The sequence below is a fragment of the Rutidosis leptorrhynchoides genome, chromosome 2 (assembly GCF_046630445.1).
Source record: "Rutidosis leptorrhynchoides isolate AG116_Rl617_1_P2 chromosome 2, CSIRO_AGI_Rlap_v1, whole genome shotgun sequence".
Taxonomy (NCBI): Eukaryota; Viridiplantae; Streptophyta; class Magnoliopsida; order Asterales; family Asteraceae; genus Rutidosis; species Rutidosis leptorrhynchoides.
Genome location: NC_092334.1, coordinates 486,586,382 through 486,730,560, shown reverse-complemented (window position 1 = coordinate 486,730,560; position 144,179 = coordinate 486,586,382). Strand labels below are relative to the sequence as shown.

The 144,179-nt window shown below is 35.1% G+C and overlaps 2 protein-coding genes and 1 pseudogene across 2 annotated transcripts; 2 read left to right on the top strand and 1 right to left on the bottom strand.

Moving 5' to 3' along the window:
- Positions 1-354: 354 nt before the first annotated feature.
- On the bottom strand, positions 355-6,437 carry LOC139892665 (condensin-2 complex subunit CAP-D3). Its single transcript, XM_071875780.1, has 9 exons — positions 4,974-6,437; positions 4,131-4,781; positions 3,343-3,843; positions 3,179-3,270; positions 2,400-2,487; positions 2,159-2,273; positions 1,945-2,071; positions 1,667-1,841; positions 355-1,167 (listed from the first exon to the last, which is right to left on the bottom strand). Exons 1-9 carry the CDS (start codon positions 6,435-6,437, stop codon positions 538-540), a joined length of 3,843 nt encoding a protein of 1,280 aa, XP_071731881.1. The 3' UTR covers positions 355-537.
- Positions 6,438-28,199: 21,762 nt separating this feature from the next.
- On the top strand, positions 28,200-32,050 carry LOC139892664 (DNA-repair protein XRCC1). The gene is made up of 8 exons (XM_071875779.1): positions 28,200-28,356; positions 29,087-29,278; positions 29,358-29,546; positions 29,729-29,840; positions 30,011-30,096; positions 30,181-30,288; positions 30,397-30,483; positions 31,307-32,050. Exons 2-8 carry the CDS (start codon positions 29,114-29,116, stop codon positions 31,640-31,642), a joined length of 1,083 nt encoding a protein of 360 aa, XP_071731880.1. The 5' UTR covers positions 28,200-28,356; positions 29,087-29,113; the 3' UTR covers positions 31,643-32,050.
- Positions 32,051-83,631: 51,581 nt separating this feature from the next.
- On the top strand, positions 83,632-135,675 carry LOC139889450 (pleiotropic drug resistance protein 1-like; annotated as a pseudogene).
- Positions 135,676-144,179: the final 8,504 nt, after the last annotated feature.

Sequence of the window (144,179 nt, the reverse complement as noted above, 5' to 3'; positions counted from 1 at the left end):
ATTATACACGAAATTGCAATTCGAGTCCCTCAAGTTTTTTTTGGATTTTCGAGTCCTTAAAATTGCAAAATTTTGCAATCCAAGTCCTTCCGTCAGTTTTCCGTCTAAATTAGTCGTTAACCCTTGACATGTGCCATGCATGTGAGGGTAAAATCATCTTTTACTCTTTTCTTCGACTTTTTTGCTCCGGTGGTCCTTCATTTATACACAAAATTGTAATCCAAGTCCCTCAAGTTTTTAATTCAACTTTTTATTTGTTTCTTTCATACACTTCATCTCCTTCCTTTACAATTAATTATTCATTAATCCATATATCATTCACATAATTATATTTAACATCCAAATGTCCCTCACTTAAAATACAAGGATACAATATCTTTTAGATTTTGAAGTAGGCATTATACACAAGTTGTATACTACTACCCTTCTTGTTTTTCATACTATTTCATGCTGTAACTAATCTCATTATTACAAAATAACTAATAATCCTATGAAATACAAGTTCATTGCCTTTCAAAAAAAAAAAAAAATACAAGTTCAGCTTTCATCATCCAACTCAAAAGACTGTCTTCTCCTTAGAGACTCAAGCACTGCAGCCGATCTCGCCTTACTCTTCAACCCACCACCCGTTGACGACTTGAGCTTAGGCACGTTCATGGCACTAAGTGACGGTGTCCCTGCACCCTGGTTAACATCCCTCAAAACCGACTTAGCCGTTACTTCAGCCAATGCACCAGCCATGGCTGAACTGACTCTTGAACCCGCGTTGACAGTATTTACATTTACGCCCTTACCAACAGCCTCTGCAGCAGTAGATTTAGCCTTGAGTGACTCATACTTTTGTATGTCATAAATAAGTTCTTTCTGCAGCTGTTTATCAGCAACGAGCATCTCATCAATCTCGTTTTTGTAATCTTTAAGAAGGATTCTAAGGCATTCCATGAGAGATCCTGTAAGCGGGCTGTTTTTGCTCTCCAGTAGACGTTTTAATTCTATAAAAATCGGGATTGTGTTTTGGATTAGGCCTTTTTTCACAACTTGAGTTATAACTCGTCCTCTTGCAGCGTTCTCTGCTGCAGGTTCTTCTTCCATTTCAGAGGTTTCCATTGATTGCCCTTTGTTAGTTGGAATTCTTATTTCTTTACAAGAAAGAATCTGAAACGCATCCTGAGAATTTAAAAATAATAACAATTAATCAACGTATTTATATTTATAGAATAGAATTCGTCATGCATGATAATACCTTATGATCTTGTGAACCAAAAGCAATAATCTTTTCGAATAAAACTGTAGAACATGAACTGAGTGATCAACTAAAACTGTTTACACAAAATTATAATTTTATATTTTAAACATTTTCAAATATATCATCATTATTTATGTTTATTAATTATTATTGAAATTATTATAAGCCCGAAGGTCCCTCCGCTAACTATCAACAAACCACCACCCTCCAAACAAGAACAACCATGATGCTGATTCACAGACTAGTTAACTGGATAAACTTATAATAGCATTACCATATCGTCCCTACTTTGGAATTTAGAACGTGACTAAAAGGAATAACAACTTAATTTAATTACAAGTATCTAATAAAGAAACTTGCAACAAAGGCATGAAATAATTATCAATCTTTATTTAAATAAAAAAAAAAGAAGAAGAATACCTGTAGAACAGACTGGCAGGTAACATCCTCAATCTTGAGCATACCATCAGATGCAGAGGCCAAAATCTCAGCACATACCTTAGCAAATGTAGCCAAAAGATGCTCCGGAGCCATTTGTTTCAGTAAAGAAACATATATATGCATTCTTTGAGACCTCGACTTCTCATCGTTACCTCTACAACGTTAACAAAACATAAAATAAAAAATATTTAACGCTCGCTAAGTAGCAGAAAGCAATAGAATTTGAAGATTGACTTAACAACAATTCACGTGATTACCGAATGGAAAAAAGAAGTGTTTCTTTTCGAGAACTTCCAGAGTTGCTCTGTCCAGTATGGGCATTACAGTCATTTAACACAAAGATTGCCTCAACAAAACTGTTATAAGCTAAAAGTGGTGCCTTTACTGTGAAAAGATGTAAAAACAAGTTAAGCACCAGGGTTTGACTTTGACCAAAGTAGCAGAATCAAATGATTTACTAAAAAAGTTTACCTTTTAATATATTCCCGAACAGATAGTCGGCAAGTTGCCGTATTTTCTCTGACTCGTCAACAAGAGATAACAGAAACCGAAGAAAGAGTACGCCTCTCCATTTCACATAGTCTCGCTAAACATAAATAGACTCGTGTCATGATACAAAATTCATTCACTAGACAAGTAAAAGTTGTTGACTTTCGTGTCTTTGGCCTTAAAAGAGTCAATATTTACCATAACGTGTATAATTTAAGTGTACCTGTAATAATCTTGAGAGAAGTGTGAATGTCTGTCTTCTAACCAGTTCACAAGGATCACGAAGGCATTTGGTGATGTTTGGTATATAACTATCAAAAGCAAAGTCAAACATGAGTATTTCACAAAAAGGCACACAGAATCCATTTGTTGGTTGTAGTACATTGAACCAGAAACTTTTTTCACCAGGGACGAATTTTTTTTTAAAAGCGTTCACATTCACTGTAAATTTTTTTCTTCCATTCTTTCATGAAAATACAACCTTTTGGGTCATGAGCTTTTAGGTTAGGGGCAAAATATGGAGGCTGTTGGGCAAAATACAACCTTTTTTCTTCAAAGTAAAGAGCCCAACAATGAAAAAGATGGAGGCTTTTGGGTCATGGACTTTTTGGTTGGGGAAAATTAAGAAATCTGAAATTTTAACCTTAAAATTTCAGTTCCACTGGGGCAGCAGGTGGCAGGTGCCCCCTGTCCCACTCTAGTTTCGCCCATGCAGGTGACAGGTTGTGCAGGTTAGTAAAGAAAGGGTCATGTTGGGTTGACCCACAAGCACATTTTGTGTATTTAAAAAAGCTATTTATGAATATTACATGTGTAAGGTTGTATGCATTAAAAATAGACTTCGGATGACTTTTAAACAGTTTCCTTGTAGAATTTAGCTACACTAGTTTATTTGACCTGTGTCTTATTTGAGATAGAACACAATCCAACTCGACCCATTCATATGTGAAGAAACTGAAATTGCCACATCTAGTAAAAAGTGAATATATGTATGACCCTCACCAATCAACCAAGGCAGTATATCGTACACAGAAATCAGTCATCGTTACAACAATATTGTTACGAACGGCTGCGCTGTCGCTTTTTTCCATCTCCTGCAGCAAGAATGTTGAAATTAAATGAAAAAATTTGAAAACAAAATACAATTATGAACAAACAAGGCTAACCTGAACAAACAATGGTATATAGCGTTTTGCAAGTTTGTCGTCGGCAAGACAAATTTTGCCCATTGCCAGCCAAGCTTGATTATATAATGAAGGAGCAGTCTGCTTAATTGACACTGAAACCCCTGATACCTTTTTAAGTTTCGGGTCAGAAATAGAACTTTCTGATGTGATGATGTTATGTAAAACGGGAACAATGGCTTTCAAATCAGCCGAAGGGCAAACGGTAACAAGTGATCCAATGGTGTAAACAGCACTAACAGCTTGATTTAATAATCTTGACATGGTTGTTGATGATCTATTACCCTTTCGGGACCCACTTAGTGGTGTAAATAAGCTACTATCTGTGTTAACTTTCGAGTATTTTGTCATGTAATTTTCAAGAGTTTTGGAAGCTTTTGAAAGTAGCTGATGCACCCACTTGATCACGAGGGCATCAGCCTCCTCGGGGTCTTTAGCCTTTCTTTTGCACAACGTTCTGAGTGCCTTCACATGAGCATTAACCTATATCACACAACACTATTCTCAATTGGTATTTTTATGTGGATAATTAAAAGAAAAAGTAATGTGCTTCAGTTGTATTTTCAAAAGTTAAAAACTTTTTATACATGGCAATCTTATACCCTAACCGATTTTCAGATGCCATATCAAAGTTACTACTTTGGTTACCTTAAATCATAAATCTTGAAAACCGAAAAAGAAACTCACCTAAAGTATGTCACCCTTTTTTTTGGAAAGTTTCCCTTTTTTGCAATAAAATTTTGTAATTAATCAGTTAAGACAGTAAGTACCTCCATAGAATGCATGTTAAAATCCTCGATTCGTTTAAGCAAATTGTGAGCTAAATCTGCTGCAGGTTCAGGAGGCAATTCGACAGATACATTAGAAATTGTTTGCAAGAGGAATACACGGTCTCCGGCCCAATCAAAAGAATTAGATTCTGTACCAACTACTTCTTCATCAACTGGGTCATTGGATGATTCATGTTGGTCAAGAAGTTGCCAATGGTGATAAAGAAACTCCCAATCAACTGATTTTAATAAGAATCCAGAAACTTCAGATAAAAGGAACCATGCACCGGGCGGTGCAACCCAGTTTTCAACCGGTTTTGAATCGGCTAACCATGTAGACTCAGAATTTTTAATGATGTTTTGAAGTGAAATAACAACTCTGGGCTTTAGTTTCTTTTTCTTTCCAAGATTATTGCATATTTTTTTGACCCATGGACTCACTTCACCATTGCATACTTCTTTTAGTAGACCCAAGACTCCATTTTGGTCAACTTTTAAGTTAGACCCAACTTGTGAGATCCGATCCAATACCAATTCAAGAAACAAGTTCTCACATTCTTCTTGGATACTAGTTTCATTGTCTGTAATTAAACATGGGACCGAATGTAACCACTCCTTAGTCACCTTGTCATCATGAAATTTCCTGAATGTCTACCACCAATAACATACAAACAAAAAATAAAATTGTAAGCATCATAAATAAACTTTCCTAAGGAATCAAATAGAACCAATTAATAAGCATAACCAAGTAAACTTCAAGCACTTAAGGGGTGATTTTTGGTTAACAAAGTATGAATTTCCTAAGGAAAACAACAACATATAGATAACAGATTGAGATCAAACCTCAGATAAGGCAGAAATGGCAGCCTTCCTTATACTAACAAGTTGATCAGAACAAGCCACGCCCATAATCTTTAACAACGTATCATCAAATCCACCACCTTCACCTTGAAGACCAGTCAACTTAGATATTAAAACAAGTGCTGATTTCCTCACAGCCGCCTTCTCATCAACACAACGTTTTCGCAACACATCATTAATCCCGCCATCTTCACCGAATCCCATTACTTTCATCAACACTGTCTTATTCTCACCCTTCCCTGATAAGAAGCCAACTAATTGTGCTAAATTAGTAAAAGCCCGTGCTCTAACTCCTGCAGTAGAATCAGAACATCTTTGTAACAGTGCTTGCAGACACCTAAATCCCCAAGAATCCTCATACCCAGTTTCCAAACACCCCCCTAACGGATCGTCTAATGACATTATCAGATTAAGAATAAGATCAACAGCAAGTAGTCTTAGTTGAGGTTTTCCAAGAGTCATTTTCACTACATAATCAGCAAAGTCTACTCGGTCTCTATCTTCTAAAGCTTTAACTATTTCAAGTATTGATTCAACAGCCAAAGCTCTAAGCTCAGCCCGTTCAGGGGCTTTACCAACCAAATACTTTGGAAAGTTAACCATTGCTTTTCGAATCTCATCAGAATCCTTTGCCATTACAGCCAACTTGTTCACCACAAACAATAGCCCAAAAGTTCTTGCCTGTGATTTAGACATTAAAATCAACGAAGAAAGAGACTTTAACACCTCAGCTGCAGTTACCATCTTATCTCCATGCTCAGATTTTAATAATTCACACAAAATCTCTGAACATAAGTGGCATAACTTATTGTAATGCAACGAATTCCCACAAGATTCAAGTGCAATCACTGGAATCTCAACCACAGTTTGAACTAAAGCCTTCAAACAATCAGGAAACCTATCTAAATGAATCAAACCTACAACAAGTTGTAATCTTTCAATCACGGGAAACAAAACCCTAACATCAAATTCTCTTGGTGTCTCCCTCTCATCATCACCCAATTCGACACTCTTACCTTTATTTTTAGACTTACCACCACCGCCCCTCTTCTTTCTAACTACATTACCCGACGGTGGACCTGATTGATGATTCTTGAAAGACCTTCGAATGGTCCGGAGTAAGGGATGAAAAGCCATGGGGTTAAAAAGAGACAGAACATGAGAATTTGGGGTTAACAGGACCGACAGGTAGACTTTCGATGCCAGGAGAGATAAGTGAGGTCCACCTGAGTCTATTGCCACAGTGAGTGGGCGGAGTAGGGACGATGATAGAGACAAACTTTTTGAGGAGAGTTCATCAGATAGAGTTTCGAATTCAATTGGATCGTCTTTGTCAATAGTATAGTCTAGTATTTTTTGAAGAGCTAATAAAGCAGACTCTGAAAGTGGTGTCTCATTGTTGTGTGTTTCAAGTTCTGTAACTATTTCGTTAATAGCTTCTTCCATGGATGCTAAACCGCCTCTCTGTCTAAACAATACAGAAGCCCAATACTCAAATCAGTAACTAATTGCATACTACTGTATACTATGTATGTATGTATGTATGTATGTATGTATACAGTATATTACTGTATACTATAAACTGGGCATTAGATTCAGCTCATGTAATAAATGAAGTGAAGTTCATTATGTCACAAACTAAACTAATAAATAATACACTTAAATGGAGAAATTAAAGCATCGAAATTGAATATTTGTGAAAATTGATGATGAAACCCTAGGTTTCAAATTTAGGGGTGATTGACCGATTTTAATGAATGTAAACGTTTTAATTGACCAAGAATTAGGGTTTAACTGAATACCTTGTTTGATTAAGAGGACTTAAAGCCTTGAGCGTATAGATTGCTGCAAGTGAAACAGTGAGATGCGAGACAAAAATGCAATGAAGCGGGAAGAGATGAAAAAGTGGGCGGGATTCAAATTCATTAAAATTACGTCTATAAAAAATTGGCAAAACAGGTCCTTTTACTTTTAAAATGTTACATTTTGCTCTTTACTGCATATCGCTTGAACAAATAATTTGTCCAAGTTATTATACAAAACACCACAATATATTTTATTATATTTATTATTTATTATATTTATATTTTATATTTATTTTCAATATAACGTTTAACATTTCATTTTGTAACAAAATACTAGATAGATAACACTAATGCCATATGCTTAGAACTTAAATATGTACATGACTAAAACGTCAAATTGATATTGCTAGATGAGTAACATTTTATCACGTTATATTTCAATGTACGTTACCTTAAAAATCTTTAGGTTGTGACAATTTATGATGAGCTGAACAGATTCCTTAACCACCTCCCACCAAGGATGCGCCAAAGACGATAAAAACCGTAAATTTTAAACAAACTACTAAGAGAATTTGAAATATTACACGTTTAAACATTTAAATGAATTGAAATGCTATCAGAAACTTAAACACAATAAGATAGATTTTTTTTAAAAATAGCATTGGTATTACCAAGTGCGAAGTCACAAGTTTTAATCCATGGTGTCACTATATAACAATCCATCCATTTTTGTATTATTTTATATAAGCATTGACGATAAAATAATAAGCTATTTTTTGTCAAATATATACTTCGTTCGTTTCATTATAAATGTTCACTTTAAAAATTCACAAAGTTTTATAAATTCTAAACTCCTCTCTTAACAAATAAGAGTGAAAAATAAAGTGGAGACTTTTTTAAGACCAGAATAATACAAGGGAGACAACGATGGATATTATTAATCTTTCTATGTAAACGTAATTATTGAAAATATTTTTTTAACGGTCAATTTTATTTAAGTTTTACTTAAAATGAAATAAAATAAAATGGACTCATTCACATGATAATGGACATCTTGGTTCATGCTAGAATGCACGTAGAATACAAAAAAGGACTTATTCAGGTTGAGACAAACTTTTACAATACCATTATGACTATTACATATGTAAGGGGTCATGTGGTTTATTGTGCATGCGTCAGTACTTGTAGATTCCAGAGTACAAGAAAGGACAACATTTGTTGCTCAAACTGCATTGAAAAATGTTATTTGTACAGTAGTGGAGCAAGGTATGAAAAAAATTCTTGGTCTCGGAAGCTCTTCTTCCAAGGTCAGGAGCCATGGAGCTAGAAGACCGTTCGACGATCCTAACAGTCAACGCGTTATATATAAATTGGACATTATGTCGCCGACATGTTCGGAAATCAAATTAACAGCACATGTCATGCATTAATGATATCAACATCTCATATAAATCTCAGTCATTGAGTGTTACTCAATATGTACGATCAAAGGTTTGAGGGTAATTTGAGAGTCGTACTCTACTACTTATAAAGTTTATATTTTGGTTATCTTAATTTAAATCTCTCGATATAATTTTGTGCATCCATACTCTTATTAACAACCATCTAGTATCTAGTGAATGAAATATTCTTTTAACTTTTGACCTTGAAAGGAGCTCAATCCCGAAAAAATTAGCGACAAATTGGTTAAACCAGGGGCAAAGTGACAAAAAGTTTCTCCAGATGCCACTTAGTTTGGTATTGTTTTCGACTTGTTTTAGATTGGATAGTGTTTGTTGGTTTGTATTTGTTTAGTCCTTTGTTTTGCACATGGTTAAGGCATTTTTCACGTTTTGTTCGTAGCTGCTTAGGTTGTGTTAGTCCCTTTTTTAGGGTCTTGGGTGGTTTGTTGTATGCTCGTGTCTCTCGATGTTTGGTTGTCTATTGTTCGAGCTTTGACGTTTGTTTTTTATGTTTTGTTTTGATTTTCTTTCGTCTTTGATTAAAGGGTTTTAGTTATTTACCTTTAGGACACAATGATAATATTGTGGTTCTTCAGGATGTTTGTTTTGTGCGTTTGATATGTAGTTTTTTGTAATATGGTGTAATAACCCGACTTTTCCGTTAAATACTTAACAATCATTTATTAAATTCAATGATTTTTCTACGCCAATTTTTTTATATATTTAAGAACATACTACTTTTGATATATGTTAATTTATCACTAGAAAATTTTGAAGATTAGTAATAAAGAAGTTAATAAGTGCAACTGATAACTTCTGAAATATATAAAAATAATTTATTTAAAAATAAAATGATAAATAAAAATATATAATAAATGATTAAATTGAATTTCAGCATCACTTGATTCATATCTATTTCTAGTCAATATTTAGATCCAAGTTGTAAGAATTTTTTTTATTTGTTATTTTTTTAAGAAAATACTACGGTTAGTGAAAATGGGAAAAATATCTTTTAAAACAACAAAACGTATGAATTTTTATTTTTTAATAATTATATTATATAATAATTGAGTTTCAAAAATCATTTTAATTAGTTAGGATATTCTTAAATTAAACCCGAGAAAATTAGTTTAAACATTCATGTTTTCAGTATTTAATTTAAAAATATAATAAATAAGTATTTTATGAAACACACCAACTAAGTATACGTCAAGATTCTAAAAGGTTTTGAACAATATATAAATATATTTTTTAATACAAAATAAATCAATTAAGTAAATCATATTAAGGTAAAATACATTGGGTTTTAGATAACGGATAAGAATTTAATAGAACCCGTGACTATACAGTTAATAATCGTGACATCTATAATTATAATTGCAAATAGATATAATACCAGTGTTTACCAAATTATTACACACGTGATATCTTATAACTACCCGTGACAGCTACAGTTTAAACCCGTGACTTCCCTTTTCTACTTATATTTGTGATCAAGATTCATTTCACCAAACACACACACATACGTATCTATCTTATTCTCTTCTTAAGAACACCCATTACTATTCATCATCATCATCATCGACAATCTTTTATCCTCGAGAACACCTTCAAGAAATTGTTTGATCATAAAATTGTTTACATATTCGGATTCCTCTCGAATAGCTCTACACATCCATACCAACAATTTCTTGATTAGAGTAAGTTTTAAAAACTCTAATTTTTGGGTTTTCATGTTTTTGTTACATATTAGGGGAAATATAGTGTCTAGTGCTCAAGTCATTGAATGTTTACAAATGAATTTGTGTTTAATTGATCATTTGAGTAGTTTTAATGAAATCACGTTTTTATATTGCATGCTACTGATATGAAAGACATATTTTCTGTAAATTATATGTATCAAGATGAAATCCTCTCGAAAAATTAATAACTTTAGGCTCAAGAATCATTTGATTTCGTTTTGTGATGCTTCCGGCATGATTAATTGTACTTTCAATATGTTATTGCATGAAATCCGAGATTTCTGAGATGTATGCTTTGTGATTGAGTTTGTGAACTGATAACCAACTGATAGGTTATTAAAAATTATACATTTTAGGCTTAAGAATCATCGAATTTCGTTAAGAATTGATCTCGTTATGCTTATTTGAAGTTTTGACTTGTTTATGCTTAACTCCGAATTTTCTGGGCAAAATACTTTATGATTTGGAATGTGATTTGTTTATCATCTGTTAGATAATTAAAAATATCTCAAGTTAGGCTAGGATATCATGTAAAATAGATACGTATTGCTCATGTTATGTTTGCTCGAATATTGGTTACCCATATTGGCTTAAAACTGTTTTGTATGCATTAGATTTGGTCTAACATGAAGCAATTGTTTTAGAACTTGAGCTTCTGAAAAGTTGTTGGATAAATTACTCTCGAAAAATAGTTAAATTTTCATATGGATATTGCGTAAATTGGGCGAACGGGTCAAAAGTTATGATTAAAATAAGGTACCTTTCGCAATATGCTGAAAAAGTACATTTTTGACACTATTAACAAGGTGTAATTAAAAACCTGGGCTGATAGGATTGTAGAAATCGAAAAGATATTGAATTTAGACTCAAGAATCGGGTCATTTCGATTTTTCTTGAACCCTATACACTCGTTCAAAGTTTTGTACATTTTATTAAAAGTGCTGTTAAAAAACTGATTCGACCAGCGGGTACGTTTGCTGTTTCTGGGGCTGTTCTGGGTCGAATGAGACTATTCGAAAAATTGAGTAGATTCTTCACTTAAAAATGCCGCATCTCCAATTGACGGTGACTTATTTGGAGTTGCGATGATTTTTCTAAAAATCACAGAAGTTGCTGCTGTAAATACGATGTTAAACTTGTGTTTTTGCAAATGTTTCGGGTTATAAAAATAATAACCAATGTTAGAGACTTGAGACTTTTTGTACGAACTTAATACATTTATATGAACTATTTCATATAGTGTTGTGTGTTATAAAGTGGTAATTTTGTATAAGTATAAACCATGTAATTTAAACCGGCCGTTTGGACACTTGACCCGTTTGAGGCTAAAAATGTCAAAATGGGTAACGGGAAACTTGGACACGTTCGATATATCAATTTAAGTATTTTTGAAGATTGTAATGTGTTAAAAATGAGTTTTGGCATGTTTTGGTCAAAATGGGTATTTATGACCCATTTGGGTCATACGCGCCTACTTTGATCCGTATGCAAAATGTTGAGAACCAAAGGTATGTAACACGTCTAAAATATTATTTTGGACTTGTGAAATGATTTTTACATGCTCAAGTATTATGGTTTAGAATTTGAGTTGTCGATAGAAAAATTTTACTATTTTAGTGAAAGTGTAAAAATGACTCTTGGGCCTACTTTGCGGACTTGTAATTTGAAATCAGTTAAGTTTGGATAAAAACTATTATTTGGTATTCAAATTATGTACGACAAGCTTTAAAACGATATATTATATGTGTGATTTTGTTGAGTCTAAATAGGTTTAAAACAAGCGTGAAAATGGGTAATCGTTGCTGATTTTGAACACTTAACAGCATTTTATCAGCAGTTTATGTTTCGGGAGGCTGTTTTCGCGAGGTCATAACTTTAAAACCGTAACTCCGTTTTTGTCAAATAAACTGTCTATAGAAATGTGGGATGAGATACTTTCCAATGGTCACGATCTAAGGTATGATATCGAATTTGGTGGGACCCGGAATCAGCTAAAAAATACCTAAAAATACATATATGTAAATAATATTTTTTTTCTAAGTAAAAATGGATAACTTAAGTTTGACCTATGCTTGACTATTTGACCAACTTGTGTAATATTATAAGATTGTTGACTTGTGTTAACCATGTTGACTGTGTTTGACTTGCGTTTGACATACATTTGACTTACTTTGACTTGTGTTGACTTTTGTTGACGTTTCCTAAACTTTGCTAAATTTATGAGTTGGACTTGAGCAATAGAACTATATGAACCCTATGGACCGACCTAGCTTATTAGACACTTATTGACCAACACGTGTTCTCTAGGTTGAGGTCTACGGTTACTTGCATTCCGATTTTCGGTCACATCTCTGTGATTTATTTCTGAAGTTGTCAGGTGAGTTTATAGATCCCTTTTTAAATGCTTTAAATATTTTGGGCTGAGAATACATGCACTTTATTTTATATGCAATGGACACAAGTATATACTTAATTCTACTCTGAGTTTAAACCGAAAATCCCTTAGCTTTGGTAACTAGTAACTGCCAGTACATAGGATGTGGACTGGTGGGCGCGAGTAATTGTATATGGATCCATAGGACTTGACATCTCCGTCTGTTCCAGGTATAGAAACCCTAACCTGAACTATAAAACAGACGTATGCTATTTAAGTTTAGTACACGTTGGTTTGCGTGTATTGTACATGTTGGTTGCATGTATGTTAAAACAGGGGTACTTATTATATATCCGTTAAGTTTAGTTACCAATATGCTCAATTTTGTAGAATATTTTGATAAACGTTTTGGATGAAACAACTGAAATCTTGTTATCCACCTTTATATACAGATTATGCGCGATATTAAAACTATGAACTCACCAACCTTTGTGTTGACACTTTTAGCATGTTTATTCTCAGGTCCCTAGAAGTCTTCCGTTGTTTGCTTATACGTTATACAAGCTATGTGCATGGAGTCATACATGCTTTATTAGAGAAAACTTTGCATTCACAAAATCATCACCATGTATCTTATTTTGACTGCATTGTCAACGGATGTATTATTGTAATCTATTATTTACGGTGATTATCTATATGTAGAAATCATCAGATGTCGAAAACCTTGGGTTTAGATATTCATTTATGGTGTGTCTTTTCAAAAGAATGCAATGTTTACAAAACGTATCATATAGAGGTCAATACCACGCAATGAAACCGGTAAATAACGTACTGCATCAATAGTGATTTTGGCGGGTCGTTACAGGTGGTATCAGAGCGTTGATTGTAGGGAATTAGGTGCATTAGTGTGTCTGACCTGGACTGTTTGGATACATTAGTGGTATAGTCTACAACCGTATCATTACACTTATATGTGATTATGTGCATATTTCCGACATTAATATAATATTATTATTATTATTACTATCGGTGAGAAAGTATTTCTCATTTTGATTACAAGCCTTCTCCTACTCAAGCGAGTTCATTTTCAACACCCCGGTTATTGAAAAAACCAGGAAGCGTCATTCAGGACTTTCGAAACTCCCGACATTCCTACGTGAGTTATTACTTATATATTTTTATAGATATCATTTGTGTTATATTATGTGCTTATGTGCTTCGATTCAGAAACTCCTGATATCTCGAATTGTAATCGGAAGAAGTCTTATCCGACTGACGAAGATTCTCAATAGTTTCAAAGACATTTTTACGTCATTACCCTTTCAATATTATTAATTAAAATAAATATTATATTCTCGTACTATTTTTAGTACACCCCTTTTTGAAATCATTTTAATTTATAAATTCTGGAAAACGACACTTGTTTTATATCCATAAATATTTTGGAGTAATGTTGAATGGAAGCATGAGTTAGTGTAATATAATGACATCTGATCAACGTGATTATATTACGGTAAGTCATGCGGAAGTTCTAATGGAACGTGATGGTGGTAATGCTTGATTAACCTTATCTTCACCACGTACCATGTTACATGACTCCTTTATTTTCTCTGCTGACATCTGAATATACTGAGACGCTATATGTGTCATCATGTGAGGTCACACATGATTTCCTTCACATCTTTGTCATATCATACTTGCACCCCGAGCAGTTTATTCAAAGGTATTCGTATCAAAGGAATATGATCTCATTTTACCCAACTTTCATACTGAACTACAAGATGCTCGATCTTACTAGTCAAAATGAACATTCCTATCCTCACTTGTTTCCTAAACGCAGTTTAATCGCACCAACTAAAATTTCGGGACAAAATTTTCTTTAACGGGTAGGTAATGTAATAACCCGACTTTTCCATTAAATACTTAACAATCATTTATTAAATTCAATGATTTTTCTACGCCAATTTTTTTTATATTTAAGAACATAATACTTTTGATATATGTTAATTTATCACTAGAAAATTTTGAAGATTAGTAATAATAAAGTTAATAAGTGCAACTGATAACTTCTGAAATATATAAAAATAATTTATTTAAAAATAAAATGATAAATAAAAATATATAATAAATGATTAAATTGAATTTCAACATCACTTGATTCATATCTATTTCGAGTCAATATTTAGATCCAAGTTGTAAGATTTTTTTTTATTTGTTATTTTTTTAAGAAAATACTACGGTTAGTGAAAATGGGAAAAATATCTTTTAAAACAACAAAACGTATGAATTTTTAATTTTTAATTTTTAATAATTATATTATATAATAATTGAGTTTCAAAAATCATTTTAATTAGTTAGGATATTCTTAAATTAAACCCGAGAAAATTAGTTTAAACATTCATGTTTTCAGTATTTAATTTAAAAATATAATAAATAAGTATTTTATGAAACACACCAACTAAGTATACGCCAAGATTCTAAAAGGTTTTGAACAATATATAAATATATTTTTTTAATACAAAATAAATCAATTAAGTAAATCATATTAAGGTAAAATACATTGGGTTTTATATAACGGATAAGAATTTAATAGAACCCGTGACTATACAGTTAATAATCGTGACATCTATAATTATAATTGAAAATAGATATAATACCCGTGTTTACCAAATTATTACCCGTGATATCTTATAACTACACGTGACAACTACAGTTTAATCCCATGACTTCCCTTTTCTACTTATATTTCTGGTTAAGATTCATTTCACCAAACACACACACATACGTATCTATCTTATTCTCTTCTTAAGAACACCTATTACTATTCATCATCATCATCAATCTTTCATCCTCAAGAACACCTTCAAGAAATCGTTTGATCATAAAATTGTTTACATATTCGGATTCCTCTCGAATAGCTCTACATATCCATACCAACAATTTCTTGATTAGAGTAAGTTTTAAAAACTCTAATTTTTGGATTTCCAAGTTTTTGTTACATATTAGGGGAGATATAGTGTCTAGTGCTCAAGTCCTTGAATGTTTACAAAGGAATTTGTGTTTAATTGATCATTTGAGTAGTTTTAATGAAATCACGTTTTTATATTGCATACTACTGATATGAAAGACATATTTTCTATAAATTATATGTATCAAGATGAAATCCTCTCGAAAAATTAATAACTTTAGGCTCAAGAATCATTTGATTTCGTTTTGTGATGCTTCCGGCATGATTAATTGTACTTTCAATATGTTATTGCATGAAATCCGAGATTTCTGAGATGTATGCTTTGTGATTGAGTTTGTGAACTGATAACCAACTGATAGGTTATTAAAAATTACACATTTTAGGCTTAAGAATCATCGAATTTCGTTAAGAATTGCTCTCGTTATGCTTATTTGAAGTTTTGACTTGTTTATACTTAACTCCGAATTTTCTGGGCAAAATACTTTATGATTTTGAAAGGACCCGTCCTAATCCACCTGGACGAAGTCATCAACATTTGGTCCCATTGCGATGATCGGCTCCAAGTAATGTCCTTATATTGAGCAAATGCACAGCGGAAGACTTAATTCGTACCTGAGAATAAACATGCTTTAAAGTGTCAACCAAAAGGTTGGTGAGTTCATAGGTTTATCATAACAATCATTTCAATATGTTAATAGACCACAAGATTTCATAATCATAAACATAATACACTCGCAAGTGTATGTAAAGCATTCTAAGTGGTTGAGCACTTGGTAACCATACTTAACATTTAATCAACGTCGCATATTCCCTTTATTATGAAATCTCACTACACCGTACCAAGTGTAGTCACCAAAACGAAGTACTGTGCAACCATTGAATACTGGTCGTCCAGTCCGGTTGGGGTTGTCAGGCCCGATAGATCTATCAACAGGATTCGCGTTTACAATACCCATGTAAATAGTAGTTACCAAGCTACAGGGAAATATGTCAGTGGTACAACTCAACGTAGAATATATTTTTAAGTACTTGTGTCTATTTTGTAAACATTTATAAAAGCAGCGCATGTATTCTCAGCCCAAAAATATATATTGCAAAAGCAATTAAAAAGGGAGCAAATGAAACTCACTTTTGCCTTGAAGGTATTTAATTCGACTTGGTCTCCGATAGATATCACGAACCTAACCATATATATATATATATATATATAATATATCAACATATTTTCTTTTTAAGTAATCGTTACATATATATATACTTTTAATACTTTTAATATTTTCTTAGTCCGTAGTTAGCAGTCCGATGTTAGTGGTCTACAATTAGTTGCTTAAATAAAATAAATAAAGACCCCATCGTATTCGTATTGATCAGAATTAATCTCGACCCATGGTACCATGTTGTCAAATGACGTGTTGCGTACATAAAGTACCGTGTTGTCAAATGACGTGTTGCGTACAATCATGAGGTCTTATGATTAATCTTCTCGTGTTGTTTACGGGTGGTCCTGAAATATATAAAATCAAATCATAAGTAATTATATATAAAATATCATATTAATTAGAAAAGATATAATTAATTTACTTTTTCTCCAAATATTTTCGTAGCTAAACTAGCTTCGGATACCCAATCTTGTTTTAGTCGTAGTTTCTTCATTACAACTCCGTTTTTGTTGGTTCAACTTGCCACTTCCTTGGATCGAGTCAAAATTTAAGAATATGAACTGAAAATGCCTTAGTTTGTATTCAAAATCATAGGTTATAGGTCAAACTTTGGTGAAACTTATGAAAGTGATCATTTTCCATCATAAAAACAACCTTTAATGATCATTTTTCTAAAAATACTTACACTTTGAGTTAAACCATGAAATTTTTATGTGTTAACATATTCATAAGAAATATCATTTTTCCAGAACATGAACTTCCAATTCAAAGTTCAAGATGGTTTTTAATTATCCAACCCAAAACAGCCCCGGTTGCACTCTGACGACGTAGATTCAGTTTTTAAGATGTTCTTTGTAAAACCAAGTTATATTTTGTTAGGTTAGCATATCATTGTGATATATTACAGGTCTTGAAGTGTTTTAAAAGTCAAGTTATAAGGATCTATTTAGTTTGCGAACAAGTTTGAAATCATTCAAACCATGTTCTTGTTATTAAAATTTTATACCACAAAATAAGATAGCTATATGAATATGAATTGAATAAGATTATGAACAAGGTTACTACCTCAAGTTACTTGAACAAAGTTATTGAAAAAGATAAGAAATAATCTTGGAATCAAAGAGTGGCGGAGTTAGATCAAAAGGTTGGAAGTAAACTTCTTCAAATGGGTGGTTATTTTGATATGTTCTTGAAAGAGTTTTCTTATGGTGTTTAAGGCTTGTAATTGAAGCTAAATGATGGGGAAAATGCTTGGAGATGATCAAGTATAAAGTTAGGAGTATTTTGAGAGATAAATGAGGGTGTAGATATGAGAAAATGGAGTGAAGAAATGGTGTTCATTTATAAAAACGTTTTTAGTTTATAAAGAAAGAAAAGGATTCCTAATTTTGTTTTCTTACTAATAATTCATACTACTTGACAAATCCTAGTTACCTCATATCTAGGGCAGTAATAATGTTGATTAGAATGTTGATTTGATGTGTATATACCAATAGTAAATACATATAGAAGCTGGGTATGATACGGGTACATATACCCTAGATATACGTATAGAAATCTTGAGGAAACGGAACGAGAATTCAAATATAGCTATCTTTTGTGAATATACTTATATTGTTTTATGTATTTAAGTCCTTAAAAAGTGATTAAATACATTATATATACGATACATGTATAAGCATTATAGATTATAAGTATATATATCAAAGAATGTTACATATAGTTATCGTTTTGAAAACTTAAGTTAGTAGTTTCAAAATATACTTATAACTCATTGTCATTAGTACACAATGAGATGTTAAACCATCCTTAAATCATGTTAAATATATATAAATACATATATATACACAAACGTATAATTATCGTATGTTATATAGTTCGTGATATCATCGGTCATATTGGACGGTCAAACGTTGTGTAAAACTCTTTTCAAAAACACAAGTCTCAATAATTTGGATTGCTTATAATGTTGGTATGGTTTAATTTATGTAAATATTAATCTCATAAGTATAATTTGGTCAGAAAATTCCGGGTCATTACAGTACCTACCCGTTAAAGAAATTTCGTCCCCGAAATTTGATAGAGGTTGTTATGGATAACAATAAGAAGGTTTTCATGACAAATATAAGGTGATAATGGAGTTTAATCATCATTGAGTAATGTAGATAAAACGATTTGATTATGCGAAGAATATAAATGAGACTATCGTAAAAGAGTGAGATGAGTAAAATATATTCGTCTTAACCGATGACGTAGTTATGATTGATTTCCGGGATTTAAGGGATTTAAAGAGAATCTTACGTAATAAGATTTGGTTCTTTGGTGATTAAGGAAATCAGGATCTTCTTTGATTATATGCAATAATCTGTTTCGATTGCTCTGTCGGATATTTCACTATAAATTCACCCCTTCGTTTCCTTATTTTTCACGACTCACACCTTTTATTCTTTCTCCCTTGATTGTTACTTTAAAGCATTCATCAATATGCTCCATCCAGTCCTAATTCTTGATATACTCCTAACTTTTATATCTGTCATTCTTCTTTTTCATCTACCACCAGAAGAATCTATTTACTTCTACTATACCCTTGTGTTTATAGTGTTTCTAATTCTCCCGTGTCTCTATATTGCTATCTGCATCGATATACACGGTTTGTAATTTCGGGGTTATTATCGAAGTTTATATTCTTCATTATTTTTTGGAGCTTCATGCTTTCGTTTTCTCTTCCCGACTTCGAGTCAAGCGAGTAATGGTCCGGAATTCGTAGATATGAAATTCAGAATGAACATAGCTAATGCTCTAAGAAGAAAATGGTAATAGAACAATTTTGATTTGTTAAATTACCAGAATACCCTGGAGAAGACCGAGTCATCCAGAAAAATATTCTCTTGATATGTTTAGAGATTAGATAGAATGTAAGAGTCGTGTAAATGGCACATGATGACGGTACTGTGAATCATCATGCTTCATTAGAAACTCAGCATGACTTACTGTAATATAATGATGTTGATCAAGTGTCATTATATTATACTAATCCATGCTTCAGTTCCCAACACTACTTCAAAACATTCATATTTTAAACTCGAAGTTTTCAGAATTTAGAAACTAACACAGTTTCCTTTATGTTGCAGATAATACGGGGAGATAAATGATCTCAGATAAGAATAGTTGTGAAAATATCGCCAGAAATATGGAGGATATTTATAATAGAACATACGAGAATATCTTAGAATTTCTAATATCAATGGATGATGAAGAAGATTTGTCTGTGAAGGTTTAGAATGAGAAATAAGATGTTTGCTAACGATTTCAGCAGGCACAGAATCATTTGGATTCTTTGAAGGCAAACTTATTCTTTGTGATTTGTCCACGGCTTTCTTCATAGTTTCGCATAATCCGCTTTTCGGTACTAAATTTTCTATCGAGCGTTCCTAACACTCCTTTCTTTATCATCAAACTTTTGGCCATTAAGATCATCTACAACATGCTGCTTCGTCAGCATTTTCAAAGTTAACTGATCTGGGTCATCGGTTATCAAACCGAGGTAGTTTCAGGAGAATTGTGTTTTTAGAATGATTAATCGCTGATGGTAATATTGTGGAATATAAAAGGTTCCCCAGTAACAATAAAGAGTACGCATATATATCGCGGTTATAATAAAGTTGTTTCGGATGAAAAGTCGGAGTTGACTTGCTGGAGCTGTGACAAAATTAGCTACTTTGGAAAGGGATTACAAAACGATCTTCGGTAATAACAATGTCAAAGGAACTAGAACAGATACGTGTCAAACGTTTACTCAGTTTCTGAGGGTTTTTTTAGGTGCATAACTATATGCATCAATCTTTTCTTTCGTAGATGAAGTGCGGTTAGTTTATCCTCTCGGTTGAGTTGTTTTTAAGAATCATGATAGATTTGAACGCTGATTGTAATCGTCGAGATACAATGAGGTTTAAGATGAAATCAAGTGGCAATCTTGAAGAAATGTTTAGTTTCCTATGTTATAATCAATATTTTAATTCATTTTAATTGTCCAATGTCATTAGTCCACAGTCGATTGTCCACAGTAACAGTCCAATAATTAATATATAGTTTAATATATAATATACGAATTAATTAATACGTGTCGTGAACCGTATACGTCTCAGACTCGATCACAACTCAAACTATATATATTATTGTAGAATCAACCTCAACCCTGTATAGAGAACTCGATCATTACTGCATATAGAGTGTCTATGGTGATTCCAAATAATATATATAGATGCGTCGATATGATATGTCAAAACATTGTATACGTGTCCCGATATTTAAAGTGCGTAAAATAATTATAGAAATTAAATGACGATAAATAAAAGTGCGATAATTAAATTGCGATAAATAAACTGCGATAAATAAAATGTAATCAGTTAGCTAGGAACAGTTAGCTGGAACAGTTAGCGTGGATTCTTAACAAAAATTTTCATAGTTAATTTGTTTGTTTCTAACAGATTTTATTTTGTCATATGTTTTCTTCATATGCCACTTGTTGGATTCTGGGAAGTCAAAATCCAAATATGAAATTAAATGAAAATGGTTATTCTGCGGTGAACGGATACGTATATCGGTGGTTGTAAGTAGGATAGTAAATGACTGTTGAATCAGCTTCGACGAATGTACAATGTAACTTATTAAAATGAAATCTAATTATTCCTCGGGTATTACCTACCCGTTAAAAAAAATTTCACCATTAATATTTTGTAGAAAAGAACTTTTAATTACAATCTTTATGAAAACATATATACATATATATTTTCTTCAAATGAAATCATGAATTTAATGAGTTAATATGATATTAATCTCATTTGCTTTTCGGTTTGAGCTAGAATAAGAAATCTCTAAAACTTTTTGAAACCACATATTCTTCGCAGAATATCAATGAAGTTATGGATTAATACTTCATCGTTCATTATTGTTGGTACTCCTTAGTATCAATGGTGCGTATGATGTTGATGTTTGTGGGACAGATTATGATGTCGAGACGTGTGATGCGGATGTTGTTTGTTAGTGGTGATGATGGTATTGTTGATGTTATTGATGGTGGTGCTGATTATGCTGCTGGTGCTGCTGCCGGTGTTTGCAACCTTCGCACCATGTTCTCCAAAGCCGTCACGCGAGCGCGAAGTTCGTTAACTTCTGCTAGTACATCGGGATGATTGGCGGTTGGAGCGAGTGAATGAACAAGATTTTTAATATGGGATAGTATATAATCGTGACGAGATACTCTAGAAATGAGAGAGAAAATGGTGTTTCGAATAGGTTCGCCGGTAAGTGCTTCAGGTTCATCGCCAAGAGGGCAATTTGGTGGATGGAATGGATCACCTTCTTCTTGTCTCCAGTGATTTAGTATATTACGAACCCATCCCCAATTCATCCAGAATAGATGATGGGAAATTGGTTGATCCATTCCGGTGATGCTGCTTTCGGAGCCCGAATGGAAATTCATATCGGCATAACTGTCGGAATCTGAAGAATTCGAACTAGTTGCGGAATCCATCTTGTATAATGGGGAAAATGAATTTTTGGTATGGAATAGATTATAGGAGTTAGATTTGGTACTCTTTAATACATAATTTACATATGTATATATAATACCAAAATCTCGTAAATTACGGAGAATCTTTGAAAAGATATCAGTCAAAGTTCGCAATAACAGATATGCTAAGATAAGAATTCGTCTATACACTATCAATGCAGTAAATGCAGTAAAACGTGTCTAGACTTATGAATGATAAGCAGGTAATTTCCTAAGGATGATAAGCAGATGATTTTCGACTAGAAATGATAAGCAAAACTTTTGACATGTAGACACGGTCGAAGTCCAGACTCATTAATGCATCCTAACAACTACTAGTTAGACACACTAATGTAAGACCTGGTTCGCTACGACCACCGCTCTGATACCAACTGAAAGGACCCGTCCTAATCCACCTGGACGAAGTCATCAACATTTGGTCCCATTGCGATGATCGGCTCCAAGTAATGTCCTTATATTGAGCAAATGCACAGCGGAAGACTTAATTCGTACCTGAGAATAAACATGCTTTAAAGTGTCAACCAAAAGTTTGGTGAGTTCATAGGTTTATCATAACAATCATTTCAATATGTTAATAGACCACAAGATTTCATAATCATAAACATAATACACTCGCAAGTGTATGTAAAGCATTCTAAGTGGTTGAGCACTTGGTAACCATACTTAACATTTAATCAACGTCGCATATTCCCTTTATTATGAAATCTCACTACACCGTACCAAGTGTAGTCACCAAAACGAAGTACTGTGCAACCATTGAATACTGGTCGTCCAGTCCGGTTGGGGTTGTCAGGCCCGATAGATCTATCAACAGGATTCGCGTTTACAATACCCATGTAAATAGTAGTTACCAAGCTACAGGGAAATATGCCAGTGGTACAACTCAACGTAGAATATATTTTTAAGTACTTGTGTCTATTTTGTAAACATTTATAAAAGCAGCGCATGTATTCTCAGCCCAAAAATATATATTGCAAAAGCAATTAAAAAGGGAGCAAATGAAACTCACTTTTGCCTTGAAGGTATTTAATTCGACTTGGTCTCCGATAGATATCACGAACCTAACCATATATATATATATATAATATATCAACATATTTTCTTTTTAAGTAATCGTTACATATATATATACTTTTAATACTTTTAATATTTTCTTAGTCCGTAGTTAGCAGTCCGATGTTAGTGGTCTACAATTAGTTGCTTAAATAAAATAAATAAAGACCCCATCGTATTCGTATTGATCAGAATTAATCTCGACCCATGGTACCATGTTGTCAAATGACGTGTTGCGTACATAAAGTACCGTGTTGTCAAATGACGTGTTGCGTACAATCATGAGGTCTTATGATTAATCTTCTCGTGTTGTTTACGGGTGGTCCTGAAATATATAAAATCAAATCATAAGTAATTATATATAAAATATCATATTAATTAGAAAATATATAATTAATTTACTTTTTCTCCAAATATTTTCGTAGCTAAACTAGCTTCGGATACCCAATCTTGTTTTAGTCGTAGTTTCTTCATTACAACTCCGTTTTTGTTGGTTCAACTTGCCACTTCCTTGGATCGAGTCAAAATTTAAGAATATGAACTGAAAATGCCTTAGTTTGTATTCAAAATCATAGGTTATAGGTCAAACTTTGGTGAAACTTATGAAAGTGATCATTTTCCATCATAAAAACAACCTTTAATGATCATTTTTCTAAAAATACTTACACTTTGAGTTAAACCATGAAATTTTTATGTGTTAACATATTCATAAGAAATATCATTTTTCCAGAACATGAACTTCCAATTCAAAGTTCAAGATGGTTTTTAATTATCCAACCCAAAACAGCCCCCGGTTGCACTCTGACGACGTAGATTCAGTTTTTAAGATGTTCTTTGTAAAACCAAGTTATATTTTGTTAGGTTAGCATATCATTGTGATATATTACAGGTCTTGAAGTGTTTTAAAAGTCAAGTTAGAAGGATCTATTTAGTTTGCGAACAAGTTTGAAATCATTCAAACCATGTTCTTGTTATTAAAATTTTATACCACAAAATAAGATAGCTATATGAATATGAATTGAATAAGATTATGAACAAGGTTACTACCTCAAGTTACTTGAACAAAGTTATTGAAAAAGATAAGAAATAATCTTGAAATCAAAGAGTGGCGGAGTTAGATCAAAAGGTTGGAAGTAAACTTCTTCAAATGGGTGGTTATTTTGATATGTTCTTGAAAGAGTTTTCTTATGGTGTTTAAGGCTTGTAATTGAAGCTAAATGATGGGGAAAATGCTTGGAGATGATCAAGTATAAAGTTAGGAGTATTTTGAGAGATAAATGAGGGTGTAGATATGAGAAAATGGAGTGAAGAAATGGTGTTCATTTATAAAAACGTTTTTAGTTTATAAAGAAAGAAAAGGATTCCTAATTTTGTTTTCTTACTAATAATTCATACTACTTGACAAATCCTAGTTACCTCATATCTAGGGCAGTAATAATGTTGATTAGAATGTTGATTTGATGTGTATATACCAATAGTAAATACATATAGAAGCTGGGTATGATACGGGTACATATACCCTAGATATACGTATAGAAATCTTGAGGAAACGGAACGAGAATTCAAATATAGCTATCTTTTGTGAATATACTTATATTGTTTTATGTATTTAAGTCCTTAAAAAGTGATTAAATACATTATATATACGATACATGTATAAGCATTATAGATTATAAGTATATATATCAAAGAATGTTACATATAGTTATCGTTTTGAAAACTTAAGTTAGTAGTTTCAAAATATACTTATAACTCATTGTCATTAGTACACAATGAGATGTTAAACCATCCTTAAATCATGTTAAATATATATAAATACATATATATACACAAACGTATAATTATCGTATGTTATATAGTTCGTGATATCATCGGTCATATTGGACGGTCAAACGTTGTGTAAAACTCTTTTCAAAAACACAAGTCTCAATAATTTGGATTGCTTATAATGTTGGTATGGTTTAATTTATGTAAATATTAATCTCATAAGTATAATTTGGTCAGAAAATTCCGGGTCATTACAGATTTGGAATATGATTTGTTTATAATCTGTTAGATAATTAAAAATCACTCAAGTTAGGCTAGGATATCATGTAAAATGGATACGTATTGCTCATGTTATGTTTGCTCGAATATTGGTCACCCATATTGGCTTAAAACTGTTTTGTATGCATTAGATTTGGTCTAACATGAAGTAATTGTTTTAGAACTTGAGCTTCTGAAAAGTTCTTGGATAAATTACTCTCGAAAAGTAGTTAAATTTTCATATGGATATTGCGTAAATTGGGAGAACGGGTCAAAAGTTAGGATTAAAATAAGGTACCTTTCGGGATAGGCTGAAAAAGTACATTTTTGACACGATTAACAAGCTGTAATTAAAAAATTGGGCTGATAGGATTGTAGACATTGAAAAGCTATTGAATTTAGACTCAAGAATTGGGTCATTTCGATTTTTCTTGAACACTATACACTCGTTCAAAGTTTTGTACATTTTATTAAAAGTGCTGTTAAAAAACTGATTCGACCAGCGGGTACGTTTGCTGTTTCTGGGGTTGTTCTGGGTCGAATGAGACTATACGAAAAATTGAGTAGATTCTTCACTTAAAAATGCCGCATCTCCAATTGATGGTGACTTATTTGGAGTTGCGATGATTTTTCTAAAAATCACAGAAGTCGCTACTGTAAATACGATGTTAAACTTGTGTTTTTGCAAATGTTTCGGGTTATAAAAATAATGACCAATGTTAGAGACTTGAGACTTTTTGTACGAACTTAATACATTTATATGAACTATTTCATATAGTGTGGTGCGTTATAAAGTGGTAATTTTGTATAAGTATAAACCATGTAATTTAAACCGCCCGTTTGGACACTTGACCCGTTTGAGGCTAAAAATGTCAAAATGGGTAACGGGAAACTTGGACACGTTCGATATATCAATTTAAGTATTTTTGAAGATTGTAATGTGTTAAAAATGAATTTTGGCATGTTTTGGTCAAAATGGGTATTTATGACCTATTTGGGTCATACGCGCCTACTTTGACCCGTATGCGAAATTTTGAGAACCAAAGGTATGTAACACGTTTAAAATATCATTTTGGACTTGTGAAATGATTTTTACATGCTCAAGTATTATGGTTTAGAATTTGAGTTGTCGATGAATTTTTTTTACTATTTTAGTGAAAGTGTAAAAATGACTCTTGGGCCTACTTTGTGGACTTGTAATTTGAAATCAGTTAAGTTTGGATAAAAACTATTATTTGGTATTGAAATTATGTACGACAAGCTTTAAAACGATATATTATATGTGTGATTTTGTTGAGTCTAAATAGGTTTAAAACAAGCGTGAAAATGGATAACTTAAGTTTGACCTATGTTTGACTATTTGACCAACTTGTGTAATATTATGAGATTGTTGACTTTTGTTAACCATGTTAACTGTGTTTGACTTGCGTTTGACATACATTTGACTTACTTTGACTTGTGTTGACTTTTGTTGACTTTTCCTAAACTTTGCTAAATTTATGAGTTGGACTTGAGCAATAGAACTATACGAACCCTATGGATCGACCTAGTTTATTAGACACTTATTGACCAACACGTGTTCTCTAGGTTGAGGTCTACGGTTACTTGCATTCCGATTTTCGGTCACATCTCTGTGATTTATTTCTGAAGTTGTCAGGTGAGTTTATAGATCCCTTTTTAAATACTTTTAAATATTTTGGGCTGAGAATACATGCACTTTATTTTATATGCAATGGACACAAGTACATACTTAATTCTACACTGAGTTTAAACCGAAAATCCCTTAGCTTTGGTAACTAGTAACTGCCAGTACATAGGATGTGGACTGGTGGGCGCGAGTAATTGTATATGGATCCATAGGGCTTGACATCCCCGTCTGTTCCAGGTATAGAAACCCTAGCCTGAACTATAAAACAGACGTATGCTATTTGAGTTTGGTACACGTTGGTTTGCGTGTATTATACATGTTGGTTGCATGTATGTTAAAACAGGGGTACTTATTATATATATGTTAAGTTTAGTTACCAATATGCTCAATTTCGCAGAATATTTTGATAAACGTTTTAGATGAAACAACTAAAATCTTGTGATCTACCTTTATATACAGATTATGCGAAATATTAAAACTATGAACTCACCAACCTTTGTGTTGACACTTTTAGCATGTTTATTCTCAGGTCCCTAGAAGTCTTCCGCTGTTTGCTTATACGTTATACAAGCTATGTGCATGGAGTCATACATGTTTTATTAGAGAAAACTTTGTATTCACAAAATCATCACCATGTATCTTATTTTGACTGCATTGTCAACGGATGTATTATTGTAAACTATTATTTACGGTGATTGTCTATATGTAGAAATCATCAGATGTCGAAAACCTTGGGTTTAGATATTCATTTATGGTGTACCTTTTCAAAAGAATGCAATGTTTACAAAACATATCATATAGAGGTCAATACCACGCAATGAAACCGGTAAATAACGTACTGCATCAATAGTGATTTTGGCGGGTCGTTACATATGGTTAGATGGTTTTTTAGTTCTTAGAGTTCGGTTCGAATTAGCGTATAAGTTAGGTTACTCTAGTTTGGTTTACTTTAGCCATTCGTTGTGTTTTGTATCATTGATTGTATCGGTCCGAAGGTTTTTTTATCTATTGATGAATTAAAAGTAATCGTTATTTTAGAGAAAAAAATATTATTATGGTTCCTCATTTATTTGGAAACGGCTCTAGTTACTGAGTCGACAGTAAGCGTCGATTTATTAGCGACTTGATTGACTCTTAAAGCTTAAATTATATTACAGGCAAGATTTAAAAGCCGTGAAAATTTGATTTTACCATTGGCGTCTCAATTTTATTTTTATTTAAAAAACTTTTCGTACTTATTGACTGTAGGTTCACTTAAAAGCAATCTCTCTATCCATCGAAAAGAGAGAGACGATTTTCTCTACTTTTGAAAGTGTTTTCACTCTGAATAAAGAAATGACTTGGTTTTTATTCTTCGATAGATAGAAGAAGAATTTGTCAACATTTCACCTCTCTAATCTCTCTGTACGTCACTTGATATTGAGTTTTGTTGCGGTTCGTTTATTTGGAAGAAAAAAGAAGATCCGTTTAAATATGAACGGGTACGGATATTAATTAACCCGTACCGCCACGTCTTTAGGTCGACATTTACGTGGAGAAGGAATCTCACCGTTCCCGACCGTAATCCGAGCTACTGGTAATTTTGCAATCCCCCGTAACTTTCAATTGATCCAATGTTCTACTGTGTAGAATAATTGTCTGCACTAGGTTTTGATCGTTAATTCGTCGACTGTGAATCATCTTCTTGCAATTTCAGTTTTTTTTTTCAAATTTAATTCAATTTCACTTGTAGTCCAATTACTGATTGTACTGCCTTTTAGGCTAAATACAATTTCTTCCCGATCGTTTTTTTAGGCATTTATTTAATTTAACTAATAAAATACTTGTATTGAGTTGCATGTATAGTTAATTGCTGCAAAATGTTAGGGGCTGGATGTACTAGTAATTTTTATACATGAGTTCAAATATTGGTAACAAACCGTTAGAACTAATTGAATATCGCTATATCAGTTGAAGTGTGTCTGATAGTGTCTCGAAACATTTTGCGGTTAAAAGGTCAATAAATTAGCTGATGCAGAAGATGCATTTGTGCAATCAGATACACAACTATAAAACTTTTGAATTTGTCATTTTACACTTCCAAAATTCTATCAAATACTTAGATTGATAATTACAACTGGAAATGTCTTATATATTGATAGGAAGTACGAAATTTTGAATGCTTCTTACGATTCTTACCATATTTATGTAAACTATGCTCTTATCTGATCTTGAATATATAACAAATTTGTGTGTCCGTGTGTAGAATTAAGAATATATTTATGCAAATTTATTATTATTTTATATTTTATATTTAATATTACCAGTTGGATAGTGCAAGTATCTGTCTTGTAATGCCTGATTCTGGAAGTCATAAGGGCAAAGGCCGAAGCCTCCCATCATGGATGAGCTCACGGGACACAGATAAAACGACTGATCGTAATGATTCCGCTAATAACAAAGATAAACCGCAATCCAGGGGAACCGCAACATCTCATGAATCAAGTACCAAACTCCTGGTACTAGGATTATTTATAACATATATCCGTATTAACTTTCCTTGTAGTAACTTATTTGACCATATTTAGATGCTTATAGGATGGGGTAGTATTTGTACTTTCAGGGTTTGTAAACCCTGAACGCAGCACATTACGGTCTCAAGCATTGGAAATGGGGGCCAAGTATGAAGCTGACTGGAAAGCTAATTGCACCCTGCTGGTTTGTGCATTTCGTGATACCCCGAAGTTTCGACAAGTTGAGGCTGATAATGGAACCATTGTATCCAAGGTTTAACTTCATATCTTATTACTTTGTTCTAGTATCCTTTAATACAATATTTTCATTGTTTGTTTTGGTTTAGTTTATTTTAATGTATGAAATTCAATATGAATATATGTTGTATGTTGCCCGCGATAACACATTATTTTATTAGTTGTTACGTGTTAAAGATATAATTTTAATTATTGTAGGGTTGGATAATTGAGTGCTACGAACAGAAACAGCTAGTTGACATTGAACCGTACCTTTTACATGCTGGTAAACCGTGGAGACATCAAACTAGCTCTGCTGGACCAAACCAAGGTGTTCGTCTCTTTTTCTCTCCTGATCAATAATTTGGTTTTGTGATTATCTTATTTGTCTGGTTAGGTTTTTTTGTTATGTTTCTTCAATATTAAGGTTTTGCAGAAATGTTTATGTTTTACATGTTTTTTGTGAGTATAATAAGCATCTGATTTACTTGGTGCTTGCAGATCCAAAACCATCTTCATCGAAGAAATCTCCTAAGCCGGTAAATAAGCCCGCCGATTTAAAACCAGGGGCTTCTTCCTCGAGCAAGGTTTTTTTATTTTGATATTTAATTCTTGTGATTGATCTATGTATTTTTAGTATCACTTTGACTTTTTTTTAATTTCTGAAGCAGACAGCTGATAAGCATGTTAAAAATGAGATTTCGACTTCTGAAGTGAAGAAATGGGCAATAGATGACATGAAGAAGACAATATCATGGCTGAACAGTCAAGACGAAAAGGTAAGGACATAGTTGTAATTCTAAGTTGAGTTGTTTGAGACTGAGGTAACCCTTAACGCCCCAAAGAAAGAGATAGAATTTACCATTCTGTTATATACATTTACACAGCCTGATCCAAATGAGATAGAGAAGATAGCAGCCGAAGGAATCTTAACGTGCTTGCAGGATGCCATTGTTTCTCTCAAAGATGGGAAGGTATGTAATTTTCCCTTAGGGTTGGTAGTTTAACTTGTAAAGAACTGATTAATCTCATTTATAGTTTTTCTAATCACAAAACACATAAAATGGTACACATGTTAATCTTATTTTTTTTATTTGGCATAACAAATTTCGTTTATGCACAAGAAAAGTAACGAACTTTCAAATGTTTATATTCAGTATTCAGTACTTGTCAGTTATCTTGTTTTAATATGTGACATCTGTAAATAAAGTTACTGTGGTCAAAGTTCCCGACACATCAATTGTCAACTTTTGAAAGTATGTTACCCATTTGAGGGGGTAAATAAAGTTTGTTACCCCAAAAAGAATTTAGACCAATTTGTATATTCTATTTTGAGCTGGAACATATCAATAAAATGAAGTAGTAGCCTATTTATGCAATTTAGCCACTTTTTAATTGCAAATAATAGACTAGTGGTTGGTTGGGGGCCTGAGTTCCTTGCAAAAGGTCTCGGGTTCGAATCCTATCTAGGATGAATATTAAGTGGTGGCCAGGGATGGGTTGGAAACAGTCAGGGAGTAATCCTGCTGGACTGCGTACATCAGAGTATGGGGTCGGATTACTCTAGCCCGAACAGGAAAAACCTTCTACCTTTTACCTTTTTATTTATTCTAATTGCAAATATCACATTCCAAAATTGGTGAAAAATGTACAACACGCATAGTTGCATATCATCAATCTAGAGTCTGTAAGTCTGTAACTTTTATCTTTTTTCAGTCACTCGTAACAATAATATATTCACTATTTTCTCATTACGTCGTGACAATGTTTTCCGGCGTTTCAATTTGGTGTTAATAGGGCATGGAAAAAATAATGGAGGAGTGGAGTTTTGTTCCACAGGTCATTGAGGAGCTGAACAAGCTTTACATAGCTAAAGATGGTCCAATTTCCACTTCTAAAAAAGACATTTACCAGCAAGCTATAGCCTGGAAACGCATTTACGTATCCGAACTTGGTAATTCAGAAGATGACACAACGGATAAGAAGAAACGACCCAAGATTGATGAAAATGATGGAGAAACTAAAGATGACGAAAGTGATGATACGATTGAGATGACAGAAGATGAAGTTAGGGAAGCATTTGATAGTGTTGTGTCTAGCATTGGAAATGATAATCGCTCAACTCATAGATGATAGTTCTATGTTTGATACTTTTTCTGTCAGGTGTGACCAGATTGTTTTGGATGTTAACTTTGCTAGTTAGGTATAGGCTACTTTGAATTCAGTTTGTGACTTTTGTTCTAATCCTGATTACTGATAATCGTTCTATAAAGCGAAAAAGACAAGCTTTAGGGATCAAGTTAGTGGAAAGTATGGCAACTACGAAAAAGAAAAAGTGAAGTTTGATAAATTTAGGGCATGCTTGGTTGGAGGTTATGGACTATAAGGAATGGTAAATATTTGTTGAGAATTCAGTGGCTAAAATGTTTAAACACTTTATTTGTTCTCAACATTATAATTAAGAGTTTATAGCATGAACTCTTTGTAATAAGTCATGTATGCATGTATCGTATTGCATAACATCATGATTTTTGATGACAACATTTAGATTTATAATATTATTGAGAGTAAGATTATTGTGCCGTTGAAAAATACGCAAAGTACTTGTATCAAGAAGTATAACACGTACAAGATTATATTATGCAAAGTTCAACTTCTTGTATCGAGAAGTATAACACGTATAAGATTATATTATGCTAAGTTCAACTTTTGGTGTGAACGGATAATGTGGTTCGAAAATTGACATGCTTCATTGAGGCCTTGTATGGCAACAGTTCCTTGAAGAATAATTGTTCGTTCGATTTTATTTGTATCACTGATTTGAATTTGTAATAGAGGAAAATATAATGTCTATTAGGACAATTGGTTTTCAAAGTTGTTGTAATTTTTGTTTTCGTCTTCTTTAGCTGCTTGAATTGTCTCATTATAAAAATCTTTTCCTTAATAAAAATTATATTACATCTAATCTAATAACATTATGTACCACGATTAGGTTAAGCATTGAACTAAGCAAAATTGTTATTTATATGCAAATTACCTCATACACAACTTAAAAACTAAAAATCAATATTGATTGAAAAATTAATCACATTTCAAACTTTTATCAACATGGCCAAGAATTTGAATGTATATCAGTCATAAAAGATATTTAGCTTTTACTAAAATTTTATATCACTTCAAGGTCATTAGTCATATAATGTATTGCAACTTGTTTAGTACTTAACTTTTAACAAAATAATACGAAGTATAACTTTATTTAGTTTCTATAAAATAAATAAATAAATACATCACAATCACATATTCCATTTGCACTTATAAAATACACAACATAAAAACTTAAAATCATTATTGATTGAAAAATTAATCATATTTCAAACTTTTATCAACATGGCCAAGAATTTGAATGTATATCAGTCATAAAAAAGATATTTAGCTTTTACTGTACTAAAATTTTATATCACTTCAAGGTCATATAATGCATTGTAACTTGTTTAGTACTTATTTTTCAACAAAATGATATGGAGTATAACTTTATTTAGTTTCTATAAAATAAATAAATAATACATCACAATCACATATTCCATTTCCTCCAGAGCCGGACCTGGGGTAGGGCCGCAGGTGCGATCGCACTGGGCATCAAGTTAGAAAGGGCATCAAATATGGCGTTCAGATTTTTTTCTTAAAAAAAAACAATTGTAGAGAATGGGTAAATAGATGAATGAGAATAAGGAAGAAAGAAAAGGTGAAGTGACCTCGATGGAGAAAATAGTATATGTATGTAATGCATTTACATGTACCTTTTGAAACTATATGAATATTTTAAGTGACAATCAATTGGTAATTGTGAAATGATGAGAACATCTAGTGATTTTCAAAACTTCATATATTTAGCTTATTAATAATTATTTTTCTTTAAATTTCTTTTTTCCTTCTTTGTTATATTAACGAGCTACACAATTTTTCTATACAAATTTGATGTTTCTAGATTCTGTTAAATACAAGAATTATACGGAGTAGTTTTTATTTAGATAACTCTTGATGATGGAGTAATATTTTACTTTGATATAATAAGCTATGGTTATTATGTCCTCTTAAATAAATTTTACAGAGTATGTAATAATTTAGTAAAAAGTTATATTATATTTTTGAAATCTAGTCTTTTTCTAGTATCAAGTCACACTATTCCAACTAGAAAAGAAATTAGTTTTGAAATTAGAATTAATTTTTGTATATATCGATCTCAGATTTGACTTATAATATGAATTATCATTATCATTATGATTTTTAAATGTAGTTTTTCTCTTCAAATTGTTATACTATATAATGTACAGAGTATTTGTTAAGATATTAATGTGAGAATGAGTAATATAAACTAACGTTTCAAATATTCCATGTAGTAAGTTTATAAATCTTAATAGGGGCATCTTATTGTCATCTTGCACCTGGCAACAAAACTCTCTAGACCGGCTCTGATTTCCTCTTATAAGAAAAATCACATGTTCAAACTAATACTTTATTTTCAAATGAAGTAATTTAGAGAGAACTAAGATCGGGAGAAAACTCATAGTACTCACAGATTGAGTTCAATTTGTAGACAGATTGAGTCAATCTGCACCACAGATTAAGTTTAATGTATGAGTTACCTGAATTCTCTGCTACCCTTGATTCTCTCCGAAACATTATCCTTATTTTCCTAATCAGTATATAAATTAAAGAAAAAAATGAAATCGGCATAATGTATTGATTGGAACATGTCACTCTCACCTAACAGAAAAACAAACATAGGACAACAAAAAATGATATATACAAAACACGTGTTATGTTTAACTAAAGCTTTTATTAGTAGATAGATCGACAAAATACGTTTTAGGTTTAAAGCTTAATTATAGTTGTAACCATATCTATACGCAACTCAAAGTTTATATACCACAATAAGCTTAAATATTGAACAATTTCAAACCTAATTCTATGATGATCTCTAAAAAAGACACTTATTTAAAAAAGAAATAATTGTGCCGTTGGTCCCTCCATTTTACTCCAAAAAGCTAACAGCGTCCCTCAAGTTTTTTTTTTGGCTTTCAGCGTCCCTCTATTATCACATTTTTTGATTACGCGTCCATCCGTCAACTTTCTATTAAAAAAGTCCGTTAAGTCATGCCATGTGACTTGCATGTGAGGGTACATTCGTCTTTTTACTCTTTCCTCATCTGAATTCGAAGCTTGTTCTTCTCCAAAATTACAAACCCTAATTTTCATATCTTTTCCCCCAAATTAATAACACCTCAAAACCAAACCTAATTTTCAAAAAGACTTCATTATCAATACCAATACCAAGTTAACAAGAAATTCAAATTATATGTACACAAATAATCCATTACCTACCCTTTTTTTCGGCAAAGATAGATCAGATGCAATAATTTTTGTCAAAGGCTTTCTTGTAAATAAATCCTTTATGCCCATTTAGTTTTAGTTGACGAAAGCAATTTATGTTTGCTTGGATGTTTCATACTACTACCCAAACATTAAATTTGATATAATATAATGGGCAATCAGGCCTTTTTTGTGCAAACTTAGATTTGCATCTAAACAAAATCGTTGAGCTAACAAAATTAGTTTTACATCAGGTTCAATCTTTGTACAAAAATTAAAAATCAAAATAGGGCTCATTAAAAATTACTTGAAATCACCACCTGCTATTTGCCTTTGTAGTTTGTAGATTTGAAAATCAAATTTAATGCCTCTAAACCACCACTGAGTTCAAGCGTAATTAATTGCAAGTCACCACCGCAGTGTTCCGACGAAGATGAAGATGATAATGACGACGACAATCCATTGTACGGTGAGATCTAAAACATTTTGTAATTCGATCTGGAAACAATTGCGCTCAAGTGTATATGATTTATGTTTTTTTAGATGAATGAGGAGTATCAAGTTGTGTACGAGGACTATCAATTTGTGTATAAGGAGTATCAATTTGTTAGTGATTTTTGGCTTTAGATTTCTATGAAATCAGGGTTTGTAATTTTGGGGAAGAACAAGATCAGCAAACCTTAAATTCAGAAGAAGAAGAAGAAGAAGAAGAAGAAGAAGAAGAAGAAGATGATGAGTAAAAAGACGAATTTACCCTCACATGCAAGACACATGGCATGACTTAACGGACTTTTTTAACAGAAAGTTGACGGAGGGACGCGTAATCAAAAAATATGATAATAGAAGGACGCTGAAAGTCAAAAAAAAACTTGAGGGACGTTGTTAGCTTTTTGGGGTAAAATGGAGGGACCAACGGCACAATTATTTCTTTAAAAAATGGCAAAAAAGAAATTTTACACATACTAGGGGTGAAGCCAAGATTTTATATTGCTGGTGGTGTAATACCCCGTCACACATCGGTTAGAAAAAGATATTGCGAGTCCTTTATAAGCTCAAAGTTGTGGCTAATTGATATCTCTTACCATGGTTTTAGTTGTTAACCTGGAGATACCCGATTAGTCTACTGCTTACGCTTATGAGGGGTGATTGTCTCTCGAGTTGCGACGGGCACTCAGCTCGTGCATCTCCTGGGCCAATTCGAGGGTCGTTTCATCTGGTATCCGAACTGCTCATGTTCCGTTCGGGATGGTGGGGCAAACCTTATCGATGAAGACGAGTTTACGCGAATCCCACATCGGCCGTGGACATGAGTGATCTTGGGATTATGTTTCGGCCTGACGAGGACGTCAGGAATTTAAGTGGGAGAGTTTGTAATACCCCGTCCCACATCGGTTAGAAAAAGATATTGTAAGTCCCTTATTAGCTCAAAGTTATGGCTAATTGATATCTCCTACCATGGTTTTAGTTGTTAACCTGGAGATACTCGATTAGTCCACTGCTTATGCTTATAAGGGGTGATTGTCTCTCGGGTTGCGACGGGCACTCAGCTCGTGCATCTCCTGGGGCCGATTCGAGGGTCGTTCCAGGTGGTAGAAAAAATATATCGAAATACATCAAGTCGTATAAATTATAAATAACAAACTATACTTCAATACAAACAAAAAAACAAGTGGCCGGTATTCTAATATAAATGTCTTTTACGATGTTTCTTTCCTTTGAAAACAACTCGTAGCTTCTTTATCTCTAATACTACTAGATAAAAATACCTGCGCTGCACGAATAACATGAATAAGTCCCTTCCTATACATAGAGTGAGGAACCATCTTTATAAAGCATTTTTTGTCTCAAATCAGGACCATGTCATAAAGTAGAACTAGGAACAAAAGAACAATATAACACAAATGTGATACATTGTACAACAATAATACAACCAGCAATTTTATGTTCAAAACTTCAACTATCATGTGAAATAGTTTGTAATGTATTGAACGTTAATTAAATTTTAACAAACTAATTATAATCTAATAAAAATAAATTGTATTTAATATTAATTTAATATTAACGAGTGAAGGTGGAGTCGCAACTCGCAATCCCAAAAGGGTGGTTGAGTGGTTGGGTGCTTAAGAATCTCCAAAGGGGACTCATGTTCAATCCCCACCAACATCACTTTGGGGCCTTGCCTTTCAAAAAAAAAGTTGGAATCGCGCTTTGCTGCGGGCATATTAAGTTATTTGTTTGTGCAATTGCTCCTAATCATCAGTTCTTTGTTTTAACGGTGAGAGCGTCGTCAAAATGACGATTATAAAAACGTAAACCTTCACCGCCCGAGAAGCCTCAATTTTGAGGGTGACTCCATTGAAATGCAACCACAGATAATATAACATTGTCCGCTAAGATCATTTTTAACGATGATGGGCGTTTTGGCGTTTTGTTGGGTGGGGTGCTTGATGGACGTGCTGGTAAACAAACTGCTGAATAATGGGTGACGTGTTGAGTGGCGTGTTGCTGGGTAGAGGTGTGGTATTTTTAATTTCCTTTTCATTTTTCTTTCACTTTTCTTGATTTTAATTTATTTTGTTTAATTAGTTATATTATTATTTTGTAAGTATTAAAACAAATAAACTTTTATAAAACACACTGTGATTAATATTAATAATACGATTACATTATAAAAAGCTCTAAATTACCTTTTTTTATAAAGTCCTAGAAATAAAAGATTACAATAATTAAAAAGTCCTAAAAATAAAAGATTACAATTATTAAAAAAAAAACTAGTTAGTGCGTCGGAAATTTGGTGGAAGATTCCATATGTGCTCGGTTAAGTCTTGACGAAGTGCATTGTGCACATCTTTGTCGCGTATTTACCTAGCTCATGTTGCACGATCACTATTTTGATTCCTAACATAAGCCGGCTGGTTTTCTGGCTCTCTTAGATACTCTTCGTCGAGTGAAGTTATAGCAAAACCGTTATCCTCTTGGATCATATTGTGCAATAGAACACAAACATATAATATGCGGGACATTTTTTGGCTTTCCAAGCTCGTCCAGGCACACGTAATATATTGAATCTACCTTGAAGAACACCAAATGTGCGCTCGAAATCCTTACGTGCACTTTCTTGAAACCGTGTAAACTTTGCAGCTGGCTCGTCTGTTGGTGTAACGACCCAACTTTTTCGACTTGTTTTTTGTGCCTTGTGTTTTAGCGAAACTGCGTATTTGTGCGTACTGTGCTACTTTATATTCTGGAATCTTTAAACACATGGCCTACTTTTATTTATGTGTTAAAACGTGCCTTTAAGTACGTAGGATACTTAACTTGATCACCGGAAGCCTTTATGACCGTTAGTGTTACTTGGCGTTTCTAACAAACTGCGTACTGCGTACACGTTTAACTTTTGTCGTAATCGGAATATTATGACTACGAAATCTTAATTATTATTTATAATAATAATTACTTGGGTTTTTGGATGTTTAATTAAGCGTAGTAATTTACTTATGCATACTAGTTAGTCTTGTTGGACTTTCTACCTTGTTGGACCTTAGCCCACCCTACACTAGTTAGTGGACTATTTAATTAGCCCAATTATAAATGACTAGTGACCTATTAATATGTAAGACAAATGCCCATTTATTAGAGGGAACATGCTAGCATTTTTGTCAAGTATTATCCTTAATGTTGCATGGGATCCTAACATAAGCACCAACTTTAGACAACCATTAACTAAAAAGCAAAAGTTTGTCCCCCCTTGTCCCCCTTGAAAATCACGGCCATCACCACCCACCCACACCCTCATTCACCTATAAATACAAGCTTTATTCAATCCATTTTACACTTGCTCTCATTTATATTTCACACATACTTACTCTCTTATTTCCTCTCTAGTCTTTCTCACTCTAAAACTTGTAAGTTTTTGAATTTCTTCTTCTTCTTCTTCTCTTATCATTTTCGAATTCATCATCATTAAAGGGTCTAGCTTTTTAGCTTTGATCTTGATTACATCTTGTAGATTCAAACTTGGATTTGAATCCTTCAAGAACATGGAAGATTCAAGCTTTCTAGCTTTGAATCTTCACCTACTTTGTAGATCTATATCTTTCAACTTTAATCTTGTTATTTTATTATAAAGATTCAAACTTGTGTTTGTAATCTTCATGTAACTTAAAGATCCAAGCTTTATGCTTCAAGATCTTCAAGAACAACCAAGATGCAAGCTTTCTAGCTTGAATCTTCATATCTTTTGTTGGATCTAAGTTTCCTAACTTATGATCTCATTATTTTGTTATAAAGATCAAAACTTGTGTTTATGGTCTTCATGTAACTTAAAGATCTAAGCTTTATGCTTCAAGGTCTTCAAGAACATTAAAGGTTCAAGCTTTCTAGCTTTGTGACCTTATAACTTGTGTGAAAAGGATCCAAGCTCTCTAGCTTAGGGTTCCATCACTTCATTTGACTTAGATTATGTTCATACTTGCTTGATTGAAGTAAAGTTTGTAGCTTTAGTTGAAAATGTAACTTGTAATTGTGTTAAGACTAAGGATATGATGTAACATTGGTTCATCATCCATCTAAGACTCTTAAATGAGTTGTGTTCTTACTTGATCTTAACATATTGTGTTTTGATATTAGAATCTTGGTCAAGGTGATGCTAACCCATCAACGAGTTGTACACTTGAAGCTACAAGCATCAAGGATGAGAACCGTGATGAGCATCAAGCACTAAGAACCCCACCGGAGCACCTTGCTTACTGTTTTCGGCATCTGATCAGACCACCTGGGCTACTGAAAAGTTGATTTTCAGTTAGTTCGGTTCGATTAGATGATTTTCCATTTAGGCCTCGTCTTAATTCGATATACGGTTTAGGATTTATAGCCCTCCGAAAGTCACTACGTCGTTGTAACGTTGTGCTGAAAATTCTGACCTACTCTCACTTAAACCGTCGCCACGGTAAAAAGAAGACGAGTTAGGTTCTGAAAATTGGTCAGCGGTTAGGAGACTCATATACGGAGCCATAGATACTGACTACGCGTCTTTTCGTTTTGTATAGAGGTCGTAGAAGCTGACCGAAGTAAGCCTATTGTTTCGATCTCTATTCTTGTCAAACTTACTTAGCTTTTATGATGATGAATGATGATGATGATGATGACACTTAAACTTAATTTATTCACTTTTACACTTATTGGGACAACATACTGACCTAGTAACCTTTGACTTAGGTTGACGACCTTTCGGACCGACTTACTACTTGCATACTTTCACTATCGACTTTACCGCTCTTATCACTGTGAGTTATAGCATCCCTTTTTTACTTTAATTATTTTGGGACTGAGAATACATGCGCTTTTTATGTTTTACATACTAGGCACGAGTACTTAAACTTTATATATGTGTGGGTTATACAACGGCATAAACTTTCCCCTTAGCTCGGTAACGTTTAGTCGTTGGTTTTTGAACCGGTGAACGCGAATCTTAGATATGGATCCATAGGGTTTGACATCCCCACTCGGGCTAGTCGCGCTAGCATTTAACGGGTGTTTAATACTTCGTAAACATACGCACTCGCCAATTGTACTTTTAGGGGGTTATAAACGTTAAGTTAGTTACCAAGTGCCCACGGTTAAACATATACTTTTCATACCGTTTTGAAACACTAAAATCTCGTGGCATACCTTACATTACTGTTACAACTTAAACTATAGCTCACCAACATTATTGTTGATGTTTTTAAGCATGTTTTCTCAGGTGTTTAGAGGTTTGTTGCTTCCGCTATTTAGACTTGCTGTCTTGGTGTTTAAACTTGCTGTTAAGGGCCTGCTGTGCTAGAATTCCGCTGCATTACTTAGAGATGTCTCAATCATGGAACTTTTCTTTTGCATTCGTAATTTATGTTATTTTCAAATAATGACTTTGTAACGACCTTTGTGTCACGTTAACTTTTGTAAACGCTCTCTTTTATGAATGTAAAAACTGGTTTTCAAACAGCATATAGTGTTTGACCTTGTAATGATCCTGTTGTTGATGATCCGTACACGATGGTTTTGTACGGGGCGTCACATTTGGTATCAGAGCATTGGTTGTAGGGAATTAGGTTGCATTAGTGAGTGTAGACCGGACCGAGTAGGATTCACTAATAGGACTAATCTACAACTTGCTAGTTTACTTGTTTTCGCGAAACTTATTGCATGCTGCTGCTTACTTTTACTGCTATATGACATATACTGCTACTTGATTTTCACTACTGCATGATATTATCTGCTTTCGATTGCATGATACTTCTGTACGATTTGCTATTATTGTCATGCTATTTACCGCTATAGATGATCTAGACTGTCGTAGTTATTTTGCCTAATACGTGCTTGCTTTATGACTTACTGACATGGAAAAAGTTATTTTTCCCTGTTCAGATGTCGGATGTCCCGACCGTTATCATTTTGGAGAGCGACTCAGACTCACCCTCCACCTCGCCTGCCATTGTTGACGATTCACAGATCCCGTCGTCGACACACTCCAGTGACTCTGGCGCTTCGTCCTCTGGAGCCAGTGGCCATGCACCCGACCCAGTGATCATCTCAGACGGACACGAGGATCCACCGGAGATTCCAGCTCCACTCATCCCAGGACCTTCGGAGCCACAGCACCATTCCGGTGGTGTTGTGATTCCCGGGGAATACGTGGATGTTCTGTTCCGTAATGAGCATAACCATTGGGCTAGACACCTTCCTGATGGGCGTGTTGTGCCGATCCCACCTTTCAGATATCGGATTATGACTACCGGCCGAGCAGAGCCACCTCCAGCAGTTTTCGATGACTCATCATCCGACGACTCATCTTCTGATGACTCCAGTGACGAGGATTCCGACGAGGACCCTGAGGAGGCACCCGTACAGCCACCCTCTACCCCGCCGAAGAAGTGGTATCGTTTCGATGGTTCCATAATTCCAGGGGTTAACGGAGGTAGGTCGTTCGTTAATGCACATGGACTGAGGACTAGGGTCACCACCCGCAAGCGGGTTGTGTCGTATCCTGCCGATCCATTCGTGCGTAAGGCTTATCGTTACGCACCACCTACTTTCGGCGCTGGACCGTCTGCACCACCAGCACCACCTGTACCATCTGCACCACCTGCCCCACCAGTATCTCCCTCCGTCGAGGAACTGATGAGGGAAGTGGAGATCCTCCGTGCTCGGGTAACTGAGCTCGAGGACCAGATGTCCCACGTGATGGACATCCTTTACCCACCGTCACCATAGGGCATTATAGTAGATTTCATTATGTAATCTCGTTTGTAGTTTCATGTTTTACTCATGCATTGTGCGAACCTATGCGGATGTATGCAACTTATTATTAATGAATAAAACTTAGTGTTGTTTACTTTTTGTACGGTGTTCTAATTACGTTACTGTATGATGATTCTGTGGTATCTGTATCTAGTTGCATTACTTAGTTAACATGTGTTGCGTTGATTCCATGTTGGTTGCCATATACTATATTATTATTTATTAAATGCTGGATTTTAACTTAAGTCAAAATTTTTGTTTAGTAGAGCAATGGCAAACGGGAGAGCAGCGCTCACAACAGCACAAATTGAGGAAATGATTGCTGAAAGAGTAGCCACAGCTATTGCGGAAATCAACCCACAAGCTCCACTAGCTAACCAGCCCATTCGTAACGGGTGTACATATAAGGAGTTTCAAAGCTGCAAGTCCCACAACTTTAGTGGTACTGAAGGGCTAGTTGGATTGACTAGGTGGTTTGAGAAACTAGAAGCTGTGTTCCGTGTAAGCAACTGCTCAGAGACGAACAAAACCAAGTATGCCTCCTGTACGCTGTCGGACGGCGCCCTAACCTGGTGGAACACACTTGCTTAGGCCAAAGGTATTGACGAGGCTTATGCTACTCCTTGGGAAGAATTTAAGGGAACCATGATCGAAGAGTACTGCCCCAGAACAGAGATACAGAAAATGGAGGCTGAGTTCTGGGAGTTGAAAGTTGTGGGAAACGATCTTGATAGTTACAACCGTAGGTATCTATAATTAGCGCTGATGTGTCCCACGATGGTTACCCCGGAGTTTAAGAGAATGGAACGATACTTGTGGGGACTTCCTAAGTCCATTCAGGGAAATGTCACCTCTTCTAAGCCACCCAACGTCCCGGAAGCTATGCGCATGGCGCATACCCTTATGAACCAAATTACCAGCAAAGAACCGGAAAAGACTAAATCCGAATCGGGAGCCAGTGGTGAGAAGCGTAAGTGGGACAACAACAAGGGGATAGCCTATGATCAAACCCCCGCTAAGAGGCATAACAACGGAAGGAACCCCAACCCGAACACTAGCTCGAACCCCAACTACAAGGGTAGTCTACCGCAGTGCAAGAGGTGCTACAAGCACCATACCGGGTACTGTAATGTGGTCTGTGAAAAGTACAAAAGGACCGGGCATATTGGTAGAGACTACAAGATTCCCACCCCAACGGTGAAGACAAACCCTACTGGGCCAAGGCAGTGCTATGAGTGCGGACAACAGGGCCACTTCAGGAATGAATGTCCCAACAAGAGAAAGGATGGCAGGCTAGCGCGTAGAAGAGCTTTCAATGTAAACGCTGTAACATCCCGCCTTTTTCCATTTACTTTTCCGTTATACTAATATAAAGTCCGTTATATGTTTATAACATCTCCCGTTGATACGCGTTTTAAATTATCTCGTTTAGGTAATTCCCGCACCCGAACGAAAGTTGAGGGACTAAACTTGACAAGGGATCAAACCCTTGACTAGGTCAAAGGGTCAAACCCCTTTCACCCATTCATTATCATCTCCATCTCTCTCTCTTTCTCTCTAGCAAGAACACACACCCATTTACCAAATTCATTCAATCATCATCTAAATTCGATCTAGGAGGCTTACAACGAAATAAACTACATATTTGTGATCCTCTCTTCATCCTCTACATTTTGATACCAATATCATCAAGTTTGGGTAACATTTCTAAAACTCTAGATTTGTTTAAATTCGTGTTCTTGACTTATAAAGTTGTTAATTAGTGTCTATGGCTCATCGTGATGTCGTGTATGTAATTTGTATGCTCGATTCGTTGTTTTTGGTGTAACTAGTTCATTATGAAAATTTGCTTGCTAAATCTTTGATTTTGAATGATCAAATGTTGTTAGATTGTTAAAGTGCATGTTTTAAATGTGTTACTAGTATCATTAGCTTCGTTTTGATGTATAGGTTGATTAAGGAAACTCCAAGAACATGATTAGTGATTTTGTGAACTTGGATTAGGGTTTGATAAGCTTTAGATGAACTTTTGATGCACCAAATGCTATGAAATATTGTAGATAAGAATTTTGTTGCAATGTGTGTATGATTACCTTCGAAACGGCATATCATACATGTAAATTGGATGCCCGAATCATAAAATGCGTTTTAGAACTTAAAACTTTGATTATGAACGTTTAATGCGGTTTTTGGTTGTTGTTAGTGATGAATTGCTTGATGAAATGTGCTTAGTTGTTTTCCTTGTCAAATTACCTTTCTAATGATATAGGTTATGCGTTTTAAGTGTTTTCGGTGCATGAAATGTGTTATATTGTATTTTGGTTCGTGACTTGGACCATTTTTTTCTGCAAACTGCATGATTCCCAGGTATTGCGCGCCGCGCATTTACCCGCGCGCCGCGCAGAATCAGAGATCCCAGATGTTTGCCTTCTTGGTTGAGTTCTGACCAGAAATTGCACTTGGGTGCGCGCCGCGCAACCCATTGCGCGCCGCGCAAAAGCCCCAGGCCACTCTCTTTTGTTTTTAAATGTCACAAAAATGTTTCCGCTTAACTAAAACTCCGTTTAACATGAAACTTGACTATTAGGCTCTTATATGACTTCTCGTCTTGGGAAAATTGTCGGATACCCGACCCGACCCCGTTGACTTTGACTTTGATCAAGTTTGACTTTTAGTCAAACTTAACCAAACGATTATACAATCGTTCTAACATACTTAACTACTTGTATCGTGCATGAAACTTGACAAATTGATTCACATGCTATATTAATCGAGTCGTAACGAGCCATAGGACTAATTGAACATCTTTGACCAATCGTGACTATCGTTATTGATACAACCTATTTGTTTAGGTCAAGACTAGCATTGTTCTTTGCACACATTTACTTGTTGAAGTACTTTACTACTCGTGCATTCAAGGTGAGATCATAGTCCCACTCTTACTCTTTTTGAACTTACATTTGGGATGAGAAAACATAAACATTTCTTTTACTAAGTGAACACAAGTACAAGAAAACAAACATTCTACATACGAGTTTAGAACAAAATCCTCAATTCGATTATCATTAGTTACACTTGCCGGGTGTAAGCGAGAACTTATGTTGTATGGATCCATATGGGTTTGACAAACCCTCATTCAAACGGTTCGCTACCGTTTACGAATGAAATATATTTTCGAGAAACAGTGTATGTTCTAGCACTAAGTGATGGGGTTCAATGGAAGGAAATGTTAAGCATTGATAATTGGGTGCTCGTGAAACAAACTTTTGGAATGTATTACTATTATTTCATTGATGCAAATCTTGTGGTTCACTTGTACTTACTTACTTAAACCTATGATTTCACCAACGTTTTCGTTGACAGATTTCTATGTTTTTCTCAGGTCCTTGAACGATACATGATACATGCTTCCGCTCATTATTTTGATACTTGCATTGGATGTCGAGTATATATGCATACATGGAGCGTCTTTTGAATACTTTTAAATTGTGTCGCATAAGTTTCATTTGTACTTAAAACTTTGTATCGTAACTTGTGGTGGAACTATTCTTGTAAACTTGAACAACCTTTACATTTGAAATGAATGCGACATATCTTTTGGTCAAACGTTGTTTTAAAGACTTATGACCACGTAACGGGACCCAAGTAGACGGCGCCGTCAATGACGATTTGGTCGGGTCGCTACAGATGGTATCAGAGCGTTGGTTGTAGGGATTTAGAGTTCATTGGTGTCAACCTCGAGTCATAGGGTACATTGGTGAGTCTAGACTACAACCGGCATATAGACTTGAAGTAGGAATTACTTGACTACTTGTGCATTTATACTCGAACGCTTCTACTCATATCTACTCTTAGTTCATCTTAATCTCACGTTGTTTAATTTGATTGACGCGCCACCTTGACTATATGAAATGATGTCGAATGCACATATGAATCAGGGTAATATAATTTCCGGGATTATATTACGGTGACTCATATGAACGTTCCGACATTATGACATAACGAATTTAAGGCGAGTCGAGGAAAAACTTCTCTTTATCTTTATTCTATATCACGGTTAGTATTATTGAGAATACTAATCAATGATATTCTTGTGTCTTGAAGGAACAATGGCTCCTCGTCGTGTACGCTGCAATGAAACTCCCGAACAAGCTCTCGAACGGATGATAGCTACCGCCGTAGATGCGGCCATGGCCGGTCACTCATCCAACAACAATAATAATAACAACCACAACAACAACAACAACAACAACAACAATGGAGCCGGAAACTCAAACGAGGGATGCTCCTATAAAGCTTTCATGGGGTGCAAACCTCACACTTTTGATGGAACCGGGGGACCGGTCGTGCTCACCCGATGGTTTGAGCAAACGGAAGCCGTCTTTAGCATAAGCGGTTGTCGGGACCAAGACAAGGTCAAATACTCCACTCACACTTTCTCCGAAATTGCTCTAACATGGTGGAACACCTATGTTCAATCGGTGGGTACCGATGAAGCTCATGCCCTCTCTTGGGCCGATCTAAAGGAAAAGATGATTGTTGAATATTTTCCGCGCGAAGAAACCCGAAAGCTTGAGGAAGAACTAAGAGCTTTGAAAGCGGTCGGAAACGATCTTAAAGCTTATAATCAACGCTTCGCCGAACTATCCTTGATGTGTCCTAATCTTGTTAACCCCGAATCTCAAAGGATTGAGCTCTACATGCTCGGACTTCCAAAAAGCATCAAACAAGGGGTGATGTCATCCAAACCCACTACTCATCAAGCCGCTATGAACATGGCTCGCCAACTAATTGAAACGGTTGACGAAATCGTAGTTCCGGCACCTAAGGTCGAGGATAAATCGGGCGGCAACAAAAGAAAGTGGGAACCCTCCCAATCAAGCAACAACAACTTTGCTAAGAAGCCTTACACCTCCGACGGCAAGAGGGGTTATGCCGGGAACCTACCTCTTTGCAACAAATGCAACAAACATCACTTTGGTGAATGTGGCAAGTTAATTTGCCACCGGTGCCAAGGAGTTGGTCATAAGGCCAACGATTGTAAAAGTGCCACTCCCGTTGCTCGAAAGTGGCCCAATGCACCAAAGACGGGCACTTGTTACGAATGTGGTCAAACAGGTCATTATAGAAATGCATGCCCAAAGAAGAAAGATAACCCCAACACGCGCGGCCGAGCTTTCAACATCAACACCGAGGAAGCCCGGGATGACACTGAACTAGTCACGGGTACGTTTCTTCTCAACAATTCTTATGTCTCTTGCTTATTCGATTCAGGTGCCGATAAATGCTTTGTATCCAAGACTTTGACTCATTCTTTTAGCACTCCACCTCTTCCATTAGATACCACTTATACCATTGAAGTGGCTAACGGGAAACTATTAAGTGCCGACACATATTACCGGGGGTGTACGATAAACATTTTGGGTAAGGAATTTGAAATTGATTTGATACCCATGGAACTAGGAAGCTTTGATGTAATAATCGGTATGAATTGGTTAGTCAAAACGAAATCTCACATTCTTTGTGATCTTAACGCAATCCGAATTCCTATCGAGAATGGTGAACCTTTGATCGTCTATGGCGATAAGAGTTGCACCGGACTCAACCTCGTTTCGTGTGTTAAAGTTAGAAAACTACTCCGTAAGGGTTGTTTTGCGATCCTTGCTCACGTTAAGAAAGTCGAGTCCGATGAGAAGCACATCGATGATGTGCCAATTGTTAGTGACTATTCTGATGTATTTCCCGACGAATTTTCGGGTCTTCCGCCTCATCGACCGGTTGAATTCCAAATCGATCTTATTCCGGGAGCCGCACCCGTAGCACGTGCACCATATAGACTCGCTCCATCTGAAATGCAAGAATTGCAAAGTCAAATCCAAGAACTACTTGATCGAGGTTTTATCCAACCTAGCCATTCACCTTGGGGCGCTCCGATTTTGTTTGTTAAAAAGAAAGACGGATCCCTACGAATGTGCATTGATTATCGTGAACTAAATAAATTGACGGTTAAGAACCGATATCCTCTTCCTCGCATCGATGACCTCTTTGATCAACTACAAGGGTCTTGTGTATATTCGAAAATCGATCTCCGCTCGGGTTATCATCAATTGAGGGTTAAGGGGGAAGATGTCTCCAAAACCGCTTTCCGAACTCGTTATGGTAGTTATGAATTCCTTGTCATGCCATTTGGTCTCACTAACGCACCGGCGGTGTTCATGGATCTTATGAACCGCGTGTGCAAACCGTATCTCGATAAATTCGTTATTGTGTTCATCGATGACATATTGATCTATTCTAAAAATGAAGAAGAGCACGAACAACATCTCCGACTTGTGCTTGAACTTTTAAGACAAGAACAACTCTATGCCAAATTCTCCAAGTGTGAATTTTGGTTAAAGGAAGTTCAATTTCTTGGTCATGTTGTAAGTGACCAAGGTATTAAAGTCGATCCAACGAAAATCGAAGCCATTAGCAAATGGGAGACTCCTACTACTCCTACTCACATTCGTCAATTTTTGGGTCTCGCCGGGTACTATCGTAGATTCATCGAAAATTTCTCTTTGGTTGCACGTCCTCTAACCGCATTGACTCACAAGGGAAAGAAATTCATTTGGGCGACCGAACATGAATCCGCATTCCAAATCTTGAAAACGAAGCTAACCACCGCTCCTATCTTGTCACTTCCCGAAGGCAATGATGACTTTGTTGTATATTGCGATGCCTCAAAACATGGTTTTGGGTGTGTATTGATGCAACGAACGAAAGTCATTGCTTATGCTTCTCGACAACTCAAAATTCATGAACGAAACTATACGACACATGATCTCGAACTCGGAGCCGTTATCTTTGCACTTAAAATGTGGAGACACTATCTTTATGGAACCAAGAGTACTATCTTCACCGATCACAAAAGCCTTCAACACATTTTCGATCAAAAGCAACTAAACATGAGACAACGAAGGTGGATTGAAACCTTAAACGATTACGATTGCGAGCTTCGTTACCATCCCGGGAAGGCAAATGTAGTAGCCGATGCCTTAAGTCGAAAAGAAAGAGCGGTGCCTCTCCGTGTCCGAGCTTTAAACATCACCATTCACACCAACCTTAATAGCCAAATTCGGGTAGCCCAAGATGAAGCTCTCAAGGATGAAAACATCTCCCTCGAACACTTGAACGTCCTCACCTCTCGATTCGAAGTTAAAGAAACCGGACTCCGATATTTCGCCGGAAGAATTTGGGTGCCTAGTTATGGGGATCTACGAAGCCTTATTTTAGATGAAGCCCATAAGTCACGATACTCGATTCACCCCGGTGCCAATAAGATGTACCACGACCTTAAACAACTATATTGGTGGCCGAACATCAAAAGGGACGTAGCTACTTATGTTTCCAAGTGTTTGACATGTTCCAAAGTCAAAGCCGAACACCAAAGACCGTCCGGACTACTTCAACAACCCGAGATCCCGCAATGGAAGTGGGAAAGGATAACGATGGATTTTATCACCAAGCTACCAAAAATGACGGGCGGTTATGATACCATTTGGGTCATTGTTGACCGTCTCACCAAATCCGTACACTTCCTTGCCATGAAAGAAACGGACAAAATGGAGAAACTTGCACAACTTTACATTAAGGAGATCGTAGCCCGACACGGTGTACCATTATCGATTATCTCCGACCGAGATGGCCGTTTCGTTTCTAGATTTTGGCGTACATTGCAAGAAGCGTTGGGAACGCGTTTAGACATGAGCACCGCATATCATCCTCAAACCGATGGACAAAGCGAACGTACAATTCAAACCTTAGAGGACATGTTACGAGCTTGCGTGGTTGATTTCGGAAAAGCTTGGGACAAGCACTTACCTCTCGCCGAGTTCTCTTACAACAATAGTTATCACGCGAGTATTAAAGCCGCACCTTTTGAAGCGCTATATGGCCGCAAATGTCGTTCACCTCTTTGTTGGGCCGAGGTAGGCGACGTGCAAATCACCAGACCCGAACTCGTTCACGAAACCACCGAGAAAATCGTTCAAATCCGAGATAGGCTTAGGACGGCCCGAAGTCGTCAAAAGAGCTATACCGACAAATGACGCAACGATCTTGAATTTCAAGTCGGTGACTGAGTAATGTTAAAAGTCGCACCTTGGAAGGGTGTAATCCGTTTTGGGAAACGCGGGAAGCTAAATCCGCGGTATATTGGTCCTTTCGAAATCTTGGAGCGTATTGGAACCGTTGCTTATCGTTTAGATCTTCTGCCTCAATTGAACTCCGTTCATCCTACCTTCCATGTATCTAACTTAAAAAAGTGTCTTGCCGAACCCGATATCGTCATCCCTCTCGAAGAACTTACTATTGATGACAAACTTCATTTTGTGGAGGAACCGGTTGAAATTGTGGACACCTCCGTCAAGACATTGAAACAAAGCCGAATCCCGATTGTCAAGGTTCGTTGGAATGCCAAAAGAGGACCCGAGTTTACTTGGGAAAGACAAGATCAAATGCAAAGGAAGTATCCTCATCTATTCGTGAATTCGGAAACGCAAGATCTCGAGGAAGAAACAACGACTACTACGCCTACTTAAATTTCGGGACGAAATTTCTTTTAAGGAGTAGGTAATGTAACATCCCGCCTTTTTCCATTTACTTTTCCGTTATACTAATATAAAGTCCGTTATATGTTTATAACATCTCCCGTTGATACGCGTTTTAAATTATCTCGTTTAGGTAATTCCCGCACCCGAACGAAAGTTGAGGGACTAAACTTGACAAGGGATCAAACCCTTGACTAGGTCAAAGGGTCAAACCCCTTTCACCCATTCATTATCATCTCCATCTCTCTCTCTTTCTCTCTAGCAAGAACACACACCCATTTACCAAATTCATTCAATCATCATCTAAATTCGATCTAGGAGGCTTACAACGAAATAAACTACATATTTGTGATCCTCTCTTCATCCTCTACATTTTGATACCAATATCATCAAGTTTGGGTAACATTTCTAAAACTCTAGATTTCTTTAAATTCGTGTTCTTGACTTATAAAGTTGTTAATTAGTGTCTATGGCTCATCGTGATGTCGTGTATGTAATTTGTATGCTCGATTCGTTGTTTTTGGTGTAACTAGTTCATTATGAAAATTTGCTTGCTAAATCTTTGATTTTGAATGATCAAATGTTGTTAGATTGTTAAAGTGCATGTTTTAAAAGTGTTATTAGTATCATTAGCTTCGTTTTGATGTATAGGTTGATTAAGGAAACTCCAAGAACATGATTAGTGATTTTGTGAACTTGGATTAGGGTTTGATAAGCTTTAGATGAACTTTTGATGCACCAAATGCTATGAAATATTGTAGATAAGAATTTTGTTGCAATGTGTGTATGATTACCTTCGAAACGGCATATCATACATGTAAATTGGATGCCCGAATCATAAAATGCGTTTTAGAACTTGAAACTTTGATTATGAACGTTTAATGCGGTTTTTGGTTGTTGTTAGTGATGAATTGCTTGATGAAATGTGCTTAGTTGTTTTCCTTGTCAAATTACCTTTCTAATGATATAGGTTATGCGTTTTAAGTGTTTTCGGTGCATGAAATGTGTTATATTGTATTTTGGTTCGTGACTTGGACCATTTTTTTCTGCAAACTGCATGATTCCCAGGTATTGCGCGCCGCGCATTTACCCGCGCGCCGTGCAGAATCAGAGATCCCAGATGTTTGCCTTCTTGGTTGAGTTCTGACCAGAAATTGCACTTGGGTGCGCGCCGCGCAACCCATTGCGCGCCGCGCAAAAGCCCCAGGCCACTCTCTTTTGTTTTTAAATGTCACAAAAATGTTTCCGCTTAACTAAAACTCCGTTTAACATGAAACTTGACTATTAGGCTCTTATATGACTTCTCGTCTTGGGAAAATTGTCGGATACCCGACCCGACCCCGTTGACTTTGACTTTGAGCAAGTTTGACTTTTAGTCAAACTTAACCAAACGATTATACAATCGTTCTAACATACTTAACTACTTGTATCGTGCATGAAACTTGACAAATTGATTCACATGCTATATTAATCGAGTCGTAACGAGCCATAGGACTAATTGAACATCTTTGACCAATCGTGACTATCGTTATTGATACAACCTATTTGTTTAGGTCAAGACTAGCATTGTTCTTTGCACACATTTACTTGTTGAAGTACTTTACTACTCGTGCATTCAAGGTGAGATCATAGTCCCACTCTTACTCTTTTTGAACTTACATTTGGGATGAGAAAACATAAACATTTCTTTTACTAAGTGAACACAAGTACAAGAAAACAAACATTCTACATACGAGTTTAGAACAAAATCCTCAATTCGATTATCATTAGTTACACTTGCCGGGTGTAAGCGAGAACTTATGTTGTATGGATCCATATGGGTTTGACAAACCCTCATTCAAACGGTTCGCTACCGTTTACGAATGAAATATATTTTCGAGAAACAGTGTATGTTCTAGCACTAAGTGATGGGGTTCAATGGAAGGAAATGTTAAGCATTGATAATTGGGTGCTCGTGAAACAAACTTTTGGAATGTATTACTATTATTTCATTGATGCAAATCTTGTGGTTCACTTGTACTTACTTACTTAAACCTATGATTTCACCAACGTTTTCGTTGACAGATTTCTATGTTTTTCTCAGGTCCTTGAACGATACATGATACATGCTTCCGCTCATTATTTTGATACTTGCATTGGATGTCGAGTATATATGCATACATGGAGCGTCTTTTGAATACTTTTAAATTGTGTCGCATAAGTTTCATTTGTACTTAAAACTTTGTATCGTAACTTGTGGTGGAACTATTCTTGTAAACTTGAACAACCTTTACATTTGAAATGAATGCGACATATCTTTTGGTCAAACGTTGTTTTAAAGACTTATGACCACGTAACGGGACCCAAGTAGACGGCGCCGTCAATGACGATTTGGTCGGGTCGCTACAAACGCAAGGGATGCTCGTGAGAACCCCGACTTGGTTACAAGTATATTCACTATCAACAATCTATTAGCTTCTGTCCTATTTGATACTGGTGCCGATAGGAGCTATGTTTGTAGACACTTTTGTTCTAAGATAGATTGGTTATTAGTTCCTTTAAAGGAGAGTATGCTTGTTGAGGTAGCTAATGAAAAACTTGAGAAAGTCGACCAAATTGGCCGAGGAGCTATTATCAACATAGCTGGTGTGGATTTCGAGGTTGACTTGATACCCATCAAATTGGGAAGCTTTGATGTGATTGTCGGTATGGACTGGTTGACCAAAGTAAGGGCCGACGTTATCTATGGAGATAAAGCTCTTCGTATACCCCACGGAGGTGGTGAGCCACTGATTATTTACGGAGAGAGATGTAGTTCGAAGCTGAACCTCATTAGTTGCATGAAAGTACAAAAGATCATGAAGAAAGGATGTCTTGCTGTTTTAGCACATGTGAAAACGTTAGAAGCCGAGGTGAAGAGTGTGAATGATGTACGAATTGTGAACGAATTTCCCGATGTCTTTCCGGAAGAATTGCCTGGATTACCGCCACCGAGAGCAGTGGAGTTCCAGATCGATCTAGTGCCGGGAGCTGCACCCGTAGCTTGCGCACCTTATCGACTAGCACCTTCCGAACTGCAAGAGTTGCAGAATCAACTGCAGGAATTTCTAGACTGTGGATTTATCCAACAGAGTTCATCGCCTTGGGGCGCACCTGTTTTATTCGTGAAGAAGAAGGACGGATCTTTTCGCATGCGTATCGATTATCGTGAGCTGAACAAGTTGACGATTAAGAATCGGTATCCCCTTCCCAGAATTGACGATCTTTTCGATCAGCTGCAAGGATCCAGTGTTTATTCCAAGATCGATTTGCGATCAGGTTATCACCAGTTGAGGGTGAAGGAGAGAGATGTGATGAAGACTGCGTTCCGAACCCGTTATGGTCACTATGAGTTTCTAGTGATGCCATTCGGTTTAAACAACGCACCTGCCGTGTTTATGGATCTCATGAATCGAGTATGCAAGCCATATCTGGACAAGTTCGTTATCGTTTTCATAGATGATATCCTCATCTATTCCCGAAGTAAAAAAGAACATGAACAACATCTTCGACTAGTATTGAAACTCTTGAGACAAGAGCAACTTTATGCCAAATTCTCCAAGTGTGAATTTTGGTTGAAGGAAGTCCAATTTCTGGGTCATATTGTGAGTGATCAAGGTATCAAAGTTGATCCTGCAAAGATCGAAGCTATCAGTAAATGGGAAATCCCCACTACTCCGACTCACATCCGCCAATTTCTAGGCCTCGCCGGTTATTACCGAAGATTTATTGAAGGTTTCTCTCTGATTGCACGTCCTTTGACTGCATTAACTCATAAAGGGAAGAAGTTCGTTTGGGAAGCCGAGCAAGAGTCGGCATTTCAAACCCTGAAGCAGAAGTTAACCACCGCACCTATCTTATCACTTCCCGAAGGCAGTGATGATTTTGTTGTGTACTGTGATGCCTTGAAAAATGGTTTTGGTTGTGTATTGATGCAAAGAACGAAGGTTATTGCTTACGCCTCTCGACAACTGAAGATTCAAGAGCAAAATTACACAACGCACGATCTTGAACTTGGAGCCGTTGTCTTTGCACTAAAACTGTGGAGACACTATCTTTATGGAACTAAAATTACCATCTTCACTGACCACAAAAGCCTCCAGCACATATTTGATCAGAAACAACTGAACATGAGGCAGCGACGATGGATCGAGACGCTGAACGACTATGATTGTGAACTTCGTTACCATCCTGGAAAGGCAAATGTTGTAGCCGATGCCCTAAGCCGAAAGGAGAGGACGGTACCTCTTCGTGTCCGCACCTTGAACATCACCATTCATTCGAACCTTAATAGCCAGATCCGAGTAGCTCAAGAAGAGGCTCTCAAAGAGGAGAATATTTCTCAAGAACACTTGAACATTCTCGTTTCACGATTCGAGGTTAAGGAGACTGGACTTCGATGCTTTGCCGGAAGGATTTGGGTACCTAGTTATGGAGATCTACGGAGCCTTATACTAGATGAAGCCCACAAGTCGAGATATTCAATTCATCCAAGAGCCGGTAAAATGTACCACGATCTCAAGGAATAGTATTGGTGGCCTAATCTTAAGAAGGATGTTGCAACTTACGTTGGTAAGTGTTTGACTTGCTCGAAAGTTAAGGCCGAACATCAAAGGCCATCTGGATTACTTCAACAACTAGAAATCCCGCAATGGAAGTGGGAAAGGATAACGATGGACTTCATCACAAAAGCTACCGAAGACGGTAGACGGTTATGATACCATCTGGGTTATCATTGACCGACTTACCAAATCTGCACACTTCTTAGCCATGAAGGAAACGGATACGATGGAGAGACTCGCTCAACTATACATCAAAAGAGGTTGTATCTTGTCATGGTGTGCCCTTATCAATTATCTCAGATCGCGATACCCGTTTTGCTTCTAGATTTTGGCATTCTTAGCAAGAAGCCTTAGGAACATGTCTCGACATGAGTACCGCATATCACCCGCAGACCGACGGTCAGAGCGAACGAACGATTCAGACTTTGGAGGACATATTGCGTGCCTGTGTTATTGACTTCGGAAAGGCTTAGTAGAGACATTTGCCGCTAGCTGAATTCTCTTACAACAACAGTTATCATTCGAGTATTAATACCGCACCTTTTGAAGCGTTGTATGGCCGCAAATGTCGTTCTCCTATTTGTTGGGCCGAAGTAGGCGAAAATCAAATCACCGGACCCGAGGTAGTCCATGAAACAACTGAGAAGATTGTCCAAATTCAAGCGAGACTTAAGGTGGCCCGTGATCGCCAAAAGAGTTATGCCGACCTTAAACGTAAAGACTTCGAATTCAACGTGGGTAACCGTGTAATGTTGAAGGTCGAACCTTGGAAAGGTGTGATCCATTTTGGAAAGCGCGGAAAGTTAAACCCGCAATATATTGGTCCTTTTGAAATCTTGGAGCGTGTTGGACCCGTTGCTCACCATTTGGATCTTCCGACTCAGTTGAGCGCAGTTCACCCTACTTTTCACGTGTCGAATCTGAAGAAATGTCTTGCCGAACCAGAACTTGTCATCCCTCTCGATGAACTTACGATTGATGATAAACTCCACTTTGTGGAAGAACCTGTCGAAATCATGGACCGTGAGGTTAAGACTTTGAAGCACAATAAGATTCCAATTGTTCGAGTCCGATGGAATGCCAAATGTGGACCCGAGTTTACCTGGGAACGAGAGGATCAAATGATGCAGAAGTATCCTCACCTTTTCCCGACTCTAACACCTGCCTCAGCTTAAAATTTCGGGACGAAATTTCCATTAACAGGTGGGTAATGTAACGACCTGACTTTTTCAACTTGTTTTTGGTGCCTTGTGTTTTAGTGAAACTGCGTATTTGTGCGTACTGTGCTACTTTATACTCTGGAATCTTTAAACACATGGCCTACTTTCATTTATGTGTTAAAATGTGCCTTTAAGTACGCAGGATACTTAACTTGATCACCGGAAGCCTTAATGACCGTTAGTGTTACTTGGCGTTTCTAACAAACTGCGTACTGCGTACACGTTTAACTTTTGTCGTAATCGAAATATTATGACTACGAAATCTTAATTATTATTTTATAATAATAATTACTTGGGTTTTTGGATGTTTAATTACGCATAGTAATTTACTTATGCTTACTAGTTAGTCTTGTTGGACTTTCTACCTTGTTGGACCTTAGCTCACCCTACACTAGCTAGTGGACTATTTAATTAGCCCAATTATAAATGACTAGTGACCCATTAATATGTAAGACAAATGCCCATTTATTAGAGGGAACATGCTAGCATTTTTGTCAAGTATTATCCTTAATGTTGCATGGGATCATAACATAAGCACCAACTTTAGACAACCATTAACCAAAAAGCAAAAGTTTATCCCCCCTTGCACCCCTTGAAAATCACGGCCATCACCACCCACTCACACCCCCATTCACCTATAAATACAAGCCTTATTCAATCCATTTTACACTTGCTCTCATTTATATTTCACACACACTTACTCTCTTATTTCCTCTCTAGTCTTTCTCACTCTAAAACTTGTAAGTTTTTAAATTTCTCCTTCTTCTTCTCTTATCATTTTCGAATTCATCATCATCATTAAAGGGTCTAGCTTTTTAGCTTTGATCTTGATTACATCTTGTAGATTAAAACTTGGATTTGAATCCTTCAAGAACATGGAAGATTCAAGCTTTCTAGCTTTGAATCTTCACCTACTTTGTAGATCTATATCTTTCAACTTTAATCTTGTTATTTTATTATAAAGATTCAAACTTGTGTTTGTAATCTTCATGTAACTTAAAGATCCAAGCTTTATGCTTCAAGATCTTTAAGAACAACCAAGATGCAAGCTTTCTAGCTTGAATCTTCATATATTTTGTTGGATCTAAGTTTCCTAACTTATGATCTCATTATTTTGTTATAAAGATCAAAACTTGTGTTTATGGTCTTCATGTAACTTAAAGATCTAAGCTTTATGCTTCAAGGTCTTCAAGAACACTAAAGGTTCAAGCTTTCTAGCTTTGTGACCTTATAACTTGTGTGAAAAGGATCCAAGCTCTCTAGCTTAGGGTTCCATCACTTCATTTGACTTAGATTATGTTCATACTTGCTTGATTGAAGTAAAGTTTGTAGCTTTAGTTGAAAATGTAACTTGTAATTGTGTTAAGACTAAGGATATGATGTAACCTTGGTTCATCATCCATCTAAGAATCTTAAATGAGTTGTGTTCTTACTTGGTCTTAACATATTGTGTTTTGATGGTAAAGTCTTGGTCAAGGTGATGCTAACCCATCAACGAGTTGTACACTTGAAGCTACAAGCATCAAGGATGAGAACCGTGATGAGAATCAAGCACTAAGAACCCTACCAGAGCACCTTGCTTACTGTTTTCATGATCTTATCACACCACCTAGGCTACTTGAAAGTTGATTTTCAGTTATTCTGGTTCGAGTAGATGATTTTCCGTTTAGGCCTCGTCTTAATCCGATATACGGTTTAGGATTTATAGCCCTCCGAATGTCACTACGCCGTTGTAACGTTGTGCTGAAATTTCTGACCTACTCGCACTTAAACCGTCGCCACGGTCAAACGAAGACGAGTTAGGTTCTGAAAATTGGTCAGAGGTTAGGAGACTCATATACGGAGCCATAGACACTAACTACGCATCTTTTCGTTTTGTATAGAGGTCGTAGAAGCTGACCGAAGTCAGCCTATTGTTTCGATCTCTATTCTTGTCAAACTTACTTAGCTTTTATGATGATGAATGATGATGATGATGACACTTAAACTTAATTTATTCACTTTTACACTTATTGGGACAACATACTGACCTAGTAACCTTTGACTTAGGTTGACGACCTTTCGGACCGACTTACTACTTGCATACTTTCACTATCGACTTTACCGCTCTTATCACTGTGAGTTATATCATCCCTTTTTACTTTAATTATTTTGGGACTGAGACTACATGCGTTTTTACGTTTTACATACTAGGCACGAGTACTCAAACTTTATATATGTGTGGGTTATACAACGGCATAAACTTTCCCCTTAGCTCGGTAACGTTTAGTCATTGGTTTTTGAACCGGTGAACGCGAATCTTAGATATGGATCCATAGGGTTTGACATCCCCACTCGGGCTAGTCGCGCTAGCATTTAACGGGTGTTTAATACTTCGTAAACATACGCACTCGCCAAGTGTACTTTTAGGGGGTTATAAATGTTAAGTTAGTTACCAAGTGCCCACGGTTAAACATATACTTTTCATACTATTTTGAAATACTGAAATCTCGTGGCATACGTTACATTACTGTTACAACTTAAACTATTGCTCACCAACATTATTGTTGACGTTTTTAAGCATGTTTTCTCAGGTGTTTAGAGGTTTGTTGCTTCCGCTGTTTAGACTTGCTGTCTTGGTGTTTAAACTTGCTGTTAAGGACCTGTTGTGCTAGAATTCCACTGCATTACTTAGAGATGTCTCAATCATGGAACTTTTCTTTTGCATTCGTAATTTATGTTATTTTCAAATAATGACTTTGTAACGACCTTTGTGTCACGTTATCTTTTGTAAACGCTATCTTTTATGAATGCAAAAACTGGTTTACAAACAGCATATAGTGTTTGACCTTGTAATGATCCTGTTGTTGATGATCCGTACACGATAGTTTTGTACGGGGCGTCACAGTTGGGGATGAAAATGCCTTAATTAGTGTAGCCCAATCTGGATAAATACCATCAGCGAGATAATAACCGTGTGTGTACTCATGACCATTTACGGTAAATGGTGCAGGTGGAGCTGTACCGTTTTTAATAGAATCAAATAAAGGTGATCAGTAAAACACATTTATATCGTTGTTGTAACCTGCTACACCAAAATAGGCGTGCCGTATCCACATATCATACGAAGCTACAACTTCGATAATAATAGATGCTTTTTTATTACCACTCGTCAATTGTCCTTGCAATGCGACAGGACAATTCTTCCATTCTCATTGCATGAAATCGATGCTTTCAAGCATTTCCCTAAAACCAAGTTTTGCTTCGTGTTGTTCATATATTCGTTGAATATCGTGTGCAGTTGGTTTTCGTAGATATTCTTGTTGGTACAAATCAGTAACACACAAGCAAAAGTTGTCTAAACACATTAATGAGGTTTTCTCTCTCATTTTTAAATATTCATCGAACATATCCCCTGCTGTACCGTATGCTAATTAGCATAACGCAAATGTGCACTTTTGATATATATTAAAACCTTGACGACGAATAGAGTCTGGTCTTTGTTTAAAAAAATCAAAATGCGCAGGCAAAAGATTAAGAGAGCATTCGGATATACCATGTAAGATACGTAGGAATAATTGCAAGCGCATTCGAAAACGTCTTTTAAATTTGTGAGGAGGATACGTAGGAGTATCACAAAAATAGTCTTTCCATAGATTACTTCCAGTTCCTTCACGATCTCTAGGAAGATACATATAGGGTGCTCGTGGGGGTCTTTTACTCGTGCCTTCATCAGCTTCTCGATCTAGCTCTTCGACGTACGCACCCATAACTTTTAATAACAAATTGTCGTCGTCCGAAGAATCATCGGCAATAGCTAAATAAGTGAGACGACCCGTCCCAATCCATAAGAACGAATACAATAACATATGGATACATTGCGAGGTATTTGACCTCTATATGATACATTTTACAAACATTGCATTCATTTTTAAAAGACAATTTTCATTACATCGAAAGATGACAGGTATGCATACCATTTCATAATATCCAAACTATAAATGACCTTGATGTCAAATCAGAGGGGTATAAAATACTATTAATTTACTAGGAAATACTATTAAATACGATACAATTTTACACAAGATATTTATTTATTTATAGAATGGATATACTTAAACCTTGCTACAACACTTATAGGCAGTGTACCTAATCGTACAGTAGTGTAGTTTTTAGTAAGTCCGGTTCGTTCCACAGGGAAATCTTTAAACAAAGCTCAACGCTATATTAGTTTACTTTTATAAAAATACAAATATATATATAAGTAAAATTATTATTATAAAGGGGGGTTTTTACCGTTTAATGACCGGTTTGTCGATTTTAAGACTTTAGTCGCAGTTAAAACCTAATGTAAAATATTAAATAAATAAAAGACTTAATTTAAAGCGTAAAGTAAATAACGATAATGAAATTGCGAATAATAAAAGTGCGATAAAATAAAATTGCGATAATTAAAAAGTACGATAATTAAAAGTGCGATTAAATAACAATAAATAAAAGTGCGATAATTAGAAGTGCAATTAAATATAAAATAAAGGAAATTAAATATGAAATAAAAGAATTATGCTTATTTAAACTTTCGTAATCATGATGTTTGACGTGTTGATTTTAGTTTTATGCCCATGGATTAATTGTCCTTTGTCCTGGATTATTTAATATGTCCGTCTGGTTTTTGTCCATAACAGTCCATCAGTCATAAATATAAAGTGCGAGTGTCCTCGTCAAATTATTATTATACCCGAAGTTAAATATTCCAACTAATTGGGGATTCGAATTGTAACAAGGTTTTAATACTTTGTTTAATGAATACACCAGGTTATCGACTGCGTGTAAACTAAGGTTTTACTACTTTGTTAACAATTACACCAATTACCCTTGAATGTAATTTCACCCCTGTTTTAATTATTCTAGTGGCTATTAATCCATTCCCGTGTCCGGTTAAATGAACGATTATTCGTACATATAAATACCCCGCCCATCGTGTCCGATTGAGTGTATATGGTAATTTATAGGGACGCCCAATTGTAAATCTTTATATTAACATTAACAAACTTTCATTTAGTTAAACAAATATAAAGCCCATTAATAGCCCATAGTCTAATTTCCACAAGTGTCGTTCTTTTGTCCAAATCCCAATTATGGTACAAAGCTCAATTACCCAATTTTAGTAATTAGCCCAACATCATGATTACTTCGTTTTAAATAAGCATAATAATAACTTAGCTACGAGACATTAATGTAAAAAGGTTGAACATAACTTACAATGATTAAAAATAGCGTAGCGTTACACGGACAGAATTTCGACTTACACCCTTACAACATTCGCTAACATACCCTTATTATTAGAATTAAAATTAAAATTAAAATATAAATTATATATATTTTACGTATATATGAGAGAAGAGAGATTGATGGATATATTTTTGGTTCACCAAAGCTCGATTTTATAGGAGATGTGGCCTGACTTTTCATGCCATGCGATCGCATGGACTTTCTTCTTCCTGGCCATGCGATCGCATGGCCAGCTGGGAGAGCTCACATTTTCTTGTTTCCTTGTGCCGACGTTTTATAAATAATATAATATATTAAATAATTATAAGAATTATTTAAATATTATATTATATTTATGTGCATAGTTGACTTGTAATTTTTAGTCCGTTGCGTCGAGCATTGAGAGTTGACTCCGGTCCCGGTTCCGGATTTTCGAACGTCCTTGCGTACAATTTTATATTTTGTACTTTGCGTTTTGAATCTTGTACTCTTGTAATTTCGAGACGTTTCTTATCAATAATTGGAACTTCTTTGATTGTCTTTTGTACTTTTGAGCTTTTTGGTCGTTTGCGTCTTCAATTCGTCGAATCTGTCTTTTGTCTTCACCTTTTATTATTTAAACGAATATCACTTGTAAATAGAACAATTGTAACTAAAAGCTTGTCTTTCTTGAGGAATAATGCTATGAAATATATGTTCGTTTTTAGCATTATCAAATATTCCCACACTTGAGCGTTGCTTATCCTCAAGCAATATCGTCTTGAAATACTAGAATCACTTCTTTATTCTTCACACTTTGTACATCAGTGATTTCTATACGGCGGTATAAACAATGGTAGTAACGATATGGTTTACAGTCCCACATGACTATAAAAATTTAGATCCATTAATGAAATTGGATCTTTATGAAAACATTTGATCTTTTGAAAATTAAATCTAGTTTTAACCCTAGATAAGTTTTCCGGGATAACCCTTTACCGGTGTTTGCAAAATATTTTTTTGTGGGTTTGGTGGGTTTCAGAATTGAAAATTTTAGCTCAAAACTTGCTGTTTTGTGTCACCCACTTGCTAACCTTGTATTAGGAGAGCAACACGTCCAGTTTACTTGTTCCGTATATTACCTTTCGGCAAACTACCGTCCGGTTGTAAAGGAAAGCGTTGAACAAGCAACTGTTAAGGCAATGTCCTCTGACATGCTTTTAATTATGGTCTATAACGTGTCGGACGCAATTACTATCCTTGGTAGGAGCAATAGTAAAGTTCATCCTTATGATTTTTCGGTATGGCACGAGGTCCTGTCTTTGACCACTACGCAACCACCGTTCTTACGGTTGACACCCGATTTAGTTCAGGTGACCTAATGAATTCTAGGTGAATTCCTAGGATTTTACGTTCAATGGTAATGAACGCATTGAAAATAGGGTTTTCAGAAAACAAATCGGTTTATAATTTTGATCAAAATATTTTCTCGTTCAAGCTCGAGTTTAGATATCATTGAATTCCATGAGTTTGAATTCTCAATCTTTAAGGTCAATCTCTAGGATTGAGTAATATCAGTCTTAAAAGCTGATTTTTAATCTTTAAGGAGATTATCCTTTCTGGGGATCTGATTCATTAGTCTTATCAAGCTAATTTGCACGGTGCCCCCCCATTGTACGAGATAAATCCTTCTCATGGTTAGGATAAATCTGACCACTTGGCGACCCTGTTTAATGCTGAGGTCCGTGGATTTCCTGCTGATTTTAGTGATGACTTTTCTAGATTTTTCGTCAACCTACAGCTGGTCTGGACGACAACTTCATGACCTAAATCAAGAAGCGCGTTTCTTTTTCGGAAGACTTTACTTCCTTTTAATGATGGAATTGATTCATCGTGTAGATCCATCTTTTCTTTTCTTTCATCGGGTAAAACAGTTTAGTTTAGTCCAAAGCAAAAGTATTTTCAGTTATTTGTTACAGATATATGTGACATATGTTTAAAATAACTTGGTAAATTTTCCCACACTTGGCTTTTTATTTTTCTTTTTATCGTCCTCTATTCCATTTTAAATGAATTTTAACATTTTAGTTTGTTTCTCAATTTATGTCCTTTCCGAGGTAACAATAATTTCGGTGTTAAAACCTAGTTTTATCGTTCATAAATATGTATAAACATGATTTTGAGTTCATTTAATTGAAAATTTTGAAAAATTTTACTAGAATTGGGTAGTCAGTATATAAGACCAGGGCTGTTCTTTATTATCAGAGAGCACTAGATTCTAATACAACTACTGCTTTACTAGTATTTTTAATGGTAACCAAGTGTATAAAGTGAAAAAAAATTTAAAATCCGAAAGAATTTAACCCCTTCCCACACTTAAGATCTTGCAATGCCCTCATTTGCAAGAAATCAGTAACAATTTAAATTATTGAGGGTGATTTGTGTGAAAATGATTAAATTTTACCAAAGTTTCCAAATATATTGGCGTTTGTTTGCTGAATGATAAATGGTGCACATCATTTGTTCATTCCGTCTTGTTGTTATTTCACATATATTTTGTATCTTGTCGTCAAAATTAGTTGCTTTTGCTGAACTTAATGCCAGTCTTTGAAAATGCGTTGTTTTACCCTGTTGTGTACATAAGATAAACTTGCAAACATATATACATATTTTTGAAGTTTGGTATATTACCCCACATTCAAAAAATTATTAAAATCTAAGAATAAAAGTTAGATAATTATAAAAATGATTACAATATTAACAAAAGTATTAAACGTATCAATAATTACAAATTACAAAATAATAAAAAATAATAAGTAAACTAAGGATGATATTGGTACCAATAGGGGTTCCAGGCATAACCATAAGTGCTATAGAATGCTTCGGCAGGGTCATACGTAGGATACGGTGGCTGCATCTCTATAGACCAAGGAGGGAAGATGGGTTTCGGTGTAGGAATATAGTTTCTACCTATATGTTGGCAATGAGCTATGATTTGGTTCTGATGAACTTGCCAATCTTCAAATGCTCTCTGTCTAGCATTTTCGTATTCCTGAGAAGCTATAAACCTATGCATTTCTTGCATCTCATTCCCCCCTCCTACATTACCTTGTTGCTGGTTTCTCTCCACCTGTGGATGTCTACCATGGTATCGTACTGCGGCGTTATTTCGCCTCTTCAAAACTTTCACACCATGGTATACATTTAAACCTATAGTATCGCGGGGTTCCGGCTCTTCTAGTAATAATCCCCCCCGACTTATATCCACACTGAGATATTCACCAATCAAAGTAATAAAAATACCACCTCCTATTATGCTATGTGGTCGCATCCCCCGAACCATAGCTGATAAATAATAACCCACACAATATGGTATACTTACAGCGCTTTGTGGGTCTCGAATACACATATGGTAAAACAAATCCCGTTCATTTACTTTTTCTTTGTTCTTACCCCTTTGTGTAATCGAATTAGCTAAAAACCTATGTATCACTCTTAATTCGGCTCTATCTATATCCAAATAAGAGTAATTTCCCCCTTTGAAACGGTGATGGCTTGTCATTTGACTCCACACACCGTGTGTATCAAAATTCTCATCTATCTTTCTACCGTTTAGTATCAATCCTCTACAATCGGCAGACGTTAACTCCTCAGGCGTATATATACGTAAAGCCTGAGCCATGTCCAGTAAAGACATGTGGCGCATCGAACCGCCTAACAAAAATCTAATAAAAGAACGATCGGTTAAACTAGCTACCTGATCATTCAACTCTATACTACATAACAATTCTTCACACCATACTTTATATACAGGTCTACGTATGGTGAATAAACATACCCAGTCATTAAAAGAAGAATTACCATACCTCTGTACAAGTAATTCCCTAATTGGCCCGGCCAATTCTACAGCTTCTAAGGGTCCCCATTCTATGACCCTCGGTACCTCAACAACCTTCGAATGAAGAGTATGCAAACCCCTTTGATATTTTGGATAATCTATCCAAAGTCTGTCAAATCTCAGGTTCGGGTGCAACTCTTCCAAGTGCATATCGGAAAAGGTCATGACTGGATGAGGTATATCCTGCTTGTAGTAGTTATCCACCTCCTGTTGTTCCAAATTCTCAGCAGGAGCATTGCGGGCTTGGGATGAAGATTCACCCCTTTCATTCTGCAAAACACATCAAACACAATTTTTGTGCATCCAAATATGCATTAGTGTCAGCAAAATCATCAATCAAAATAATTACAATGACATTATCAATTTATATCAAACTTAAGCTTATTTTCATATTTTTATCAAATCTACACTTTTTCAAATAAGCATATACGAAAATGTTCGCCAAGTTCATAAGCATTCAACTCAAATAACATGTCAAAATAATCATTACTAGCAATCAAACAAGTCTCAAATGGCATTATCTTTCAAAAATCAAGTTCATGAATTTTAGACTTGAAAAAGTCCACTTTAATTCTCAAAATCATGTTTAGGCTCAAAGTTTGGATCATTTAACTACCTAGACATGTTACACTACTCAATTTAGCAACAATTCATGACAAAAATCGGCCATAACCTGTTTATATCAAAAAGCCCCAAATTTGCTCAAGAACACAAACCCTAGATTACTCAAAATTTGAAGTTTAAGGCTTCTAATCATGTTAAACAGCATCAATCTAGGTTATACAAGCATAATACATAAACAATTTAAGCCTAATTACACTAAAAAGCATCAAAATCAAATTGGGGAAAAAATTGCTCAAGAACATCAAATTTCGAATTAAATGGTGTTTAGGTGTAGAAATTTACCGTTTTTCTTGAGTAATTCTTAGATAGCATCCTTCTCAACATGATTTTAGCAAAAGATTTGGTGATTAACGGTTAAAAATTGGGATTTTTTGGGGGTGGTTTTCGGGTTTTTTCGTAGCTATTTTCGCAGTATGTTTTTGTTTTGGGTTGTGAAACTGAGCTGTTGCAGCTCTTATTTTTTTTCTGTAATCCGGTCTCTCCGCGAGTCGCGGGGATTAACTCTCCAAACTCCGCGACTCGCGGAGTTTGGTATATATATATATATTTTTTAATCATTAACTTATTAAAACAATTAAGTAATTAATTTTAAAATTTTATTTCCCTTGTTATTTAGGACGAGGTCGTTTCGGATCGATGTCCTAGTCCGTCTCTCGACAAAATTTTAAAATTTGTCTTTTTGTAGCGATTGTTTTAAAAGCTAAGATTTTTGGGTTTTTTCAATATTTTTGGCATACTTTAATTCAATAAGATTAAAAATAATGATAATAAAAGTTCTCGTCCCTCCCTCGGGTAAAACAATTTCGGTTCAAAGACCTAGTCTTCAACTTACGACGAATTTTAAAAATCATATTCTTAACTTAATGAGATAAAGTAAATTTTTGTTTTTAAATTCACACAACTTAAATATGAAATTCAAAATTAATATTAAAAATTCACACCAAACTTAAAATTTGAAATGCATAAAATTAAAAATTAATATTTTAAAAATTAAAAATTCACACCAAACTTAATTTAAAAATTTATAAATTCATACTAAACTTATATTAATTTTTCAAATATTTACAATTTTAAATATATTGTTTTTACAAAGTTTACAATATTAATTTAAAATTTAAATATTAATTTTAAAAACATGGTAAAAATAAAATTAAAATTTTTTTTGTCTTTTTATCCCACTTTAATCAATCAAATATTATCAAAAATATGCGCCCCTCTTTTCGGTAAAGTAATTTTTGTTCCAAGACCTAATTTAACTCATGACGAATTTTTGAAATATTTTGGGTTGATTGTTTAAAGATATTTATACCTTAAGAATAAACGTTAAATTTCGCAGTGATGTAATAAATTTTTGAATGATATCAATAATTTCGGTCGCCAAACCTAATTTATTCAATACCAATTTAATACTTTTTAGCGAACAAATTAGCGTTTATTATCAAAAGGTTAAAAATAAAAATAAAAACTGTACAGACATGCCTGTGAAATAGATTTCTTAGTTATATGATCTATCCCATTCATAAGATAGTCGATTTAATTGGTTTTCCATGGCTGCATAGGCGTAACCTCGAGCATTCAGTGTCTTTTCTTCTAAACATATGAACGGTCCGTCTCTGCATAAAGTAACAAATTCGGTATTTGAATAGGTTTGATTATTTGAACATTTACCTCCATGTGACCATTTTCCACATTTGTGACATCGTTCTAGGTGTCGTGCTCTTCTTTTCGCTGCGGATTTTGATTTTCCTTTACCAAATTGTAACTTATTATCTTCGCATCTGGATTCTTTTCTAACTCCGTCCATTCTTTCTCTGATTACTGATACTATTTCACTCGGTAGTATGTCATTATTACGTTTAGTGATCAAAGCGTGTAGCATTAGACCATGGTTTAGTTCACAGGCAGTCTTCATTTTGTAAAAACCTAAAAAAAATAAAAATTCAGAATGGGGGGAGAAGACTAGTTCTTTAGGGTCTGCTAGGGAAAGACCATACGTGTTCCATTTTCGAGAACTACACGAAAACAGACAATCTAACTCTAACAGAAATACATATTATCCTTTAAAGACTTGATTCTCCCCACACTTAGTTAGCTGTGGTGTCGAAATTGTGATTAACTTCGTTGTCGACTTCCATCGGACCATGTATGTAATGTTTAACTCTGTGACCATTAACTTTAAATTCAATCCCATTTGAATTTATTAATTCTATCGTTCCGTATGGGAAAACTCTTTTGACTATGAATGGTCCAGACCATCTTGATTTCAATTTTCCAGGAAATAGCTTGAATCGTGAATTGAAAAGAAGAACTCTGTCTCCTTCTTTAAATTCTTTTGAACTTCTGATTCTTTTATCATGCCATTTCTTCGTTCTTTCTTTATAGATTAACGAATTTTCGTATGCTTCATGTCTTAATTCTTCTAATTCGTTTAGTTGACTTAATCGTAGACGTCCGGCTTCATGTAAATCAAGATTACATGTTTTCAAAGCCCAAAATGCTTTGTGTTCAATTTCTACTGGAAGATGACATGCTTTTCCATAAACAAGTCTAAAAGGTGTGGTTCCAATTGGAGTTTTGTAGGCTGTTCTAAAAGCCCAGAGTGCATCCTCCAATTTAATGGACCATTCCTTCGGATTTGATCCTACGGTTTTCTCTAGAATACGTTTTAAAGCTCGGTTGGTATTTTCAACTTGTCCACTTGTTTGTGGATGATATGCGGTGGAGATTTTATGAGTTACTCCATATCTTTTAAGAACTTTCTCAAGTTGATTATTACAGAAATGAGTACCCCGATCACTTATTAAAGCTTTCGGTGTTCCAAACCTTGCAAAAAGACGTTTTATAAAGTTGACTACAACTCGTGCATCGTTAGTTGGGAGAGCTTGTGCTTCCGCCCATTTAGATACATAATCAATGGCTACGAGTATATATAGATTATTATGAGATTTTGGAAATGGACCCATAAAGTCAATACCCCAAATGTCAAATACTTCACATACTTGGATGACATTTTGTGGCATTTCATCACGTTGACTTATTTTTCCGGCCCTTTGACATGCATCACAGGATTTGCAAAGAAGGTGTGCGTCTTTGTAAATTGTAGCCCAATAGAATCCAGCTTCATAAACTTTTCTTGATGTTAGTTGAGGCCCATAATGCCCTCCTGTTGGTCCTGTGTGACAATGGTTTAAAATTTTACTAGCTTCATCTCCAAATACACATCGGCGTATTATTCCATCGGGACAACTTTTAAACAGATGTGGATCTTCCCAAAAATAGTGTTTTATATCACTGAAGAATTTCTTTCGTCTTTGGTACGATAATCCTTTTTCAAGGAATCCACAAACTAAGTAGTTTGCATAGTCTGCAAACCATGGGATTTCTTTATAATCTATCTTCAATAGATATTCATCAGGAAAGTTGTCTTGTATGGCCGATTCATTCAGAACTTCTAATTCGGGATTTTTAAGACGAGAAAGATGATCAGCGGCGAGATTTTCTGCTCCTCTTTTATCTCGGATTTCAATATCAAACTCTTGTAAGAGTAAGATCCAACGGATTAATCTTGGTTTAGCATCTTGTTTTGAAAATAGGTATCTAAGAGCAGAATGGTCGGTATAGACCACCGTTTTTGCTAGAACGAGATATGATCGAAATTTGTCAAAAGCAAAGACAATAGCAAGGAGTTCTTTTTCAGTAGTTGTATAGTTCGTTTGTGCTCCTTGTAATGTCTTACTAGCATAATATATAGGTTGAAATCGTTTTTCAATCCTTTGTCCTAAAACGGCTCCCATTGCAAAATCACTTGCATCGCACATTAGTTCAAATGGTAGATTCCAATTTGGTGTTATCATGATTGGTGCATTAGTGAGTTTCTCTTTAAGAATATTAAAAGATTTGATACATTCATCTGAAAAGATGAATGGCGCATCCTTTTCTAGGAGTTTATTCATAGGAGTGGCAATTTTAGAAAAATCTTTTATAAAACGTCGGTAAAAACCGGCATGCCCTAGAAAACTCCTAACTCCTCTAACATTGGTGGGATGTGGAAGTTTAGCAATTACATCTACTTTAGCTCTATCCACTTCAATTCCTTCTTTTGAAATTTTATGTCCAAGAACGATGCCTTCTTTAACCATGAAATGGCATTTCTCCCAATTAAGTACTAGATTTGATTTTTCGCATCTAATTAGCATTCGTCCCAGATTAACTAGACATGATTTAAATGTATCACCGAAGACTGAAAAGTCATCCATGAATACTTCCATGCATTCTTCTATCATGTCGTGAAAAATTGCCATCATACACCTTTGAAAGGTTGCAGGGGCGTTGCAAAGTCCAAATGGCATGCGTTTGTAAGCAAAAGTACCATAAGGGCACGTGAATGTGGTTTTATCTTGGTCCTCGGGTGCTATTGGAATTTGAAAATATCCGGAAAATCCATCTAGAAAACAATAGTAACTATTTCCGGCTAATCTTTCCAACATTTGATCAATGAAAGGTAAGGGAAAGTGATCTTTTCTGGTGGCGTCATTTAATTTTCTATAATCAATACATACACGCCATCCTGTTACAGTCCTAGTAGGAATAAGCTCATTTTTCTCATTTGTAATGACAGTCATGCCACCCTTCTTAGGTACGCATTGAACTGGGCTTACCCATGGACTATCAGAAATTGGATATATCAAACCTGCATCTAGCAGTTTAATAATCTCTTTCTTAACTACATCTTGCATATTAGGATTTAGTCTTCGTTGGCGTTGCACATACGTTTTATGACCTTCTTCCATAAGGATTTTATGTGTGCAATACGAAGGACTTATTCCTTTAATATCATGAATCTTCCATGCAATGGCTGGTTTATGAGCTTTCAACACAGAAATGAGTTGTGATTTCTCATTTTCAGTAAGAGAAGACGATATTATTACAGGTAATTCAGATTCACCATGTAAATAAGCATATTCCAAATGGTTTGGAAGTGGCTTTAACTCTAATTTCGGAGGTTCTTCTATCGATGATTTATATCGATATCTGTCTTCTTCTTTTAGCATTTGAATTTCTTTTGTTGTTGGTTCATATCCATTAGCTATAAGTGTAGCTAACATTTCAGCTTCATCAATTGGTTCATTACCTTCTCCTAAAGAACATTCTCCTGTTCCTTGTAATTCTGGAAATTCTTCTAATAATTCTGCATGTGCATCTATAGTTTGAATATAATAACATGTATCATCTGCAGATTGTGGTTGTTGCATTGCTCTATCAACTGAAAAGGTAACACTCTCATCCTCTATACTTAGGGTCAGTTTCTTACCGAACACGTCTATCATTGCTTTAGCCGTGTTTAAGAATGGTCTTCCTAATATGAGAGGAACTTGAGAATCTTCTTCCATGTCTAAAACAACAAAATCTACTGGAAATACTAAAGTACCAACTTTAACTAGCATGTTCTCCATTATCCCTCTAGGATATTTTATTGATCTATCGGCTAGTTGTATGCTTATTCTGGTTGGTTTCAATTCTCCAAGGTCTAGTTTAGTGTATAGTGAATACGGCATTAGATTTATACTAGCACCTAAGTCTGCCAATGCTTCTATTGAACTAAGACTACCCAGAAAACATGGAATTGTGAAACTTCCTGGATCAGATAATTTTTCTGGTATCTTATTCAACAGCACTGCTGAACAATTAGCATTCATAGTAACAGCCGAGAGTTCTTCCATTTTCTTTCTATTTGAGATTAGATCTTTCAAGAATTTAGCATATCTAGGCATTCCTGAAATCACATCAATGAAAGGAAGATTTACATTTATCTGTTTAAACATATCCAAGAATTTGGATTGCTCGGCTTCAAGTTTCTCTTTCTTCATTTTACTCGGGTAAGGAAGTGGTGGTTGGTATGGTTTAACATAAGGTTTATCCTTAACTGTGTTATTTTCATTAACCTTTTCAACTACCGGTTCTTTTTCCTTATCTTGATCAGGTTGTGGTTCTTGTGGAGTAGGAATAGTTTCATCAGAAGTTACAGGTGATTTAAGTGTTGTACCACTTCTTGTGGTAATGGCTTTAGCTGTTTCATTTCTGGGGTTAGCATTTGTATCACTAGGTAGACTTCCCGGTTTTCTTTCACCTATTAACCTTGCTAGGTTACTTACTTCTTGTTCCAGATTTTGAATAGAAGCTTGTTGATTTCTAAATGCTTGAGCATTTTGTTCATTGGTTTGTTTATGAGATGTGAAAAACTGCGTTTGAGTTTCAACTAGCTTCGTCATCATATCTTCTAAATTCGGCTTTTTATCATCGGTTTGTTGTGGTGGTTTGTTTTGAAAATTCGGTCTTTGCTGGTTGTAAGTATTATTGGATACTTGTTGATTGCTAGGACCTTGTTGGTTGTTGTATGGAATATTTCGGTTATAATTCTGGTTTTGATTGTAAATCGGTCTTGGCGGTTGATAATTATTCTGATAATTATTTCCAGGCCTTTGGTTTATGTATGAAATATTCTCTCTTTGTTCCATTGTTAATTCAATACTGAGACAATCTTTTGTCAAATGTGGTCCTCCACACTGCTCACAACTAATTCGTATTGAGTGAATATCCTTAGTCATCTTTTCCATTCGTCTCTCCACAGCATCTATCTTTGCGGAAATGGAATCTAAGTCGTGGCTAGAATCGGCTCTAGCTGCTTTAGATGATCTAACGATATCTTTTTATTGGTGCCACTCATGTGAGTGGGAAGCAGTATTATCAATAATTTTGTAAGCATCAGTTTCGGTTTTCTTCATAATAGAACCACCAGCTGCTATATCTATGTCTTTTCTTGTAGTGATGTCGCATCCTTGGTAGAATATTTGTACTATTTGACAGGTGTCTAAACCATGTTGCGGACATCCTCTTAATAACTTTCCATATCTTGTCCACGCCTCATATAGAGTTTCATTTGGCTTCTGTGTGAACGTAACAATTTCTGCTTGAAATCTTACGGCTTTAGATGCAGGAAAGAATTGTTTAAGAAATTTGTCAACTAAAACGTCCCATGTATCAATCGCCCCTTCAGGTAACGATTCCAACCAATCTTTGGCTTCTCCCTTTAAAGTCCAGGGAAATAACATGAGATATATCTGTTCATCCTCCACTTCTCGGATTTTAAATAGTGTGCAGATCCTATTAAAGGTACGTAGATGTTCATTTGGATCTTCCTTCGGCGCACCACTAAATTGGCATTGATTAGTCACCATGTGTAGAATTTGTCCTTTGATTTCATAATCTGGCGCATTAATGTCTGGATGAGTAATTGCGTGACCTTGTCCAGTGCGTTTAGCTCTCATTCGGTCTTCCATACTTAAAGGTTCCAGATTCTCCATAATTGAATTTGTTGAATCGGTATCACTAGATGATTCTGATTTAATGGTTCGTTCCTCAACAATCTCTGTTTGAATGATTGGTGGCTCCGGAGGAAAGTTTAATGGTTCAGGATCTACGAACCGTTCCTGAATATTCTCCGGATTCTCAATTGTGAGGTCGGGTTCAAAAAATGGATTATCGGAAATTTGAACTGAAGTACTTGGTTGACTGGATGACGATTCTAAAGAAAAATCAACGGCGGTTATATTTGCTAAATGTCTTGATCTAGTTACAGGTGGTGAACGTACAAAAGGTGGTGAACGTCTTGCTCGGTGCATTCACTGAATATCCTATTAGTTTTAAAAAGGAAAGAAAAATTATAATAAGTTATCCAATCAATAGACTTTTCTGATTTTGCCCACGTTTCGAATAGCCAAAAGATGCAGCAGAGGGGCAGGATTCGTTTGGTCTCAATATAATTGAGGACTGTTTGGCTCCAATAACCCGGTCCACGTACAAATCCAACAATCACTACGAACCAGAAAATTTTGATGTCTATCAATTTAACCACTTAAAATAAATTTTCGTAATTTTAAGAAATTTAGATAAGAAGTAGAAAAAAAATCTGTCCTAAAAACTAGAATGGCGAGAAATAAGAAAGAAAAAGAGAGTTCGTCGAAAAAGGTCGAAAAAGAAAAAAAAATGGTTGAAAAATAAAAGGTGACGGAAAAATAAAAGAAACTTATCAAAACTTAAAAATACTTAACTAACCTAACCTTATTACTACAACTAGCTTAAAATTATAATCGCAAATTGAGATTACTAATTGGAATGATAATTGATACATAGTAAAAGGTCGTCTAAAAATATTAAAGCTTACAAGAAAAACTAAATCCCAAATAAAAGAAACTAAAACTTAAAAAGGCGTCGCAAAATTTTAAAGTACCTAAATCTTAGTCTAAAGAAAAAGCACTTAAGGAATTCTACGGCAAAGCCTAAAAATCTAGGAGTAAAAATAACTATAGCAAAAACTAAGTTTAAAATTAAATATGAGCTAAAAATACAAATATTATGCTACAACGATTAAAAAGGGACAAAATATAAAAATATATAAAAAGTTGTAAAAAGTACAATTTTTATAAAAATATTATTTTTATATTATTTATTTTATAAAACTATTAATTTTATAATTTAATGAAAACTAAAATAAAACTAAATATAATAAATTAATAATAATAAAAAAAACTAAACTAATAATAAAAACAATAATACCCTAATTAGGGTTTTAATTATATAATAATAATAATAATAATTTCGTAATTATTGCAGCAGGAAGTCAAATCTGGCGTGTCAGATGGGCTCATGCGATCGCATGAGTCCTCAGTTGCCCAGCCATGCGATCGCATGGGCTAGGGTTTCGGGCCATAGAGTGGGCTGCTACAGTACAGGCCGAAATTTTTTTTTTTTTTTTTTTTTCTGTTTTAATAAAATTATGTAATATATTTATATAAATTAAATAAAACTTATATTTTTATAAAATAAAGATAAAGAAACTTTTATATAACTTACAAACTCTTAAAAAATATTTATATTTATATTTTTGTTTTTATTTTTATATTTTCGAATATTTAAAACGTATTTCTACAAAACGTACTAAAAATAAAAATTTTTTTTTTATGTGTGTGGCGTTTCGCTTCGGCGTTTTCCCGGCAGCGGCGCCAAAAATACTTGATGTCAAAGCAGAGGGGTATAAAATACTATTAATTTACTAGGAAATACTATTAAATACGATACAATTTTACACAAGATATTTATTTATTTATAGAATGGATATACTTAAACCTTGCTACAACACTTATAGGCAGTGTACCTAATCGTACAGTAGTGTAGTTTTTAGTAAGTCCGGTTCGTTCCACAGGGAAATCTTTAAACAAAGCTCAACGCTATATTAGTTTACTTTTATAAAAATACAAATATATATATAAGTAATATTATTATTATAAAGGGGGGTTTTTACCGTTTAATGACCGGTTTGTCGATTTTAAGACTTTAGTCGCAGTTAAAACCTAATGTAAAATATTAAATAAATAAAAGACTTAATTTAAAGCGTAAAGTAAATAACGATAATGAAATTGCGAATAATAAAAGTGCGATAAAATAAAATTGCGATAATTAAAAAGTACGATAATTAAAAGTGCGATTAAATAACAATAAATAAAAGTGCGATAATTAGAAGTGCAATTAAATATAAAATAAAGGAAATTAAATATGAAATAAAAGAATTATGCTTATTTAAACTTCCGTAATCATGATGTTTGACGTGTTGATTTTAGTTTTATGCCCATGGGTTAATTGTCCTTTGTCCTGGATTATTTAATATGTCCGTCTGGTTTTTGTCCATAACAGTCCATCAGTCATAAATATAAAGTGCGAGTGTCCTCGTCAAATTATTATTATACCCGAAGTTAAATATTCCAACTAATTGGGGATTCGAATTGTAACAAGGTTTTAATACTTTGTTTAATGAATACACCAGGTTATCGACTGCGTGTAAACCAAGGTTTTACTACTTTGTTAACAATTACACCAATTACCCTTGAATGTAATTTCACCCCTGTTTTAATTATTCTAGTGGCTATTAATCCATTCCCGTGTCCGGTTAAATGAACGATTATTCGTACATATAAATACCCCGCCCATCGTGTCCGATTGAGTGTATATGGTAATTTATAGGGACGCCCAATTGTAAATCTTTATATTAACATTAACAAACTTTCATTTAGTTAAACAAATATAAAGCCCATTAATAGCCCATAGTCTAATTTCCACAAGTGTCGTTCTTTTGTCCAAACCCCAATTATGGTACAAAGCCCAATTACCCAATTTTAGTAATTAGCCCAACATCATGATTACTTCGTTTTAAATAAGCATAATAATAACTTAGCTACGAGACATTAATGTAAAAAGGTTGAACATAACTTACAATGATTAAAAATAGCGTAGCGTTACACGGACAGAATTTCGACTTACACCCTTACAACATTCGCTAACATACCCTTATTATTAGAATTAAAATTAAAATTAAAATATAAATTATATATATTTTACGTATATATGAGAGAAGAGAGATTGATGGATATATTTTTGGTTCACCAAAGCTCGATTTTATAGGAGATGTGGCCTGACTTTTCATGCCATGCGATCGCATGGACTTTCTTCTTCCTGGCCATGCGATCGCATGGCCAGCTGGGAGAGCTCACATGTTGCTTGTTTCCTTGTGCCGACGTTTTATAAATAATATAATATATTAAATAATTATAAGAATTATTTAAATATTATATTATATTTATGTGCATAGTTGACTTGTAATTTTTAGTCCGTTGCGTCGAGCATTGAGAGTTGACTCCGGTCCCGGTTCCGGATTTTCGAACGTCCTTGCGTACAATTTTATATTTTGTACTTTGCGTTTTGAATCTTGTACTCTTGTAATTTCGAGACGTTTCTTATCAATAATTGGAACCTCTTTGATTGTCTTTTGTACTTTTGAGCTTTTTGGTCTTTTGCGTCTTCAATTCGTCGAATCTGTCTTTTGTCTTCACCTTTTATTATTTAAACGAATATCACTTGTAAATAGAACAATTGTAACTAAAAGCTTGTCTTTCTTGAGGAATAATGCTATGAAATATATGTTCGTTTTTAGCATTATCAGACCTAATCTGTCATTTACTTAACAATAATCTTTATCGAAATCAACAATTTGAATGCAACGTCTTTTGAAATATGCCATGAAAGACTCCAAGTAATATATTTAAAATGAGCAAATGCACAGCGGAAGACTTCTTTAACACCTGAGAATAAACATGCTTTGAAGTGTCAACCAAAAGGTTGGTGAGTTCATTAGTTTATCACAATCAATCATTTCCATAATTTTAATAGACCACAAGATTTCATTTATTCAATAATCATACACTCGTAAGTGTTTAAAATTCATTCGTATGGATTGAACACTTGGTAACCTACCTTAAAAAAATGCATCTAGAATATCCCCATATATAATCATCGAAGTACTAAAGCAGTTCAAATTCTCTGACTGGGGCGTGTCACAGTCCATAGATCTATCTTTAGGATTCGCGTCAATTGGTGGCAATTATAATAAACACCAATTCTTAGGTTACCAAGTTCAACAAGGGCGATATCCGGTATAACAATTCAACCATAGAATGTAGTTTCAATTACTTGCGTCTATTTCGTCAATCATTTATAAAAGCGCATGTATTATCAGTCCCAAAAATATATATTGTAAAAGCATTTAAAAAGGGAGCAAATGAAACTCACTATACTGTATTCCGCAGTAAAAATACATATGATGTCATTGAACAAGTGCGAGGTTGGCCTCGGATTCACGAACCTATATTAATTTTATATATTTATATGTTGGTCAATATTTATCTAACAAATTAGGTCAAGTCATAGTGTATCACAATCCTAATGCTCGAGACTACTATGCAACAGTCAACAAAAGTCAATTTGACTCAAAATGATTTCCAAAATTTATACATGATTATTATATAGTTTAAATATAGTCGTTTTATATTTTTAAATATTTTTAACAGATTTATTAGAGTAAATAATATAATTCATTTATTAAATAATAAAATTTTATATTAAAATTTATATAATAAAAAATATACTTTTATATATCTTAAGTAATAAAATTTATAAAGTTCATTTAATATCATAAAAATAATATGATAGGTATTATTAATGTAATTATTTTACACGTATAAAATATCTTTGTATCACATATTTATTTGATAAAATAATATCGATAATAATAATAGTAAGTAAAAGTTGTATTATTTTGTAATAATAATTATTATTATTCTACTACTAATAATAATAATATTTATATTTACGAAAAATGGTATTATGATAAATTGCTAATTCTTATTAATAATAATAATAATGAAATTTTTATATTAACAATGATATTCCTATTAAAAATAATAATTTTTGTAAAAATGATGGTTTTAATATTAATAATACTTCTATTAATAATAGTGATAAAAATAATGAAAAACGATACTTTTATCTAAATCAATACCTTACGATATAGTTATATATTTACTATGAAATACTATTAAATACGATACAATTTTACACAAGTTATTTATTTATTTATAGAGTGAATATACCTAAACCTCGCTACAACACTTATAGGCAGTGTACCTAATTGTACAGTAGTGTAGTTTTTAGTAAGTCCGGTTCATTCCACAGGGATCTAGCCAAGTTTAACGCTATATTTTTAAAAACTATATTTGTATATATATATATATATATATATATATATATATATATATATATATATATATATATATATATATATATATATATATATATATATATATATATATAAGTAGTATTATTATTATTTTAAAAGGGGGTTTTTACCGTTTAATGACCGGTTTGTCGATTTTAAAACTTTAGTCGCAGTTAAAACCTAATGTAAAATATTAAAAATAAATATAACTTAATTTAAAGCGTAAAGTAAATGACAATAATTAAAGTGCGATAAATTAAAATGCATAAATAAAATGACAATAAATAAAAGTGCGATAATTAAAAAGTACGATAATTAAAAGTGCAATTAAATAAAATGACAGTAAATAAAAGTGCGATAAAATATGAAATAAAGGAATTATGCTTATTTAAACTTCCGTAATCATGATTTTGACGTGTTGATTTTAGTTTATTACCATGGGTTAATTGTCCTTTGTCCTGGATTATTCGATATGTCCATCTGGTTTTTGTCCATAACAGTCCATCAGTCATAAATATAAAGTGCGAGTGTCCTCGTCAAATTATTCTTATATCTGAAGTCAAATATTCCAACTAATTGGGGACTTAAACTATAATTACACCAATTTTCCTTATATATAATTCACCCCTGTTGTAATAAGTCTATTGACTATTAATCCATTCCCGTGTCCGGTTAAATGAACGATTATTAGTACTTATAAATATCCCGCCCATCGTGTCCGATCGAGTGTATATGGTTATTTATAGGTACGTCCAATTGTAAATCTTTATATTAAATTAATGAACTATCATTCAATCAAACAAATATAAAGCCCATTAATAGCCCATAGTCTAATTTTCACAAGTGTCGTTCTTTTGTCCAAACCCCAATTATGGTACAAAGCCCAATTACCCCGTCTTAATATTTTAGCCCAACATCACGATTACTTCAATTTAAATAAGCATAATAATAACTTAGCTACGAGACATTAATTTAAAAAGGTTGAACATAACTTACAATGATTAATAATAGCGTAGCGTTACACGGACAGAATTTCGACTTAACCACTTACAACATTCGCTAACATACCTTTATTATTATTAAATTAAAATTAAAATTAAAATTATAATATATATATATATATATATATATATATATATATATATATATATATATATATTACGTGAGAGATAGAGAGAAAAAGGTACATACATTCGACTGAATTCGTTGCTTTTTATAGGATGTGGCCTGATACTGTTCACCATGCGATCGCATGGCATTTGTGCCTTCTGGCCATGCGATCGCATGGCCTTCTTTTACAGCTCACATGCTTTTGTTTGTTTCTTTGCCGACGATTTATATATATAATATAATATATATATAATTTTAAGAATTATTTATATATTATATTATATTTATGTGCATAGTTGACTTGTAATTTTTATTCCGTTGTGTCGAACGTTGAGAGTTGACTCTGGTCCCGGTTCCGGATTTTCGAACGTCCTTGCGTACAATTTAATATCTTGTACTTTGCGTTTTGCGGCTCGTACTCTTGTAATTTTTAGACGTTTCTCATCAATAATTTGAACCACTTTGATTGTACTTTGTACTTTTGAGCTTTTTGATCGTTTGCGTCTTCAAATCGTCGAATCTGTCTTTTGTCTTCACCTTCTATTATTTAAACGAATATCACTTGTAAATAGAACAATTGCAACTAAAAGCTTGTCTTTCTTGAGGGATAATGCTATGAAATATATGTTCGTTTTTAGCATTATCAAATATTTCCACACTTGAGCGTTGCTTGTCCTCAAGCAATATAGTCTTGAAATAAAAATACTAGAATCACTTCTTTATTCTTCACACTTTGTACATCATTGATTTTGATTTGGCGGTATAAACAATGATAGTAACGTTGTGGTTTATAGTCCCACATGACTATGAAAATTTAGATCCTTTAAGGAAATTGGATCTTTATGAAAACATTTGATCTTTTGAAAATTAAATCTAGCTTTTACCCTAGATAAGTTTTCCGGAATAACCCTTCACCGGTGTTTGCGAAATTGTTTTGTGGGTTTAGTGGGTTTCAGATTTGAAAATTTTAGCTTAAAACTTGCGGTTTTGTGTCACCCACTTGCTAACCTTGTATTGGGAAAGCAACATGTCCAGTATACTTGCTCCGTATATTACCTTTCGGTAAACTACCGTCCGGTTGTAAAGGAAAGCGTTGAACAAGCAACTGTTAAGGCAATGTCCCGTGACATGCTTTTGATTATGGTCTATATCGTGTCGGATGCAATTACTATCCTTTGTAGGAGGAATAGTAAAGATCACCCTATAGTTTTTCGGTCTGGCACAAAGTCCTGTCTTTGACCATGCTATGCAACCACCGTTCTTATGGTTGACACCCGATTTGGTTCTGGTGACCTAATGAATTCCAGGTGAATTCCTAGGATTTTACGTCAATGGTAATGAACGCATTGAAAATGGGTTTTCAGAAAACAAATCGGTTTGTAATTTGATCAAAATATTTTCTCGTTCAAGCTCGAGTTTAGATATCATCTAATTCCATGAGTTTGTAATTCTCAATCTTTAAGGTCAATCTCAAGGATTGAGTAATATCAGGCTTAAAAGCTGATTTTTGATCTTTAAGGAGGTTATCTTTTCTGTGGATCTGATTCATTAGTCTTATAAGCTAATTTGCATGGTGCCCCCCATTGTACGAGACAGATCCTCTCATGGTTAGGATAAGTCTGACCATATGGCGACCCTGTTTGATGCTGAGGTCCGTGGATTTTCAGCTGATTTTCGAGAAAACTTTTCAAGATTTTTTCGTAGACTCTACAACTGGTCTGGACGACAACTTCCTGACCTAAATCAAGAAGCGCGTGTCTTTTTTCTTTCGGAAGACTTTACTTCCTTTTAAATTTCATTTATATTACAATAAACTGGGTAAAACTGATTAAAATTGTCCAAAACAAAAGTATCTTCAATTATTTGTACAAAAATATGTGACATATGTTCTAAATAACTTGGTAAATTTTTCCTACACTTGGCTTTTATTTTCCTTTCTTTGCCTTTTTATTGTCCTCTATTCCATTTTAAATGAATTCTAACATTTTGGGTTGTTTCTCAATTTATGTCCTTTCCGAGGTAACAATAATTTCGGTGTTAACACCTAGTTTTATCGTTCATAAATTTGTATAAACATGATTTTTTAACGGTCCATTTTTTGATCAAATTGTCGTCCACACAAATGTCACCAGAGGAGCGAAAGAGAGACGAGAAAGAGGGCGGTTGGTTGGGCGGTTGCCAGGGCGCACCGCTGCCAACTGTACCCTCTGGGCAGTTGGTTAAGCGGGACTCAAAGACCAAACGGATGTGAGCACTCTTACAAGTCTAGACCATCTAAATAGTCACTCCCTCATCTTGTTGTTGTTAATTACAACTTTCATTTCTCCTACCCATTTAATAAAATGTTAAACATGATTTTACCATACATCTAATTTAACATCTTTATTTCTTTTAATTCCATCCTCCTCTTCCATGCCTTCGTCATCGATTAACACACTTTAATCATGACCCACTTTAGCAAATGACATATGTCACTGATTTCAACCCAATGACGAATATAGTTACAAGTCCGTAGAGTCACGAGAAACAATTTTTAGTGGAAAATATCTGTTAAATTATATTGGACATTACTAAATTTAACTACAGGACCACGTATATTTTTTTTTTAAATTTATAGTTTTTTTTTAAATTGTATAGGACACCGTTTAATTTAACTACTCGGACCCCATATATTTTTCGAATTTATAGTTGTTTGAAGTTAAACTACCACTAAAATATCATTCAAATATAATTAGTAATGAAAGAAAATCCGAGACTCCATTGAGTTATAATCCTAGAATCGTCACTGATACATTCAACCACCTAAATTTAAACAATATATATATATATATATATATATATATATATATATATATATATATATATATATATATAATCAAGATGGAAACACTTTTTTGGGGGAAGTAATTTTTTTTCCTTTTTTAAAAAAACTTTTTTATGCCATTAAGATCACATGAAAATATGAAGATTTAGAAAAAATATTTCGTGATGAATGTTATTATTTTGGCGTGACAACGCTCGAAGAAATAAATGATAACATTCATTGCAATGAATGTTTTGCTTATGATTTTTTTTTTTTTTTAGGGTTTAAAAATTAGGATTTAGAAATTAGGTGTTAAAAATTAGGGTTTTGGTATCAGGGTTTAGAAATTAGGGTTTTGAATTTAGAAATTAGGGTTTAGGGTTTTGAAATTAGGATTTGGATTGAATTTTTAACACGAATGGTTTAGAGTTTAGGGTTTACTACATTACCTAAACTATATATATATATATACATATATATATATATATATATATATATATATATATATATATATATATATATATATATATATATATATATATATATATATATATATATATATATATATGTATGTATGTATATGAACTGCTATATATAATATCCTTCTCTTTTGCTACATTAAGATGGTATACAAAGATATCAAACTTTCACTTAAGAGCATGTTAATCTTGATACTTTCTTCTATAAAAAGTAGGTAACCTCCTACCAATTAAGTTGTTGATAACATTTTTTAAAAATTTGAATATTATTGTTTAGTTACAATGGCCGATGGAAGTGGCATATATGGTGCTACAAATAGTATACGATTAGGGAGTTTAAGAGGTGGTAGTACTAGAACACCAAGTTTAAGTTTAAGATCTGCAAGTAATTCGTTATGGAGGAATTCTGGTATGGATGCTTTCTCAAAATCTTCACATGATGAAGATGATGAAGAAGCTCTTAAATGGGCTTCACTTGAAAAGTTACCAACTTTCGATCGTTTGCGAAAAGGTTTACTTTTTGGATCAACTGGACCATCTAATGAAGTTGATATAGATAATCTTGGAATACATGATAGAAAGTACATACTTGATAAACTTATTAAAGTTGGCGATGAAGATAATGAAAAGTTCCTGTTGAAGCTCAGGGAAAGACTCGATAGGTACTAATTTTATTATACGTAATATAAATAAGATATACATATACATATACATATACATTTTAGGAGGAAACCCGATTCGCGCAGCACCATAAAATGTTGAAAATTCCCTGCTTAGAGTGAGAATCGAACCTGGTTGACAGTAACCCAAGTTGAATCACACTCTCATACCACTCAAGCCAAACTTCGGTCATATACATATACATTATTATTATTATTATTATTATTATTATTATTATATGTTGCAATCACAACTAACCTGTTTGGGGAAAAAAATGGATCCACTAAATTTGAATAACTGACTGGTAGGTCTGGACGGTAAACAATAAAAAATCATAAGGAGGTCTAAAGAGGTTTATTTAGAATATTCTAGCTGGGTCCAGTGGGTTTGGAACGGGTTGTAACGGGTTCTAGAGTGGGTTGCAATTAACAATTTTATTAGAACACATCTTACTCACCATTAAATTTTAACATGCATGTTAGTTGGCAAATTTTAACGCATGTCATGGGAAAGTTAAATTTGAGATTTTTGGAGCGTCAGTTATATATGCAACAAATCAAATTGTAACACTTCATTTTTTTACCTTATTTATTTATTTATTTATTTTCAACTAATTTTGAATTATATTTTACTATATCATCCAAAATGTTTCACTCAAATTTAACACACAAATTTGACATTCACCATAACACGACTTCAAACTTTGACAGTACAACGTCACAGTTAAATTTTCCTCCTCTAAAAAATGCAATTTTAACTTCACGTCACAATCAAAAAGCTTCAAGGTAACGTGTAATTCTTAACTTTTGAAAGTTTTTTTTTTTTTTTTTTTTTTAACTATAAATGTTTTAACTTGTACTATGTTATTTTTGATAAGACATAATTATGCTGTTGTTCCCCTTGGTATGTTCTAAATTGCATGATTACCCTTTCTTTTTTTGACGTCATCGGTCCTCCTGGTATGCGTGGGTTTCATGGTTGTTCTTGAAGCTGACTTTCGTTAATTTGTGTCATATGCCTAGCATGTTAGGATAACTTTATCCTTTTGCTTTGAAAAACTTCATCTTCATCTGTAAATGATTAACAAACCACACTTTCCGATCCTTTAAAATCTCTTAAATTAAATTTCATCTTAATCATCAAATTCTTTAAAGTTATACACAACAAAACCCAAATTCACATGTCATTTGTTTCAATCGGTAAATTCTTAAGTCCATTTAACACGCAAGATGTTAAAATAAAATGCAAATTTAGAATAATATGGAATTAGTAAATGTATATGGGTAAAATATCTAGATATCAATATGTATAAGAAAATATCTAGATATTAGAATATGAGAGAAAAATCTAGAAATTGAAATGTAAAAGAAAAATCTAGATATTTGTAGGTTGTAGAAATATCTAGATATTTATATATCCATGGAAATATCTAGGTTCTAGAATGTTCCATGGAGTAGTATAAATATGGGAGGAGATTTCATTTGTGTTGTGTGAAGTTGTGAGAGTGAAATAAGAAGTGAGTTGTGAAGAAGAGAAGAAGAGTGTGAGTTAGCGAAAGTAGAGAAGATAAAGCTTGTAAGTAATATTGTAATTGTAATTTAATATAAGTGTTTTTGTTAAGTTTCCCGATCAAGCCTTAGTTTGTGTTTAAGTTCTTAGTGCACTTTTGTTGTTCTTATTATATGGTCGGCTCTGCCGCCTAAGTAATAAATGGTCGGTTATACCGCCTAAAGATATATGGTCGACACTGTCGCCTAAGTACATTGTGCACTAAGGATTTATAAAATTAAAGGCTAACCAACGTCAAAGTGTTGGTGTAGTGAGTCTAGTATAGTCTAGATCCTCTATAGTGGGTGTGTTGGGCTCGTCGAAGCTTCCAACAATTGGTATCAGAGCGGGTCGTTCGGGACCATTTCTAGTGGAGGAAATCGGTAAACGTTGGACGTTTACATCGGCTTGTTTTCACCAAGGCTCTAAGGAAGATTCTGTCGAAGCACATTTAGGAACTGTGAAAGCTCATCGGTCAGGGACCAAGCTTATTGGACGTTGGACGTCATGATGGCAGATCTTGCAAGTACGAGCAGTGGAATCAAGAGTCTCAATAACCACAACTATGGTTATTGGCGGACTTGCATAGAATCCTACCTACAAGGACAAGATTTATGGGAAATAGTTGCTGGCAGTGACACAACGCCTCCACCGAAAGAAAATGCTGAAGCCTTGAGAAAATGGAACATCAAGGCTGGGAAGGCTTTATTTATACTGAAGACTACAATCGAGGAGGATCTATTGGAGCACATCCGTGATGAGAAAACACCAAAGGCAGCTTGGGAAACTTTTGAAAAATTATTTTCAAAGAAGAATGAAGCACGCCTCCAGCTCTTGGAAAATGAGCTCGCAGGTATCTCACAAGGAAGTCTATCTATTTCTCAGTATTTCACCAAGGTGAAATCTATTTGTCGTGAGATATCTCAACTTGCTCCTGAAGAGAAAGTGAGTGATGCAAGGATGAAGAGAATTTTCATCCATGGCTTAAGATCCGAGTATAATGAATTTATAGCCGCTGTGAGAGGATGGCCTACTCAACCATCATTAATAGAGCTGGAGAATTTATTGGCTAATCAAGAGGCATTAGCCAAGCAGATGAATGAAGTAACCATAAAAGACGGAGAAGATGCACTCTTCACCAATAAGAAGAAAGCAACATCTCGAAGACAAGAGGCGATGAAAGAAAGTAAGACATATAGGTGAAAAGGTCACCCAAAATCAAAAGGCAACACTTCAGGGGGAGCTCAACAAGGAAGAAGAGATCATCGCCAACAATACGGGGAAAATAATAAGAGAATGAATGGTGAATGCTTCAATTGTGGCAAGAAGAGTCATTTTGCTCGAGATTGTAGATTTCCCAGAAGGCGAACTTTCGAAGAAAATGTGTCCGCCGCAAGAGATGAGAAGAAAGAGGTCACATTCGAAGCAACCATTAATGAGGAAACATGGGATGCAGAAGCTGAACTCTCTGTTGAAGCTGACATAAATGATCAAGCTCTTACAACAACTTTAAAGTCAAAAATAAACTACAAAGATGATTGGATCATCGATTCTGGGTGCTCAAATCATATGACCAACGATGGGACAAAGCTGCAAGAAATGGAGGATTACAAAGGAAAGAGAGTCGTGTTGACAGCCAACAATTCAAGGTTGTCTATTTCTCACTTTGGAAAGACAATAATTCCAAATGAAGGCGACTCTCAAAAGCTCTAACTCGAGAAGGTGTATCTTGTCCCTGGCCTAAAGAAGAATTTACTGTCAGTACCACAATTAACAGCAGAAGGGAACTATGTGCTCTTTGGACCAGGAGATGTGTCCGTATTCAAGAGAGTGAAGGTGGTTGGAAATCCAATTATGCAAGGAAGAAGAATAGAGTCGGTCTATGTACTATCTGCTGAAACAGCATATGTGGATAAGACTTGAAAGAATGAGACGGCTGATCTGTGGCATGAACGTCTTGGGCATGTGGGATACAATAAGTTAAAGGAGATGATGGTGAAACGCATAGTAAATGGACTTCCTCAAATTGATATCCGAACAGATACAATATGTGCTGGATGTCAATTTGGCAAAGCTCACCAATTACCATTCAAGGAGTCAGCGCATCAATCCAAGACACCACTAGAGCTCATACACTCAGATGTCTTCGGCCCAGTGAAACAAACATCACTTGGAGGTATGAAATATATGGTGACATTCATTGATGACTTCTCAAGATATGTGTGGGTTTACTTCATGAAGGAGAAGTCGGAGACTTTTCTGAAGTTTAAAGAGTTCAAGAACAAGGTAGAAAGTGAGCTCAATACTAAGATTCGATGCTTACGCACAGATAATGGAGGAGAATATTTATCAACCGAGTTCAATATCTTTCTTGACAAGCACAAGATCAGAAGGCAATTAACTTGCCCTAATACTCCACAACAGAATGGAGTGGCAGAACGTAAGAATCGTCATCTTGCTAAAACCTGTTGAAGTATGCTTCATGGTAAGAATGTACCAGGAAGATTTTGGGCCGAATGTATGAGAACGGCTTCATACGTGATTAACAGACTCCCACAAACAAAGTTGGGATATATTTCACCATATGAAAGATTATGGAAGATCAAGCCAACCGTCAACCATCTCAAGGTTTTTGGATGTGTATGCTACGTCTTCGTACCAGATCATCTACGAAGCAAATTTGATAAGAAGGCAATTCGGTGCATTTTTTTCGGTTATGATGAATCAAGAAAAGGATGGAGATGTTGTGATCCAAATACTAGGAAGTGTCATACTTCAAGAAATGTGGTATTTGATGAAGCTTCTTCATGGTGGTCACCTCAAAAGATAGAGCTTCCAGAATCTCATGGATTAGAAGAAGTTCCAGAAGAGAAAGAAGAACATAAAGAGCACATATCGGATCCAATTAAAGAAGGAGATGGATCGTACTCTAAGGAAACGAGTCCATGGAAAACTGGGGTACATCAATCTACATTCGAAGAGGTTCGTCCAAGCCAAATGGATGCCGAGGAGCATGTGCAAGAATTACGGAGATCAACAATGTGACGATCGCTCCAAATCCATATGGACGAACACGTCATTCATTGATTTCATTGCGAGGTATTTGACCTCTATATGATACATTTTGTAAACATTGCATTCTTTTGAAAAGGCACACCATAAATGAATATTTAAATCAAAGGTTTTCGACATCTGGTGATTTCTACATATAGACAATCACCATAAATAATAGTTTACAACAGTATTTCCGTTGACAATGCAGTCAAAATAAGATACATGGTGATGATTTGGTGAATGCAACGTCTCCTTGAAAAATATGTCATGTAAGACTCCATGCACATAGCTTGTTTAACATCTAAGCAAATAGCGGAAGACTTCTAGGAAACCTGAGAATAAACATGCTAACAAGTGTCAACACAAAGGTTGGTGAGTTCATAGTTTTAATGTTGCGCATAATCTGTATATAAAGGTGGATTACAAGATTTCAGTTGTTCAATCCAGAAACGTTTATCAAAATATTCTACGAAATTGAGCACCCTGGTAACTAAACTTAACGTATATATAATTTGTACCCTTTGTATAATCATCTTAATAATACACGCAAACCAACGTGTACGCTTCTCAAATAGCATACGTCCGTTTAAAGGCTAGTGCTCTAGCTCGGACGGGGATATCAAGCCCTATGGATCCATATACTACTACTCGCGCCCACCAGTTCTTATAACCGGCAGTTACTAGTTACCAAAGCTAAGGGATTTTCGGTTCAAACTCAGTGTAGAATTTAGTATGTACTTGTATCCATTGCGTTTGAAATAAAGTGCATGTATTCTCAGCCCAAAAATATAGATTGCAAAAGCAATTAAAAAAGGAGCAAATGAAACTCACACATATAAATATTGTATATCGGTTAATAAAGCATTTTCATGTATTCTTAGTCCAAAAATGTAGAGAGTAAAAGGGATCTTATGAAACTCACCTTAGCAGCATATAAAGTCGTTCACCAAAATGTGATCGAAACACGGATTACCAAATAACCGTAGATCTCAACCTAGAGAACATATGTTGGTCAATAAATGTCTATCAAGCTAGGTCAGGTCATAGTGTATCACAATCCTAATGCTCGATATCGACATACAAAAGTTATCCAATGTTGTTTCAAAAAGTCAATTTTGACAATAGTTCAACAAACGAGACGTACCTTATATAAGGATTCATTTACTCGGTTGGTAATATTTAAAAGTTCACTTTATCAATCTCGTAAACAAGTTGTTTAAATCTTAATTGCAGATTCAAAAGCAATTTCGATTAACGTCAATCATAATTCAGTTGATCATATCTTTTAATCCGTTCATCGAAACTATTCGATATCTAAATGAAAAGTTATTGATTTTTCGCCAGCTTTCCAAAAACATGTATATCATATACCTTTTACCAGTAGTATATGTATTTAATTAGTGATTCATTATAAACTGTTTAACGACGAAATTTAGTATACAAGCATGCATAAACATATATACTCGAGCACTAGACATGGATACACTACTAATTTATAAAAGATAAAATATAAATGCTTACGTATCAATATTGTGATTCAATATTTCAGAAAAGTACGTAGACGCAACGAAGATGATAAACACTAGGTTTGACTTGAGAACAATACCCTTGAACATTATCCATAATGTCCATAGCTATAACCCATAGTTTTCTTATCTCTATCCCGCTCGAAAACCCGTTTTGAAAGTGACACGCCCATAACCTCGTCGTAATATTTTATGTAATAATATTACTAATAATAATAATAATAATAATAATAATAAGATTAATAATAATATTAATCTTAATAATAATAATAATAATATATATAAATATAATACGAGAGAGATAGATAAGAGTTGGAGTGCATCAGAAACCAGAAAAACGCTCGAATTTATAGATGTGGCCAGATACAGACTGCCATGCGATCGCATGGCCTTCAAGCACATTTCCCATGCGATCGCATGGGAAGGATTTACAGCTCACAAATTTTTGTCTCGTTGTTTGTCGACATATTATTTAATTATAAATATAATTTAAAATAATTTATATAATTAATTATATATTATATTAAATTCACGTGCATAGTGGACTTGTAATTTTTGTTCCGATAAGTCGTACGTTGTCACTCGACTTATGTCCCCGTTCCGGTTTCTCGAACGCATTTCCGTACGCTTAGAAAAATAATACTTTATGTTTCGTGACACGTACCTTTGTCAAAATATAGCCTTAAATTATCCATAAACTGTACCACTCAAAGTATATCTTAAACTTTCGAGTGTTTTGGTCATTTACTTCTATAAATCATCGTCTCGCTATTTGTCAATTTTTACTATAGCAATTCACTGTAGCAAATGCAATTTCACTGTAGCAAGTAGTGATTTTCGAAAACACTGTAGCATTTTGGGTACTGTAGCAATTTGAAAATACTGTAGCATACTGGTTCATCTTAAACGCTTTAGTTAACTTATCTGAATATCAATCGAATCAATAAACGAATGTTACTATCGTTTACTAAATAACTTGAAATTATATATATGTATATATCTTTTTAATATACATAAATCAGTTTTTAAATACACATTAGAAGTTATTTATAAATAAACTTTAATAATAAGTATTTCAACTTATCATATATATTCAAATAGATATTTAAACCAATAAGTTTAATGTACGGTATCAAACAATTAATACATTGTTAACTTTTCAAGTTATAGTATATATGTATCTATTTACATATAATTGTTCGCGAATCGTCGAAAACAACCGAAGGGTATTTAAATATATAAAAGTAGTTCAAAAATTTTGAGATTCAGTTTTACAGACTTTGCTTATCGTGTCGGAAATGTTAATCATACAAAGATTAAGTTTAAATTTGGTCAGAAATTTCCGGGTCATCACAAACAAGGCCGAGGCAACCTAATCCGAGGTATGCCAATGCAGCTCATGTGGATGAATTAATACATATTGAGCCTTCCACTTATGAAGAAGCAGCACAAAGTCAAGAATGGCAAAAAGCGATGGAAGAAGAAATTAATGCACTAAAAGAAAACCAGACATGGAGTTTAGTTCCAAAGCCAAATAATGTAAAACCAATATCTTGTAAATGGGTTTACAAGGTGAAGACTCGATCAGATGGCTCCATTGAAAGGTATAAAGCTCGACTTGTTGCTAGAGGTTTTTCTCAACAATATGGGCTGGATTATGAAGAAACGTTTAGTCCAGTGGCGAAGATCACAACAATTCGAGCTCTACTAGCTTTAGCCGCTAGCAAATCTTGGAAGCTGTGGCAGATGGATGTCAAGAACGCTTTCTTACATGGAGAACTTGACAAAGAAATTTATATGGAGCAACCAAGAGGCTTTGAGAACAAGTCCCATCCTGACCATGTCTGCAAATTAAAGAAAGCATTATACGGCTTGAAGCAGGCTCCAAGAGCTTGGTACGGGAAGATTGGCGAGTTTTTAGTAAAAAGTGGTTTCACAGTTGCTCCTTCAGATTCTAGTTTATTTGTGAAACAAGATCAAGGAAAACTAGCCATAGTGCTAGTATATGTGGATGACTTAATCATCACGGGAGATCACTATGAGGAGATTCAAAGAACAAGAGAGAATCTGTCTATCAGATTTCATATGAAGGAGCTTGGAGAACTCAAACATTTTCTTGGATTCGAAATAGAGCAGAAAAGAGAAGGATTATTTCTGGGACAACAGAAATATGCGCGAGAACTTTTACAAAAATACGAAATGCTTAATTGCAAACCTATCTCAACTCCGATGGATCCGAATACAAAACTACGAGTAGATGAAGGAAAAAGTCTTCAAGATGTTACCATGTATCGAAAGATGGTCGGAAGTCTTATTTATCTCACACTAAGCCGGCCAGACATATCTTATGTAGTTGGAGTGGTTAGTCGATACATGAGCAATCCGAAGAAGCCTCACCTTGATGTTGTACGACGCATCTTAAGGTATGTTAAAGGCACTATTAACTTTGGCATTTTGTACAAGAAAACAAAAGAATATCACGTGACTGGATATTGTGACGCCGATTACGCTGGAGACTATGATACACGACGGTCAACAACTGGATACATGTTTAGTCTTGGATCAGGAGTAATATCATGGTGCAGCAAGAGACAACCAACAGTATCCTTGTCAAGCACTGAAGCAGAATATCGATCGGCATCGTCAGCAACACAAGAAATTACATGGTTGAAACAACTAATGGAAGATCTTCATCAATCAACAGACTATCAAGTAGAGCTTTTCTGCGATACCTATCAGCTATACGTCTAGCAGAGAATCCAGTCTTTCACGCAAGAACAAAACATATAGAAGTACACTATCACTATGTTCGCGAGAAGGTCCTTGAAGGGGAGATCGAGATGGTGCCAACAAAGACAGATGAACAGGTAGCAGATATATTCACCAAGAGCCTAAGTAAACCGAAGTTTACAAAATTCAGAGAAGCACTTGGAATGGTCTGCAAGACATCTTTGGAAGAAAATTTGCATTGAAAGGGAGTGTTAAAATACAATGCAAATTTAGAATAATATGAAATTAGTAAATGTATATGGGTAAAATATCTAGATATTAATATGTATAAGAAAATATCTAGATATTAGAATATGAGAGAAAAATCTAGAAATTGAAATGTAAAAGAAAAATCTAGATATTTGTAGGTTGTAGAAATATCTAGATATTTATATATCCATGGAAATATCTAGGTTCTAGAATGTTCCATGGAGTAGTATAAATATGGGAAGAGATTTCATTTGTGTTGTGTGAAGTTGTGAGAGTGAAATAAGAAGTGAGTTGTGAAGAAGAGAAGAAGAGTGTGAGTTAGCGAAAGTAGAGAAGATAAAGCTTGTAAGTAATATTGTAATTGTAATTTAATATAAGTGTTTTTGTTAAGTTTCTCGATCAAGCCTTAGTTTGTGTTTAAGTTCTTAGTGCACTTTTGTTGTTCTTATTATATGGTCGGCTCTGCCGCCTAAGTAATACATGGTCGGTTATACCGCCTAAAGATATATGGTCGACACTGTCGCCTAAGTACATTGTGCACTAAGGATTTATAAAATTAAAGGCTAACCAACGTCAAAGTGTTGGTGTAGTGAGTCTAGTATAGTCTAGATCCTCTATAGTGGGTGTGTTGGGCTCGTCGAAGCTTCCAACACAAGATTATTAAATTAAGTTTACATAACTCGAACAACAATTATCTCTCTCAAAAGTAGTAACTTTAATTTTATATTATATTGATTTACAATTTACTATATCTTCAAATGTATCTTTGCTATTTATAATTTTGATCCATTTGCTAGGTATAATTTTGATTTTATATTATATTGATTTACAATTTGCAATTTATTATATTGATTTACAATTTATTAAATTATATCAACCCGATCCGTTTGCTATGTATAACTTAAATTTTATATTATATTTATTTACAAATTATTACTAGTATATTATTATATTTATTATATTATTACTAGTATATTATTACTAGTATATTATATTATATTATATTTATTTACAAATTATTACTAGTATATTATTATATTTATTTACAAATTATATTATATTATATTCAACTCAATCCGTTTGCTATGTATATTTTTTATGGCAAAATATTGATAAATTTGGGGCTTATCTTACTCACTTGGCTGTTATGACTATAGGGTCTGACCTTTGATTGGAAATGTTGTTAGGGTTGGGCTCGATTTGCCGAAAATAGAATTGAGATATGAACATGTAACTGTGGAGGCTGATGTTAATACAGGAAGCCGAGCATTACCAAGTTTTTTAAACTTTCACATTGATATATTTGAGGTAAGGAAAAAGAATTTAAATCATGACCAACGTGTGAAAATTCTAATAATTATGGGTTTAAGTTTTTGTGTAATAGGGGCTATTGAGTAAACTCCATCTACTACCAAATTCAAAGAAGCATATAACAATCCTTGATGATGTTAGTGGTATCGTTAAGCCTAGCAGGTGAAAATAACCAGCACAAAACCCTTTTTCATTGACTAATTAATTTGCTATTTTTTTTTTTAATTTCTATTCTGGTTGTTGTAAACTATGTGTAGAATGACATTACTTTTGGGCCCTCCAAGTTCCGGAAAGACATCACTCTTGTTGGCCATGGCGGGGTCCCTTGACAAAGCGCTGAAGGTATGTAACACAACCTTTTTTTTTTCTTTTCTAAAATTTGAAGGTACGTATTATTAGGGATGACAATGGATCGAAAATGGATCGGATGAGGCCGTATCCATATTCATATCCAATAATTCTTTTAAATCCATATCCATATCCATTTATAAAAATTTCATCCATCCATATCTATATCCGTCGGGTGAAACGGGTTAATGGATAATCATCCATATCCATTTAAATTTATTTTATTATTAACAAATACGATCATAAGTAATATTTTTTAATAGTGTATGAGACCGAAAGTCACATTGTTACTAATCTATATAACAAATAGTCAACAAATAGCCTAAACGTTTAAAGATATCGATTATCTGTAAGTAGCTTACTTTTTAGTTACATGGAATCACATTTAAACCACCAAAATACGATAAATACATTTACATTTAATGATTTAAACAAAACAAAATATAAGAAAAATATTATATTTTTAGAGAAAGTATAAAGAAAAATATATATAATTAATGAAATATCACTATATAAATGATATTAATTCGAGTGATAAATTTATATACTAGTTATTTAGGGTGAAAGTGGGTTCATCCATGGATGAAACTTTTCATCCATATTCATTTCGGTTCATCCATATCCGTATCCATATCCATTTAGAACATCCATATCCACGAATAATCGGGTAGATCGGGTGGATATCCACTAGATCAGGTATCCATTGCCATCCTTATATAGTATGGGTTATAGCGTAAACTACTCATCTAACAACACATTCGTTAGTAAAAGGTCAAACTCAATCATCACAATCATGTGATCGCATTACATTCACAAATCATAAACGGATGATAATAAGTAAACAACATCGATTAAAAAACAGGAATAACCGATACAAAGATTTTACCTGGTTATATGATCTCCAATTACATGGAGAATAGTTTAGTACACAAGTATAAATTAAGAAAAAAAATTTATTATTCGTAAGTTATAAAGTGTACAATGAGGCTAGGGGTTCATTCATAATGAAACACGCAAGCTAAACCATTAGGTTTTGTCATGATCTTCCTGGGACTTACCGGAGAAAATCCGAAACTAACCTTGGGACGTACCGGAGGAGAGCGCAAACTAGCCATATATCCTCGTTGGTCACAGAATTTTTGGTGACGGTGTGGCACCCATCTTTTAGCGGGTTTAATCCACCACTCTGAGGCCTCATTAGTCATGGTTATTTTGGTCGGATGACACCCTCCTTTCGGGTCCTACTCACCATTTCATAGGCCACCACTATCAGGTGTTGAGTCTTGAAGAATGGTTTGTTTTGATACCATTTGATATGATTCCTGGGATGAACCAAAGAAGATTCTAAACTCACCTTCGGACGAACTGGGGGTGAACCTACACAAGCCATAAGCTTAAATGTAGAACTCACTTTCAAAAGCTAGGTTGAAGGAGAAGAGAACACTCAAGCTTGTAATCATCTTTTGGTGTGCACTCCATCTGATATGGGATCATGAAAATACCACATACTTAAAGAGCCAACACCCTTGCTGGTCACAACTATGTTGGTCACGGTCTCTTCAGGTAAGATTGTAAATGATTTAAATTATCCAACATCGGTCCATGTATAATGTGGTGGGTAGCTTATACGTCTAGAGGGTTGTTTATTTTTTATTTTTTTTACTAAGTTCTATAAATATAGATGACAGTATACATAATGAATGGTTTTATGTAGTTGGATAAGAATAAAAATAGTTGTTTACTTTTTTTTGTTGAATGATTTGACTGATGATAGTAAATGATCATTTATCATACGAATTAAAATTTGTATACTTTTCATTAATATTAATAAAAGCATTATATTAAAAATAATCCTTTTAAACAATCAAATTTTATAAATCAATTTTTTTTATTGAAATAAAGTCTTTGAACAAAATTCTAGCTTATAATGTGGTCATTGAACATGAACGAAAAGAAAATATACAAGAAATCAGAAGTCCCTTCTCTTTTTGCGTTTGACATCAACGGAACGCAAATACAAACCATTATTATTCTCATAAACCCAACAGACCACCACCACCAATAAATTTCATTCATTTATTATCTTTTATGTCACGGAGGTTGTTGCAGATTCATCGACGTTACAGAGGAAGAATATGGCGGTAACATTGGAACTTAAGATTCCGATGATGACTATTGGGAGTGAAGATGATTCTGGGTTTTGGGACTTTAATACATCCGTGTGAGCAATTGATAAGGCCACTTGCTATCATTTAGCTCTTTCACATACATTTTCACTGTCATATCAGCGCCACATCAGCAAAAACTCTTTAACATTCTTTTCACATTTCTTTCACTAATACACTCAATTTCAAACTTTAACTAATTTTAAATTATTATTTAAATACAATAAATAAATATAAATAACATTTTATTTAATTAAATTAAATAATATCCACCAAACATGATTTCTCAAAGTATATATATACACATGATTTATATATCGGAGTTTTCACAGAGAGTATTCCAAAACAAAGAATATCCTATACAAAGTTATTACCGTCACTAATAACCGGAGCAATTACCGCCACCAACAATCGGAGCAATTACCGCCACCAGATCTTGCTACCAGTCAAATCCACAACCGGAAAACCACCATGGTTTCCGGCGGTTTGAAACTTCAAACTTCGAACAACCACCATGGTTTCCTGCACCATGGTTTCAGACTTCAAGTGTTTCAAATCTTCACTAGATCTTCAATATCTTCAAATCATTTTGGTACCATCTGTTGTATATGATTAAAAAAAAAATACATAAAAAAGCAGTTGGGAAAAAAGAAAAAAAAATCAGTGGGGCCCACATTCGAACCGTTAGAGTCGTGAGAGGAATGACTGGCGGAGGTGGTGACGAAATGCTGTCGGTGGTGGTCACCAGGTGGCGGTCCTGTGGCGGTGGCTGACCATAACAAGTGGCATAAGAGTTATGGTTTATGAAGGTTGATGTTTCAATCCGACAACTTTTCGTTAACGGACATATTGGAAATAGAAGTGAGATATAGAAAGAAAGGGTACGCTGTGAGAGTGGTGGGTGATATTTGAAATATGAGATCCATATGGGGACAACAACCATAAAAAAGACCGAATAATTTATGTATAAAGTTAAGCACAAAAAATAAGTTCCTTATTAACAGCCTTATATGTTGACCGAATAATCCCCTTGAACGTTAAGCTCAATTAAGTATCAAGTAAACAAACAGGCCCCCAAGTGTTTCCTCGTAATTTCAGTTAGTTTTTGAGAGTTAGTTCTGTTGGAAGCTTCGACGAGCCCAACACACCCACTATAGAGGATCTAGACTATACAAGACTCACTACACTAACACTTTGGCGTTGTTTAGCCTTTAATTTTATAAATCCTTAGTGCACAATGTACTTAGGCGACAGTGTCGACCATATATCTTTAGGCGGTATAACCGACCATGTATTACTTAGGCGGCAGAGCCGACCATATAATAAGAACAACAAAAGTGCACTAAGAACTTAAACACAAACTAAGGCTTGATCGGGAAACTTAACAAAAACACTTATATTAAATTACAATTACAATATTACTTACAAGCTTTCTCTTCTCTACTTTCGCTAACTCACACTCTTCTTCTCTTCTTCACAACTCACTTCTTATTTCACTCTTACTCACAACTCTCACAACTTACTTCACAAATGAAATCACCACCCATATTTATACTACTCCATGGAAACTTCTACACACTAGATTTTTCCATGGATAAATATCTAGATATTTTTACCACATAAAAATATCTAGATTTTTACATTTTAACATCTAGATTTTTCCTCATTAATATCTAGATATTTCTTTTACATTTTAATATCTAAATATTTACATATATACATCTACTAATACCAAATTTGCATTGTATTTTAACACTCCCCCTCAATGAAAATTTTCTTCCAACGATGTCTTGCAGACCATTCCAAGTGCTTCTCTGAATTTTGTAAACTTCGGTTTACTTAGGCTCTTGGTGAATATATCTGCAACCTGTTCATCTGTCTTTGTTGGCACCATCTTGATCTTCCCTTCAAGGACCTTCTCGCGAACATAGTGATAGTGCACTTCTATATATTTTGTTCTCGCATGAAAGACTGGATTTTCTGCTAGACGTATAGCTGATAAGTTATCGCAGAAAAGCTTTACTTGATAATCTGTTGATTGATGAAGATCTTCCATTAGCTGCTTCAACCAAGTAATTTCTTGTGTTGCTGATGATGCCGATCGATATTCTGCTTCGGTGCTTGATAAGGATACAGTTGGTTGTCTCTTGCTGCACCATGATATTACTCCCGATCCAAGACTAAACATGTATCCAATTGTTGATCGTCGTGTATCATAGTCTCCAGCGTAATCAGCGTCACAATATCCAGTCACGTGACATTCTTTTGTTTTCTTGTACAAAATACCAAAGTTAATAGTGCCTTTAACATACCTTAAGATGCATCGTACAACATCAAGGTGAGGCTTCTTCGGATTGCTCATGTATCGACTAACCACTTCAACTGCATAAGATATGTCTGGCCGGCTTAATGTGAGATAAATAAGACTTCCGACCATCTTTCGATACATGGTAACATCTTGAAGACTTTTTCCTTCATCTGCTCGTAGTTTTATATTCGGATCCATCGGAGTTGAGATAGGTTTGCAATTAAGCATTCCGTACTTTTGTAAAAGATCTCGCGCATATTTCTGTTGTCCCAGAAATAATCCTTCTCTTTTCTGCTCTATTTCGAGTCCAAGAAAATGTTTGAGTTCTCCAAGCTCCTTCATATGAAATCTGATAGACAGATTCTCTCTTGTTCTTTGGATCTCCTCATAGTGATCTCCCGTGATAATTAAGTCATCCACATATACTAGCACTATGGCTAGTTTTCCTTGATCTTGTTTCACAAATAAACTAGAATCTGAAGGAGCAACTGTGAAATCACTTTGTACTAAGAACTCGCCAATCTTCCCGTACCAAGCTCTTGGAGCCTGCTTCAAGCCGTATAGTGCTTTATTTAATTTGCAGACATGCTCAGGATGGATCTTATTCTCAAAGCCTCTTGGTTGCTCCATATAAATGTCTTTGTCAAGTTCTCCATGTAAGAAAGTGTTCTTGACATCCATCTGCCATAACTTCCAAGATTTGCTAGCGGCCAAAGCTAGTAGAGCTCGAATTGTTGTGATCTTCACCACTGGACTAAACGTTTCTTCATAATCCAGCCCATATTGTTGAGAAAAACCTCTAGCAACAAGTCGAGCTTTATACCTTTCAATGGAGCCATCTGATCGAGTCTTCACCTTGTAAACCCATTTACAAGATATTGGTTTTACATCTTTTGGCTTTGGAACTAAACTCCATGTCTGGTTTTCTTTTAGTGCATTAATTTCTTCTTCCATCGCTTTCTGCCATTCTCGATTTTGCGCTGCTTCTTCATAAGTAGAAGGCTCAATAGGTATTGATTCATCCACATGAGCAGCATTGGCATACCTTGGATTAGGTTGTCTCGGCTTTGTTGACCTCCTTAATTCTTGTGCATGCTCCTCGACTTTCTTTTGGCTTGGACGAACCTCCTCGGATATAGATTGATGTACACCAGTTTTCCATGAACTCTTTTTCTTAGAGTACGACCCTTCTCCTTCTTTTATTGGATCCAATATCTGCTCTTTAGGTTCTTCTTTTTCTTCTGGAACTTCTTCTAATCCATGAGATTCTGGAAGCTCTATCTTTTGAGGTGACCACCATGAAGAAGCTTCATCAAATACCACATTTCTTGAAGTATGGCACTTTCCAGTATTTGGATCACAACATCTCCATCCTTTTCTTGATTCATCATAACCGACAAAAATGCACCGAATTGCCTTCTTATCAAATTTGCTTCGGAGATGATCTGGCACGAAGACGTAGCATACACATCCAAAAACCTTGAGATGGTTGACGGTTGGCTTGATCTTCCATAATCTTTCATATGGTGAAATATACCCCAACTTGGTTTGTGGAAGCCTATTAATCATGTATGATGCTGTCCTCATACATTCGGCCCAAAATCTTCCTGGTACATTCTTACCATGAAGCATACTTCGACAAGTTTCAGCAAGGTGACGATTCTTGCGTTCTGCCACTCCATTCTGTTGTGGAGTATTGGGGCAAGTCAATTGCCTTCTGATCTTGTGCTTCTCAAGATAGATATTGAACTCGGTTGATAAATATTCTCCTTCATTATCTGTGCGTAAGCACCTAATCTTATTATTGAGCTCACTTTCTATCTTCTTCTTGAACTCTTTAAACTTCTGAAAAGTCTCCGACTTTTCCTTCATGAAGTAAACCCAGACATACCTTGAGAAGTCATCAATGAATGTCACCATATACTTCATTCCTCCAAGTGATGTTTGTTTCACTAGGCCAAAGACGTCTGAGTGTATGAGCTCTAGTGGTGTCTTGGACTGATGTTGTGACTCCTTGAATGGCAATTGATGAGCTTTTCCAAATTGACATCCAGCACATATTGTATCTGTTCGGATATCAATTTGAGGAAGCCCATTTACTATGTGTTTCACCATCATCTCCTTTAACTTGTTGTAGCCCACATGCCCAAGACGTTCATGTCAAAGATCAGCCGTCTCATTCTTCCGAGTCTTATCCACATATACTGTTTCAGTAGATAGTACATAGACCGACTCTATTCTTCTTCCTTGCATAATTGGATTACCAACCACCTTCACTCTCTTGAATACGGACACATCTTCTGGTCCAAAGAGTACATAATTCCCTTCTGCTGTCAATTGTGGTACTGATAGTAAATTCTTCTTTAGGCCAGGGACAAGATACACCTTCTCGAGTTGGAGCTTATGAGAGCCGCCTTCATTTGAAATTATTGTCTTTCCAATGTGAGAAATAGACAACCTTGAATTGTTGGCTGTCAACACGACTCTCTTTCCTTTGTAATCCTCCATTTCTTGCAGCTTCGTCCCATCGTTGGTCATATGATTTGAGCACCCAGAATCGATGATCCAATCATCTTTGTAGTTTATTTTTGACTTTAAGGTTGCTGCAAGAGCTTGATCATCCATGTCAGCTTCAACAGAGAGTCCAGCTTCTGCATCACATATTTCCTCATTAATGGTTGCTTCGAATGTGACATCTTTCTTCTCATCTCTTGCAGCGGCCACATTTCCTTCGAAAGTTCGCCTTCTGAGAAATCTACAATCTCGAGCAAAATGACCCTTCTTGCCACAATTGAAGCATTCACCATTCTTTCTCTTATCATTTTCCCCGTATTGTTGGCGATGATCTCTTCTTCCTTGTTGAGCTCCCCCTGAAGCATTGCTTTTTGGTTTTAGATGACTTTTGCCTCCATATGCATGTCTTTCTTTCGTCACTTCTTGTCTTCGAGACATAGTTTTCTTCTTATTGGGGAAGAGTGCTTTTTCTTCGCCTTTTATGCTCACTTCATTCATCTGCTTGGCTAATGCCTCTTGGTTAGCCAATAAATTCTCCAGCTCTATTAATGATGGTTGAGTAGGCCATCCTCTCACAACGGCTATAAATCCATTATATTCGGATCTTAGGCCGTGGATGATAATTCTCTTCATCCTTGCTTCACTCACTTTCTCTTCAGGAGCAAGTTGAGATATCTCACGGCAGATAGATTTCACCTTGGTGAAATACTGAGAAATAGACAGACTTCCTTGTAAGATACCCGCGAGCTCATTTTCCAAGAGCTGGAGGCGTGCTTCATTCTTCTTTGAAAATAATTTTTCAAAAGTTTCCCAAGCTGCCTTTGGTGTTTTCTCGTCACGGATGTGCTCCAATAGATCCTCCTCGATTGTAGTCTTCAATATAAATAAAGCCTTCCCGGCCTTGATGTTCCATTTTCTTAAGGCTTCAGCATTTTCTTTCGGTGGAGGCGTTGTGTCACTGCCAGCAACTATTTCCCATAAATCATGTCCTTGTAGGTAGGATTCTATACAAGTCCACCAATAACCATAGTTGTGGTTATTGAGACTCTTGATTCCACTGCTCGTACTTGCAAGATCTGCCATCATGACGTCCAACGTCCAATAAGCTTGGTCCCTGACCGATGAGCTTTCACAGTTCCTAACTATGCTCTTACAGAATCTCCCTTAGAGCCTTGGTGAAAACAAGTCGATGTAAACGTCCAACGTTTACCGATTTCCTCCACTAGAAATGGTCCCGAACGACCCGCTCTGATACCAATTGTTGGAAGCTTCGACGAGCCCAACACACCCACTATAGAGGATCTAGACTATACAAGACTCACTACACCAACACTTTGGCGTTGTTTAGCCTTTAATTTTATAAATCCTTAGTGCACAATGTACTTAGGCGACAGTGTCGACCATATATCTTTAGGCGGTATAACCGACCATGTATTACTTAGGCGGCAGAGCCGACCATATAATAAGAACAACAAAAGTGCACTAAGAACTTAAACACAAACTAAGACTTGATCGGGAAACTTAACAAAAACACTTATATTAAATTACAATTACAATATTACTTACAAGCTTTCTCTTCTCTACTTTCGCTAACTCACACTCTTCTTCTCTTCTTCACAACTCACTTCTTATTTCACTCTTACTCACAACTCTCACAACTTACTTCACAAATGAAATCACCACCCATATTTATACTACTCCATGGAAACTTCTACACACTAGATTTTTCCATGGATAAATATCTAGATATTTTTACCACATAAAAATATCTAGATTTTTACATTTTAACATCTAGATATTTCCTCATTAATATCTAGATATTTCTTTTACATTTTAATATCTAAATATTTACATATATACATCTACTAATACCAAATTTGCATTGTATTTTAACAAGTTCTACACTTGGGATTATGGCTAGTCCGATTTCACCTTCGGACTCTGTTTAGGTCAGGGTGAGTCTTGGATCTTCTCTGGTTCATCCTGAGAAGATCATGAAAAGGTAGGTATCAGAGAAAACCATCTTTCGAGTCCACCTCATAAAAGTGGCTTATGATGTGGTGGCTTGGATGTAGTGACCCGAACTTTTCCATGTTTATATATATTATTTGAGATTGATATTTACATGATTAAATGTTTCCAACATGTTAAGCAATCAAACTTGTTAAGACTTGATTAATTGAAATATGTTTCATATAGACAATTGACCACCCAACTTGACCGGTGATTCACGAACGTTAAAACTTGTAAAAACTATATGATGACATATATATGGATATATATATATAGTTAACATGATACTATGATAAGTAAACATATCATTAAGTATATTAACAATGAACTACATATGTAAAAACAAGACTACTAACTTAATGATTTTTAAACGAGACATATATGTAACGATTATCGTTGTAAAGACATTTAATGTATATATATCATATTAAGAGATATTCATACATGATAATATCATGATAATATAATAATTTAAAATCTCATTTGATATTATAAACATTGGGTTAACAACATTTAACAAGATCGTTAACCTAAAGGTTTCAAAACAACATTTACATGTAACGACTAACGATGACTTAACGACTCAGTTAAAATGTATATACATGTAGTGTTTTAATATGTATTCATACACTTTTGAAAGACTTCAAGACACTTATCAAAATACTTCTACTTAACAAAAATGCTTACAATTACATCCTCGTTCAGTTTCATCAACAATTCTACTCGTATGCACCCGTATTCGTACTCGTACAATACACAGCTTTTAGATGTATGTACTATTGGTATATACACTCCAATGATCAGCTCTTAGCAGCCCATGTGAGTCACCTAACACATGTGGGAACCATCATTTGGCAACTAGCATGAAATATCTCATAAAATTACAAAAATATGAGTAATCATTCATGACTTATTTACATGAAAACAAAATTACATATCCTTTATATCTAATCCATACACCAACGACCAAAAACACCTACAAACACTTTCATTCTTCAATTTTCTTCATCTAATTGATCTCTCTCAAGTTCTATCTTCAAGTTCTAAGTGTTCTTCATAAATTCCAAAAGTTCTAGTTTCATAAAATCAAGAATACTTTCAAGTTTGCTAGCTCACTTCTAATCTTGTAAGGTGATCATCCAACCTCAAGAAATCTTTGTTTCTTACAGTAGGTTATCATTCTAATACAAGGTAATAATCATATTCAAACTTTGGTTCAATTTCTATAACTATAACAATCTTATTTCAAGTGATGATCTTACTTGAACTTGTTTTCGTGTCATGATTCTGCTTCAAGAACTTCGAGCCATCCAAGGATCCATTGAAGCTAGATCCATTTTTCTCTTTTCCAGTAGGTTTATCCAAGGAAATTAAGGTAGTAATGATATTCATAACATCATTTGATTCATACATATAAAGCTATCTTATTCGAAGGTTTAAACTTGTAATCACTAGAACATAGTTTAGTTAATTCTAAACTTGTTCGCAAACAAAAGTTAATCCTTCTAACTTGACTTTTAAAATTAACTAAACACATGTTCTATATCTATATGATATGCTAACTTAATGATTTAAAACCTGGAAACACGAAAAACACCGTAAAACCGGATTTACGCCGTCGTAGTAACACCGCGGGCTGTTTTGGGTTAGTTAATTAAAAACTATGATAAACTTTGATTTAAAAGTTGTTATTCTGAGAAAATGATTTTTATTATGAACATGAAACTATATTCAAAAATTATGGTTAAACTCAAAGTGGAAGTATGTTTTCTAAAATGGTTATCTAGACGTCGTTCTTTCGACTGAAATGACTACCTTTACAAAAACGACTTGTAACTTATTTTTCCGACTATAAACCTATACTTTTTCTGTTTATATTCATAAAATAGAGTTCAATATGAAACCATAGCAATTTGATTCACTCAAAACGGATTTAAAATGAAGAAGTTATGGGTAAAACAAGATTGGATAATTTTTCTCATTTTAGCTACGTGAAAATTGGTAACAAATCTATTCCAACCATAACTTAATCAACTTGTATTGTATATTATGTAATCTTGAGATACCATAGACACGTATACAATGTTTCGACCTATCATATCGACACATCTATATATATTTCGGAACAACCATAGACACTCTATATGTGAATGTTGGAGTTAGCTATACAGGGTTGAGGTTGATTCCAAAATATATATAGTTTGAGTTGTGATCAATACTGAGATACGTATACACTGAGTCGTGGATTGATTCAAGATAATATTTATCAATTTATTTCTGTACATCTAACTGTGGACAACTAGTTGTAGGTTACTAACGAGGACAGCTGACTTAATAAACTTAAAACATCAAAATATATTAAAAGTGTTGTAAATATATTTTGAACATACTTTGATATATATGTATATATTGTTATAGGTTCGTGAATCAACCAGTGGCCAAGTCTTACTTCCCGACGAAGTAAAAATCTGTGAAAGTGAGTTATAGTCCCACTTTTAAAATCTAATATTTTTGGGATGAGAATACATGCAGGTTTTATAAATGATTTACAAAATAGACACAAGTACGTGAAACTACATTCTATGGTTGAATTATCGAAATCGAATATGCCCCTTTTTATTAAGTCTGGTAATCTAAGAATTAGGGAACAGACACCCTAATTGACGCGAATCCTAAAGATAGATCTATTGGGCCTAACAAACCCCATCCAAAGTACCGGATGCTTTAGTACTTCGAAATTTATATCATATCCGAAGGGTGTCCCGGAATGATGGGGATATTCTTATATATGCATCTTGTTATTGTCGGTTACCAGGTGTTCACCATATGAATGATTTTTATCTCTATGTATGGGATGTGTATTGAAATATGAAATCTTGTGGTCTATTATTATGATTTGATATATATAGGTTAAACCTATAACTCACCAACATTTTTGTTGACGTTTTAAGCATGTTTATTCTCAGGTGATTATTAAGAGCTTCCGCTGTCGCATACTTAAATAAGGACGAGATTTGGAGTCCATGCTTGTATGATATTGTGTAAAAACTGCATTCAAGAAACTTATTTTGTTGTAACATATTTGTATTGTAAACCATTATGTAATGGTCGTGTGTAAACAGGATATTTTAGATTATTATTATTTGATAATCTACGTAAAGCTTTTTAAACCTTTATTGATGAAATAAAGGTTATGGTTTGTTTTAAAATGAATGCAGTCTTTGAAAAACGTCTCATATAGAGGTCAAAACCTCGCAACGAAATCAATTAATATGGAACGTTTTTAATCAATAAGAACGGGACATTTCAGTTGGTATCCGAGCGTTGGTCTTAGAGAACCAGAAAATTTGCATTAGTGTGTCTTATCGAGTTTGTTAGGATGCATTAGTGAGTCTGGACTTCGACCGTGTTTTCTTTAAAAAAGATTGTTTAACATTTTTGTTGGAAACTATATATTTTTAACATATGAATATTATGTGATATATTAATCTCTTAACGTGTTTGATATTATGTGATAGATGTCTACCTCTAGAACAAGTACCATTGACTCACCTAATAATAATGAAGAGTCAAATGTAAATTGGAATGATTCGTGGACTGATTCACAAGTTCCCGAAGAGGAACCGGAAGAAGAGTCGGAACCGGAAGAAGAATCGGAACCGGAAGAAGAATCGGAACCGGATGAAGAAATAGAACCGGTGGGGGAAATAATAAAACGGTTAAGTAAAAGAAAATCCTCAACCAACCGACCAAGGTTAATTATGGTTAATGGTGTTTCCGCCAAGGAAGCAAAATATTGGGAGGATTACAAATTCTCCGATGAATCGGATTCCGACGAGAATTCCGATAATGTTATAGAAATTACCCCAACTGAATTTAAAAAGACAAAAGAAAATAATAAGGGAAAGGGCATAAAAATAGAGAAATCTAATTTCAATCCCGATGAACTTTATATGTATCGTCAACCCCCGAAGTCCTTAAGTTGTAACAATGACCCGGGAACCTCTAAACCACCAGGTTTTTCTAAACCAATGTGGATAACGACGGCTCGTATTAGGGGAACATCATATATCCCTAGAAACTTGGCAAAACGAACCAAAACCGAAGAAGAAGAAATGAGCGAGTCGGAATAAGATAGTTGTATTCGTGTGGTGTAATATATGTAATATAGTGTGCTTATGCTTTATGATATATGTAAAAATTGCTTGTATTAATAAGTATTTTTTTTATGAATCTAACTCTTGTCTATTTTACAGTTTAAAAACACAAAATGGATAGACAACCCAATATTTTAAGAGACCTACCCGGAGACATGATTGATGAAATCTTGTCTAGAGTCGGTCAGAATTCCTCGGCACAACTATTTAAGGCGAGATCAGTTTGTAAGACATTCGAAGAACGTTCCAAGAATGTCTTGGTTTATAAGAGACTTTCGTTTGAAAGATGGGGGATATCACATTGGGAAACCCATAAGTTACGATGTGTTTACTTTGACACATATATTGCGGGGAACCCAAATGCTATTTTACGCAACGGGTTAAGAAATTATTTTGACTCAATATATCCGAATATTGGACTTCGTGATTTAGAAAAAGCGGCTAACATGCAACATAAAGAAGCATGTTATGCTTACGGATTAGTAATGTTCGCTTCTCACCAAAGTGAGAACAAGAACATCGGGCTACAACTATTAAACAAAACGTTTCCACAAGTGACGGAGTCTTTAATTGGGGTAAGAAATGAGGTTTTTAGATTGTTACGGGACTGTTGGACATTACGTAACCCTCGTCCCTTTGACGACGTTACAACACGCTGTCTTATCAACGGCCATAACGGTTATGTTCCACAAGACCAAGGATGGGAAGTAATCCTAGTAAAACCAGAATGCATGACTTGTTTCTGGACGTATGAATTACGTGTCTTTATTGCCTTTGCTGAACGACTTGTGTACTAGCTAGAATTATCTTCACAACCATCTTGTATCAAAGTTATTGTGTGCTATATTTCATGCTTTATGTAAAATAAGCGGTATTGTAAGTTTGTAAAATATTGTATAAAAGTTTGAACGCGAAATATTATTACAATCAGTTTTTCATATAGAATTGTAGTAGTTGAATTGTATATTAGCTACTAAGTATGAACTTAACGGGTAGGTACTACCCGAATTTAAACTTATAAAACGCTAATATGAAGAAAAAGCTTTTATAAATGAGTTCATATTATGCTACGAAATACTATTAACTACTCTTAATATTCTGTATGATTAACTTGTTCCATTTGACTATTTTGAAGGAAATGGCACCGACTACTCGACACACCGTGAATATGAATGAAGAGGAATTCCGTACTTTTCTAGCTTCAAACATAGCCGCAGTACAGGCTGCGCTACATACTAACAATAACCTTGGATCTAGCAGTACAGGAAATTGTGTAGGATGCACCTACAAAGAATTCACTGCCTGCAAACCTTTGGAATTTGATGGAACCGAAGGACCGATCGGATTGAAACGGTGGACCGAGAAGGTCGAATCGGTGTTTGCCATAAGTAAGTGTACTGAAGAGGACAAAGTGAAGTACGCTACGCATACCTTCACAGGTTCTGCGTTAACATGGTGGAATACCTATCTAGAGCAAGTGGGACAAGACGATGCGTACGCACTACCGTGGTCAGCATTCAAGCACTTGATGAACGAGAAGTACCGTCCCAGAACCGAGGTCAATAAGCTCAAGACAGAACTTAGAGGGTTACGAACCCAAGGATTTGATATTACCACGTACGAAAGACGATTCACAGAATTGTGCCTATTGTGTCCGGGAGCATTCGAAGATGAGGAAGAGAAGATCGACGCGTTTGTGAAAGGATTACCGGAAATAATCCAAGAAGATATAAGTTCACACGAGCCCGCCTCCATACAACAGGCATGTAGAATGGCTCACAAACTAGTGAACCAGATTGAAGAATGAATTAAAGAACAGACTGCTGAAGAGGCCAATGTGAAGCAAGTCAAAAGAAAGTGGGAGGAAAACGGTGATAAGAATAACCAATACAACAACAACAGCAATTACAACAATAATCGCAACAATTATCCCAACAATCGCAACATCAATCGCAACTACAACAAACGGCCCAACAACAACAACAACAACAACAACAACAACAACAACAACAACAACAACAACAGCAGCAACTACAACAATCATCCCAACAACAATAATAACCGCAACAACAACAACAATCAGAAGCAGCTATGCCAAAGGTGTGAAAAGTATCACTCGGGGTTCTGCACCAAATTTTGCAACAAGTGTAAAAGAAATGGTCATAGCGCGGCAAAGTGTGAGGTCTACGGACCAGGGGTTAATAGAACGAAAGGAACAAATGGTGTCGGAACGAGTAATGGCGGAGCAAGTAGTGTCGGAGCAAGTTATGCCAATGTAGTTTGTTATAAATGTGGAAAACCGGGCCACATTATTAGAAATTGCCCGAACCAGGAGAACACGAATGGACAAGGCCGCGGAAGAGTTTTCAATATTAATGTGGCAGAGGCACAGGAAGACCCGGAGCTTGTTACGGGTACGTTTCTTATTGACAATAAATCTGCTTACGTTTTATTTGATTCGGGTGCGGATAGAAGCTATATGAGTAGAGATTTTTGTGCTAAATTAAGTTGTCCATTGACGCCTTTGGATAGTAAATTTTTACTCGAATTAGCAAATGGTAAATTAATTTCAGCAGATAATATATGTCGGAATCGAGAAATTAAACTGGTTAGCGAAACATTTAAGATTGATTTGATACCAGTAGAGTTAGGGAGTTTTGATGTGATAATCGGTATGGACTGGTTGAAAGAAGTGAAAGCAGAGATCGTTTGTTACAAAAATGCAATTCGCATTATACGAGAAAAAGGAAAACCCTTAATGGTGTACGGAGAAAAGGGCAACACGAAGCTACATCTTATTAGTAATTTGAAGGCACAAAAACTAATAAGAAAAGGTTGCTATGCTGTTCTAGCACACGTCGAGAAAGTACAAACTGAAGAAAAGAGCATCAATGATGTTCCCATTGCAAAAGAATTTCCCGATGTATTTCCGAAAGAATTACCGGGATTACCCCCACATCGATCCGTTGAATTTCAAATAGATCTTGTACCAGGAGCTGCACCAATAGCTCGTGCTCCTTACAGACTCGCACCCAGCGAGATGAAAGAACTGCAAAGCCAATTACAAGAACTTTTAGAGCGTGGTTTCATTCGACCAAGCACATCACCGTGGGGAGCTCCTGTTTTGTTTATCAAGAAGAAAGATGGTACATTCAGGTTGTGTATCGACTACCGAGAGTTGAACAAACTTACCATCAAGAACCGCTACCCACTACCGAGAATCGACGACTTATTTGATCAACTACAAGGCTCGTCTGTTTATTCAAAGATTGACTTACGTTCCGGGTATCATCAAATGCGGGTGAAAGAAGATGATATTCCAAAGACTGCTTTCAGAACACGTTACGGTCATTACGAGTTTATGGTCATGCCGTTTGGTTTAACTAATGCACCAGCTTTGTTCATGGACCTTATGAACCGAGTGTGTGGACCATACATTGACAAGTTTGTCATTGTTTTCATTGATGACATACTTATTTACTCAAAGAATGACCAAGAACACGGTGAACATTTGAGAAAGGTGTTAGAAGTATTGAGGAAGGAAGAATTGTACGCTAAGTTTTCAAAGTGTGCATTTTGGTTGGAAGAAGTTCAATTCCTCGGTCACATAGTGAACAAAGAAGGTATTAAGGTGGATCCGGCAAAGATAGAAACTGTTGAAAAGTGGGAAACCCCGAAAACTCCGAAACACATACGCCAGTTTTTAGGACTAGCTGGTTACTACAGAAGGTTCATCCAAGACTTTTCCAGAATAGCAAAACCCTTGACTGCATTAACGCATAAAGGGAAGAAATTTGAATGGAATGATGAACAAGAGAAAGCGTTTCAGTTATTGAAGAAAAAGCTAACTACGGCACCTATATTGTCATTGCCTGAAGGGAATGATGATTTTGTGATTTATTGTGACGCATCAAAGCAAGGTCTCGGTTGTGTATTAATGCAACGAACGAAGGTGATTGCTTATGCGTCTAGACAATTGAAGATTCACGAACAAAATTATACGACGCATGATTTGGAATTAGGCGCAGTTGTTTTTGCATTAAAGACTTGGAGGCACTACTTATATGGGGTTAAAAGTATTATATATACCGACCACAAAAGTCTTCAACACATATTTAATCAGAAACAACTGAATATGAGGCAGCGTAGGTGGATTGAATTATTGAATGATTACGACTTTGAGATTCGTTGCCACCCGGGGAAGGCAAATGTGGTAGCCGATGCCTTGAGCAGGAAGGACAGAGAACCTATTCGAGTAAAATCTATGAATATAATGATTCATAATAACCTTACTACTCAAATAAAGGAGGCGCAACAAGGAGTTTTAAAAGAGGGAAATTTAAAGGATGAAATACCCAAAGGATCGGAGAAGCATCTTAATATTCGGGAAGACGGAACCCGGTATAGGGCTGAAAGGATTTGGGTACCAAAATTTGGAGATATGAGAGAAATGGTACTTAGAGAAGCTCATAAAACCAGATACTCAATACATCCTGGAACGGGGAAGATGTACAAGGATCTCAAGAAACATTTTTGGTGGCCGGGTATGAAAGCCGATGTTGCTAAATATGTAGGAGAATGTTTGACGTGTTCTAAGGTCAAAGCTGAGCATCAGAAACCATCAGGTCTACTTCAACAACCCGAAATCCCGGAATGGAAATGGGAAAACATTACCATGGATTTCATCACTAAATTGCCAAGGACTGCAAGTGGTTTTGATACTATTTGGGTAATAGTTGATCGTCTCACCAAATCAGCACACTTCCTGCCAATAAGAGAAGATGACAAGATGGAGAAGTTAGCACGACTGTATTTGAAGGAAGTCATCTCCAGACATGGAATACCAATATCTATTATCTCTGATAGGGATGGCAGATTTATTTCAAGATTCTGGCAGACATTACAGCAAGCATTAGGAACTCGTCTAGACATGAGTACTGCCTATCATCTGAAGGATTTTCTTGTGCCCGAGAGACATAATAAATTAATGTGGCTTACATGTTGTGATCCAAGTCGGGTCATACCCAATAACAAGCTATCAACACTTTATGTATTTGTTTTGACAATCGGATCATTAAAGCAAATACACGACACTTGAATTTTAGAAATTGGTTTTCTAAAATAAATGCTAGATATAATTATTTGGATAATTATAAGTTACTACATGTTGTATATTATTTGTATAGGTTATAAATAATATAAAGTGTATGTAACATATGTGTGTTGCATTTTATTTTATAAAAGGCTTATAAAATAAAATACTTACAACTAAATGCATGTATGTTTTATAAATATGTAATAAAATATAAAATAAATGGAAGGGGTGGGGGGCCATTTTTTTGAAGGCTCCTAGGTGCCAACCACCCTTCCTTGATTACTCCATATAATTATGACTAATACACATGCATTGGTGCAACTTTTAACACACTCTTTGACTCTAGCATTTTGAAAATAATACTTGCAATTTCCTCTCCTTTCTCCTCCCCTTTTTGGCCGAAATTTTGGAGCTTCTTCAAGGGATTCTTGGTTGATTTTTGCAAGTAATTAAGTGTCTAAAATCCTAACCAAGTCTTGGGTGTTGATTATTGCTTGTGGGTATCAAAGATTTGAGGCTTCAAGTTAGAAGTTTTCTTCATCTACATCATCTTCTTCATCCTAGTTCTTCACCTCCATTTTGGAGTAGGTATAAACATCTAACTAGCTCTATTTACATTTAAGTGTATTTTCAAGACTAGATCTTTAATGGATTTCAAATTTAAAAGGGTTAAACTTTACATGCATAAACTTGAAATTGCTTCCGCTTTATATATACATATACACACGAATTTATATGTAACAAAATGGGTTTGTGACTTTGTTTATGTATTGAATTCCATCAATGGTATCTAGAGCCAAAGTCTTGTTAATATGCTTCTTGTTTTTGGCTAGTAAACTCACTTTCTTTACAATCTACCAACATGCATGAAAGTAGAATGTAAAAATATTGAGTTTTGGTGGGTGTATGGTGATGGCCGAAATATTTGGTCCCAAAAATGGGTTTGGGATTTCAAGTTTTGGCCATGTTTGATGTTATGTTGTTGTTCACAATCGAGCCTAGGCCATGTGTTTGTTTGGTTGATTGATTTGGTGATTATTCATGGGTGTAATATTCATTCATATGGCTTGTAATTATTTTGTAATTTTGGTTTGTAAAAGTTGTAATTAATCTTGTATTTTGTATGTAATTTGTTCTATTTTGGTTTGTAAAATAGAATAGGTTGTTATTTCATTTTCTAGAAAAATTGTATTAGGATATGATTTTGTAAAATGAAAGTGAAGATTCATGAAGAAGATTACAAGATGAAGTTTTGAAGATTACAAGATTAAGTGGGAGATTTTGGTAAAATCTCTTACTTTGGTTTAACCCCTTAGGTGACATTTGTTTATTGGCTAAACAAATGTCTACCAAAATGGCTCTTGATTGTGAACACTTTGCTATGCATGTTTGTGTATGTTTGTATGTTTGGTTGCTACAAGATCATCACATGATTACACTTGCATAATACATTATAAAATGGTTATAATAAAACATAACAAAATGACACTAATAATTGGTTATTAGACTTGAATAAAATGGTTTATTTAAAAAGGTAATGAAATGGTTAAAACTAGTAATTGGTTACTAAAAGGCACATGAAAATGGGTTTTTCATAAACATACTACACACCAAATGCATGTTGGTGTATAGCACTTTGTTTTCTAAACTAGAATGTAGAAAACCTAAAATCCCTTTACTAAATACAAGATAAACAAGTTAAACGCCATCCTTTTGTGGAAACACTTAGACATATTAGGAATCTCATGATGGGATAAAGGTCACCTAACCGTCATGAGTGAACTAATATGAATAAAGTACACTTTGCATGCTTGTGGGATAAAGGTCACCTAACCACTTGTATGTTAAGTCTACATGTCTACACAAGTAGGACGACTTGATTTGGGAATCATGAACTTAGGGTCACCGAAGCATGAGGAACAAATAGGCGTTGATGGGATTAATATGCCATGCAAAAGGATTGCATGATCCCATAACTTAGAAGTTGCAAAAGGATTGCAATTGTCATTATGACTACCTAGCTAAATCAAATGACGGGATAAAGGTCACCTAACCGAAATTTGATTTACCGTTGGATTCTAATATTTAATAAAACAAATTAAAAGGGTATTGAATCCAAATCGATACTTAAAAGAACTTTGTTGAATTTTGTAGATGGCCGCTAATAACAACAACAACATGAACAACGCACCACTTAACTTTAACAACCTATCGTTACGGTCTCTCCTCGAGAAAGACAAACTCAACCATACAAATTTTATGGATTGGTTCCGCAATCTTCGGATTGTCCTCAAACAAGAGGATAAAATGTATGTGCTTGAGGACCCCATTCCCGACCAACCGGATGAGAGTGATGTGGAGGCAATGGCCTCTTACGATAAGTATTGCCACGACTCCCTTCAAGTCTCATGCTTAATGCTTGGGACTATGATACCCGAACTCCAAAAGGATTTCGAGCATCATAGCGCTTACGACATGATAACACAATTGAAGGAGATGTTTCTCCAACAAGCACGTGTTGAGCGTTTCGAAACGGTTCGGGCGCTTCATGCTTGTCGTATGGACGAATCCCAATCGGTTTCATCTTATGTACTTAAGATGAAAAGCCTTATCGATCGTGCTAACCGTCTCAACCTTAACATATCTAATGAGTTAGCCACCGATCTTATCCTTAACTCCCTATCAAAGAGGTTTGATCAATTTGTAATTAATTACAACATGAATGGGATGGATAAGAGCATAGGTGAGCTTCATGGTATGCTTAGGACGGCGGAAACAAGCATGGGTAAAAGAGCTTTACCCGTGTTAGCAATCGATCAAGGTGGGTCTAAAGGTAACACCTCTAAGCCAAAGGTGGCTAAGAGAAAAGGACCCGTCCATCAAGGCAAAGGGAAGGGGAAGATGGTTACCCCAACCATCAACAAGGCCAAGAAGCAAAAGGTAGCCGAGAAGGCAAACCCCAAGGAAGACCCATGTTTCGGTTGCGGTGAGATGGGTCATTGGAAACGAAACTGTCCGGTCTATCTTAAAGAGTTGAAGGACAAGAGGGATGCAGGGCAAACCTCAGGTAATATATATATGGTATATATAGAGCTTAGTATTACTTCTTCTAATACATGGGTATTAGACACGGGATGTGGAACTCATATTTGCAATTCTTTGCAGGGGTTCAAAAGAAGTGATCATAAAGCGGGAACATCAAGTCTCTATATGGGCAATGGTGCAAAGGTGCATGTTAAAGCTCAAGGAGAATTTGTTTTGAAGCTTCCAAGTGGATTGGAGCTTATTTTAGAAAATGTTTTGTATGCACCGGATTTATGTCGAAACATTATTTCTATTTCTCGCTTAAGACAATGTGGTTTCAATGTTAATTTTATTGATAATGATATCCATTTTTCTAAAGATGATATATTCTATTTCAAGGCTACGCCTTCAAATGGAATTTATGAATTGGTTCATGATGATGCATCATCTAATAGCTCAATATACCATACTAGCACCAAGAAACTCAAAAGGGATTTGAGTGATTCCTATTTATGGCATTGTCGCCTTGGACATATAAACAAGAACCGAATGCATACACTTCAAAGGAATGGACTTTTGAAATCAAATGAAATGGATTCGTTTGATGTATGTGAATCTTGTTTACAAGGCAAGATGACTAAAGCACCTTTCAAAGGCACTCATGAAAGGGCTAAAGATTTATTGGGTTTAATACATTCGGATGTATGTGGACCCTTTAAACCCATAACTAGGAATGGTGAAAGATACTTTGTTACTTTCATTGATGACTTTAGTCGTTTCGGATATGTCTATTTACTAAGACACAAGGACGAAACGTTTAAAGCATTCAAAGAATATCAAAACGAAGTACAAAATCAACTCAATAGGACAATCAAGGTACTTCGTACCGATAGAGGAGGTGAATACCTAAGCGATGCCTTCCAAGATCATCTTAGGAGTTGTGGGATCATCTCACAACTTACTCCACCCGGAACACCCCAACTTAATGGAGTATCCGAAAGGAGGAACCGAACCCTAATGGATATGGTTCGATCTATGATGGCTAGAAGCTCGTTACCTCTATCATTTTGGGGTTATTGTCTAAGCTCCGCGGCTCGTATTTTAAATATGGCCCCAACCAAGAAAGTGGAACGAACTCCTCATGAGATGTGGTTTGGAAAACCTCCTTCTCTTTCATACTTGAAAGTATGGGGATGTGAAGCTTATCCTAAGCGTTATGTAGCAAATAAGCTACATGCTCGATCCACAAAGTGTATCTTCATAGGATATCCCAAAGATGACATGGGATATTACTTCTATGATCCATCCGAGCAAACGGTATTTGTAGCTCGGAAAGCGGAATTCCTTGAAACCAAGTTCCTTATGGAAGGTGATGGTGAAAGAAAAATAGATCTTGTAGAGGTACAAGATCAAGCCGATGATACACAATTGGTTGACACTAGCACTCAACATGAGGATGCTGAAAATGATCAAGTGGATGATCAAGGTACACAAGACGTTCGAAGATCTAGTAGGATTAGTAATCCTCCCGAGAGATATGGGTTTCTCGTGGATGGTTGCTATACGGTTGATTTGGATGAACCGACAAACTACAAAGATGCTTTATCAAGGATAGATAAAGATAAATGGCAGGAAGCCATGAACGCCGAGATGCAATCCATGTATGAAAACCAAGTTTGGGAACTTGTTGAGCAACCTCCTAGCTCTAAGCTAGTTGATTGCAAGTGGATTTTCAAGATGAAAACCAACATACATGGAAACTTGGATACATACAAAGCTAGACTTGTAGCAAAGGGTTTCACTCAAACTCAAGGGGTTGACTATGATGAGACCTTCTCGCCTGTGGCAATGCTAAAGTCTATTAGGATATTATTTGCCATCGCTGCTCATTATGATTACGAAATTTGGCAAATGGATGTCAAAACCGCTTTCCTAAATGGATATCTTGAGGAAGATGTCTATATGGCACAGCCCGAAGGTTTTGTCGATCCGAAAAATCCTAAAAAAGTATGCAAGTTAAAGAAATCAATCTATGGGTTGAAACAAGCATCGAGAATGTGGAATCATCGTTTTAATGAAGAGGCAAAGAAATTTGGCTTTATTAAAAATGGTGATGAAGCTTGTGTATACAAGAAGGCTAGTGGGAGCTCCATAATGTTCCTTGTGCTATATGTGGATGACGTATTATTATTTGGGAATGATATAACCACAATGCAAGAGGTCAAAACTTGGTTAAAAAGTTGCTTCTCCATTAAGGATCTTGGAGAAGCACAATATATATTGGGGATTGGAATCTATAGGAATAGATCCAAGAGATTGATAGGCTTAAGTCAAAGTACATACATTGATAAGGTCTTGAAAAGGTTCAAGATGGAAAACTCTAAGAAAGGTTTGGTACCTATTCAAAGAGGAACCGTTCTCAGTTCATCTCAGTGTCCTACCACGAAAGATGAACAAGAAAGAATGAAGAAAGTCCCATACGCATCTGCTATTGGGTCTATCATGTATGCAATGATATGTACTAGACCGGATGTGTCATGCGCTCTAAGCTTGACAAGTAGATACCAGAATAACCCAGGAAATAGTCATTGGACTGCGGTTAAATGTATATTGAAATACCTTAGAAGGACTAAGGATATGTTTCTAATATATGGGTCTGGTGAGGAGGAACTCGTTGTAAAAGGTTACGTGGACGCGAGTTTCCAAACTGATCGAGATGACTCTCGGTCACAATCCGGTTATGTATTCATGTTAAATGGTGGTGCGGTCTCTTGGAAGAGTGCGAAACAGGAAGTTGTTGCGTTATCCACTACAGAGTCGGAGTACATTGCCGCCTCATTGGCAGCTCAGGAAGCTGCATGGATGAAGAAATTCATCGACGACTTAGGAGTGGTCCCTTCCATTCAGGACCCTCTTGAGATCTTTTGTGACAACGAGGGTGCGATTGCTCAAATCAAGGAACCTCGTGCTCATCAAAAGACTCGTCACATTGAGCGGAGATTCAACTACATTAGGGATGAGGTTGAAAAGGGAAAGATATGTATTCACAAAGTTCACACAGATCAAAATGTTGCGGATCCACTCACGAAGCTTTTACATGGGCCAAAACATGAGGGACATGTTTGTGCATTAGGGCTTCGACATTCTAGTGATTGGAATTGATCTACTTTATGTATTGTAACGGAACGAATTAGTTCAAACTCATTAATATAATTATGGTATTAATTTAAATTATGAGTCATGTTCCAATTTAGCATATTTTATCCATGAATAAATTATTATTCTAAATTCCGTAGTTGATCACATTTGTGGGAACAAGTGTGAGGTCTAGACTATTATGAACTTGGATTGGTTAACATTCAAATGGTGAATGTAGGGCAAGGTTGCAACCAAGGTTCATAGATATTTGTGGGACACAAATATTGGAAGACCCGCTCTCAAGATTACTATATGGAACCTTTGTGGTTGATCACATGTAATCTTGAGTAAAGGAGAATATCATTATATCCTCTGACCTGAGACACATATTGGGTTCAGATATTCACCGAATATTGTGCCTTGATTCTTTCCTTCGCTATTCTGAAACATGGTAGTACATAAGGGAGGTTTCAGGTATGGTACGAAGTGTAATGTCTAGGACGTATGTAGTCAAGATGGAATTTGTCCCTCTTATTCGTTGAGAGTCAGATGTCTGAGGCCTGACAAAGTTAAATCTATAAGAGAGTGATCATTCTATGTCTCTTGGATTTAACATGACATCTAGGGCAAAAGGATATATTGAAAGATTCACCTAAATCATATTCGAAATGGAAACTCGAAAGGGATGATGTTATTGAATGGCACTAAGTCATAACATGTTGGGGGTGATGGACGGTCGTTAGGTGGTATCTGTCACTTGCATTAATTCCTTATGTTTCTCGTGCAAGTGGGAGATTGAAGGATTTTCTTGTGCCCGAGAGACATAATAAATTAATGTGGCTTACATGTTGTGATCCAAGTCGGGTCATACCCAATAACAAGCTATCAACACTTTATGTATTTGTTTTGACAATCGGATCATTAAAGCAAATACACGACACTTGAATTTTAGAAATTGGTTTTCTAAAATAAATGCTAGATATAATTATTTGGATAATTATAAGTTACTACATGTTGTATATTATTTGTATAGGTTATAAATAATATAAAGTGTATGTAACATATGTGTGTTGCATTTTATTTTATAAAAGGCTTATAAAATAAAATACTTACAACTAAATGCATGTATGTTTTATAAATATGTAATAAAATATAAAATAAATGGAAGGGGTGGGGGGCCATTTTTTTGAAGGCTCCTAGGTGCCAACCACCCTTCCTTGATTACTCCATATAATTATGACTAATACACATGCATTGGTGCAACTTTTAACACACTCTTTGACTCTAGCATTTTGAAAATAATACTTGCAATTTCCTCTCCTTTCTCCTCCCCTTTTTGGCCGAAATTTTGGAGCTTCTTCAAGGGATTCTTGGTTGATTTTTGCAAGTAATTAAGTGTCTAAAATCCTAACCAAGTCTTGGGTGTTGATTATTGCTTGTGGGTATCAAAGATTTGAGGCTTCAAGTTAGAAGTTTTCTTCATCTACATCATCTTCTTCATCCTAGTTCTTCACCTCCATTTTGGAGTAGGTATAAACATCTAACTAGCTCTATTTACATTTAAGTGTATTTTCAAGACTAGATCTTTAATGGATTTCAAATTTAAAAGGGTTAAACTTTACATGCATAAACTTGAAATTGCTTCCGCTTTATATATACATATACACACGAATTTATATGTAACAAAATGGGTTTGTGACTTTGTTTATGTATTGAATTCCATCATCATCCACAAACTGATGGGCAGAGCAAAAGGACGATACAAACGCTTGAAGATATGCTACGAGCATGTGTTATTGATTTCGGAAACAGTTGGGATCGACATCTACCGTTAGCAGAATTTTCCTACAACAACAGCTACCATTCAAGCATTGAGATGGCGCCGTTTGAAGCACTTTATGGTAGAAAGTGCAGGTCTCCGATTTGTTGGAGTGAAGTGGGGGATAGACAGATTACGGGTCCGGAGATTATACAAGAAACTACCGAGAAGATCATCCAAATTCAACAACGGTTGAAAACCGCCCAAAGTCGACAAAAGAGCTACGCTGACATTAAAAGAAAAGATATAGAATTTGAAATTGGAGAGATGGTCATGCTTAAAGTTGCACCTTGGAAAGGCATTGTTCGATTTGGTAAACGAGGGAAATTAAATCCAAGGTATATTGGACCATTCAAGATTATTGATCGTGTCGGACCAGTAGCTTACCGACTTGAGTTACCTCAACAACTCGCGGCTGTACATAACACTTTCCACGTCTCGAATTTGAAGAAATGTTTTGCTAAAGAAGATCTCACTATTCCGTTAGATGAAATCCAAATCAACGAAAAACTCCAATTCATCGAAGAACCCGTCGAAATAATGGATCGTGAAGTTAAAAGACTTAAGCAAAACAAGATACCAATTGTTAAGGTTCGATGGAATGCTCGTAGAGGACCCGAGTTCACCTGGGAGAGTGAAGATCAGATGAAGAAGAAATACCCGCATCTATTTCCAGAAGATTCGTCAACACCTTCAACAGCTTAAAATTTCGGGACGAAATTTATTTAACGGGTAGGTACTGTAGTGACCCGAACTTTTTCATGTTTATATATATTATTTGAGATTGATATTTACATGATTAAATGTTTCCAACATGTTAAGCAATCAAACTTGTTAAGACTTGATTAATTGAAATATGTTTCATATAGACAATTGACCACCCAACTTGACCGGTGATTCACGAACGTTAAAACTTGTAAAAAATATATGATGACATATATATGGATATATATATATAGTTAACATGATACTATGATAAGTAAACATATCATTAAGTATATTAACAATGAACTACATATGTAAAAACAAGACTACTAACTTAATGATTTTTAAACGAGACATATATGTAACGATTATCGTTGTAAAGACATTTAATGTATATATATCATATTAAGAGATATTCATACATGATAATATCATGATAATATAATAATTTAAAATCTCATTTGATATTATAAACATTGGGTTAACAACATTTAACAAGATCGTTAACCTAAAGGTTTCAAAACAACATTTACATGTAACGACTAACGATGACTTAACGACTCAGTTAAAATGTATATACATGTAGTGTTTTAATATGTATTCATACACTTTTGAAAGACTTCAAGACACTTATCAAAATACTTCTACTTAACAAAAATTCTTACAATTACATCCTCGTTCAGTTTCATCAACAATTCTACTCGTATGCACCCGTATTCGTACTCGTACAATACACAGCTTTTAGATGTATGTACTATTGGTATATACACTCCAATGATCAGCTCTTAGCAGCCCATGTGAGTCACCTAACACATGTGGGAACCATCATTTGGCAACTAGCATGAAATATCTCATAAAATTACAAAAATATGAGTAATCATTCATGACTTATTTACATGAAAACAAAATTACATATCCTTTATATCTAATCCATACACCAACGACCAAAAACACCTACAAACACTTTCATTCTTCAATTTTCTTCATCTAATTGATCTCTCTCAAGTTCTATCTTCAAGTTCTAAGTGTTCTTCATAAATTCCAAAAGTTCTAGTTTCATAAAATCAAGAATACTTTCAAGTTTGCTAGCTCACTTCTAATCTTGTAAGGTGATCATCCAACCTCAAGAAATCTTTGTTTCTTACAGTAGGTTATCATTCTAATACAAGGTAATAATCATATTCAAACTTTGGTTCAATTTCTATAACTATAACAATCTTATTTCAAGTGATGATCTTACTTGAACTTGTTTTCGTGTCATGATTCTGCTTCAAGAACTTCGAGCCATCCAAGGATCCATTGAAGCTAGATCCATTTTTCTCTTTTCCAGTAGGTTTATCCAAGGAAATTAAGGTAGTAATGATGTTCATAACATCATTCGATTCATACATATAAAGCTATCTTATTCGAAGGTTTAAACTTGTAATCACTAGAACATAGTTTAGTTAATTCTAAACTTGTTCGCAAACAAAAGTTAATCCTTCTAACTTGACTTTTAAAATCAACTAAACACATGTTCTATATCTATATGATATGCTAACTTAATGATTTAAAACCTGGAAACACGAAAAACACCGTAAAACCGGATTTACGCCGTCGTAGTAACACCGCGGGCTGTTTTGGGTTAGTTAATTAAAAACTATGATAAACTTTGATTTAAAAGTTGTTATTCTGAGAAAATTATTTTTATTATGAACATGAAACTATATCCAAAAATTATGGTTAAACTCAAAGTGGAAGTATGTTTTCTAAAATGGTCATCTAGACGTCGTTCTTTCGACTGAAATGACTACCTTTACAAAAACGACTTGTAACTTATTTTTCTGACTATAAACCTATACTTTTTCTGTTTATATTCATAAAATAGAGTTCAATATGAAACCATAGCAATTTGATTCACTCAAAACGGATTTAAAATGAAGAAGTTATGGGTAAAACAAGATTGGATAATTTTTCTCATTTTAGCTACGTGAAAATTGGTAACAAATCTATTCCAACCATAACTTAATCAACTTGTATTGTATATTATGTAATCTTGAGATACCATAGACACGTATACAATGTTTCGACCTATCATATCGACACATCTATATATATTTCGGAACAACCATAGACACTCTATATGTGAATGTTGGAGTTAGCTATACAGGGTTGAGGTTGATTCCAAAATATATATAGTTTGAGTTGTGATCAATACTGAGATACGTATACACTGAGTCGTGGATTGATTCAAGATAATATTTATCAATTTATTTCTGTACATCTAACTGTGGACAACTAGTTGTAGGTTACTAACGAGGACAGCTGACTTAATAAACTTAAAACATCAAAATATATTAAAAGTGTTGTAAATATATTTTGAACATACTTTGATATATATGTATATATTGTTATAGGTTCGTGAATCAACCAGTGGCCAAGTCTTACTTCCCGACGAAGTAAAAATCTGTGAAAGTGAGTTATAGTCCCACTTTTAAAATCTAATATTTTTGGGATGAGAATACATGCAGGTTTTATAAATGATTTACAAAATAGACACAAGTACGTGAAACTACATTCTATGGTTGAATTATCGAAATCGAATATGCCCCTTTTTATTAAGTCTGGTAATCTAAGAATTAGGGAACAGACACCCTAATTGACGCGAATCCTAAAGATAGATCTATTGGGCCTAACAAACCCCATCCAAAGTACCGGATGCTTTAGTACTTCGAAATTTATATCATATCCGAAGGGTGTCCCGGAATGATGGGGATATTCTTATATATGCATCTTGTTATTGTCGGTTACCAGGTGTTCACCATATGAATGATTTTTATCTCTATGTATGGGATGTGTATTGAAATATGAAATCTTGTGGTCTATTATTATGATTTGATATATATAGGTTAAATCTATAACTCACCAACATTTTTGTTGACGTTTTAAGCATGTTTATTCTCAGGTGATTATTAAGAGCTTCCGCTGTCGCATACTTAAATAAGGACGAGATTTGGAGTCCATGCTTGTATGATATTGTGTAAAAACTGCATTCAAGAAACTTATTTTGTTGTAACATATTTGTATTGTAAACCATTATGTAATGGTCGTGTGTAAACAAGATATTTTAGATTATTATTATTTGATAATCTACGTAAAGCTTTTTAAACCTTTATTGATGAAATAAAGGTTATGGTTTGTTTTAAAATGAATGCAGTCTTTGAAAAACGTCTCATATAGAGGTCAAAACCTCGCAACGAAATCAATTAATATGGAACGTTTTTAATCAATAAGAACGGGACATTTCATTGGACCCGCCAAAAGAAGGGATATCATGGCTACTTGGGGTTTGATACCATTTGTATTAAAGTTGATCTGAAACTCACTCTGGGATGAACCAAAGGTGAGTTCGGACTAGCCATAAGTTTAAGTGTAAAACTCAATTTTAAAAGCTAGTTTTTGAGAGTGAGTGTTACATTTAGGCTTATGGCTAGTCCAGGTTTTCTCTAGGGATGACACCCGCAGGTAACGGGCACGGATACTTAATATCCGCGATCCGCCCGCCAGGATTTTTCCTTATCCGCGAGTACCCGTTTACCCTTCAACGGGTCAATTTTTCTGCGCGTACCCGCGACCCGTGGGTAAACCCGCGGGTTTATAAAATGCGCACTTTAACTAATTTTTAATTGCGGATACCCACTACCCGCAGGTAAACCCGTGAATAATTATGAAAATTTAAATTATATATTATATAATTAAGTAGATGTGCAGGTAAACGGGTATACCCGCGGGTAGCTCAAACGGACATCACAGATTGACGGGTCGGGTTTTACCAGCGACGGGTATTAGATACCCGCGACCCGCCCGCAACCTGCCAACGGATACAAAATTTTACCCGCCCCGTGTCCACGAATACAATTTTTTATTAATATCCGCCCGTCACAGATACGGCTACCCGCAGATCATGGGTTTTCTTACGCTCATTGCCATCCCTAATTTTCTCTAGGACACCATTTGGTACTAAAGAAAACCAGATTACTGAGTACCTGACTAAAGACCCGTTTACGTATCATTTAACGGTCTTTGTAGATTGATTTTAATTAATTAAAAAAGATATCTTGCTACTCAGTAAGTCAGTATTTCTTTTTCACTTAATAAAGTAGAAATGTCTGTTAGTAAAAGGTAAAAAACCCTATATATTCTACAAATAAAGGCGCATAATGATAATTATGCCCTTTTCATCAATTTTTTTAATTCAAACAATGAAGCACCAACACCCATCGATGGACATCAAGACCATTGACGGACTTCAAAACCATCACCGGAGTTCACAACCATCGTCGGAGTTAATAACTATCGCCGGAGTTAAACATCCATCTCCGGAGTTCAATTCTCGATTGAATTGCAAACTGATTGGCCAAAAGTACCGTAAATAATTTCTCGATTGAAGATCCGGATGAACGAAATATAGAGTTCGGAGATACTATTTGACGGTTATCAAATTTTGTATCGTAAACTGATTGAGAGTGAAAGATGCATGCAAGTTGTATGAATCTGTTCTTCTCATGGAAGCTGGATACGAGATAATGAAGTATTTATGGTGGGAGATAGATACAAGTTTTTAGTACCTTCCGGGTACTACACCATTTGGTACGCAGGTTCTTCACAAACAACAAAACCGTAGCCACCGGCTAAGCTTGAAACGTTTGGTATCTCATCTGGCTTCTGAAATCTTGTTCTGTTTTGTTCCAACGCCTCTCCAATCACCATACTCTATACCATGCACTCTAATAACCCATACCTCACTTTCGTGCTATTGGGTATTGTTGTGGTTGTTATTTGGACTTTAATAAATCAAACTACAATAATGTTTTCAACATCCAAAATCTTCCCCTTCATATATTCTTGCAGAATTATCCAATCTGCTTCTTTGGTCTTTTTGACATGATAAAGTCAAAGTATACCAAATTTTTATATCCCTCAAATCTTCATTTCAAACCAAAGCAGACATCCAAATTTTTAGCAACTTACGTTTGCAATAAACTTTTCTTGATCAGATTTGTATAACCAACTTCTCTTCAAGTCTCCTAAAATTCCAGGATGCAAATTGCTTTTTTATCTCAAAAGGTCAACAACAAGCATAACTGCACCAAATTCCTTTCCTTTTTCTTTTACTCCAAAAAATACAGTCAACATCAACCCAAAATTAGTTCTAGGATCATCATAAAGCAATGTTTGTTTATCCAGGCATAAAAATACTGAATTTGTTTAATGGAATAATATCTAAACACCACACTCCCATCTCTATTCGGAAAAATTATACTAAATGCTACCCTTTTAATGTAGAGCTCGGGCAAAGTAACGTATAACGGCCATGAACTACACGAGTTTGTACCCGAAAGAACTTCTGCTTATATTAGCCAAAATGATGTTCATATTGGAGAAATGACTGTTAGAGAAACATTAGCTTTCTCAGCAAGATGTCAAGGAGTTGGATCACGTTACGGTTAGTCTCTGATTTTTACAATAATTCTTAAGTTAACATTTTTTGTGTACCATTCTTATTTCATCAATAAATATATAAATTTGCAGATATGTTAGTAGAACTGTCAAGAAGAGAAAGAGAAGCAAACATAAAGCCTGATCCTTATCTTGATGTATTCATGAAAGTAAGAAACTTATACTCCGTATACAACAAACATTTTGAATCCTTTACATTTTTTATAAATCTTAATTGTTGTTTTGTTATTATCAGGCTGCAGCAACTAAAGGTTAAGAAGCTAGTGTGGTCACAGATTATACACTCAAGGTTAGTTCATAAACGGTATCTCCATTATACATGTAAATTCAAGCCCGTTTAATAATGAATGGGTCCATTCGAGTAATGTTTTATCTACAAACGTTAACGGATATAAAGACCCGAAAAGGTGTTTCATACATAAACCTCCGAAATAATTATACTTACAAAGCTAGAGTGCTACAAGAATAACAATTGTTAACAACGAGCTAGGTGCCCTTGCGTTGCTAGGAGAACGTTTGCTAAATTCGATAGACAATAAGGAGCAAAAATAGAAGCAAAGAAAACAAATTGAAGTGGATAAAATACCGAAGGTTTGTCTGAAAAAAGAAAAAAAAAAAAAATCAGAAAAAGACAAAATAGCTGACGTCATGATATTCACTTGCTATATGTGTTTATTATGCCACACGCAATGGTGCGTGAAAGCCACCGCCACCAACCGCCACCTGGCTCACCCCCACCACCACCGAACCGCCACATCAACCGCCAGCCACCCCCCTCACCCTTCTAACGGCTCTTTGTAGGGGCCACGTCCTTTTTTTTTCTTTTCTTTTTCCCAACGGCTACTGGATCAAATTTTTTTTTTCCTACCCATTTCATATATATACACCATTACACTCTCAAATTTTTACACTTTCAAACCCATTTACTCTCAATTTTTATTTTTCCAACCTATTTCACTCTCAAATTTTTATACACAAAAATGGCTACCCTAAACATTGTTACGTTCGAGAATCACGGCGGCGGTTTGTTTTCCGATGACATGGACCGCTACGACGGTGGGCGGGTGGGGCTTCGAGTTGACGAAATGTTTGATTATTTAAGGCGAAACGCGCACTGCGATGAGATTTCGCAGTTTGCATACTGGAATCCCGAGAACAAGGTCTTCGAGTGGCTTCAGGATAACGATAAATGGGCGTGGCTACTCGGAACAGCAATAATCAAATCCACAAATATCGTGTTGTATACCAAACATATTTGGGACGATCTTCCTCACGAAACCGATGGTAGTGCAGATGGTTATTATACCGATTAATCGGTATTTAGTTTATGTACTAGTCTTTTTTTATGTAATCGTGTGTGTTTTTTTTTTTTTTTTGTACTCGTTTTTTTTTTTTTTTTTTTTTTTTTTGTATTCGTAGTTTAACTTTAATGTAAGCGTATTTTTATTAATTTATGTAATCGGCTTTTTTATTATTTTTAATGTAATTCGTATTTTTTGTTTTTTTAGTTTATAAATGTTTTTTATATGTATATTTAGATTTTTAAATAATAATTAAATATGGGTAAAGTGGGGTGGTGAAGTTTATGATTGTGAGTGTTTAGTGAAAGGAATGTGAAAGAAATGTTAAAGGGTTTGTGCTGATGTGGCGGGTAAAAGTAGTGTGAAAGAATAGAACCATTGCATGTGGCCTTATAGTGTTAAATTTTCGTCCACACAAAAAGTGTTTCAGAACAGTCCGCTTTAATCAAAAAGGGCGGTAGTAAATGTAATAATGATTTGTTGTGCAGCTATTAGGGTTGGACGTTTGTGCAGATACGATGGTAGGGGATCAAATGATAAGGGGTATCTCAGGTGGACAAAAGAAGCGTGTGACAACTGGTGAAATGATAGTTGGGCCGTCAAAAGTTCTTCTTATGGACGAGATATCAACGGGTTTAGATAGTTCCACAACTTATCAAATTGTTAACTCACTTAAACAGTTTCTTCACATTCTCGAGGGTACTGTTGTCATTTCACTTCTTCAGCCTGCACCAGAAACGTATGACTTGTTTGATGACATCACACTCTTGACTGATGGTAAGATCGTATATCAAGGCCCTCGTGAAAACGTACTCGAATTTTTTGAGTCAATGGGATTCAAATGTCCAGAAAGGAAAGGTGTTGCTGATTTCTTGCAAGAAGTATGTATTATCCATCTACCCTAATCATTATTATACTACAGTACTATATTGTATAATACGGAGTATATAATGTTGCTGGTACTTTTTGCTGACGTAGCGTCTATATAAATTGTCATACCTGAACTAGTATTGTTATTTGATTTGTGTGTTGACAGTATTTTTTTTAAAGGCCAGAGTGTACGGAGTGTAATGACAGTAAATTACAATTTTGACCCCCTTGAAATCTTGGTACAGGTGACATCGAAGAATGATCAGCAGCAGTACTGGGTGAGAGACGAGCCTTACAGATTCGTGACAGCCAAAGAATTTGCTGACGTGTACCAATCATTCCACGTTGGAAGGAAAATGCAAGACGAATTAGCAACCCCGTATGATAAAACTAAAAGCCACCCTGCTGCTCTCGCAACTGAAAAGTACGGTTTGAATAAAACAGAGCTCTTAAAAGCATGTACTCATCGAGAAATATTGCTCATGAAAAGAAATTCTTTTGTTTATATCTTCAAATTGTTCCAAGTAAGTTTTGTGTCCATAACAAACTTTAGATCTACAATAATAATAAGGATTTTGCTAACGACAGCTCTTAGGAATGTTGTTAACGCGCTTTAAACAGTTGTACATAGCGGTTACTAATTAATCTAGTGGCGATGGTTATGAATGCACAACTGTTTAAAGAGTGTTAACGACAACTCTAAGGATTGTTGATATCAAACTCCTAATAATAATGGTTGTTATTGATTAATAATTCTTTGTTGGTTGTTTTCAGCTAATTGTCATGGGATTCATCACTATGACAGTTTTTCTCCGCACGGAAATGAATAAACTCGATCTAGACGGGGGAGGGTTGTATACCGGAGCTTTATTCTTCGGTGTGTTTATGATGATGTTTAATGACATGTCCGAGATTCCAATGACGATCACAAGACTTCCTGTATTCTATAAGCAAAGGAATTTCCATTTCTACCCCTCATGGGCGTATGCCATTCCTTCGTGGATTATCAAGATTCCAGTTTCATTCCTACAAGCTGCAGTTTGGACTTTTCTCACTTACTATGTTATAGGATTTGATCCTAATGTCTCCAGGTAAAAATTGAACACAAACACTTATTTAGGTGCTGTTTTTTTCATCTGAATATTTTCAGACCATGTTTGTAAAGAAGATGTGGCCTAAAGGTTTGTATGTTTAAGTTTTTATGTGTGCAAAATAACTTAATCTTGTCTGCAACACTTAGAAGCATATTTCTAAGTGTGCGAGTTTGCAGACAAAATAAGACATTATTTTATCTAATGTCTTCAGAAAAACAAACAGTCTGCCGTAAAAACGTCATCAGTAAAAACGTCATCAGATGCGCAGACATAAGACATAATAAGATCTGCAGACTGGAAAACAGCACCTTAATCATATATCATCTGAACAAACTTTTTCAAAAACATCGCAGATTCTTCAAACAGTACTTGCTACTGATCCTTGTCAACCAGATGTCTTCTGGATTGTTTCGGTTCATAGGAGCATTGGGTAGGGACATGATCATTGCAAACACATTTGGTTCATTTTCACTTCTCATAGTGTTTGTGTTGTGTGGTTTCGTGCTTTCAAGAGGTATTATATACTTATACTGTATATATATATATGTATATATATATATATATATATATATATATATATATACTAGTAATTCTTGCCTTAACGACAATTTTTTTCCCATTATAGATGACATTAAGGATTGGTGGGAATGGGGATATTGGTCATCGCCCATGATGTATGCGATGAATGGAATAATTGTGAACGAGTTTCTTGGTCATAGCTGGAAAATGGTAAATTAATTACACTATTTGATGACGTAAGGTTTACCCTGGTTAGGGTTTATACGATTGACGTGGCCCACAAGTTATCAAAACCCTAATTCCCATCTATAAATAGGGGCCAAAACCTACATCAAGTTCACAACCCCTGTTGCACACACAACTTTTCTGCTATATGCCTCTTCACGCCATCTACACTCTCCATCAATATAAGGGTTTTACCTGCGGATCTCGTAGGGTTTTCTCCCTCTTGTTGTCAATAGATTCCGACTATTGACCGGCGGGCAATTCGTTGACCACCCTCCCGAGATCATCATCTCGGGTACGGGTTATCGTGGTAACCGGACAAGAGGTTAACGACGTTGATGCCTAAAAAAACCCCTCTCATATTGTTGTTCGCGGATATATTTTCCGAGTATATGCATGAACACTATTTGTCATTTGTAACATATGATTACTTACTTATGTATCTTAGTTCATATCGATCGAATACTAATTAAAGCTCACATATTTGTAAATAGCCTTTGAACGGTACAGCGTTAGGGAAATGGGTTATCAAATCCAGAGGGTTCTTTGCAGAAGCTTACTGGTATTGGATAGCAGTAGCCGCTTTGTTAGGATATATTCTCGTATTCAACATATGTTTCGCCTTTTCTCTTGCTATACTCAATCGTGAGTCTCGTTTTTTTGTATTATTACACATTTAATGTCATTTTGTAACAGTTTTTTCTGCCTCTACAGCTTTCGGAAAAACTCAAGCTCATGTATCAGTCGATGATGAAAGTGATGCGTCCGTTGAGTTATCATTTTCGAAGAGAAAAGGGATGATCCTACCATTTGAACCACATTCGATCACCTTCGATGATGTCAAATACTCTGTCGATATGCCACACGTACGTTATTACATATTAGTATCATTATTCTACTGTAAGATATACAAATCCCCACAAGAATGTATGTTTATAAATTGGTTTATGAGCACGATTGTAGGAAATGAAAGAACAAGGAGTGGCTGAAGACCGATTGCTGCTGCTTAAGGGTGTCAGTGGATCTTTTAAGCCCGGTGTTCTGACAGCTCTAATGGGTGTGAGTGGTGCTGGAAAAACTACTCTTATGGACGTGTTAGCGGGTCGTAAAACGGGCGGGTATATCGAAGGTGATGTTAAAATATCCGGGTATCCAAAGAAACAAGAAACATTTACTCGGATATCTGGATATTGTGAGCAAAACGATATTCATTCTCCGCATGTTACTGTTTACGAATCTTTACTATTTTCAGCATGGCTAAGATTAGCATCAGATGTCGATGAACACAAGAGGGAGGAAAGTATCAAATCTTATGTTCAACGAGTCCATTTTAGATCTTATTTTTTATTTTTGTGGTCTAAATTAATGTTGATATTTTTTTGTAATGCAGATTTTTGTCAATGAGGTTATGGACCTTGTGGAACTGTACCCATTAAAGGACGCATTAGTCGGATTACCTGGTGTGAACGGTCTATCAACCGAACAGAGAAAGAGGTTAACCATAGCGGTTGAGCTCGTGGCTAACCCGTCTATAATATTTATGGACGAGCCAACGTCTGGGTTAGATGCAAGAGCTGCAGCCATTGTGATGAGAACCGTTAGGAACACCGTTGACACTGGTCGAACAGTCGTTTGCACCATTCATCAACCTAGTATTGACATTTTTGAAGCTTTTGACGACGTATTTAGTAAACTACACACTTTTTCATATGCTTCTATCTGGAAAAAATGTAATAATAATTAAACAATAATTATTCGTTTTTATTCTGCAGCTTTTCTTGATGAAAAGAGGAGGACAAGAATTGTATGTTGGACCCTTAGGACGCAACTCGTGCGAACTGATCAGATACTTTGAGGATATCAATGGTGTAAGTAAGATAAAAGACGGATATAACCCTGCCACGTGGATGCTGGAAGTTTCTACTCAAGCTCAAGAAATTGCTCTCCAAGTTGACTTCTCTGCAATATACAGGAATTCTGAACTGTACAGGTAAGTATGTTAATTACAACAGTCAACTAAAGTCAAATACCAAGTTGAAGGATCGTTCTGTATATAATAGAACTACAGGGTAGAAACTGTAAATATCTTAATTAAGACTTTAAGTTGTTGAGTTGATATTAGTGCCGTTAATCTCTGTTAAGTGTATATTATATACCTATATCTAAAAGGCAGACACCAAATAAACAGTACTACTCTTTTTTTCACTTTTCGCAAACTTAACCCTCCAACTTTTATTAAAATACAAATCGCACCCCCACTTTATACCCTTACTATATACCTATATCTGAAAGGTATACAAAAGGCAAAGGTCAAATGAATAGTACTATTCTTTTTTTCACTTTTCGCAAACTTAACCCCCAATTTTTATTAAAATACAAATCGCACCCCACTTTACACTCTTATTAAAATACAAATCGCACCCCCACTTTATACGTATATTTTTTTCCCAAATTTCACAAACTTAACCCCCTAACTTTTATTAAAATACAAATCGAACTCCCACTTTACTAACTTTTTTTTTTACTAATACTCAATTTTCACAAACTTAACCCCCTAACTTTTATTAAAATAGAAATCGAACTCCCACTTTATACGTATATTTTTTTTAAATTTCACAAACTTAACCCCCTAACTTTTATTAAAATACAAATCGAACCCCCACTTTACTAACTTTTTTTTTAAATAAAACCCGAACGCTAAAAGAGGCAACTTTCACAAAAGGAACAACCCTTCAATGTTAGATGTCGAAAAAAATTCTTTTTTACAAAATAGATCAAGACTTTTTTTTTAACTCGCATTCAAAACGGAGCCCCCGGCGCGAAGCGAGGGCTCCACATCTAGTTTAGTTCTAATATTTATAGAACGTCCGGTATTTGACTTTAGTTGACCTTTACTAATCGAGCCCTTAATGTGTCAACTTTTTGGGTTTATATAACTTACCTTCTTTTTTCTATTTGGTTCAATATTATTGCAGGAGAAACAAATCTCGGATTGCTGAACTGAGTGTACCACGTCCCGGCACGAAAGATTTATTCTTCCCGACCCAATACTCACAGTCGTTTTTTGTTCAATGCGCAGCATGCTTATGGAAACAACGTTTTTCGTACTGGAGAAACACACCTTATACGGCAGTGCGCTTTATTTTCACCACCTTCATCGGTATCATCTTTGGCACGATGTTTTGGGATCTTGGCAGTAAAAGGTATAAATCGTCATTGTTTCAAATAGACAAAATATCACGGATGGTCCCTATGGTTTGTATCGGATTACACTCATGGTCCCTGTACTTTTTTCGTCAAGGACGCTCCCTCTGGTTTGCACTTGAATCACCAGTAGTGCCTCTGGTTTGCACTTGAATTACCAATGGTCTCTGTGGTTTGCACTTGAATCACAGGGACCACCGGTGATTCAAGTGCAAACCAGAGGACCATAAGGACAAGGACCACAAGTGTAATCCGGTACAAACCACAGGGACCATCCGTGATATTTCGTCTTTCAAATATATAGCATGATCAGGGGCGGAATATATAAGGGGCAGGGCGGGCATCTGCCCCAGCTGTATTTAAAAAAAAGAAAATTTTACATTAGAAAAAAAAAATTACTAAAAAATAAAGGTTTTTTTTAGTGTTCACCCCACCTATCAATGAAAAATTTAATAAATTTTTACACTCGCCCCATCTGTGGCCGGGTTCTAGTTCCGCCACTGAGCATGATTAACTCGTATTGTTAGGACCACTTATTCTACATAGCCCAACAACATGTCCAACAGGTATTTGTTGCCTTGAGGAGGTTTGAACCTAGTTTATATATTTCAGGAAAACGCAAATAGATCTGCTGAACTCAATGGGATCGATGTATGCAGCCGTTATGTTCATAGGATTTCAAAACAAAACGGCGGTACAACCGGTTGTAGATATCGAAAGAACCGTGTTTTACAGAGAACGAGCTGCGGGGATGTTTTCTGCTTTTCCGTATGCTTTCGCTCAGGTGCTAGTAGAAATACCGTACGTATTTGTACAAACAGCAGTGTACAGTGTAATCGTGTACGCAATGATCGGTTTCGAGTGGACTGCTGCTAAATTCTTTTGGAATTTTTACTTTCAATTTTGCTGTTTTCTCTACGTTACCTTTTTTGGGATGATGACTGTTGCCATCACACCGAACGCCAACATTGCTGGCATCGTTGTTGTCTCGTTTGTTGGACTCTTTCATCTGTTTTCAGGATTCATTGTTCCACGACCCGTAAGTTACAAAAACCTTTTTATTTATTTATTTATTTTTTTTTTTTTTGTAAAATCTTTGTGTGTTAAATTTGAATCAGAGCATTCCTGTTTGGTGGAGATGGTACTACTGGGGGAATCCATTTGCGTGGACGATTTACGGGATGGTTGTTAGAGTTATTGATAAACTATTCTTATTGTTATTTAACTTAATTGGATGGAAAATATAAAATTAAGGAGAAAGAGAATCACTCAGACTAAGAAGTTAGCTAATGCTTTTTGGCTACGTTAACGGCTACATTTATATTACGATAATTAAGCGTGTAAATTCAGCTAAATTAATTGTAATATACGGAGTATGTATCTATATAATTATGTATTTACGGGTGTATGTACACTTACTCATGTATGTATGTTTATAGATATATGTATGTCTTTAGATGTATGTATGTATATATGTATGTAGTATGTATATGTCTATGTAGGTATGTTTATGTATGTATGTATGCTTATGTAAGTATGTATGCACTTGTATGTCTACGTAGGTATGTTTATGTATGTATGTATGTATGCACTTGTGTGTATGTATGTATGTATGTATGTATGTATGTATGTATGTATGTATGTATGTATGTATGTCTGCTAGTATGTTTATGTATGTATGTGTGTATGCGTGTATATTTATTTATGTAGGTTTATGTATGCATGCTTATGTATATTTATGTATATACATTTATGTTTATCGTTCATTTAGTGTAGCATTTTCAGCATTTTTCTTGAGCTCCGTACATCATACTCAGGTACGCATCAATTTTCTTTTATTTTATTATTGGTCGAAGATCCCCTGGAAACAATCTCTCTACCTTGGAGTAGAGAGACAGAGAGAGATGACTTTCTCTTCTTGTGAGTGTAGAACTCCTTCTCTACGTGTGGGTGGATAATCGACTTCTCTTCTATTACAGGGTATAGGAAAGATTGTCTACTTTTCACCCTCCCTAACTCGCAAGCACAGTATTTGGTATTGTTGTTGTTGTTGTTTCTGATGGTGTTAAATTCGGTATTAGTAATTATTCATGATATTTTTGAGTTCTAAATAATATATTTATAGTTTGCATTTATTACGAAGAAACACTTGCATCACAATTAGATAAGAAATATAAATATTCGTAAATTATTGTAAATTGTTCATCGCCAACAGAAGGCAATATAACTAATTAAAACTATATATACTTTGCCAATAACAATAACAATATAATTTACCACATCCAGTTTAATTTAAGTATCATTAATTTAAAATCAATATAACATTTTAGAATACATAATATTATATATTAAACAATAAACAATAAACAGTTGTTAAATCAATAAATTAATTTGTTTCAGCAAACTTACAAATACAAACTTACGCAAAAGTTGGTTCATTTGGGCTTCTTTGTTCATCTTTTGGATTTGTAAATTCATATCAAGTGATATAACATAATCGAACGAGTCCAACTGATCAGCTAAAATTAAAGAGTTACCTGCATCTAGTGCTCACGGCTGACCAAAAGCAAATAAGCTCCGAGTTTACTAACAACTGTTTCTTTTTTATCAGGCTTAGTTCTAATCACAACTAGTCAAACATTACCACCTGCACAAAATGCTAAATCTTCTTCGTGGACCTATTTCTATTAAAACTAAGAGATGGATAGCCTCACTTGCTGTCACCAAGCATTCCCAACCTGCTCAAACACAATTAATGGATCAACAAAATGGACATTATATTTTAAAAATGAATTTGGAGCTATGGTAAGTATAAAAAAAGTTATTTAAATACAAAATGGTAAGTAGTTTAATGTAGGAAATCTAAATCTAATGTAAGTATGTGATCACTTTAATTGCATAATAATCATTTTGATACAATAACATCTATATATACAAACTTATAATCATTTTGATACAATAACATTTATACCTACAAACTTTTTACATGAGCAGGTAGAAAAATTAATTTACATGCAAAACAATTAGATAAGATAATCACATTTAACATGACTAGGTAGAAAAATGAGATTACATGCATAACAATTAATAGCCAAGTATAAGAAACATGCTATACTTATCTAACAATTAAACAGTGTAAACATACTTAACCTGACACAATACAATGACAACAGAGGGTGATGAAGTAGTTATACTTGAACTTATTTCTAGGCATACAACAAGCATTTTATATGCAGAAAAAAAAACTCTAAAGCGACACCTATCGCAAAATTAAGGCAAATGAAAATACATCCCACCCAGTTTGAATGTTTGATGTTAGTCTTCATTTCTAGAAAACTCTGGTGCAATACATTTCCCTGTTATAGGCTTATAGCACATACTTAATATTGACTCATATAAAATAAGTAATAATCAATGTAAATCAATGCTAGTAGTTGAAATCCCGTAAGTTGAAATCCCTAAAACTAATAGTAAAAAGATGAAGACTTGCATGCTATTTCATGCTAGGAAGTGAGCTTTTCTTACTTGACTGTTTTAGAAACTGTCAACAGCTTGCGGATTCCGTTTGACCCATTTTAAAAATGTCTCATAAATTAGTAAATGATAAACAAATTACATATATACATGTTCAATCATCTTTTCAACAGAAGCTTCCTTAGAGTGTTTTCATCCATGGAAATTGAGATGCAATGACATTAGCAAATGCTCGAACAAAATAATCAGCAAATCTCATCAGCCGTATATGCGCTTGTAATTCATACTATTCCTAACACAAAAATTCATTAATATATTCAGTTCAATACAAACTAATTAATTAAATCAGATCAAAAGTATATATACATTCAATCCAATTACCTTTATATAAGCAAAAATAACAGCCAGAGCATCATCAAATACATATATACCTCAGTAGTGAACGCCAAAATCAAATCACATACAACAACAAACAACCCCATAATAATTATGGACGATAGGGGAAAAAACAGGCAAACTATTCGTGAAAAGGAGAATAAACAGCTACACTAAACGAATACAACCCAAGCAACCCCTCAAAATTGGCAATGAATTATAGCAAACACAGATTAGAAAATTTTCTTACGTTCAACGAAAACCGAAAGTCAATCTAAATCTTTCAACAAAAAATCAGCAGCGACGGCGAGTATTACAGCAACAATAGGAATCGGAAACTCCTATTGTCATGTTGATCTCTAAAAACCACTCTCTTGCACTCGGACGTATCTTTGCCCTAGCCGCAGATTTATGTTCGATCAAATGGGTCCATCCGTGAGACCACTCTACAACACGAGCCCTTACTGATGAGAAAATTCGCGAGTCATGTCTGAACTCGTACATGTAAGTTTTCATTATGATTTTTATTAAGCGAGTTATACATATTAACAATTACGGAACTGATAGCATAAATTAATACTCCGTAATTGCTTTATGTTGGCTGACGCAAGTGTTAATTCATCAAAATATGAATTAATTGTATGATAGCCTAGCATCCAATTAATTATATATTTTTATTACTTGATCCAGATGTATTAATTCATTCTCAAACTATGATCTCATGAAACTAAGAAAGTATTGATTAAAACATTGGTTTTGCAAATCGAAGTTAACGGATAAAGATCACTGAACAATGATATTGAGATTTAACGATCTCATAAATAGATACGAGATACATCACGATAATACGTGAACTATTGGACCCCACCCGTTGGTGGCTTGTTACAATTAATTATTAAAATTCATCGATGTGCAAATATCTTTTGCTAATTTACTGTAACGAAAACACGACTCCGAACACAATCACGATGCCTTTGGGTTGATCATGATGCCTTCGGGCTGATCTACAACACGAGTTACATGTTCTTACTATCAACGTGTTTAACAGAAGCAATCGAACCCTATTTTCCTGAAATTAGTCTCGTGCTTATTTTAAGATGAAAGGTATTTTAGTCTCTTTAATTCTAAACATTGAGATTATGATGTCATAATCATGACATGGAGATTTTAAGGGTCTAGATTGGAGAGATACTTTTTAATGGATGACTTGGATTAGGTCTTTTATTATCTTTTTGACCTATTTTTATGTTTGTTATTATATATAGTATAGAATAGATATAGATAACCTTAACACCAAGCGCTTTTAGAATCTTTTCATATATGATGTTGTAACAACCCAACCCGTTAACCAACCAATAACGCGAAATAAAAAAATTTTTTTTTGCTGGAACAGCATATGGCGCGGCGCCCCAAACTGGCCTGTCCAAAAAGTCATGAAATGCGAAAACGTTTGACCACTTCCCGACGTATTTAGACAAGACGCTTTTCACAACCTATTCATATATGAAAAACTAACACGTTCCATTCATAAAATAAGTTTTACGAGGCCGGGCCCACATCGGCCGTTTTACGACTTTCATACGAAAATACAAGTTTTCAATCACACGACTATTAACACAAAATAAAGCCGAGCATGGCGATTGGGGATACGCTACCCAATCCTAATCAATCCAAAAGCAAGCCTTCTAAAGCAACTACGCGAGTCCACTAGTCCCACGCTTACCCGAGCCACCGCATCCATGCAAATCTATAAAAAGGTAAACAACGTGAGGGTAAGCTAACGCTTAGTGAGTGAGAATATACTACATACATATATATGCATAAAATGGACACGCCACACAAAACCAAATATCGCATACCGGAGCATCCAAGCATAAAGGCAAGCTAGTCTAAGCACACCGTAAGATCACTAAGCAATGAGCTAAAGATACATCAACAAAATATAAGTTCACCAACAACGATGTGAACAATGCCAATAAGCTACACCCGGAGGGTTAGCTACATCACGACAATACAACATTATATGTATACAATATATATATATACATATATATATATATATATACATATATATACATATACATATATATATATATACATATATATATATATATACATATATATATATATATATATATATATATATATATATATATATATCGAATAACATAATTTGCTTACGCTTACAACACAATAACCATGGTTAACCAAATCTTCGCAAGGGAATGACTTCGCGAAACAAGTCATCGATGCTCATAACATCCGCTAGGGTACTTAACACCTCGTATCACTAACCCCTTGGGTGGCACCTTAACACCTCGGCACTTCACCTCGAGTGGCATCTTAACACCTCGATGCTTCACTCATTATTTTACGGAGTGGTGTCTTAACATCTCGAAACTACACCCCTAGGTGGCACCTTAACACCTCGGCACCTCACCCCGAGTGGCATCTTACACCTCGATGCTTCACTCATTATTTTACGGAGTGGTGTCTTAACACCTCGACACTACACCCCTATGTGGCATCTTAACACCTCGATGCTTCACCCCGAGTGGCATCTTAACACCTCGATTCTTCACTCGTCACGTGAAACGTGGTGTCTTAACACCTCGACACTACGCATTTCACGCTACAACAAATAGATACATTATATACCTACACATATAATTATTCCACTCACTATATTAACCCTTCGTCATTGGGGTTATATAAGTCCACATCACACGCCCATGTGATAACGTACACACAAAGTGTGCACCTCGCCAACGTGGTCAACCAAAACGGACAACCGTGCCAATTGGACCTATACACAAGTCCAACAATTCCACCTATACGAGAAGCGAGCTCTACAAGCGAGAACCCCTTCTCGCCTTGAAGAATGCTACCGAAAAATCCGCAATCGCCGATGGAATGTACCTAATCCATTTATCACATAACAAGTAACACAATTAGGGTGGATATATAAATCAACCCAAATTGACAACTAGTGCAATTTCGACCCAAATGCACTTCCAAGCACAAACCGCGCCCAAACTAACCAATAATCACTAACACAAGTGAATGGTCCTAATATGCCAATCAAACCCAATCATAGGTGTTAAACACCTATCTTGCCCAAAATGACACTTAAACCCTAATTTGACCCATAAGAAGTCAATATCACGCCATTAGCAAGTTTTGACACCAAAACATATTTAACTCGGTTCTATGCTTCAACTTAATCCATTTTAAGTTTATAAACCTTATTAAATCGGCAATTGAGTCATAATCATCAACAAACCCTAATTTTGACTCTAGTCAAAATTAGTCAACCATAAGAACCCTAATGGTTTCCAAAACACCAATAATCACTAACACTAGTGATTATACACCATTTACAAGTCTTAAACATGGTTAAATCGTTAACCAACCCAAAACCCACCAAATATCAAAATAGCAAGTTTCCATAAACCCTCTTCATCAACCAAATGGGTTTTATAACTAACAATCTCAAACCCTAACTTGAATATCAAATCTAACAAATGAAATTCGGAGTTAGGACTTACCAATACTACCAAAACGTAGCTAGGAGCGAGATGAACAACTTTAAAACCCGAGCTTTGGCTAGAATTCGACTCCTTCTTCTCCAAATCAAGCTCTCTCACTCTAGAACTCTTTCTCTCTCTCCAAATATGGATGAGAGTGTTTGTGTGGGTGAGAAATGAGCTCCAATGGAGTTCTAGATCAGTTTTGGCGACCCTAAACCGACCCTAAATGAAAAGACCAAAGTACCCCTCATTTAGACCTTTTAAAAAGGCTGAAAATTGCATCAGACGGGTTCGGCGCGCCGCGCCAAAAGGTGGAGCGCCGCTCCAACCTACAGGTCAGTTTTCAGAAACTTGTTTTGGCCATAACTTTTTGACCATAGCTCCGTTTTCGATGAATCAAATATCGTTGGAAACGTAATAAGATTTCATTTCCAATGGTAAGGCTTTGAAACATCAACACAAACTTTATTTAGGGTTGAAAAGATACGTACACACCTTGTCACTTCAGACAACGTCCAGTTTCCTTCGGCGTTCGAGTAAGCAACACGTACACTTCATACACGCATCGTACACCATAAATACATTATGTACAATAAATATTTGGGTCTTACAACTCTCCCCCACTTAAACTCAATCACGTCCTCGCGATCTTCTCCACTTAACCACTCTGGAACTACTCAACGGCCCTCAATCCTAAGTTCCAATCCGAACTTTCCTAGATAATTCTTCCCAATGAATCACCTTTAACAACAAAATCGTCACCCGCGATTTATCAAAACCATTATCCGAGCACTAAAACCTGCTCTTTTCCCCATATCGGGAAAAACTCAACCAATCTCGTACCGAGATATCAATTCCTTAGCGTACCTTTACCAAGGACAACGCTAAAAGTGACCAAGTCTCAACCTAAAGTCAACGATTCGAACGTTGAAGATTGAACCACATGAATCCTTAAGGATTACACTTACCACTAAACATCCTTTGTAATGCGCAATACAACCAATACGCCACTATCCTAACATCATAAGCAACGGCTAAAACCAAAAGCGCCCAAAATGACTATGGCAACGCTAAACCTAAGGTGTACAAAATCGACTATTGTCACACCCGTAACAACATGTGAGTGAAACACGGCCATCGCCTCACTAATCCCACGACATGGTCCCCACGACCCCACAATCGGCGTATAAAACCACCGTTAGTTCACACAACGTGGTCCTTACGACCCCAACATTGGCGTATAAAATAACCAATAGATCACGTATCCAACAACGTGAAGGCTGGCAGAGAACTACACGCGACCCACTTCTCAAATCTCAACACCGGATGAAGTCATCGGACCCCATCAACGGTCATGCTTCACCGATATAACACTACACACATGATGAAGTCAGCGGACCCCGAAGGTCAGGCTTCACCAATCAACGATCTCATGATGAAGTCAGCGGACCCCGAAGGTTAGGCTTCACCAATCAACGATCTCATGATGAAGTCAGCGGACCCCGAAGGTCATGCTTGAAAGGACCCGTTCATATACATTATAAACGATTCACAATAGTTGATTACATTGCGAGGTATTTGACCTCTATATGATACATTTTACAAACATTGCATTCGTTTTTAAAATACGAACTTTCTTTACATTGAAAATTGACAGGCATGCATACCATTTCATTATATCCACTATCCAACTATAAATTGATTTAATAATAATCTTTGATGAACTCAATGACTCGAATGCAACGTTCTTCGAAATATGCTATGAAAGACTCCAAGTAATATCTTTAAAATGAGCAAATGCACAGCGGAAGATTTCTTTAACACCTGAGAATAAACATGCTTTAAAGTGTCAACCAAAAGGTTGGTGAGTTCATTAGTTTATCATAATCATTTATTTCCATCATTTTAATAGACCACAAGAATTTCATTTCCAGTTCTCATAAATATACGTCCCATGCATAGAGACAAAAATAATCATTCATATGGTGAACATCTGGTAACCGACATTAACTAGATATATATAAGAATATCCCCTATCATTCCGGGATCCTCCTTCGAACATGATATAAATTTCGAAGTACTAAAACATCCGGTACTTTGGATGGGGTTTGTTAGGCCCAATAGATCTATCTTTAGGATTCGCGTCAATTAGGGTGTATGTTCCCTAATTCTTAGATTACCAGACTTTAATAAAAAGGGGCATATTCGATTTCGATAATTCAACCATAGAATGTAGTTTCAATTACTTGTGTCTATTTCGTCAAACATTTATAAAAGCGCATGTATTCTCAGTCCCAAAAATATAAAGGATAAAAAGGCAAATGAAACTCACCATACTGTATTTCGTAGTAAAAATACATATAACGTCATTG

Coding starts and splice junctions, on each gene's coding strand:
- LOC139892665 (XM_071875780.1), bottom strand. CDS start 6,437: ATGGAAGAAGCTATTAACGAAATAGTTACAGAACTTGAAACACACAAC. Junction 3,271..3,342: donor ATATACCATTGTTTGTTCAG/GTTAGCCTTGTT, acceptor TTCTTGCTGCAG/GAGATGGAAAAAAGCGACAG. Junction 1,842..1,944: donor ACACTTCTTTTTTCCATTCG/GTAATCACGTGA, acceptor TTAACGTTGTAG/AGGTAACGATGAGAAGTCGA.
- LOC139892664 (XM_071875779.1), top strand. CDS start 29,114: ATGCCTGATTCTGGAAGTCATAAGGGCAAAGGCCGAAGCCTCCCATCA. Junction 29,841..30,010: donor CTCTGCTGGACCAAACCAAG/GTGTTCGTCTCT, acceptor TGGTGCTTGCAG/ATCCAAAACCATCTTCATCG. Junction 30,289..30,396: donor TGAACAGTCAAGACGAAAAG/GTAAGGACATAG, acceptor ACATTTACACAG/CCTGATCCAAATGAGATAGA.